The sequence below is a fragment of the Ctenopharyngodon idella genome, chromosome 7 (genome assembly GCF_019924925.1).
Source record: "Ctenopharyngodon idella isolate HZGC_01 chromosome 7, HZGC01, whole genome shotgun sequence".
Taxonomy (NCBI): Eukaryota; Metazoa; Chordata; class Actinopteri; order Cypriniformes; family Xenocyprididae; genus Ctenopharyngodon; species Ctenopharyngodon idella.
Window position 1 is genome coordinate 47,781,627 of NC_067226.1, and position 144,179 is coordinate 47,925,805.

The 144,179-nt window shown below is 39.8% G+C and overlaps 2 protein-coding genes, 2 long non-coding RNA genes and 1 pseudogene across 10 annotated transcripts in view; all 5 read left to right on the forward strand.

Annotated features, from left to right (window-relative positions):
• Positions 1-721: 721 nt before the first annotated feature.
• LOC127516471 (uncharacterized) lies at positions 722-5,847 on the forward strand. Its single transcript, XR_007930988.1, has 2 exons — positions 722-5,325; positions 5,529-5,847. It is a non-coding gene; the product is annotated as an uncharacterized LOC127516471 (long non-coding RNA).
• A 1,835-nt stretch (positions 5,848-7,682) lies between these two features.
• LOC127516451 (cadherin-4) lies at positions 7,683-68,535 on the forward strand. 7 transcript variants are annotated; one of them, XM_051901103.1, is made up of 13 exons: positions 7,683-7,866; positions 9,807-9,921; positions 10,758-11,005; positions 11,488-11,586; positions 29,057-29,212; positions 29,546-29,690; positions 29,813-29,985; positions 30,070-30,198; positions 30,285-30,470; positions 30,555-30,799; positions 31,219-31,361; positions 31,438-31,662; positions 31,779-32,038. In XM_051901103.1, exons 1-13 carry the CDS (start codon positions 7,816-7,818, stop codon positions 32,021-32,023), a joined length of 2,160 nt encoding a protein of 719 aa, XP_051757063.1. In that variant the 5' UTR covers positions 7,683-7,815; the 3' UTR covers positions 32,024-32,038. The 7 variants fall into 7 exon arrangements, with proteins under 7 accessions (XP_051757063.1, XP_051757061.1, XP_051757062.1 ...); XM_051901101.1 differs by having other exon boundaries at positions 7,685-7,866; positions 11,446-11,586; XM_051901102.1 differs by lacking the exons at positions 29,057-29,212; positions 29,546-29,690 and adding exons at positions 11,677-11,832; positions 12,221-12,365 and having other exon boundaries at positions 7,686-7,866.
• LOC127516473 (uncharacterized) lies at positions 17,245-26,658 on the forward strand. The gene is made up of 3 exons (XR_007930992.1): positions 17,245-17,371; positions 21,893-22,029; positions 26,196-26,658. It is a non-coding gene; the product is annotated as an uncharacterized LOC127516473 (long non-coding RNA).
• On the forward strand, positions 66,736-77,619 carry LOC127516462 (B-cadherin-like; annotated as a pseudogene).
• A 48,477-nt stretch (positions 77,620-126,096) lies between these two features.
• The window catches only part of LOC127516457 (cadherin-1-like), an 18,909-nt gene continuing 826 nt past the window's right edge, over positions 126,097-144,179 (forward strand). Inside the window, exons 1-12 of the mRNA XM_051901124.1 lie at positions 126,097-126,246; positions 135,863-135,977; positions 138,571-138,818; positions 141,523-141,675; positions 141,800-141,955; positions 142,254-142,398; positions 142,495-142,667; positions 142,758-142,886; positions 142,973-143,158; positions 143,243-143,487; positions 143,798-143,940; positions 144,015-144,179. The exon at positions 144,015-144,179 is cut by the window's right edge and continues 826 nt beyond it. Of these exons, the coding sequence (XP_051757084.1) occupies positions 126,196-126,246; positions 135,863-135,977; positions 138,571-138,818; positions 141,523-141,675; positions 141,800-141,955; positions 142,254-142,398; positions 142,495-142,667; positions 142,758-142,886; positions 142,973-143,158; positions 143,243-143,487; positions 143,798-143,940; positions 144,015-144,091 (1,821 nt within the window). The 5' untranslated portion in view covers positions 126,097-126,195 and the 3' untranslated portion in view covers positions 144,092-144,179. The remainder of the gene's footprint in view (positions 126,247-135,862; positions 135,978-138,570; positions 138,819-141,522; positions 141,676-141,799; positions 141,956-142,253; positions 142,399-142,494; positions 142,668-142,757; positions 142,887-142,972; positions 143,159-143,242; positions 143,488-143,797; positions 143,941-144,014) is intronic.

Here is a 144,179-nt window from a genome sequence, read left to right on the forward strand (position 1 = left end):
ATGCTATTATGAGAGCTTTTACCCAGCGCAATGTACAACGTGTTGCTTATTTGTTAATAGGTATAAACTCTGTCGACATGGACTGCTGTCTTCCAGTGCTTCCCACAATGATTGACCCCTCACGTCCATCAGCCTTAAAAGCCCATCATTATCCAAGAAGGGCTTTTAGGCTCCATGAAATGTTTATGCTTGTACAACTTTCGGTATCATGTTTGCTTGCGGTGTCGTGTTCGTAGCGCATCATGACTCGTCTTCCCAGATTTGGAAGAGAAAGCAGCTGCAACGCTGAACCGTCTGATAGCACCTTGGTTTCGCAGCCATAGGACAAGACTGGTCTTGTGTTGCGCCAGGCCTTTTGTTACTTAGAAATGCATAAGAGGACCTCCCATCTCCTACCGAGCCTTATAGCTCGAGGCATGTAGTTGTCTTGTGACTTAAAGCCTCTGTAGATTAAACACCCTCCCCCTGAGTCAATACTACTCTGCTCAGGAGCGAAACATTGATTGTCTGACAGTAACAAACAAGGAAGTAGAGCTGACGTTCAGACTTTAGTTCAGTTCAACTAAATCTTACTGGAAACTGTTGTGATGATGTCACAGCAAGGCAGAAACTGAAGATATAGAGATGACTATCGGTTGACTAGGGAGGGAAGATATTTGGATGAGTCATTCCTTTCTGTTTCCAAATTGCTGCTGACATCCTTGAGGTATGTTTAGTTTTAAGCATTAAGTGTATGTCACATACAGTGAAATGTGACAAAAAAAGGCCAAAATATATTTTAAATATGTGCTAAATATATGTTGTACATAGAGATGCACCGATATATCGGTCAATAATCGGTATCGGCCAATAAAAGCAAATTTTCTAGCCGATAGCTTAAAAACAACCGACAGTCAGAGCCGATATATCCTGTCAATCAAAAATGGGCAGGAAAATGCACTGAATTTGGGCTTTGTATAGAGAAAATGCTAAGAAGCCAGTTTGATGTTCAATATTAGTAGTAATTATATGAATTAATAACATTAGGAAAGTTAAGAAATAATAATTTAATCTTCAGAATTTAGTTAATGTGTGTTAATATTAATTTGAGTAATGTGTTTGTTTATAACTGATACCAGTTACTCTGAAACAAGTTGATGAAATGGAGAGAATAAAGTTTTTATTTGCATTTCTTTCAAAGAAAGAGAAATATAATGATGAATTATTAATAATAATGAAATTATCATTACCCCCGAACTATGTATCGGTATCGGCAGATATCACTCTGAATAATCGGCTATCGGTATCGGTGGAGAAATTTAGTATCGGTGCATCTCTACTTGTAAACTGTTAAGTTCAATGAAATATATTTTTGAAATTGAAAATATATTTCGTTTTAGCCTTCATAGATCAAAATATACAGGCTAAATGCAATGTGGATGGAGATCAAAACTAGTATCCAAATGAAAATTTATAATGAAAAATGTGTTTATAGTATCGTTTATAGTAGAGAGAACTTTTTTATTGAATTGTGTTGAAATGTTCATGCGTTACAGACATCAATTAAAGCTTTTTTTTTTTTTTTAAATGTGACAAATGTGAAAGTATTTTCTTGGATTGAAATATAATATGAAGGGCAAATATAATGCCTTTATTATTCTATTAAAATATATTTTCAAAAAACTATTCATAGAAAATATATTTATATAAATACATAGTAGCAATTTTTTGGCTATATATATTTGGCTATATAGCTGCTGTGCAGTTTAGTCCATGCAGTAAAATCCTTTTTTTTTAAATATATTTTTAAATATAGACCTCATCACGCTTATGAAAATAAAAACAACAATCCAAACTATACAACAGTAAAAAACAAAGTTTTTTGCAATGTAAATACTTTTACTGTCTTCCCAGTGCCACAGCACGTTTCTCCAGAGCATTTGTTGACAGTAAATAGCCTCTCTTGGCAATCTCTTTGCCCCCGGGATATGAAATAGGTGACACATTACCTCTCAGACAGACGGCAGGGATTGCGGTGAGAGGACTTGGTCCTTTAATGTGGAGCATGAGTTTGATCTGAGCAATCCCACCACACCCCAAATCTCCCCATTTAGCCCCTACTTCCATTTTTATTGTTAACACACAATGGGTTTGCTGTGTCAACCTCAGCCAATAACCTTATCAACATGTGCAATGCAAATAAATGACCTAGCTGGGCCATTTTTGTTCTGCGTTTTGAAGTTTAAAAACATGAATATGCTTGTGTTGAAATGTAGGAAAGGATTTCACTTCTGAGTGATGTTTGTGCTGCTTTCTTCCCGTAAAAAAACAATGTCACTTCCTGACATCATCATTATTGTGAAATTGGCTTTTATTACTTCAATGGAATACATTGCAAATAGCTATCAGGGTATGAAAGTGATATTGGAGACAGGGAAATGGATAAATTAAAACAATGTTTTGTTTGAAACATTTTGATTAGAGAGGTTAAACTAATATGATTTCCATCTTGAAAAATATTCCATTTTCATATTGCATTTACTATTAGACATGTAAAACGGGAGCGAAGATGGAATTACCCTTATAGCTGACCTATATTTATGACTTGATAAAAGTACTGTTTGTACAGATCCGCTTGTAAAAACAAGTCTGCTTTTGTTACTGGCAGTGGAGACTGCATGCATGAGCTATCTCTGGGCAGAAACATGTGGCATGTGGGGAGTGTATTCACTCTTCATCTATAAACAGGTTTTTCAAGCTCAGGCAGGTTGACGGAAACAAAAGAGACTCATTGTGAGAGGCAAGAGGGTGAAAACCTGTTGAAGAGTTGATTCGGGCTCTCATTATAGCATTTACACATCAATGGAAAGAGCCAGTCAGCTGGAAGATGATTTGAAGTAGTTTGTTTGCTATATATGACAAAATATAGAGATTGAAAGATACTGTAAATAATAGAAAACAGTTATTTTATTTGTTTATTTTTTTTTTTTTTTAAAAGCCCAACCCAAGAAGAATGTGGAGCACAGAAACTTCGCACAGTATAGTTTGAATCTGGATGATTCTAAATTACTGTTACATTCGTTGATGTTTTAAGGCAACAGTACAGACCCTAAATAATAACATTTCTTGGTTATATGTTGTTATTTTAGTTCTTTACTACCCTATAAAGCTAAAAGAGGAGATTTCCACCACTTATAAAATATTTTGTCAGCCACATATGGTAAAAGTTAGCTACCGTTACTTTTTTTTTTTTTTTTTTACATTTTTTTAACATATCTGATATACTATTATTTAACCTACATTGTTTTTCTTGAAATTTTGTTTCTCATTTAGGGTCATGAACATGCATTTCAACATGCTGATGTGTTGTGAAATGTGCATACAGAAATTGTATACGTTCGTACTGTTCGTGGGTCAGTTTGGCCCGTATAGACAGCTGTTCAAAATCAACTACAGACACAAAATACTAAACACTTCTGTGTTGTATGTCTGAACTCCTCAGCTCTAGTCCTGAAGTGCCAGTGTCTTACTGAGTTTAACAACCTTTTATTTTCAAAGTTTGTGAAAATATAAAGTTGTTTTACCCGTTAACTGTCTGTCCCACTTTTTGAGCATAGATATGACTTTTCTAACTTAAATTGTTAAAAATCTTGATCAGACTGAAGTTTGGTATCTTTTTAAAGGCAACACTTCACAGATTATTGTAGAAGTAACAAAAAGTTGTAAATGTTCAACTCTAAAACTTCGAGAAAAGCAAAGCTTAATATTTAAACAAGTTCTGTGCTGAATTTTAGGTTATCTGAAAAAAAAAACAAAAAAACAACTTTCAGTAAGATGTTTTGTGCGCAGTACCAAACTTCTCCACTAGATGACATCCAGACTCCACCGATGACCATATAAGGACTCTTCAGTTTGCATTTGGTTTGAGTGATCTGAACCATATATTTCCATACTTTTCAAAATATATATGAAGTAGACTTCCTATTCAGAAGAAGTTTTGGCAGTAATGTTAATATCTGATTTAAATTCAATGTGTTATAGTTTGGCACCACATCACAAATGAAGAATCTATCGCTATTTATCTATTGCTCTGTCATTTCTTTTGAGAATCAGTCACCAAATATGAAAACTAGAGTCAGAAAGCTTTCAAATGATATATATATATATAATAGTGGTTAAAAACATTTTTATAAATCATAAATTCGTATATTTATTCTTTGTAGTGTGTGAATAAAGTATTGATATTAAAAGTTAATCATGATTGTGTGTTTTTTTTTCATAGTGTGATTTTTGGGGAATTGTATTGAATCCAATTAGGGTGAATTTGGCCCGGACCATACAGGCTGTAACCAGAAATCAAACAGTTCATGAGGGTTAAACTTCAAAAAGATACATATATTTATGTGTTCTTTAAGGCCTGCTTCAGTATACTACGTTAAGTTAAACAAGCATTTAAAAATGTAACTTGCTTGATGTCTGGTTACATGTGCTTCATAATCTGAGGTTTTTTTTTTTGTACTGTTACTTTTGTAACATTACCCTCATTACAGTTATATGGCACAGGTTTTATAGGCCTATGTGTAATGTTTGTCTTAATTGCACCCAAGTTTGTCTTGTTAATCGAATCCAGACTGTGTCTGACAACACAAACCAGTCACCTCATATCTTCTATGATCTTTTGTACTGAAAACACACAGAAGGCGATCCTTATAAAATGAGATGACTAAGATCTAAGATTCATGATCTACAAAAAATTTGTCTAATCAATTGATTCCAAAAAGTATCAATTCTTCAATACCAAGGCGCTCGGGAATCGAGAATCAATTCCAAAATCAGGAGTCCAATGTTAACTTGTTTCGATGCATCAGTATTTTTGAGTGGATTTGAGGGAAAATTTATAGAATTGGGTAAAAGGAGAATTATAACACTATTCCAGACTAGACTCATAGTTACTGAGAGAGCAAGAGTAATACTGACATCTAGTGTCTAAATTGCATTATAAACAATCACCAAGGATTGTTGTGGCAGATTTAGTAGTTTATGCCTACATGAAGTTTACAGACTTGAATTTGATTTACAATAATCCTAAATTGATATTAAATTTAATTTGGTATTGGCATTTCAATCACAAAACCCCGGAGATCCAATCTGAGCCCCTCGCAAACCCCTGATTTGGAAACCTTGATCTAGAGGATTAAAGGACTAAATGATCTTGAGCAATATTTTATTTACTTCTTGCTCAGGAGTGGATTGAACCCACAATATTATGCTTGTTCTCCATCTCCTTTCGTTGTCTGTCGAGTGGCAGTCGCTAGTACACCACAGTTCATCGAACGTTTGGCGTCGGTAAGTAAATACAGTAAAACATTATCAAATATTATTACAATTTAAAATAACTGTTTTCTATTACTGTTTTGTAATATATAGTAAAGTGTAATTTATTCCTGTGATCAAAGCTGAATTTTCAGCATTATTACTCCAGTCTTCAGTGTCACATGATCCTTCAGAATCTGCTGATTTGTTGCTCAAGAAACATGTCTGTGTCACAGTTCCCTTCCGTTCTGGACTCCATATCCCATCATCCTCCTTGTTTCCACTCCTGCACTCACTTCCTCGTCATCTCCCCATCATCACGGATTACCGGCACCTGCTCCTGATCATCTGCATCCCTTTATAATGGACTCACTCCCTTCACTCCTTGTCTGTTCTATTGTTTGCTAAAGTGTGTTTTGGTTGTGTTCCTTCGCCTTCGTTGAATAAATACCCTGTTTTGTAGACATCCGTTCATGCTTCGTCTCTTCTGCAACCGACACCATAACAGTCTGATTATCAATTAAAAATAAAAACGGATTTTTTTTTTTTTTTTTTTTTTTTACAAAAATGCATTGCTTCGCTTCAAAAGGCCTTTATTAATGGATGCGTTTTTTTTTTTTTTTTTTTTTAATGCCCATTCACAACCATTATGAACCTTGGAGGACTAAGGATATTTTTAAATATATCTCCGATTGTGTTCATCTAAAAAAAAAAAAAAAAAGAAAAAGATAGTCATATACACCTAGGATGGCTTGAGGGTGAGTAAATCATGGCATAATTTTCATTTTTGGGTGAACTAACCCTTTAATCAAAATCATAAACTCCTTATTGCTGTGTTATTCCAATTTCAACCACCAGAGGACACAGGAACTCAGGCTTGATATTAGACCTGTGGCCATGGAAGTGATTGGAACACCTGAACTCAGTGATTTGGAGGGGTGTCCCAATACTTTTGGCAATATAGTGTTATGGGTTTGTCTCAATCAGTTCCCTAGCTCCAGAGCTCGTGAATCAGTATATCGGGCACTGGTAAGGACAGCAAAGGACGCTGGTTCACTACACATTGGGACACTTATGACTCTATTTCCGGCGACGTAACAACTTCTTCATTGCACAACATCACTACTGGTATATGAACAACAGCAGAGCTGATATCTTTCTGACATTACTAATGTTATTTAAAGTACATTATGATAAATTCTTTGCTTGTTACATAAACGTGCAACATTTCAGCCGTAAATAAATTATAAATGTTAGCTAAATTATGTTCATTACCTGTCTAGCGATGTATGTTTATGCTGAAATATAATAAAATAATGGTTTGTATTTTTAAAATCACCTATCATGTCGTTATGTGTAGTGAGTTGGCTCACGTGATTTAAGATTCGTGCTTCAGAACTTCCGTTAAGGGAGCGTAGTGAGCTTCGATGCTCCCTGGTTTTCACGGTGCATTGTGGGAATTTTTAGGGAGCGAACGGTTAAGTGCCCTGGAAGGATTCGCGATTGAGACTGCCCTTAAAATGGCTGACTCCCTGATCAGTGCCCTGACTTCTGAACTAGGGAGCTGATTGAGACACACACTATGTTTTTAGTACCTTTATGGACCTTGAGAGTTTGAATGGCTTTGCTCTCAATAGAGGCGTCACTGAGCCATCAGATTTCATCAACAATATCTTAATTTGTGTTCGGAAGATGAACGAAGGTCTTACAGCTGTAGAATGACATGAGGGTGAGTAATTAATGACAGAATTTTCATTTTTGGGTGAACTAACCCTTTAAGGCTAAATTTTATATATATATGTATATATGTATATGTATATGTGTATATATATATATATATATATATATATATATATATATATATATATATATATATATATATATATATATATATATATATATATATAATATTATTATTATTTTTTTTTTTTGCTGGTATTTTTGCAATTTGGCCAGTATTTTTGTATAGCAAACATCTAGTGTATTTTTCAAACAGTTTTATTTTTATATTCTTTATTTGTTAATAATATGAAAAAGATGTGCACTCTGAAGCACTTTAATCATGGACACAGGAGATAAGATGTTCCATGATTAAACCTTTTTTGTATTCTTATATTGATATATAGGTGGAGATATTAGCTGGAGAGCGCGGTGAATGCTTTGATTGTATTCTTTATTTGTTGCCATTACTTTAGACTTTAAAAATTCTCTGTGGGAATACAGTATTTGTCGTGTTCCTTATTACTTTTTTCACTAGGTGTCTAGATGAAAAATATGTGAGAAACTGCTCCTGGGGTTATTATCTCAGGATAGTACAGAAATCTCATTGGTTCCAGTCGAGTCATATGTTTTTTTTCTTGGCAGATTAAATCACTCCATATGCCACACCCTCAGGCAAACTCTCCTAAAAAGATAATAAACGCCTCATGTGTGTGCATTTTGGGGAACTCAATAAATCGAGTAGCTGCACAATCTTAAAAACAAGTAAGAAAGTAATCCCTGAAGGACGTTTGAGACATTTGAATGGAGACAATGAAGTTTGTGCAGTTGGGATTTATTATTTTCCTTTGTAAGGTAGGATTTTATATACATCATATCAGGGCACATTATGTACTTATTAGTGTCCGATAGTTCTCTTCATATTCAGAGATTTTGTTTGAAGCGCAACATTGTTTAAAGGTCTAATAAAGTTTGAAGTTAAATAATTAGGGAAAAATATTTTGAAGCTGATTTTATTTGAAATTAGAAATGAACATTCTGGGAATGTTAAAATGAAGTTTAGAGCTTAGAGTGAGGAATAAATTGCTAAACATTTTAAAATCCACAACCAAAAATGAATGTCAAATGTTTAAGAAAATAAAAATGTGTTGCTGTTGTGTCATTTTCATATTATCGGTGATCGGACAGAGTTTGGGAAATGTAAGTTTTAGTGACTTTTATGTTGCAGGGTTTGATATATATATATATATATATATATATATATATATATATATTTTTTTTTTTTTCTCTCCCAAAACTAACAAACTTCTGTTTTGTTCCTTTTGTTTTATAGCAGTCATTAAAAAGTTAAGGTCACATTAAAACTGAAACTTTTTTACAATAAGACTCTTCAAATGCTTTATTAATGAATAATTTCCCCTTGTCCCAGAGCCAAACTTTCAATCTATATAAAAATATGAATTATATACTCTATAGAGTGTGGCATTTTAAATGGCAGCGTTTTCCAAAAAAAGTGTTTTTATATATGTTTTTTTTTGTTTTTTTTTTTTCAATTGTTTTACAATTGAAAATTAAGTGCAGAGAGGGTGATGTGCTTGTAGTTTTTCACACTAGGTCTGTAAATTGTTTATTTTTTAAATCCACAGAGACAAAAGTACCCATATGTGAAAAGAAACATCTTTTATCTAATTTTAGACAGTTTTTTTTTAGATTGCTAACCATACATTGGTATAAAGTGAAATCACGCTGTTATTTTATTATTTTTTTATATATATATATATAATTGCTAGGACAAATTTCTCAATATTTAGTTCACTTTTTAAAAAAACAAAAACAAAAAAACTTCTTCACTCCTTACCAACTTTCACTTTGGCACAGCAGTTAATTTCACATTCAAAATACACCAAAATATCGTAGGGTTACATATGTGTAAGATTATTTTAATCTCTATTTATTTTTCCTGTGCCTCATTCTCAGTTTGTCTTTTTCACTCATTGAACGACATAGGCCTATGGGAAAAGAGTCATGAACATGAAGCCAATTCGTTCACAAAACCTCCAACTTTTACTTCTGTACTTGGCTTTTATACATGTTTCAGGGGTGGTGTAGCAACTGTCCAATGAGAATACACATTACATCATTATAGAATGTGAGACAGAATAATAAGTCTGTATATGGTCAGTTTCCGGCTTTCAGGGCCCTTTCTCCTAGATATAGAAACAGGGCCCCTTGGCTGCTTTCCATGAAACAAACAGATGTGTGATGAAACAAGAACATCTCTTCTCCCCTCTAACACTTAAAACCTTACAGACCAGAGAGAGAGAACACAGGGAGACACAGAGAAAGAAAAGTCAACATCTTTCAGTATGTAACCTGGTTCCCTGAGAAGGCAAAGAGACGCTGCATCATGGTGATGCTATGGGAACGCCTTCAGTGTGCACCAGTGGCTGAAGTACATGTTAAATCACACCAATCTTATTGGCCATGTCGGTCATATGACGTCACTGAATCGCCGGCATGACTAACCCTAAGACATCCCATTTGAGGGAACTCAACGCTGCATCATGGTGCTGATCCATCTGCTCAACAACTGCCTGTAACCCTCGGTCCTCTTCGGAAGAGAATGGCAAAAGTACTTTCAGAAGATCTAGCCAAGAATAACTTGCTGTGTCCGTTCATGTTTTGAAGGAGGCGTGGCTTTGAAGGGAGGGTGGGATCTCATGCTTTCAAAGCTAGCTTGCTGTTGCTACGCTCTCTGAAATTGCCTACCCTACCTTTAATATGTTTCAAATTAGGCTTTTGTATGTGGATTTGCGGAGGAGTCTTCATGTACTCCTGGCTTTGAGTCGGAGTTGCTGGTGTTTAAAGTGCACAGAGATCACCTTCACCAAGGAAAAAGACTAGGAAGAGGTAGGCTGTGTTCTCTTTAAATAAAACCTTGAAGAAACTGAACGTTTATTTAAATTTTTTTTTTTTTAGTATTTGGCTAAATAATCCCTTGCACAACGCAATCAGATACTAACTGTGAACTATAACATTCAATCAAATTTTAGGCATATACGTTCCCTGTATCCACTAAATTTGATTTTATCAGGGTCTCGCACAAGTGTGTTGTAGCTCACAAATAAGTATTGATGATGTATGCCATAAATAAGTGTTTTCACTTGATGCTGCGTCAGTAGATGATGCTATGAGGACACCCTCCAGAGTCATCCATGCATCAAAAGGACACACCATCGCACCACAGATTTTTTTTAGTCAGGAAGTGAATTATCTGCCTGTGTTTTGTCAGAATTTCCAGCAAACAAAAGCGAGAGTTATCTTTGCCCAGGTTGGAACACTACACTTTTTCATGGGTGTGTGTGTCTCTGTATCCGAGCACAGATCACTAACTCCACCACCTTTGACTTTATCACCATCTCTGGCATGATGGAGCAGGGCAAAAGTTATATACAGAAAATGAGCAAAGAGCGCTCCCATTATAAACAATGTAGCTGATATCACAGATTGACCAGATATACGGTACTACAGAAATGCTGGCATCATTATGTTTTTAAAATTAAGTATCTACTTGGTAACCCTGATTAATCACAAAGATGAAGTACTGGTACTTTTGACAACAGACCATCATCAGGGTGTTTCCACAGCATCAGCTACTGACACAGCGTCTTGTTTCCCACTCAGGGAACCAGGTTTACATATGTGACGAGATGCTTTATTTGCCAGTTGAATCTCTTTTCTCACAGTAATTTTTAATACATGTGATGGAAGAACAAGAATGCTCTTTCAGTCCTCTGACAAGTGGTTTGATGTGGACACGGATGGGACTGTAACGCTGAAGAGACAAGTCACTCTTCATGAAGGTCACAAGGTGTTTTCTGTGCACGCTTGGGACTCCAGTGGCAAGAAGCACACGGTGTCTGTCAGAGTTGAGCGTGTCCACCATCATGAGGACCATCACATGGACACGGTCATGAACATCTCCTCTCCACAGGTACAAACAAGTTCATACAAGAAACTGCTGTCAGTACAGTACAAGCCTGACCTCTGTTGGACATTTCAGTTTTTATGTGTGCTAATTCACTATGAACATATTCAATGATCAATTTCTGTACATGTTTAGGACTAATTATTGAAGGCTTGACTTTTATAAACTTTTATACTGTTTTATATTCTACGCCATTTTTTTACAGCCAGCGATGAAGCAAAGAGGTCTTGAATCACCCTAAATAGGTTTTTTGAATAGGGACCCAAAAATGTTATCCTCCCCATACATTAATACTGTTTTTTTTTTTTCTCCAGACTGATTTTAATACAGTCGGCATTCATAGTATACTTAATAATGATCTAAATATTTGAATTTGATTTGGTGTGCTGTATTTAACTGTAAACAAAAATGTTTTGTGCTCCAGTGTCTTTTACTAATATTTTCAGATGGAGTCTCACTCTGATGATCTGATTCTGATGTTTCCAAAGTCTTCGACGGGTCTAAAGAGAGCAAAGAGAGGTTGGGTTATTCCTCCGTTCCGTGTTCTTGAGAATAGCAGAGGTCCTTTCCCAATAAAGCTGGTCCAGGTGAGTGAAAGTCATGAAGGGAATGTTCAAAATGAGATGAATGAGAAAGAGGTTTCTGTTATTGACTTTGTGATTTCTTTCTGTATTTAGATAAAGTCAGACATGTCTAGTGAAGCTCAGATGCAATACAAGATCACAGGTGAAGGAGCAGATCTGGACCCTAAGGGGACTTTCACTATAGAAAGATTATCAGGGAATCTGTTTGTGACTCGACCACTCGACAGAGAAAGAAAAGCTTCATACAGAGTAAGATGATTTTTAATCTAACTTTTAAAATTAATAGTTAGTGTATTTCAGTGTTGGATTGTCTTCTCATTCTTAAGTAGACATTGCTGCCTATGTGTGGATCAGATACACTCAGATTTTATCAAAAATATCTTAATTTGTGTTCTGAGGACAAACAAATGTCTTACGGGTTTGGGATGACATGAGGGTTGAGTACTTAATGACAGAAATTTTATTTTTGGGTGAACTAACCCTTTAATTGTACCGTACATTTTTTTGTAGTTTTTGTATCTACTAAAAATTAAGTCAGTTTTCTTTAGGACTACACTTGCATATTGATGTCAAAGCTAACAGACATGGACCAATTTTTATATTATTATATTATTAATATTTCTTCTCTTGTCTTTAGCTTATAGCTCATGCTACTGGAGTTGATGTGGATGTAGCAGAAAAGCCAATGGAAATTATCGTAAATGTGCTGGACCAAAATGATGATTATCCTGTTTTTACTCAAAATCCATTTAATGGAAATGTTTCTGAAGCTGCTGAAATAGGTAGGTGTATGGTGCAGTTTCTCAGTGAAATTGTTTTTAGCATTTTTTTTTTTCTCCCCCAATTGTCTCTTCAGCTCGTACCACCTAATCAGTCTTTATTCTCCTCTCACTGAAGGTCATGAGTTTATGACAGTCACAGCCACTGATGCAGATGATCCAGATACTGACAATGCTGTGATCAGATACTCAATTGTCAAGCAAGATCCAGAATTGCCAAATCCAAACATGTTTGAAATCAACTCTGTTACTGGAGGAATTCGTGTGAATTCTTTAGGCTTGGACAAAGAGGTGAGAAATCTGATGAATGGATCTTGCAGTGATGAAGAATGATTTAATATAAACAAACTCACCTGAAAACATCTTCCTTTTCAGAAATGGTCCAAATACACTTTGACAGTTGTCGCTGCTGATATGGAAGGAAGAGGTTTTTCAACCAGTGGCACAGCTGTTATTACTGTGACTGACAGCAATGATAATGCAAAATCACAGAAGATAACGTAAGAAATGTTGCAAGTTTCGTTATTCCATTTGAAAATTCTGACTGATAATAAAATACTGAACAATAAAAAGACCATAGACTTGCATTGATGGACTTTTCATGAATGCATTTTTATCTTTTTGTCAAACAGCCTCACTAGCATTATTAACCACTGAGAACCATCTTAGCAACTGTGTAGCTACTACCTAGCAAGGCCTATATCCAGGGCCTAAAGCAAGCCCTGCTTCATCAACGAAAGTTTAAGCCTTGCCAATTTAAATATTCAAGTGCAATTCCCCAGTGTGAAACTAATTGCTGGATCTGTCGTGGTTGAGTTTTCAGTAACGCCGGGATAACCCAGTGCAAAGAGTTTAAAGGGTTAGTTCACCCAAAAATGAAATTTCTGTCATTAATTACTCACCCTCATGTCGTTCCACACCCGTAAGACCTTCATTCATCTCTGGAACACAAATTAAGATATTTTTGATGAAATCTGTGAGGTATATGTCTCGTCCATAGACTATATAATCATATATAATAATATAATCAACACTTTCAAGGTCCAGAAAGGTACTGAAGACAAAATAGTCAACGTGACTACAGTGGTTAAACCTTAATGTTACGAAGTGACGAGAATACTTTTTGTGCGCAAAAACAAAACAAAAATAACTAAATATAAGATAAAAAAACTAGGACTACTAAAATGGCGCACATGACAGGAACAGAAGGGTGAACTAAAAGTCCAGTTAACAAAACATGAAACACAAAGACAGGAAATACAACACCTTCCAATGTTAATGTCTTCTCTTCTCTTCCCAGAATTCAAATTAAGGCATGCCTGTATATCCTATTGACTTTGTCAAACTAAAATTAAGATGTATGTTTTGGTTCCTCCCAGGTATAAAATTGGCAGTGATCCTGCCGGCTGGCTGAGTGTACATCAAGACACTGTAACGATTAAAGTCAAGACGCTTACGGATAGAGAATCTCCCCATGTGAAAGATGGCAAATACACAGCTATCATTTTGTCCGTGGATGATGGTAATTTGTGTTTCTTTTTAATAGAAGACTACTTGCTAGCATAGCCTTTTTCTAATGTTTGTGCTTGTGTGCAGGAAATCCTCCAGCTACTGGCACTGGAACCCTGGTAATTGATTTGGAGGATTTGGGCATACATTCTGGCTGCAATGATTCAGCCTGTTCCACACTTCTGCTGTGAAGAAGTAAACATGGTTAAATGTGTAAACAGGGCCTTATATACACCTTTAGAGTTCATTAATTGTTTATTCATAATTAAACCCCCCCCCCCCATATATTTGCTGAACATTAGTATTTAACACTTGTTATATGTACATTATCTTAATAATGCTGTAATCACTGTTATATAAAGGATAATGTACAGCCAGATGGTTTATTATATATTTTAAATTGCTGTTGTACTGTTTTCACAAGTAATTTGTTTTCATATATTAAAAACTTTTTAGTACTAATCTCACAAGATCATCATAAATGTACTGTTTTTCAAACATTTAAGAATGTTTTCTATTGATTTATTACAAGATTCAAAATCACATCTTAACTTTTTCACTCTTTTAATAAGTTTAATCTTTATATACTTTTCTTATAAAGTAATTGCTTCATATTGTTATGAACATTAAACCTTCTAATTTGCATCTGTTGTTGTTCATTTGAATACATTTGGCTATCAGTTAATGTTTAATCAGTGATTTATTTAGTACATCTATTCTAAAAATATATTTTTGTTATATAGAACTGACTTGCAATTTCCAAAACAGATAGCCAAATATAATAAAACTTCGTTAGAGTATAAGCGATTTATCACAGACGATAACGGCAATATTCAGAGGAAACAATAACTGTGTAACCATCGGATAGACACACACACACACACACACACACACACACATATATATATATATATATATATATATATATATATATATATATATATATATATACAGGTGCTGGTCATATAATTAGAATATCATCAAAAAGTTGATTTATTTCACTAATTCCATTCAAAAAGTGAAACTTGTATATTATATTCATTCATTACACACAGACTGATATATTTCAAATGTTTATTTCTTTTAATTTTGATGATTATAACTGACAACTAAGGAAAATCCCAAATTCAGTATCTCAGAAAATTAGAATATTGTGAAAAGGTTCGATATTGAAGACACCTGGTGCCACACTCTAATCAGCTAATTAACTCAAAACACCTGCAAAGGCCTTTAAATGGTCTCTCAGTCTAGTTCTGTAGGCTACACAATCATGGGGAAGACTGCTGACTTGACAGTTGTCCAAAAGACGACCATTGACCCCTTGCACAAGGAGGGCAAGACACAAAAGGTCATTGCAAAAGAGGCTGGCTGTTCACAGAGCTCTGTGTCCAAGCACATTAATAGAGAGGCGAAGGGAAGGAAAAGATGTGGTAGAAAAAAGTGTCCAAGCAATAGGGATAACCGCACCCTGGAGAGGACTGTGAAACAAAACCCATTCAAAAATGTGAGGGAGATTCACAAAGAGTGGACTGCAGCTGGAGTCAGTGCTTCAAGAACCACTACGCACAGACGTATGCAAGACATGGGTTTCAGCTGTCGCATTCCTTGTGTCAAGCCACTCTTGAACAACAGACAGCGTCAGAAGCGTCTCGCCTGGGCTAAAGACAAAAAGGACTGGACTGCTGCTGAGTGCTCCAAAGTTATGTTCTCTGATGAAAGTAAATTTTGCATTTCCTTTGGAAATCAGGGTCCCAGAGTCTGGAGGAAGAGAGGAGAGGCACACAATCCACGTTGCTTGAGGTCCAGTGTAAAGTTTCCACGGTCAGTGATGGTTTGGGGTGCCATGTCATCTGCTGGTGTTGGTCCACTGTGTTTTCTGAGGTCCAAGGTCAACGCAGCCGTATACCAGGAAGTTTTAGAGCACTTCATGCTTCCTGCTGCTGACCAACTTTACCTGGTTTAAGGACCATGGTATCCCTGTTCTTAATTGGCCATTGGGTATTGTGAAGAGGAAGATGCGATATGCCAGACCCAACAATGCAGAAGAGCTGAAGGCCACTATCAGAGCAACCTGGGCTCTTCTAACACCTGAGCAGTGCCACAGACTGATCGACTCCATGCCACGCCGCATTGCTGCAGTAATTCAGGCAAAAAGAGCCCCAACTAAGTATTGAGTGCTGTACATGCTCATACTTTTCATGTTCATACTTTTCAGTTGGCCAAGATTTCTAAAAATCCTTTCTTTGTATTGGTCTTAAGTAATATTCTAATTTTCTGAGATACTGAATTTGGGATTTTCCTTAGTTGTCAGTTATAATCATCAAAATTAAAAGAAATAAACATTTGAAATATATCAGTCTGTGTGTAATGAATGAATATAATATACAAGTTTCACTTTTTGAATGGAATTAGTGAAATAAATCAACTTTTTGATGATATTCTAATTATATGACCAGCGCCTATATATATATATATATATATATATATATAAAAACTTACTAAATGTGCATTATAGTAAATCATAATTTTTTCACAATTACATGGAAACATTTCTCCATTTTCTCAACTTTAAAGGGTTAGTTCACCCAAAAATGAAAATTCGTTCATTAACTACTCACCCCTATGTTCAAACATGCTCAAGCTATTGTTTACCACAACTGATGTGAGTTGATGAATGTAACTTATATGTGAATAAAAGTCTAAATTAAATCTGTTCAGTTTATAAAGGGATTGTGTCTCTTCAGAAAAATTCAGCTAAACCGCTCAATTAATACGGATTAGTTTTACGATCTCTTTCAGGTTATACAGTAAATCCCATTCCAATTCATGAGATATCTTCTCTCATTTAACCAGAAAACCCCCTGTTTCAAATATAACATGCAAAATGAGATATTCTACAATAAAACGTCTGATAAAGCACATACCAGCACATTGCCATTAAACATAACATAAACAAAGGCACTTACACTGAATGTATCTATCTTGATCCTCAAAATAGGGCATTTGAAGACATGGCAAAAGCTAAAGCTAGCTCCCTGTGGTGATGGGCACTGCTTCATGAAACTTCAAAACCTTCAAGGTTTAGTTCACCCAAAAATGAAAATTCTGCAACAATGCCAGCTCTCTCACAAAACGCATTCATCGTGATGCTCTTGTGAACACTCACGCATGTGCATTAAGTTGACGCGCAAGTCTGAACACAAAACACATGCGTCGTGAAGCTCTCGTGAACGCGTTGCAGATCAATATTTTTGTAAGTAGAGTGGTAAATAATGTTTTTTTGCGCAAACAAAGCACTCACGTTGCTTCATAAAATTGAGTTTAAGCCACTGGAGTCACATGTACTCTATTGATGTCTTTTTCCTACCTTTCAGGACCTTGGAGGGGAAGTTGTATTAGATCTCTATGGAGAGACAGAAACCTCTCAGATTTCATCAAAAATATCTTAATTTGTGTTCTGAAGATGAATGAAGGTCTTACGGATGTGGAACGACATGAGGGTGAGTAATTAATGACATAGAGAAATGGACAATAAGGCCCATCAAGCACAAAGCTCACGTCTTGGGCAATGCCGTCCGCTTCCCGCGAAGGAACAGACTTTCCTCCAGCGTCAGGCCGCCGTAGCAGGCCCTCAGCAAGCCATCCTGTAGATTCAGTCCCGGCCAGCTCACACTCTCCACCCATGTCGGGTCAAACCCATAAGAACACAGCTCAAATACTTCTCGGTTTCTGTCTCTGGTAGAATTTAGCATCGCTTTCAGTCGCTAAATCACAAGCACAGTTTATGCCATCGGGATACTAAATTTTGATCGGGGGAATATACATTTTAAACTGTTTCTGTACAAGTGATTTGCCGTTCTAAACTAACGTGCTGCTTCCTTGTAGCTTAAACCCATTCAAACAGTAACTCGCACATTACGTACGGATCGCATGCACAGTCGCACAAAGAATCATTAAGCACTTACTGTCAATGCTGTCCTGCGATTTATCAACAAAATCGCTTAGAAACTGAAAATTACATATATGTATTTCTGTTTTGAAGTAATTTAAATACACAGCTTCACTATTGGTTAAGAGACACTGCACAGACTGGTAGAACAAATTCATACACGCAATCATTCTCACTAATGCATTAAAATAAATATAATCTTCAACTTCATCTGTATCTAAATTTGAGTGAATAGATATTGGAAAGTAATGTAACGGCCTATAAACAGATAACTGATGAAAATAAACTGTTATGTTGAGTAATTTCCAGATCAGGATAAGTATGAGTAGAAAAATAAATTAAATAAATTAATTATGTTTTCGTGGCAAAAGTTTAGTGACCCTTTAGTGATTGTCGAACACAACTAAATAAATTCAAGGTGCATATTTTATTATGCAAAGTGTTTTGTCTTCTACCATAAGCAAGTCTCTTTTGAACTTCACTAAATGAATGCGTGTGCCACTCAAACCAGCAACAGTTAAAGGAACAAACGCTCATCTAAATCAGACTGTACTTTGCCGTTTGATGATCTTCCAACATCAGACAACGATTACAGTATGAATCCGATCCGTCAGAGGTGAATACTTTAAGAAAGGTGAAGCACTTCGAGAAAACCAATGGGGGAAAAAAATATTTACAAATACTTACAAAATGTTTAATAATCAATCTCTGAGCCTCGCATGTTTTCCCCTGAGCTCGGGATTCCAGTCATCCAGGATAAAACCACGAGTCCAGCTGCATTCATTAAATTCTGGGCATTGACTTAGATATAGTTCATTTCCAGGCCTCACTGCACACACACAAAAAAATCGATAGGATATTTCTGGTCGTGTCCACCTTCCTAGACAGTCCAAACTGTTCTTAATGCGAAATGCTATCTTTGCTCGGCCTCTTAAACTTTACAATGCGCATAATCCTTTCATCTCACATCTCCTCTACCTCGCGTTTCGATTCACACACTAGAAGACGAGTGTCGGGCCGCATCCCAGATTACACCGCTGCCAGGCCCCACTCTCCTCCTCCCTCCACACACACCATGGCTTTTCCCGGCTCCGCACCCCATTCAAAATGCTTTCCCCCTAGCGTGAGGTTGAGGTCAGCCATTTCATCCCACCGTCTCAAAACCTCCCCATTGTCTGTGGCCTGCAGCTCCTAGCATGAGGCTGCCTTCGCTAGCGACGCAGGCCCAGATAACACTTCCTTCTCCTCCCGCTGCCTCTAACCTTTTCCCCTACCAGTGGCCTACAGCTCCTTCAGCGGACCCTATCGTGAGGATGCCTCCGCTAGCAGTGCAGGCCCAGTCATCAGTCTCAAAATCTCTTTTTGTGCTGGTCTACAGCTCCAACCACAGACCTTAGCTTGAGCATGCCTCCGCTAACGGCGCAGATCCAGATGGCCTATTTTCCACCCCAGCTTTCTTCTTCCTTTACCTTCCACGTTACAACTCAAGCACCAGGGGCCGACCCAAGCGTGAGGCTGCCTCCTCAAACAACTTTGGCCCCTGCGCTTCCCCCTCCTATCTCTCTTCCACAGGATAGATCGTAATTTTCCCTCTTTTCTGCAACACAGATGCCCATACCAACGAATGCCATCACTTTGGAACCGCCCCCTGTCGCCAGCAACATCAGAGCATAGATTTTATCAGAAATTCAGGATGCTGTTACCAGTTCCTCACTATTCAGAGTTGATCTTCCTATAAATCACTCACTATAACCTCTGCTCGACGCATCGCTTGACTCCATCCTCCAAGCTGTTTCTCTTAGAACCCTCCAATCATATCAGACCACATGGAGAAGTTTTAAGTCATTCCATATCTGACTTTTTCCCTGCTCTCCATCACCTCATTTATTTCTTATCTAAACTGCATCAAGAACCTCCAAGCTGGTTCCATTAGAGGCTACTTAAGTGGGATCCAATTCTTTAACAAATTAATTCATGGCTCAGTTTCCCCTGAGATAAATAACACACAGAACTCCCTCCTTATCAAAGATATTCAGAGATCTCAACCTACCTGCACGGATGCCAGAAAACCCATAACTTTGGACATTCTGACTAAGTGTATCTCCACCCTTCGCTTAGGCTATCACCCTACAAATTCTGCACGCACACTCTACGCAATGTTCATCTTTGCCTGCTTCGGTTTAATCAGGCACTCCAAACCCTCCATCACCTCCAATTTCAACCCAAAAGTCCATCCTACAATTTCGGATCTATCAGTTTTAGACGGCGAAACAATTTCACTAAACAATTTCACTAAGCAAAGCAAAACAAACCCCCCAAAAAAGGCCATTTCATCTATATCTTCATCTATATCTCCCGTCTGATGCTGTGAGCTGCAGGCTCCCATCAGATGCTGTATGGGCCCTCCCGGACAGATGGCTAGAATCACATTCGCCCTATTCTCCTGACAGTGGTGCTCACCCATGCGATGCCATGAGCTGCAGGCTCCCATCGGATGTACGTGGGTCTTCCCGATCAGGCGTCAGAATCGCTTATAATTCGTTCAACTGACCAGCCGGGCGTACTCCTCAGTTGACGAGAGCTACATACTCCTGTCGGATGCTATGCGGGCCCTCCCAGTTGGGTGGCTAGAATGACGTATGACCTGTTCCTGCCGGTGGGGCTCACTCGTCCAATGCCGTAGGCTGCAGGCTCCTGTCAGATGTTGCGTGGGCCCTCCCAGTCGAGCGTTTGGAATCGCTCGCACCCCCCTTCACCTGGCAGGGCTTACCTGTCCGATGCTGCAAGCTGCAGGCTTCATTTTGGCCTAATTTTGCTCTAAATGACGTCACACCAGTTTGTTCTTTGATTTCGCTTGAAGTAAATTGGGGCCTTAAAACAGAACACCTGGATAGACTTCCAGCTGAAATTGCAATGAGCTGTGGTTGTAATGATTATTATTTAATTTTCTGCTAAGATTTTCTATATTTCAAAACAATTCCTGTTGAAATGCATGAAATTTGCCAGAATTCAGTTTTGAATGTGTTTTTAACAATTCTGAAAGCAGTGTGTTAGCATTTGAAAAATGTGCTGCACATATATAGTGTTTTTCATGTAATGGAGTATGAATGACAAAAGAAGATGTGGTCATTGAATGCATTTTGTGTGAAAGCAATGAAAAATTGTTTACAGCTTGGTCTGCATTCTGTTTGTGTCTGTATGTGTGTGTACTTGTTTAATCTACATTGTGAGGACCAAATGTCCCCACAAAGAATTTGTTTAAATTAAAATGTAAATGTTTTCTGTGAGGGTTATGTTTAGGGATAGGGTTAGGGGATAGAAAATATCATTAGTTCAGTATAAAAACATTATGCCTATAGAGAGTCTACATAATGTATGAATGAATGAATGAAGCATTTATATATTGCTTTTATAATATACTATTATACACCTAAAGTGCTTTATAATCATATCAGGGGTCTCTCCTCACCCACCACCAGTGTGCAAGAAAACATTTGGATGATGTGACGGCAGTCAAAGTTTATCACCACACACCGGCTATAGAAGAAGAGGAGAGAAAGTGATAGAGCCAGTTCAAATGATGGGGATTATTAGGAGGCCATTATTATTAAGGGCCAAAAGAGAGAATTTAGCCAGGACATCGGGGTTACACCACTGTTCTTTACAAGAAGTGTCATGGGATTTTTTGGCTGAGTCAGGACACCAGTTTAATGTCTCATCCAAAGGACGGTGCTTTTTACAGCATAGTGTCTCTATCACTTTACTGGGACATTAGGACCCACACAGACCACAGGGTAAAAACACCCCTGCTGGCCTCATTAACATTTATGGTGTGTGTGAGACATTTTTTTGCAGTTTGTGAACACTCAGCAAGATCAAGAACAAGAGATAAGCATGAGGTTTTGGAAGTGTGACTAGCAGTGTTACAAGTGTGATCTGTTTGTGCTAAGAGAAAATGTACACTTCACCTGCAGAAGTGCACAAAATGTTCTATCATTCTGTTTTGAATGTGTTTTATCAGTTTGGAAAGTAGTGTGTTAACATTTGACAAAATGCTGCAAATATTTTTCAGGTGGTGGAGTATGAATGACAAAAGTGTTCATGGATTTTGGGAGGTGCGGTTCTCACAGACTTCTGTTTTGCTGACTGAGTTTTGACAGTGGATTCAGTTTTGTCCAGTGCGTGTTAGCAACTGAAAAAATAAAAAAGGTGAGAATAACAGTTTGGCTAAGATTCGTATCATGATGGTATAGCAGACTGTATATAGATTGTAAACTGTTGTTTTGACCAGAATGTTCCCTTTCATGGGAACATCGACGCTGCGTCGAACGCATTGAGGTGATCCCAATTGATCCCTATTCAGGGAACCAGGGTTACAAACGTAACCCGAGACGTTTTGTGTAGGCAAATAGCGGTAAATAATGTGTAAGTAGTGTAAATGTTTTTATTTTTTCCACCTTTGTCACCATTAGTACAACACTGTTCAAAAGCACTTTTAAGCTTTTTTTGGACTTACACAAATAAAACACTCTGTGGAAATATATCACTTATTTCACCAGGTGAAAAATATATGAGCCCAGAAACTGCCCTTGAGGTTATTGAAAATGCTAACAGATGCAGCTTTCTTAAGATATCATAGACATCTTTGGTTCCAGTCAAGTCATAAAAATATACTGTATTAAATTGTGAATACTGATATACTGTACCCTTCGTTCACTGACAAATGCAGGTAGTTTAAATTTTGAGTTATTTATTTTCTACCAAATATATATTTGGAAGCACATTACATCACTTCATATGCCACACCCTTAGACAACTCCACCCCCTAAAAAGATAATGAAGTAATACTCGAAGGACCTTTCGAACCATTTTGATTCGAATGGAGGCAATGAAGATTATGCGAATGGGAGTTCTTATTCTCCTTTGTAAGGTAGGATTTTATTCAGGGCTGATTTTATTCGTGTCTGATAGTGCTCATCATGTTACTTATATTTATTTCTTGAGAAGCTGATTTTATCTTTTAACACTTTAGAATAATGGTCTGTCATTAATAAGTAACTATGTAGGAAGTAATGCAGGACTAATGAGTAGTACTACATTAACACTTCAGCTACTACTATTAACTAATATAGAAACAAGCTTAACTAATCAGTAAGCAATATCAAATTTAGAAGATAGTTCCTTATTAGCTAATCAATAAATACCTAATGAGATTAGCATTATTAATAACTATTAACTAACTGACAAATTGTAACGAACATTATCGTGTGTCTGAGACGTAATCAGTCATCATTTTTACTCTGAATACAGTCATAAAATGCATCACTAATTACTCAAGTGTTACCTAGTCACTATGCAGTAACTACTAGTGATCAGGACCATTATTTTAAAGAGAAAAAACATCTTTTTCACTTTAAAATAATGGTCCGGATCACTAGTACTTCTTGAAGAATGACTAGGAAATAAGTGATGCATTTTATGACCATGTTCCGAGTAAATAAGGACAATCTTCAAGAACTACTATTGATCTGGACCGTTATTTTAAAAGTGAAAAAGATGTGGTTCTGGGGCCGTATTCACAAAACATTTTATCTTACCACTAAGAGTTCTCCTAAATAGCAGTAAAAGCTCTTGGCTAAGAGTTTCCTCTTAAAACCTATTCACAAAGCTGCTGAGACCAACTTTTACTAAGAAATAGAGAGAAGTATTAAGCTAAGAGAAAGGGCGGGGTTGACTAGTGATTGGCTGATGGGGAGGAGTCTCTGTCAATGATTTAATCATAGAAATATTGTAGAATGAGGTATCATGTTTCCATATTAAAATAAAGGTTTTAAAATACAAATGTTGCCCTATTCACAAAGATTTTTGTTTAATAAAAATGTTGCTATATTCAAATAAAGGTTTTAAAATGTAGGCTAAGTGTCAATAATTAAACTAGTATATGTTCAGTTAATTGTCAGCTCTACATGTCTGCGTCTCGAGAGATTCAGAATTCAAGCGACAAATTATGTTTTATAAACAAAGTTTATGGTTAACGCATTCTAATGGTCTTTCTAATCAGCTCGAGTGGAGGTATATATACACAGACGAGAGTCGACTCACCTATAGTTACCTCGACAGTTTTCTGCATCCCTCCGCCACCCCATTCCTCACTCTCGGCTGCGATAGGAGGCAGAACTCTGGGTTTGGGCTAAATTCCAAGCTCGGAGCCCTCCATCCCCTTGGACAGCACGCCAAATACACTTATTATATATTTGTTCCGCACCCAAGGCTCTATCGCTATTGCCTAATGGTGTTCAGTGTCTTTGGGTGGATTAGGATTGTTTTCGATTTGGTCTTAGTGATTTTCCTTAGTAATTAGAGTCCTCTTGACTACTCCTAACGTTTCACAGATTTAGGAGCTAGTTTTAGTGCTGAAATGCTTTGCGAAATACTCTTAGAACAAACATTTAGGAGTCCTAAAATTAGGACTGACACGGACATTATTTTTAAGAGTTTCTCCTAAATCGGCAAGTTAGGAGCTACTTTTAGCCTTAAGATGTTTTGTGAATACGACCCCTGATCACTAGTAGTTCCTGCATAGTGACTAGGTAACACTTGAGTAATTAGTGATGCATTTCATGACCACGTTGAGAGTAAAAAAATATAATTGCTCACATCTCAGACACTTTAATGTTGTGATTATTAATTAATTAGTAATTCTTTTTTAATTTGTCATAGTTACCTATTATTTCTTAATGATGCCAATCTCATTCTGTAATTACTGATTAGCTAATAAGGCTGATTAGTTAAGCTTGTTTCTATATTATTTAATAGTAGTAGCTGAAGTGTTAAAGAAGTACTACTGATTTGTCCTGCATTACTTCCTGCATGGTTACTTATTAATGACGGACCATTATTCTAAAGTGTTACCAATAAAGTTGAGAGCTAGTAAGTATTAAAAAGTAGCATAACATCTACAACCAAAAACCAATATCAAATAATGTCGTCTGTTGCTGCTGCCACTTTTAAAGGAACACTCCACTTTTTTTGAAAATAGGCTCATTTTCCAACTCCCCTAGAGTTAAACAGTTGAGTTTTACCGTTTTCGAATCCATTCAGCCGATCTCCGGGTCTGGCGGTACCACTTTTAGCATAGCTTAGCATAGTTCATTAAATCTGATTAAACCGTTAGCATCTCGTTAAAAAATGACCAAAGAGTTTCGATATTTTTCCTATTTAAAACTTGACTCTTCTGTAGTTACATCATTGCGCCTGCTGCAGCCATGGTACGACAGCAAAGTTCCTTGATCATTACGCCGGAATGACAGTATAGTTCCTAGCCATATCGGCCTAGAAAATCGCAACTTTTCATTTTCCGTCGGTCTTAGTACACGATGTAACTACAGAAGAGTCAAGTTTTAAATAGGAAAAATATCGAAACTCTTTGGTCATTTTTTAAGGACATGCTAACGGTCTAATCAGATTCAATGAACTATGCTAAGCTATGCTAAAAGTGGTACCGCCAGACCCGGAGATCGGCTGAATGGATTTGAAAATGATAAAACTCAACTGTTTAACTCTAGGGGAGTTGGAAAATGAGCCTATTTTCAAAAAAAGTGGAGTGTTCCTTTAAGTCACTTTTATGTTGCAGGGGTTGATTGTATCGAAACTAACAGGCTTTTGTTTTGTTTTTTTCTTTTGTCATATTAAGATCATATTAAAGCTTTTTTTAACTACCTCATCTTTTAAAATGCCTTTCAGAGATTTTATTGATTTATCATTGTCCAGGCAAAAACTGTAAATCTAAAAACATGCAAAAATCTATAATATTCATTTTATAACCTATATTTTAATAAGTGCTTACACATGATTTCTGAAACTATTGCTCCTTTTCTCTAAACTCTACAAACAAAACCCCAAAACACATTTTAACTTCTCAAAATGGTGTTTTTGCATCAGTTTACATACAAGCCAAATGATTATCCATGTACACACCAACTGACTAATGTAAAACAGCGCTCTTGTGTCTTTTGGATCTTTGGTGTGCACGGCTGTCTGACATCACTCACACATACATGACTGCGCACAAATACTGCAGATACTGTATGTATGCATTTTTGTATCATGTTAGATCTGAAAAAAAAAAAAAAAGTATGTAAATGTGCAAATTGGCCTATAGGTTCATATAGTTTTGGTGGTGTTTGTCTGAGTGAGAAAAGAATTGATGTAATTTGAAAGATGTCATTGAATACATTTTGTGCCAAAGCAATGATAAATGATTCACAGTTTAGCCGACATAGACTGCTGTTGTGCTGGAAGTGATTAAATAATCAAAATACCTTAAATTTCAAGTATATATAAATTGCTTAAAGTAATTTAATGTTTCAATTTAGGTCTTTTTGTGTGAATACGCAGAGGGGTCTTCATGTACTCCTGGCTTCGAGACGGAGTTGCTGGTGTTTAAAGTGCACAGAGATCACCTTCACCAAGGAAGAAGACTAGGAAGAGGTAAGCTGTGTTCACAAATCACTGTAAACAAAACACTGAAGCAACTTAACATTGAGAGATTTTGTTTAAATATTTGGTAACACTTTCTATGAAGACCACGTTTATAATGAATTATAGCCCCATTTATACTTATTTATAAGTAAGTATTACTATTCTAAAAATGTATTTATAAAGACTCATTAAGAGCTATACTGAATTATCTGTTATAGTTACATTTATATTATTTTTATAATTACTTATAAGTTAGGTAGGGTGCTGGTACTTTTAACAACACCATTTCAGACCATCTTCACACCTGGAGGTTGTTCCTATGGCATTAGCTACTGACACAGCATAGATCTTTCAAGATGCTTTATTGTGCCAATTGAATCTCTTTTTCTGACAGTAATTTTTAATACATGCGACGAAAGAACAGGAACGCTCTTTCAGTCCTCTGACGAGTGGTTTGATGTGGACACGGATGGGACTGTAACGCTGAAGAGACAAGTGACTCTTCATGAAGGTCACAAGGTGTTTTCTGTGCACGCTTGGGACTCCAGTGGCAAGAAGCACACGGTCTCTGTCAGAGTTGAGCGTGTCCACCATCATGAGGACCATCACATGGACACGGTCATGAACATCTCCTCTCCACAGGTACAGACAAGAAACTGCTGTCAGTACAGTACAAGCCTGACCTCTGTTGGACATTTCAGTTTTTATATGTGCTTGGAGGCGTGTGTTAAATTCATGAAATTTCTCATCTCTACTAGTGAATGTAATGTGTCGCAGCCCTTTCTGATAAGACTCATAAACACAAAATGAGTCTGTTGATGTTTAGCGAGACTAAGAAAATTCATGTCCAACACCTGTAATATCATCACTGGCGCCCCCCAGGGGTGTGCTCTCTCCCCACTGTTCTTCTCCTTCTACACCAACGACGGCACTGCAAAAGATCCCTCTGTCAAGCTCCTGATGTTTTTGGATGACCTGAAGAAGGAGGACAGGAGCTGCTTTTGCAGTCGTAGAGTCTGTCCTTTGCACTTCAATAACTGTCTGGTTCGGCTCGGCTACCAAATCAGACCTCAGTGGCCTGTTGCATGAAGCTAGTTGAACAAATTCTGAGTTTCAGAGTAGGTTTGGAGTTGACAAATCCAGATAAATCCAACCTGGTTTAGATCAGGATCAACTGTTGCACAACGCTCGGTATAAACTTTCTCTGTCAACTCAGGTTTAATCCAGAGTTTGCAAAGCGCGTGCACCTGAAAGTGTGACACGTGCGGCAAACAGCCAATCACACGGAACAAGGAGAATGTAAGTTTAATTCACTTCTCGTGAGAGAGCCGCGCAATTCATGTCGCTTCCAAAGATTAAGAGATCGTTATGAAAAATATGAAATAAAACACATTTACAAAGCAGGAATAAACACTGATGCAGTGAAAGTTTGAGAAGGCAGCTGAAAGAAAATATCTGACTATATCAATGTGAATCAAACAAATAGACCAAATAATTAATATAGTTTCACAAAGAGCTCAAAAGAATACATGTAAACTTAACCTGTTTAAAAGCTTTATATATTATGCATGTATTATATTTATTTTAATTTAAAAGCAAAGTTTAATATTGCCAATTAATATGATCGGCCTAATTATATGAATATGTCATGAATTATTCATCATTTTAATTTATTTAATATAAATATAATGAATAATTAAGAGCAACTGTTGAGAAATTTTGTCTCTAAAATGTTTTCACTATAAACTGATTTAATTTGGAGCGAGAGATACAGGAGGAGTGGCTTTATTGCATCAGATACGTGTCACTTTACTCACAGCTGATTGGTCGAGTTTGGGTTTGTGATCTCTAACCCAGAATAAAACCTGCTCCAGAGCAGGGTAGCCGTGTAGTGTTAGTTACCATAGCAACAAACCCCGCTAAAAACCAATCCACCTTCATAAACCTGAAAAACCAGAGTTTGCTCAAACTAATCTTGAACTTACCTGGGTAGAAACTGAAACTGGCTTTGTGCAACAGGCCACAGAAGATTACAGTGGATAGTCTGGACTGCCGGGAGAATCATTGGTACACCCTTTCCCACTCTCCAAGAACTGTACTCATCCAGAGTGAGTAACAGGGCTGTCAATCACTCCAGACCCCTCACATCCAGGCCACTTTGGGAAATAAACATGCAATACACAACACTATTTATGCTTACATTTATTTAGCATATCACACCTATTATTCACATTCCCTTGCATTTGTATATAACATACCTGTACATATGTTGCATATTGTCTATTTTGTATATTGTGTATTTTTATATATATATCTATTTTTATTTGCTTACTTTATTTTTATTATTTGTGTCTTGTTGCTGTCATTCTGTCTGTACTCTGAAGCTTCTGTCACCAAGACAAATCCCTTATGTGTGTGAAAGCATACTTGGCAATAAAGTTCATTCTGATTCTGATTCTGTGCTGTATTTAATTTTAAACAAAAATGTTTTGTTGCTCAGTGTCTTTTACTTTTTCAGATGGAATCTTCCTCTGACGATCTGGTTCTGATGTTTCCAAAGCCTTCGACGGGTTTAAAGAGAGCAAAGAGAGGTTGGGTTATTCCTCCATTCAATGTAATAGAGAATAGCAGAGGTCCTTTCCCAATAAAGCTGGTCCAGGTGAGTGAAAGTCATGAAGGGAATGTTCAGAATTAGATGAAGAGAAAGAGGTTTATCTGTTATTGACTTTGTTCTCTTATTTCTTTCTGTATTTAGATAAAGTCAGAAAAGTCTAGTGAAGCTCAGATGCAATACAGTATCACAGGTGAAGGAGCAGATCTGGACCCTAAGGGGACTTTTATTATAGAAACATTTTCAGGGAATCTGTTTGTGACTCGACCACTCGACAGAGAAAGAAAAGCTTCATACAGAGTAAGTTGATTTTTTTTTTCAATAGTTTAGTGTATTTCAGTGTTGGATTGTCTGCTCATTCTTACGTCTTTGAAAGCTAAGATAAAAAGTATAAAGTATCAGATAAAAAGTCCCAGTGAAATGACTTGACAGTTTTCTTTTCACGTGTTTGCACTTTTATTGTAATTTGTATATTCTAAAAAATAAGTCAGTTTTAGGACTACACTTCCATATTGATGTGTCAAAGCTAACAGACATGAACTAAAAGACACAACTCTAAATTTGATTGATTGTGTTCAAACAACCTCAGATATTTGTATCTTAACATGCCTGTATTTCTTCTCTTGTCTTTAGATTATAGCTCATGCTACTGGAGTTGATGTGAATATAGAAGACAAGCCGATGGAAATTATTGTACATGTGCTGGACCAAAATGATAATTATCCTGTTTTTACTCAAAATCCATTTAATGGAAATGTCCCTGAAGCTGCTGAAATAGGTAGGTGTATGGTGCAGTTTCTCAGTGAAAAGGTTTTTAGCGTTTTTTTTTTTTTTTTTTTTTTTTAAAATGTCTCTTCAGCTCGTACCTCCTAATCAGTCTTTATTCTTCTCTCACTGAAGGTCATGAGTTTATGACAGTCACAGCCACTGATGCAGATGATCCAAATACTGACAATGGTGTGATCAGTTACTCAATTGTCAAGCAAGATCCAGAATTGCCAAAACCAAACATGTTTGAAATCAACTCTGTTACTGGAGGAATTCGTGTGAATTCTGTAGGCTTGGACAAAGAGGTGAGAAATCTGATGAATGGATCTCACAGTGATGAAGAATGATTTAATGTAAACAAACTCACCTGAAAACATCTTCCCTTTTAGAAATGGTCCAAATACACTTTGACAGTTGTGGCTACTGACATGGAAGGAAGAGGTTATTCAACCACTGGCACAGCTGTTATTACTGTGACTGACAGCAATGATAACGCACCTCAGTTTGAGCAAACCTCGGTAATGTGTATTGATATATTCAGAGTGTTTTAATATAAGTGTTTTAACTTTAATACTCATACGCACCATACATCTCTTTGTTTTAGCAAACTGTATCTGTCCCAGAGAATAAAGTAGGGGCTGTAGTGGCCAAACTTGCAGTTACTGATGAAGATGAAGAGGGATCTCCTGCCTGGTCAACCAAATATCGGATTATTAGCGGTGACAAGGGTGGGTTTTTCAATGTCAGTACTGGACCCAGCCGGCTAGAGGGCATCATCACCACTGCAAAGGTACTGTGTGTTGCTCATGTGTTTGCACAGGCGATTGGTTGTGATGATTTAACTTTAGTAAAAGACACTTTCTTTTCCATTCAGCCTCTGGACTTTGAGAAGAACAAGCAATACATTCTGTCTGTGATTGTTGAGAACGATGAGCCGTTCGTCGGTGCTTTGGCCACTTCCACTGCCACAGTCACGGTGAATGTAGAAGATGTGAATGAGCCTCCAGAGTTTAATCCAAAGGAGAAGATTATTTACAAACCTGAAGATTCACCGATTGATACTGAATTGGTTTCTTATACAGCCACTGATCCAGACATTGGAAAGTCACAGAAGATAATGTAAGAAATGTTGCAAATAATTTTCCACTCCCAGACAATCAAACCAGCAAAATTTCATTATTCCATTTGAAGATTCTGACTGATTTCTCTACAGATTTCCAGATCTTGTTGAACAATAAAAATCCCATTAGACTTGAATTGATGGACATTTTTTAAATTAATTCAATGTTTGTTTGATTTGTCAAATATTTGTCAAATAGCCTCATTAGCACGAATCACTGAGAACCATCTTAGCAACTGTCTCGCAGCTAGATATCAAGGCCGATATCCCTTCCAATATCAAACCTCTTCTACACAGAATTCAAAATGCCTGTATATCTTTTGAGCTTCAAATGGTTTTAAAGACTTTGTCAAACCAGCATTAAGTTGTTCTTGCTGAACATTTCTAGTTTTAACCTGTATGTTTTGGTTCCTTCCAGGTATAAAATTGGCAATGATCCTGAAGGCTGGCTGAGTGTAAATCAAGACACTGGATTGATTAAAGTCAGGAAACTTATGGATAGAGAATCTTCCAGTGTCAAAGATGACAAATACAGAGCTATCATTTTGGCTGTGGATGATGGTAATTTGTGTTTCTTTTTTTAAGAGAAGAAATCATGCTAGCATAGCCTTTTTCTAATGTCTGTGCTTGTGTTCAGGTGATGCTCCAGCGACAGGCACTGGAACCCTGATAATTGAGTTGTCGGATGTTAATGACAACGCTCCTGTCATTAATGAAAGGATTATAAAGATTTGCAATCGTGGTTCAACCCCAGTGCTTCTCTCTATAACGGACAAAGATGGACCTCCTTATGCTGGTCCCTTTACTGTTGAGACCCAAGGAGAAACCAGTGAAAATTGGTCCGCCACAATGAATGAAACATGTGAGTAATTTCTAATGTTTTGGGGAGAAATTAATCTCATTCTTTCATATGTTCCACATTGAAATATCTGGCTGGCTTAGTATACATGTCTAAGTATTATAATGTGCCCATTTTAGCAACCGGTGTCTTTCTGAAACCGAAGTTTACATTGGAGCAGGGTGACTACAATGTTATCCTGAGAGTTTTTGATAACCACAGACTGTCTCAGGATAGCACCATTCAAGCATCTGTGTGTGACTGTGAAGGAGATGATGTCCAATGTACTGACTGTGAAAAAGCTTCTTGCTCAGCAAGCAATGCTGCCATCAATATTGCTAACATCGCTCATATTGTATTTGTCTTTTATTTTATTATTTTATGATTATTTTCATTCATTTTCTATGTAAAGTACTTTGAATTACCATTGTGTATGAAATGCGCTATATAAATAAACTTGCCTTGCCTTTTACATCTTTAGAATTCATTAGTTATTTATTCATAATTGTTCCTTTTTTTTACATTTCATGAACATTATTTTACATTTATCATATGTACATTATCTTAATATTGCTGTAATCATTGTTATGTAAAGCAGTGGTTCCCAAACCTGTCCTGAAGGACCCCCAGCACTGCACATTTTGGATGTCTCTCTCATCTATCACACCTGATTCAACTCATCAGCTACAGACTGTAAGACCTGAAGTAGGTGTGTCAGAAAAGGGCGACATACAAAATGTGCAGAGCTGGGGGTCCTTCAGGACAGGTTTGGGAACCACTGATCTACAGGATAATATACAGCCAAATTGTTAATTATATAGTTTTATTATTATTATTATTGTTTTTGTACTGTTTTCACAAGTAATTGGTTTTTCACATTTTAAAAATTCTTATTTCTAATCTCACAACAGATCATCAAAAACTGTACTATTTTTTTTCAGAATATTTTATTACAAGATTCAAAATCACAATGTAACTTTTTCACTCTTTTAATGTTTAATCTTTAATTACCTTTCTTATAAAGTAGTTGCCTTTCATAATGTTATGAACATTAAACTTTCTCATTTGCATCTGTTGTTGTTTACTTGAATACATTTGACTCAATTAACTGATCGTTTAATCAGTGAATCATTTAGTATATCTATACTAAATATATAGGTTTTATAGAACTGATTTGCAAATTCCAAAACAGATAACCAAATAATAAATCTTGGTTCAAGTATAAGAGATTTATCTCAGGTGACAACACCAATGTTCAAATTGTGTGTGTGTGTGTGTGTGTGTGTGTGTGTGTGTGCTTGTTTTAGTGATTTATGAGGACAAAATTTGTATAATGACATGGGTATTACACTGGTATTATGACATAAACATGAAATATGAGGACATTTCATGAGTCCTCATATTTAAAATAGCTTTAAAAACATCCTAAACAATGTTTTATTAAAAATGTAAAAATGCAGACAGTTGTCTGTGATGGGTAGGTTTAGGGTTAGGGGTAATGTAGGGGGAGAGAATATACAGCTTGTACAGTATAAAAACCATTACGCCTATGGAGAGTCCTCACTTTGATAGCAAAACAAACCTGTGTGTGTGTGTGTGTGTGTGTGTGTGTGTGTGTGTGTGTGCGTGTGTGTGTGTGTGTGTGTGTGCAGAGAGAGAGCACATAACATTTGCATTTGTGAGCATCAATCAGAAGGGAGAGGAAACAATCAATATATATATTGTAAAACTTTACAGTATAGTAAATTGTTTTACAGAGACATTTCTTAAAACCTTCATCCATGTTAACTTTAAACAGTACCAAATCTTCTACTATACTCGCAAAAACCCTGACTCTTCTGACAAAATCAACATTTGCCTCAAAACCATTTAATGTGTGCTCAAAATTAAACAAGGCTTTCAGATCATAGACACGCTACAGAGCATTCAGTAGGCACTACATGAAAATAATAATAATAATAATTTGGGTAACAATTTAGAATACTGATCCTTCGTTAATGAATAACTACACAGGAACAAATAAGTAATGCATTATTAACACTCTATTAACTACTATTAACTAACAAGAAACTGATTAGTGAATTAGTAAGTAATAGTGGTCAGTTGAAGGTGGTCGTTCACTATTAGCTAATCAGTAATTACCTTTTCTTTCATACCTCCCAGAGAACTACTAAGAACTACTATATACAGGTTCATAATTAATGTGAATAATGCATAATGTATAATTAATTCTAAAGTGAAGATCATGGTAACCCACTAGTAATGACTGAAGTATTACCAAATCCTTAAGAAGGAATTACTAAAAAAATCTGGATCAGTATAAAATGAAAAACATGATAACTCTCTAGTAACTACTGGAGTCATTGTAAACTTTTGAGGTTTTTGTAAAGTATTGGATAGTAATAACTCAAGAGTTACTAATTAATTCTAAAGGAACTTCTACTTATTTGGATCAGTATTCTAAATGGTAACCCACTAGTAATTACTTAAAGGGATAGTTTACCCAAAAATGAAAATAATCCCATGATTTACTCACCCTCAAGCAATCCTAGGTTTATATGACAATCTTCTTTCAGATGAACACAATCCGAGATATATTTAAAAATATCCTTAGTCCTCCAAGGTTTATAATGGTTGTGAATGGTAACTCAGATTCTGAAGAAAATGCATCCATCCATAAAAAAAAGTAATCCATACGGCTCCAGGGGGTTAATAGAGGCCTTTTGAAGCAAAGGGATGTGTTTTTGTAAGAAAAATAAAAATATAATTCAAATATACGAGCTTCCGGCAGACGACTGTACGCATATTGCGCACGTCAATTTGGGCGGAAGAGCAACCTTTGACCCGAACGCAATGACACAATGACGAACGTGGAGGCGAAGACGACAGAGCAAAACAAAACACTAGTCACAAATTAGAAGTCTAAAATGAGAAATTTTACAGAGAAATGTCAGAGGATTTCGATTTAAGAGAAGAGGAGCTTGAGTTTGTTGCCCAGCCGTATTTGTTTGAACCGTGAGAGGCGTCTGAGCTTACGATGCTCCTACATCTTGCGTCATACATCGCGACACGGGTTACTCGTTTGGTGCAAGTCAACTTGCGCATTCTGCATGTGGTCGTCCACCGGAAGCTCGTTATTCGAATTTATAAAGTTTTATATATGAATATTTTTCTTACAAAAACACATCCCTTTGCTTCAAAATGCCTTTATTAACCCCCTGGAGACGTATGGATTACTTTTTTTTATGGATGGATGCATTTTTTCTGTCTTCAGAATGTGAGTTACCATTCACAACCATTATAAACCTTGGAGGACTAGGGATATTTTTTAAATATATCTCGGATTGTGTTCATCTGAAAGAAGATTGTCATATAAACCTAGGATGGCTTGAGGGTGAGTAAATCATGGGATTATTTTTGGGTGAACTATCCTTTTAAGTGTTGCTTTCACGTATAGTTTTGGGTTTTATTTTCATGTTCATGTTTTCATGTCTTTTATTTTGTAGTTTGTTTCATGTTGCTTGTTTGTGCCATGCATCCCTTGCTCCTCATGTTCTCCCTTAGTCTATGTGTCATGTTCTCATTGGTTGGCTATGGTCATGTGTTTCTGAGTTCTGTTCTGTCATTGGTTCTCATGTTCCTTGTGTCACTTGCTCATTGGTTGCCATAGTCATGTGTTCTCTTTATTCTTGTATTTAAGCCATTGTCTTCACCATGTTGCTTTGTTGTGTACTGTTTATGTAACCCTGCTGACGGTGAGTCTTATAGTCAAGTCTGTTCAAGTCAAGTGACACTGGATTGTTACAGTTACCAAATTCATCAGAAGGAATTACTGCATAAAACTGTACAAAAATGTACAAAAACCTCAAAAGACTCCAGTAGTTACTAGATAGTTATCATGTTTCTCACTTTAGAATACTGATCCAAATAATTAGTAATTCCTTCTGAAGGATTTGGTAATACTTCAGTCATTATTAGTGGGTTACCATGACCTTTACTTTAGAATTAATTATACATAATGCATTATTCACATTAATTATGAACCTGTATATAGTAGTTCTTAGTAGTTCTCTGGGAGGTATGAAAAAAATAGTAGTTACTGATTAGCTAATAGTGAACTACCACCTTCAACTGAGCACTATTACTTACTAATTCACTAGTCAGAGTTTTTTGTTAGTTAATAGTAGTTACCAGAGTGTTAATAATGCATTACTTATTTGTTCCTGTGTAGTTATTCATTAACGAAGGATCAGTATTCTAAAGTGTTACCATAATTTGAATAAAAAAGTATAGCAATCACAAACAGTAAAGTGTGAATATATTGTGTATGGTAAGTACTGCAATACAGATTTCTGCAAAAAAAACAAAAAACAAACAAACAAACAAACAAACAACAACAACAAAAAAAACAGTAATCTATCTGCAAAAGCCCAAAGGACAAAGAAAACTCTAAATGAAAACACTTTGCAATACATTCAAATATGTTGTGCAACTGCAAAATCAAAGATGTTGAACCACTCACGTATCTAGATACCACAGTTAAAGCTGTCATTGGTTGCTGAGCCTCCTAAGGATCCTGCTGCTCTTGTTTAAACAAAACATCATGAAGACCATCCAGAAATATAAGATCAGTGTTTTATGTCCCCAGGGTTGCATGACTGTGGAGAGCCCCACTATTCTTTTACAATGATTTTCACTTTAAAATAATGGTCCGGCTCACTCCTGCAGAGTAACTAGGTAACATTTGAGTAATTATGAAGAAAATATCCCTACTTCAAACCCAACTATAATTGGGTAGAGAGTTAAATGAAATAGAAGGACTTGCAGACTGCCCACCATAATTCTGTTTACCCTGCTTCAACCCTAAAAAGGAATCCATCTAGAGAGAAGCATTTAGCCCTACTTAAAACTCCAATTAACAATTGGAGAGGACGGCAAATGAGAGCATGGGACACATTGTGTACTGCCCATCATATCTCCTATCTACCAAGTAACCAATCACATTCTACTTTAGATTCTACCATAGCAGAGAATGAGAGAATAGGATGCTCTCGCAATCTACCATCCTAACTCTTATATGTTAGCTATAACCCTGAAGAAATATACTTTCAGGAGATCAGAGCAGAGCAAGAGAGAGAGATACCAAAGATGCCAGTCTACCTCTGCTCACAACCACTGACAAACACCAGGATGTCCTCAGACACACGTCCGACCTTATCTTTGCCATACACACAAACGTGCCAGAAAGCATAAATCAGTTAAGCACTGCTCTTAGCACGCAATATGAAACAGGTGACAGCAAGAGCGATTTCAGATTCCTGTTCCAACTCAGCAACAGTTACTAAGCTACCACAAGCCAACAGAGTGTCAAAATTTTCAAAACCTCCCTTGAGAGGAGACCACAACTGACAATGTAGGGACCATATAACATGGTCCCTTTCATTCTATCAGTCTGCCTAACCTCACATAATAGCCTCTCAGTCAGTAACTCTACATTATCTCACCAATCTCTGAAGATCACACCCTCTAGAAGCATTGGAGTGAGTTTAAAAAAAGAGCAGAAAATTATTTTGTCTTTTTTTCTTAATCTTCATCACCTTCCCTTCTTAACTGTTTTATATCCTGAAGTTCTGCTTTGATTTCTGAGATATGTCTGTAAAATAATGAATATTTATTATTACTGGATGGACAGAAATTCTTCACACATTTTCTGCTTATTCTATAGTGTGAGTTAAATCTTTAACTGGGACTGCTGGACCACTTTTTGCTTCATTTTCCCCACGCTGATCTGTTTTAGATAACACCACAGAGCTCATAAAAATGAAACTGTGGTCGATCGTCTGACATAATGATTAGCCAGTCTCTTCCGGTCTAGTTTATTTAATAGCTTTGGTAAAGTTTTCACAAGCAGGTGGTAAATTTGCAAAACTCTTTGAATGCTACTAATCTCAACAGATCATCAAAATGCACTTTTCAAACATTTCACATTGAGAACATCTGATCTAGCATAAAACCTCATGGCCGTGCTGTATCATCATAACACCTTTTGCTAACACGCTGGACACACTTTATACATAATTTAATAACTTTAAACATAATGAATTATATATCACTTACAATACGTAAGTTATGTATATTTTTCAGTGTGACAAATTGGTAACAATTTATTTTACAGTCCTATTCCACATGTACATACTTATTACAGTGATTACAATAACTGTGTAATAAACCTAACCTTAACCTACATGGGTTAAGGTTAGGTTTATTACACAGTTATTGCCTTTTATTACCCTGTACTTTCTTAGGTAAGAATGCTGTAAGTACACAAGGGTGATTTGAAACATATAACGTGCATTGTATTATGCACTGCATTGTATTTTTTTTGTTTTAAAAAGTGGAATTTTTATTCAGTATACACAATCTTGATGCAATTTTTGTCATGTCACTCTATCGACCTTCGTGAAGATGCGAGGAGCCAGGGACAACCCGAAAGGGAGGACCTTGTACTGGTATGCTCAGTCCTCAACAGCAAACCGTAAAAATGGCAAGGAAGGACCAAAACTTGAAAGTACATGTCCTTCAGGTCTATCACCACAAACCAATCTTGATGTTGGACACATGAGAGCATTTATTTTTGTGTGACCATCTTAAATGGGAGCCTGTACAGGGCCCGATTCAGATTCGTCTCAACCCACCTCCTTTCTTGGGTACGAAGGGGGGGCTCTAAAACCCCTTCTTCATCTCAGACAGAGGGACAGGCTCTATCACATACTTTGCTAGGATGACAGCGATCTCCACCTAAAAGACAGCACCATTCTTGCCTCATACTGAGGTAGAAAGAACGCCGCTGTTTCTGGGTGGGCATCTGTAGAACTGAATCAGATAGCTGAACTGGATTGTTCTGATGAGCCAGTGTGATGGGCTGGAAATGACAAACAACGCATCCAGGCTCCGTATCAGTGCCACTAGCGGAACCACATCTGGTGCACACAAGGTGGGTAGTTTGCGGCGAGGGGGTGCAGGAGATGCCACGTCCCTTGGTGCTCATGGTGGATGGCATGTTAAAATACCTACCTTGCTCCCTGGATCCTTTGTGGAGATGGTTGGTGATGGTTGGAGGGGGCTGCGCCTCATTGATACTCATCACATGTACCTGCTCTGCGCAGACCTATTGCATCAGAACACGGGGAGCTGAAATGTTCATGTCCACCAAGGTTCTGGTTCAAATACTCAATGCCTGGCCATCGTGAAAATGAGGGCCATGAACACCGTGTGTGTGTCACCCAAAGAAAGAGGAAATTGCTCTTTTATTGACCATGTAAAATTCCCTCCTCACTCTGATGGCTGGGGAGAACAGGTCCGCAGTCTCTCCTTCCCTGGGTCACCCATCTCAGGATCGCTTTGACGCTTTGAAGCCTCACGAGGGTTCTTGGTGGCCTGATGACAAGCAGGCAGTGCCACCTTCCTGCGACCATTGAGGCCGGGGTGCCGATCCAGGCTGTTGCGGGGCTGGTGCAGCTTTCACATGGGGCTGCCCTTGGTGACAAGCAGGTGGAGCTTGGGCTCTCAGGGGTCTAGAAGAAGGCCCACGCCGAGGCAAGATGTGCTTTATAGTCTCCGTCTGCTTCTTCAAACTGCCAAGAATTGCTGCGCAAAGTCCTCAACAGTGCCTTCTGAATAAGCTGGTTCAGGCATTTAATTAGGGCTACAGCTAAACTCTGCTGGATAGTGGCCCTTCTGGAGCAGGATTGGACATCCCTGATCTATATAAACATTTCATTCACAGTAATTGCCTTTCATAATGCTATGACTATCAAACTTTTCATTTGCATCTTTTTTCCAGTGCTTCTCAAACCTCTCCTGGGGACCCACCACCACTGTACATTTTGTTTATCTCCCTCATTAGTGGGCCAGTGTTATGGCAGTGGAACCGATTTCAGGGACATTGACAACCAACGGGGAGCTAGAAGATGCAGGAAGTTCAGCGGAGCAGGAGGATAAGGAAGATAGGCCGAAGCAACAGAGGAAGAAGGTAAGTGGCTTCTGTCGCCAGGATAATAAAAGCTGTGTTTGCCTCAGTCAAGGTTTTTGGGGTGGGTGTGAGAATGGGCACTGAAATGTGGAGTTAGGCAGACCCAGGTCCAACAATTTATACACCAGTACATGGGGGAGGATGGTGTTGAACGCAGAGCTGTAGTCCACAAAGAGGAGACGAGTGTAGTTCCCTTGCTGCTCCAGGTGGGTCAACACAGCGTGAAGAGCTACAGCTACAGCGTCCTCCGTGCACCTATTTTTCTTGTTCTTGTTCTTGCTTTTATTTGTATAGCGCTTTTCACGATACATATCGTTTCAAAGCAGCTTTACAGAGAATGCATGTCAACATTACAATTTGGAGACTGCAGTTAGCTAATAATGTAATAATTTAGGCGATTAACATACAATCACTGTTAGCAATGTAATTGGAGGTAGAAGCAAATAGCTCCTGGAAAAAGCAAATAGCTCCTGGAAAAAATTTGCCCTGTAGGCAAACTGATATGGATCAAAGGTGGGGGGTAGAAATGATAGAATATGTCTCTGTACCAGTTTTTCGAAGCACTTCATCACCACAAGGGTGAGTGCTACTGGCCGGTAATCGTTAAGGCCAGGTCTTTTGGGCAGAGGGACTATAGTGGAGGATTTCAGGCAGGGTTGTACAACAGATAGGGATAGGGACTTGTTAAAGATTCTAGTAAAGATCCCAGCCAACTGGTCTGCACAGTCTTTCAGCACACGTCCGGAGATGCTGTCAGGGCCTGCAGCCTTTCTGGGGTTGATGGCCCTCAACGTGCGCCTCACCTCATGCTCCTCCACAGAGAGGGTGAATTTGCAGTTGCTGTGGGCCGTTGGGTGCTGTATGGCTGTATAGTTTGATTCCACCTCAAAGCGGGCAAAGAAGAGGTTCAGCTCCTCTGCCAGCGAGGCGTCACCCTCAGCAGCTCTGAGGCCGGACCTGAAGTTGGTGAGATGCTGAACTGCCTGCCACACCTGCCTGCTGTTGTTGCTGTCCAGATGGTCATCAACCCTCTTGCTGTAGTCAACCTTGGCTCTTCTGATGCCCTTTTTTCAGATTGGCTCAGGCCGTGCTGTAGAGAGCCCTGTCGCCAGACCTGAAGGCGATTTTTCTCTCCTTTAGCAGCCGCTGGACCTCCCTGGTCATCCAGGGTTTCCAATTGGGATAGGCCCGGATGTGTTTGTCCACGTTGACAATGTCTGTGCAGTTCTTTATGTAACACAAGACAATATCTGTAAACACTTTGAGGTCCTGGTGTTCAAAAATATCCCAGTTGGTTCTGTCAAAGCAGTCCTGCAGCTGCTGAGAGGCTCCATCTGGCCATGTTTTAACAGTCCTAGAGGAGGTATGCAGGGATTAAGAGCAGGGACATATGGTCAGACCGACCCAGGTGTGGTAATGGTCTAGCTCTGTAGCCCTGTTTTATGTTAGTATAGACCTTGTCCAGTATGTTAGCTCCTCTGGTAGCGCACTTACATGCTGGTGAAATTTAGTGAGCACTGCTTTAAAATCTGCATGATTGAAATCCCTCGCAATTATGTGCACGGCGTCAGGAAACATGCTCTGCTGTAAGCTAATGCTGCTATACAAGTGTCCGAGAGCCAAGTGGATTGTACACGCCAGTTATCACGACCACAGTAAACTCCCTCGGAAGGTAAAAAGGCCTGCATTTAACAGTCACACACTCCAGGTCCGGGGAGCAGTGACTGGCTACAGTCACTATGTTAGTGCACCAGTTGTTATGAACGTACACACCATGTTTTATTAAAAATGTAAAAATGCAGAATATTTTCTGTGATAGGTAGGTTTAGGGGTAGGGGTAGTGTAGGGGAAGAGAATGTACAGTTTGTACAGAATAAAAAACATTACGCCTATGGAATGTCCTCACTTTGATAGCAAAACAAACCTGTGTGTGTGTGTGTGTGTGTGTGTGTGTGTGTGTATGTGTGTGTGTGAGTAAGAGTACTGCTTTGACCTACATTATGAGGACCCAAAGTCCTTATATTGTGGTGTAAGTGTGTATTTAGATTTTAGGCCACACCCCCTAAATTTTGAGGATGTCCTTATAATTCAAAAAGCTAAATAAACATACTAAATGTTTTATTATAATTTTAAAAATGCATATATATATATATGTTTGTGTGGTGGGCAGATTTAGGATTAGGGGCTAAAAAATGTCATTAGCTCATTATAAAACCATTATGTGTGTGTGTGCGTGTTTTTGTGACATATCAGGACACAAATTTGTATAATGACATGGGTATGACATAGGTATTACAGTGAGAGGGTGACTTATGAGGACATTACCCCATGTCCCCATTTTTCAAAAGGCTTATAAAGCATACAGAATGAGTTTTTGTGAGAAAGTACAAGAGAATGACTAACAGTGTTACAAATGTGATCAGTTTTTTTGTACACTTTACTTGGAAAAATAGTATCAGAGATTCATATCATGATAAGATTCATATCATGATGGTAATGCAGACTGTATAAAGATTTTTGGAAAAAGTGATTTCAATATTGAAAGACTTTTGTTAGTAATTAAAAAAAAAGAAAAAAAAAAAGAAGTGAACTGCTGTTTTGACAAGAATGTTTTGTGTAGGCAAATAACGGTAAATAATATATAATAGTGTAAAAGTTTTACTCCCCCCCCCCCTCGTGGAAATATTTGTTGAATTCCCAAACATTTTTTTTCACCAGGTTTCTGGCTGAAAAAATGTGTGACCAGAAACTGCCCTTGAGGTTTCTTAAAGCTGCTGTCTGCAACCTTTTTTGTATTCAAAATTTACAATAATTATATTATGAGCGAGTACATCATTAATCCATTTTCCAAACCTGTGTTTTTGTCTTATCCTGAATCACTACAGTACACCTATAATAAGTGTTTATATTCGGTCTATTTTAGAATGGTTTGGGTCATACCATTGCGGAGTAACACAGTACCTGCGTGACTCGTCATAGACATAAACAGAGAGAAGTAGCTCCGGCTACAATGTTCTTCCGCAAGAGCATGCAGTTCTGTTTATTAACTGCTAGAGTGCCAAAAGTTATGAACTGTAACTTTAAGATATCATAGACCTCCTCAGTTCAAGTCAAGTCATAAAAATACTGTACCCTTCATTCACTGACAAATGCAGGTTGTTTAAATTTTGAGTTTAATAATTTTGTTTATTTTCTAGCAAATATGTATTTGGAGGCACATTACATCACTACATATGCCACACCCTTAGACAACCCTGTCCCCTAAAATGATAACAAATGTTGCTTGTGTGGGGATTTGTGCACCTCAAGCACTAAATAACTGTACAATCTTAAAAACCAACAGGGAAGTAACACCCGAAGGACCTTTTGAACAATTTTGCTTCTAATGGAGACAATGAAGATTGTGCGACTTGGAGTAATTATTTTCCTCTTTAAGGTAGGATTTTATCCAGGGCACTTTTCAAAAACAAAGAACATCTTTAGTGTCTCTTTAGTGTCTAGTGTACTCATGTTCGGAGAATACTTATGTAAGGAACCCCGCATCGGCCCAAAAACGGAATCCGACAGCCTGGGCGAAGGTTATGTCTTTTCAGCGCCTCTGTGAAGTTCACTTAATTTCACTCGTTTAATCTGACTCCAATTGTAATTGATTATTACTCTTAGGTTGTGTTTCCAATTGGAAATTAATCATTGGTTATGCATTAATTTAGATTTTTGATTATTCTGATTACCTTATATCTTCAATTTTTCGTTCACTGCGGTCCCGGTATCGCTTTAGAAAAGTCACTTCGGCCGACTGAGTGCTCTTCTCGGACACAAACTCGTCAGTTCTGACCAGAAGAGCATCTCTGAACGCACAACACATCCAACCTTGAAGAAGAAGGGCTACAGCAGCAGAATACCATGCCGGTGCCTCTCATGTCAGCTAAGAACACAAAACGGGATTCAATTTGCATGGGCTCACCAAAATTGGACAATAGAATGTTGAAAAAATGTTGCCTGGTCTGATGAGTCTCAATTTCTGCAGCGACATTCAATAATTTGGCATATATCATGGATCCATCCTGACTTGTATCAACGGTTCAGGCTGCTGCTGGTGGTGTGATGGTGTGGGGGATATTTTATTGGCACACTTTGGGCCCTATAGTTCCGATTGAGCATTATTTAAATGCTATAGCCTACCGAGTATAGTTGCTGACCATGTCCATCCATTAATGGACACAGTGTACCCATCTTCTGATGGCTACTTCCAGCAGGATTACGTGCCATGTCAGAAAGCTCAAATCATCTCAAACATAACAATGAGTTCACTATACTCAAATGGCCACCACAGTCACCAGATCTCAATCCAATAGAGCCCCTTTGGGATGTGGTGGAACCGGAGCTGACAAATCTGCAGCAACTTTGTGGTGCTATCATGTCAATATGGACAAAAATCTCTGAGGAATGTTTCCAACACCTTGTTGAATCTATGCCATGAAGAATTAAGGCAGTTTTGATAGCAAACAGGGGTCCAACCCGGTACTAGCAAGGTGTTCCTAATAAAGTGGCTGGTGAGTGTATATGTTCCTATTCTGAACACCAATATTAATTAAGGAAGGGGGTAAATGGGATAAAGGGATGCTGAGTGGACTGCTCTTCATAACCATCTACTTGTTTAAGGGAAAGCTTTTAACCATGTTTAGAACTCCAACCCAGAAATTAGAGAGGGTGCTAAAAGAAGAGTGTGGGATGCATGGAGCTTGGGACACCGCCATGGTGTACAGGGCACTACCAGCCTGACCCGTTGCTGCATTCGCTTTGCCTACAAGCTGTGAGGTGGACTGGCATGGCTCTGATGGAAGCCATGAAGCCTCATTACTAAAAACAACAGAATATTACCATCATGGATCTCATGCTGTAATACAACACCCTCCCACTGTGTGTCCCACCTTAATGCCATGAGTAAATGTGCACTGACACAGAAGCCACAATCCATATACAACGTAATGTACTAATCAATGTCATTATTACACGTTAATACCAGTTAAACATTTACTAATCTTTATAAAATCAGCCTAAGAGCAAATGTTTAAGCAATGACAGCACACTAAACCTGTTTACCATATTTTGCTCTATAATTTTTTGATTAAGCAAACTCATGAATAACATCATTTGAAAAATGATATCAAGGTTCTGATATTACAGTTTTGGTAACACTTTAGAATAACTCACACTATGAAGCATTAGTTAAGCATTAGTAAATAGTTAGTTCATCATTTATAAAGCATTAATAGACATTAGTAAGCAGTTTATAAATATACCTATAAATGCTTTGTTCTTGATTTATAAACATATCTATAATGTGTTTAATAAATGTATTTTCATACTTTATTAATGATCAATTTATCATTTTTAAATTAAGTATTACATTATTTACAAACCAGTTCTTTAGTTGTCATTAGTGGTTCATAAGATCATTTAGGAAATGTAAGTAAATGATTAATAAACTATTTAAACATTCATTTATACATCTTATTATTTAGACATATAGTAATAGTTACTCAGTGTGTTAATAAATGCTTTATTAATACATATTCCTACTGTAATTTATGATTAATTCGGGTAGTTATAAAACATTTAGAAGTGGTCAGTTAACTGTTACCCAGTTTTTTTTTTTTCAATCGCTAGGACACATTTCTCAATACATCACATTTTTTTTTAAAAAACTCTTCACATTGTTCTTCTTACAAATTTTTAGCTTGGTACAGCAGTAAATTTCACATCCAAAATGCACTAAAACTACCAAAACAATTCATACATGTCTCAAATAACTCATTCTTTCATAACACAAGCATTCATTATTCAGCGTGTTTAGATTTGTATTATGCTAAATTTTAAACTAAAGTCTAACAGTTTTGAAATGTATGTTTTGCTGGTGGTTGTGTCTGAGTGAGAAAAGAATTTATGTAATTTGAAAGATGTTGTCACTGAATACATACCTCATATTTTAAGTGTGTTACATAAAAAGATTTAATATGCTTCAAATTAGGTCCTTTTGTATGGATTTGCTGAGGGGTCTTCATGTACACCTGGCTTTGAGTCGGAGATGCTGGTTTTTAAAGTGCCCAGAGATCACTTTCACCAAGGAAGAAGACTAGGAAGAGGTAAGCTGTGTTCACAAATCTCTTTAAATAAAACACTGAAGCAACTGAAGAGTTTTTGTTTAAATATATTTAGTATTTGTCTAAATAATCTCTCTATACAATGCAATACTTTTAACCATGATTTTATTAGCTTAGCAATGTTTCAGTCTCATGACCTTCATGATGAAGGACATGAGACTGAAACTATAACATTCCATTAAACTGTATACATGCACTGTATCTACTAAATTTGCTTTCATTAGTGTCAGAGTGAGGGGTCTCGCTCAATTGTAAGCATTGTAGAACACAAATACTGTAAGTGTTTATTAGTGATGTATGCTATCAATGCCTCATCAGTAGCTATGAGAACACCCTCCAAGTGCAACGATTGTCTGAAGCCTATATAGAATCACACCAATTCACTGGCTGATGGTCCATCGCCCATGCCTCAAAAAGACATGCCATCGCTCCTCAGATGTTTCTTATTCACGAAGCATTTCATCTGCCCATATTTTGTTAGAATTTCCAATGACATAGGGCCAGATTTACTAACAGCTAGCTCCAGCGCAAACCCTCGTTTGGCATTAAAAAACAACTGTCAGGGTTTACTAAAGACACGCATTGAAAAATTAGCACTGAAAAGGCATGTATACAGTTATTTTTGCAGCTGACCTTATTGCATATGCATTTGTAGGAGTTTCCCTTTCTGACGCAAAATTTATGGGAGGAAAATACTTAACTGAATGTGCGATACACGGTTTGTTGTTTGTGCATCAATATAACAGACTCTCACGTGCTTACTCTACGACTCCTATACGTCACCAAAATTGCCAGAATATGACAGAGCTTGTGTTTTAAAGCAAAACACACAATGGAATGAATAATTCACTAAAAATGCAATCTCTATGCTCTCTGATATCTCTGATGTAATCAGCATGGCCTTCTTTACATTATCACTGTTTTGGACTGATTGTTTGAGTATCTGGTATCATTACTTTTTTAAAATGAAGTATTGAATTGGTAACCCTGATTTCCTGATTACAGTTTTTTTTATTATTATTATTATTATTATTATTATTATTTGCGTTGGTACTTTTTTCACAAGTTTCATTAGGCACTGCCAATGCTTTCATTACAGTTATACACATTTTCAGTTCACATAATCATCGTTTCAAACACAAGATTATTGTACAGTAATGTGGCAGTCTCTACCATGGTAATCTGTTTACAGTGTCACATGGTATACTGTAATGTAAAATGCTGTGATGCCATCTGTCTCCCTTCTTCTGATGCATCTTTAATCAATCTGATGTTACACACCTGATCTATGTTCACAAATTGCAAATCGTTCTGTCAAACACACACACACATGCTAGTATATGTGGTTTACGGGGACTCTCCTAGGCGTAATGGTTTTTATACTGTACAAACTGTATATTCTCTCCCCCTACACTAATCCTACCCCTAAACCTACTCATCACAGAAAACTTTCTGCATTTTTTTAATAAAAAGACTCTACAACATTTAGTATGTTTTTTAAGCCATTCGGTTTACGAGGACACAGGAATTGGGTTATACTCAGTTCATAAACCATGTTTACATTGTAATCCCATGCCATTATACACATTTGTGTCCTTATAAACCACATATGCCAGAACACAGACACACACACATCCTTGTTTATACTACTTTCTACAATTGTTTTAGTTGAATCCCTTTTTCTCACAGTAATTTTTAATACATGCGATGGAAGAACAAGAACGCTCTTTCAGTCCTCTGACAAGCGGTTTGATGTGGACACTGATGGGACTGTAACTCTCAAGAGTCAAGTGGCTCTTCATGAAAGTCACAAGGTGTTTTCTGTGCACGCTTGGGACTCTAAATGCGAGGAGCACACGGTGTCTGTCAGAGTTGAGCGTGTCCACCAAAATGAGGACCATCACAAGGACACGGTCATGAACATCTCTCCACAGGTACAAACAAGTTCATACAAGAAACCATACAGTACAAGCCTGACCTCTATTGGACATTTGAGTTTTTATGTGTGGTACTTAACTGTGGTACTGTATAGTAAATGGCAATTTAATTCCTTTACATGTTTAGGATTAGGACTAATTATTGGAGACATGTTGAGCTGATGACATTTCCAATCCCTACTGATGAATGAAATCTGTCGCAGCCCTCTCTGATCGTTCTAAAACACAAAATTTGGATGTTTTTTTTTTTTTTTTTATGCAGAGCTAAAGCCAAAAACCTATGACTAACTAAAATTTTACACTGTTTTTTTATTCTACTCCATTTATTATATGTATATCAATAGTTAGTTCTTAGTGTATTTCAGTGTTGGATTTTCTGCTCATTTTTAATTCTTTCAAAGCTGTCATCAGTTAATAATAAATAATAATAAAGCCCCATGAAATGGCTTGACACACAGATTTTTTTTTGTGTGTGTGTGTTTGCAGAGACCGTAACTTTTTGTATTTTTTGTAATTTGTATATCTACTAAAAGTCAGTTTTCTTTAGGATTGCACTTGCATATTGATTAGTCTCAAATCTAACAGACATGGACTAAAAGTTACAACTCTAATTTTGATTTACAGTTTTTTTTTAAATTGCTTAGACACTAAAAATGGTACTTCAGGCCCACTCAGTGAAACCACTGAGTCATATATCTAATCTTCAGACCAAGTCTGCAAAACGTCTCAGGTTACGTATGTAACCATGGTTCACTGAGAACAGGGAACGAGACTCTGCATTTCAGTACGCTATGGGGAACGTCACACGTGAACCAGTGTCTGAAAGCAAGAAATCAAACCACTCCAATCCTATTGGTTGGCGACAGCCTATGACATCATCATAGCGCGACCCGGAAGTATATAAGGAGCGCCTAGAGAATCAGTCAGTATCTTATCGTCTTGAGGGACTGTTCAGCAGGCAGCCCCGAAGCATGGCAGAGCAACGCAGAGTCTCGTTCCCTGTTCTCAGGGAACCATGGTTACATACGTAACCTGAGATGTTCCCTTTCGAAAGGGAACTCAACTCTGCGTTTCAGCACGCTATGGGGAACGATATACCCACGCCACCATGCTTGCAACTCAAACCCACGCGTAGAGACGGGCATCCTGGAGAGCAGAACTCAGCTGAATACTATGAACCCTCGTATTGAGGGGAGTATGATCCGCTCATCCTAGGATCTACTCAGCGCTTGATTATTTGCACTGAGGAGGCTGTGCGCTAGAAACCCTGATACAGGGGAGCACAAACCAGCCTAGGCTGATCCTTAACTGAAGGCCTCAGAGAAGCCTTCAGCCAATGATCAGCTTAGGGAGCTAAGTACTATTACATAGACAACCCTAGCAGGGAAGTACAGAGCTCAACCTAACAGGTAAACCATACTGTGGGGACATAATCATGGAGGCCAGACAGGGCCTACATCATGATAGTAGCTCTATATGAAGCAAGACTCACATACGAACAAGCACTTTGTCACAATAGTAAGACATTCAATGGTGGCCTGAGAGGGCCACCTTGAACACCTGACTTCAGTAACAGCAAATGAGACTGTAAAGTGCCACATAACAGTCCACCTAACACAATCCAACGAGCAGTGTACTCGGTAAAAGAACCTTTTTACTCTTTAAAGCAAGAGGAGTACAACATATGCCATCACGCACTAAGGAAGGCCCCAAAGACGGGCCTATGACCTCAGCAGACACGTGGCGTCAGCCCGTGGCAGTGTTTCGAGCACCAGGAAGGACAAATAACCGAACCAAAAGAAGGTTAAATTATCACCTGGGGCCCTGGCCAGCCAAAACTGTTCTCAGAAAACACTTGTAACTCTCTCAGCGAGAGGAGTACACTATTACATACACCAGTATGTTCAAAAGGTGGCCTAGAGGGCCTAATACCTGTAAACATACGGCGTTAGTCTAGTGGCCATTAGGGTTCTAGGAGCAAGAAATAGAACCAACCTAAATACTAGGTAGCTATTTAGCTCAACTAGAGTTTGAAACCCAGATTCAAGGAGGCAGATGTAGAAAAACCAAACCTCAGTAAGGTTTTACCACAAAAACTCACCCTGAGAGGTCAGCCACTCAGAAACGTACTCGGTAAAAGCACCTTTTTACTCTAAAAGTGAGAGGAGTACACAACTGAACTCCAACATGCTACACAGGAGGCCAGAGGGCCTACCCTAGTAAACACGTGGCATCAGCTAGTGGCGACCATGACCATACCAACCATCAGGCCATGCATTCAGTGGAAAAAACTTTCACGCATCATACTGAGAGAAGTAATGCATATTCCGCCACCATACTCCACGAGAGGCCTATCTAAGGCCTACTCAAAGCAGAGGTGGGGCGTGGCCAATGGTGTACTGAAATTCACAAGCATCCTGCCAACATGTCAGCTAAAAAGTAGGACTTATGGGGCCTTCAAGTTCAGCAACACGTGGCGTTCAGCTCGTTTGTACCATATAAACACAAAACTGTACCAACATGTAAACTAAAAAGGAGGCCTTATTAGGGCCTACCATTTCAGTGACACGTGGCGCCAGCTAGTGAATATAAGGGAACCAAGCTTACAGGGAACCAGCTCTAACCCAGTAACAGTTGTGGGAAGCTAACTACAACCTGAGCTATAGCTACACATTCCAACAGGCATGTACCCAAATAAAAGTGACTACAGGGAACCAATAGATGCCAACATGGTCTAAGGGAGGCCTACCAAGGCCTACTACCTCAAACAGACATGTAGCATAAACCTGTGGCAGTGTAAATTTATGTGAGCAAACCATGATCACATAACAACAGCACTTGAAAAACACAAGCTGCTAAACTAGAAGGAGGCTAAAAGCATAAGAGCCTACATTCCAAGTTATATGCAATACAGCTGTTGTCAAGATCACCAAAGGGAACTAATAGAAACCAGACTGCGAGAGCGGTTCTAACACTACCCTGAGTATGCAATCCAACAGGTGATGCACTCAGTGACACAAATAAACCCTACCTGGGGGAATATGTATAATAGTCACCTCTCTCTAAATAGAGGCTAATGTAAAAGGCCTGCTATTATGAGAACAGGTGCTAACCTGTGGCAGCATTAAGGTAAAGCTCACATAACAAATTTAGGGAAAAAAGGCTAGAACTCAAAGCAAACACAACGCTTTGAAACACATGCCATCCTAATAGGATAAATGTTCTCTCCAAACAGATTCGCAAATCTGTACTGAACCCTAGAGGACGGAAGCTAAAAAGCTAGCGCCGTCAACTCAAACTTGAATAGAAATTCAAGTGGCTCAGGGGAAAACAGTTTTCATAGCATGAAAAGATCTAGAAAGTGGGGCCTAGCAACACTGAATAACTTATCTACGCAAAGATAAGGGCCTACCACCTGAGAAAACCAGCCCCAGTGAGTCTAAAAACAGTCTACAACCTTAGCTGTTAACTCACCAATTGCACCTACATAAACAAGGGGACAATGGGCATATGGCCTAACAACTCCCTCGGGAGGAGGCCAGAACTAGGAACTATACAACCTGACAAGGGATAGTATACATAGGATTATACATATAACACACCTAACCTAGCTCTAGCCTGGCCGCTAATCTACGGGCCTTCTTACAGGGCCACAAGCCTAGTGGAGCCTGGGCTTCACCTCCAAATCTCATGGATAAGAGAAAGAAAGCGAAGCTCACAAGCAAACAATGTCAGGCGGCCAATTAAGGCCGACCTAAACATAGATACTAACTGAAGTGATGAGTGCTAACTCAAACTACTCTAGCAAACAGCAGATGAGAAGCTACTCTAAACAACAGGTGGCTAAGGGGCGGCCATTTTGTGGCCTGCACAATATATCGCCAACCTATCAAACTTCAGTTTGCCCAAAAACCCCTTACTTTTTCTGATTACATACTCAGGAAAAACTATACAGGAACACAAGGTCAACATATTTAGAAATATAGACCCAGCTCACTTTCCTGTGGCTCGAAGACCAAAGACTACTCCTCCCATTTTCTTTAACAAGGAGGGATGGAATCTATGGTTCTTTAAAGCCTAAAAGAGCCTCTTACACTATCAAGCCAGAAGGTGGGCCTTTAGAAAATTATTAACAGAGGCCCAGCTGCCAGCCTGACTGTTAAAGAAGGACCTGAGTATGTTAAATGAAATCAAAACCCAGGAGGAGGAGGAAGAAGGGGCGAGGGCAGATATAAAGTCGCCCTCGCAACGAGAGGGAATCGATTACTGACGCTACTGGCGTATGTGATCGATCACCTCCTTTAAAACTTGCTTCTTCCTCCTCGAGTCCAGCCATCTCTGCGCCTTGCTCAGAAAGGGAGGAGGCGCCCGAGCGGCCATACTGGACCTCTGGCCCTGTCTCTAAGCCTCAACTCGAGACGGACCAGCCTCCTGACTAACTACATGCTCAGAAGAACTATACAGGAAAAACAAGGTCCTATTTTAAAAAATAAAATATAGACCCAGCTTACCTTCCTGCGGCTCAAAGACCAAAGATCCCTCTTACTCCTTTTTCTCTACATGAAAGGATAGAATCTAGGTTTCTTTTAAGCCTAAAAGATCCTCTCATTGTCAAACCGAAAAAGCGGGCCGACAGAAATAATCACTATGGGCCCAGCCATCAGTCTGACCATAAGAAGTACCTGAGCATGATATATGTCTATAAAATATATATACATGCATATAAATTAACATACATATATAGAAGGTGGAAGAAGAAGAGGAGAGGGTAGATATAAATCGCCCTTTTGCAGCTGGGGGATCGATTACAAACGCAGCGGTGTTTACAATCGATCACCCATCTCACTCTTGCTTCTTCCTCCTCCTGTCTGTCTGGGCTCAGATACAAATCTGAACTGCTAGGGTTTTTTTCCATGCCCTCCCGATCTCAAAAATGGAGATCCGAAAGGAATGAAAAACTTATGGGAGCTGCAGCGTTTATGGACAGAAAGGAACCGCTCGTCGAGCCGTCCGCGTGCGGCCCCTTTCTTAACATGCCCTCATGGCAGCCGCAGCCTGCCAGAAGCGCATCCCAAAAACACCAGCAGCTCCGCATGCACAGCAGCCAGAGGAGCGCTCACTGCCGGACGCGATGACGTCAAACACGGATGTCATAGTCATCCAACAACTCATCCTCGTCAGCCCCAGGGAAGCCGAGAGAGAATACATCTCTCTCAAACTTCCCAACGAGCTCACCTGCAAGCCTCATGATTGCAGCCACCGCTTTGCCTCAGCAAAAACGGGGCCAGAATCACCAGGCACAGATGCGGACACCTCTTCCCTCGAGAAGAATGCCAAACGAGAACGGAGTGTCCCAATAGAGAGACATTCACAGTAAATAACAGAAAAACACAGACAGCGCCCTCAAGCACTGTCTATGCGCGCTCCTCTCCCAGACAGAAAACGTCCAGAAATGTGTATATCAAGTGTCAAAACCTGGGACACGGATGAACACACTCTCTTGAACGTTTGTAAGGCATATTATAGAATCCCTTACCGGAGTTGATACAATCGCGATCAGACAGAACAGTCCCTCAAGACGAGAAGATACTGACTGATTCTCTAGGCGCTCCTTATATACTTCCGTGATGATGTCATAGGCTGTCACCGGCCAATAGGATTGGAGTGGTTTGATTCCTTGCTTTCAGACACTGGTTCACGTGTGACGTTCCCCATAACGTACTGAAACGCAGAGTTGAGTTCCCTTTCGAAAGGGAACTACAAGCACATTATATGCTTAACACTCAGTTGCCAATTGTAAAACAAACTCTTTTCAGAATGCTAAACACAGATCTCTACATTAGAGACATCACTCAAAACTAACATCTCTTGTATTTCATTTGGGAAACACTGCAATTTACAGTTTTTTTCAAATGCTAACAAGCATCGATCAATACTGAAGCCACATGGAGGGGTTAAGTATTGAGCCTCCTGCTTGGGATAGAAGGTCCCTCCTGGTCGGAATCTCCCAAGGAGAGCTGCTGAGGAGAGACACAAGATCTGAGAACCACACTCTGCCCAGGCATTGCGGGCCGATCAAGGTGAGCCGGACTTGGTCCCGGCAAACTCTCTCCAGAGCTCCCGGGAGAAAAGTGATCAGGGGAAAGGTGTACAGATGCAGCCTCGGCCACATCTTAACCATGGCATCCAGTCCGAGAGGGGCTGGATGTGTGAGGGAGAACTATAGTGGACAGTGAAACATCTCTCAAGACACAAACAAATCCACTTGTGACTGGCTGAACACCCTCCATTTCTGTTCCATGACCTCAGGGTGGAGCCTCCATTCCCCAGGCCTCAGCCCCTGCCTTTACGGGATGTCTTTGGCACCGAGTGATGTAAGCTGCCCTAAGCGAAAGCAGTTTTCCCTGGGACCACAGGAGGATTTGGTGCGCCAGTTTGCAGAGTGGACGTGAGCGCATGCATGTCATGCTCCCGCTCAGCAGCCCCTAAAATCTGAGAGCAGTGGACGAGGAGCTTCTGGAAAGCCGCCACCTGTTTACTGGCCTCCTGGAACCTCTTGACGACTGTGTTGACAGCATCGCCGAAGAGGCCAGGAGGTGATAACAGGGCATCCATAAGGAAGCTCTTATCCTTTTCTTTGATGGCACTAAGATTTAACCATAAATGCCTCTCCCACCAGGGCTGCCATTGCACAACCAATAGACCCAGCATTCTCCTTGCTGGCCTGAAGAGAAAAATCTGTGGCCCGACGCAACTCTGTGACTGCGTCAGGTCCAATTCCCCCACCTTCATGTGGAGATCGGGAGAAAATGGAAGGCCCTGACGGGGAGGGTCGTGCGGAGGCTGGTCTTCCCCAGCGTCTCGGGGTTGTAAGCAGGAAGACAACCCAGGACAGATGACCAGTCCATCACAGGCATGACACACACGCACATGCTTCAGGATTTTTTTTCTTTCAACTTTTTATTTGTTTTTCGCAAGTAAATTATTATATGTAAAGATAGAGAAAAAAGCAAATTGCTGCATTTCTCATTAATTCTTGTTACATATGCTGTAATACGGTCAGTAAAAAGGAAAAGATGTTGTTCTTATCCTATAATGAAATACTTATGTGAAATATCATTTAAACTTCAAAGATCAAAGTTAATTATTTATATAATGCTCCCTGTTGTTAGTGTTTTTTAGATCAGTATGTTATGAATGATGTTTTCTGAATGAGAATTGTTGCTGGTGCCGGTGAGCTTATTTTGAGACATACAGTAATGTGCAAAAGTCTTAGGCATGTCAGTATTTTCACCCCCCAAAAAGGGTTTTAAGCCAGTTATTTATATATTTTGCTGTAGTTTGTCAGTAGGAAATATCAGTTCACATTTCTAAACATTCATTTTGCCATTAATTGTAATAATCCAGTAAGATTTTTGTATGCACAAGGAGTCTGACAACAGCTGGTGCTCCACACTGAGATCTGATCTCACCATCATCAAATCCGTCTGTGATTACATGAAGAAACAGATGAAACTGAGACAAACTAAATCCAGAAGAACTGTGGCCGTGTCTCCAAGACGCTATAAGAAATCGACCTGAGTGAGGAGTGAGGAATTTTCCGTAACTTCCTTAATGGGCTCAAAGAGCCATGGAAAGGCCTTCCAGTACTACGGCCAAATCGCAAGTCGGCACCATAGAACGTGCGGCAGGCCTCAGCCTCAAAGTCCCATGGAGGAAACGAATTATCCAAGGATGTCTTCCAACATACATACCACATTACCAATGTGGTAAGCTGAAATGGCCACCACATAAACCTTTAAGGTGGATGGGGATAAACCTGCAGTGAATCACTCTTGCAGAAACTCTAGAACTGTACCAACTGGGCAGTTTGCTGGGTCCAACAGGCGACCCCCGCACCACGAAGTGAACACTCTCCACTTCAGGGCATTCAATTTCCTCATGGAGGGAGCTCTGGAGTGGTGTATGGTCTTCAACAACCTCAGTTGAGAGACCTGAATCTATGAGCTGGGCCCCCTCAGAGGCCAAGCCCACAGTTTCCATAACTCTGGCCAGGGGTGAAGGAATGAGCCAAGTCTGTACCATGGCATCCAACCCCAGAGGGGCTGAATATGTGAGGGAGTAAAATAGTGGACAGTGAGTCATCTCTCTCGATTCTGCTCGCCAAAAGCGTTCCCACAGGAGCTCCACCACCTCAGGGTGGAGTCTCCACTCCTCAGGCCTCAGCCTCTGCCTTGACAGGATGTCTGCTCCCTGGTTTAGATGCCCCAGGATATAAACTCCTCTTAGTGACAGAAGTTTCCCCTGGGCCCACAAGAGGGTCTGGTGTGCCAATTTGCATAATGGGCATGATCACAGACCCCCTTGATGATTTATATAGGAGGCCACCAATGTGTTGTCCATGCGGACAAGCACATGATGGCCCCTCAGGTCTGAGAGGAAGTGTTTGAGTGCCAGGAACACAGCCATCGTCTCCAGGCAGTTTATGTGCCAGGAAAGATGATGGCCCCGCCACAGACCCTGAACTTAACGACCACTCATGATCAACCTCCACCCGGTGAGGGACGCATTCGTTGTAAGCATTATGCGATGACAAGGAGCCCCCAACACCGGCCCTTGGAAAATGAACCAAGGTTTTTTCCACGACACAGGCACGAAGGCATCACCGCGTGACCTTGATCAGAACCTCTTAGTTTTGAGCCACCACTGCAAGGGTCTCATGTGCAGCAGGCCAAAAGGTATCATATTGGACGCAGCTGCCATCAGACCCAACAGTCTCATGTTTGACAGTGAGTGAATGGTCTAGCTTTAACTTGTTAAAGGCTATGAGAATTGCTTCTATTTGAGCAGGAGAGAGACGTGTATGCATTGTAGATGAGTCCCATACCACATCTAGAAAGGTGGTTCTCTGGGCTTTAGAAAGCACACTCTTCTTGGCGTTTAACCTCAACCCCATAATCTTCATGTGAGCAAGAACAACATCTCGATGTTGAACTGCTAACTGTCTTATTGAGCCAGAATCAGACAATCGTCTATATAATTTAATGTGCAAATGCCCCGGAGTCGCAGCGGAGCCAGAGCTGCATCCACACATTTTGTCAAAGTGCTGGGTGATAAAGCTAGGCCAAAAGGAAGAACACGATATTTGTACGCTTCGCCCACCGAAAGCGAGCCACAGGAACTTCCTGTGTTGAGGAAGGATGTTCTAAGACTGTTCTATAGCCTCCTTTTGCAGAAGAGCCTTTACTTCCTGTTACATAACCAGAGCCTGCTCAGGGCTTACCACTGTGGATAGGACCCCACTGAATCTGGGTGGACGAGACCCGAACTGAATTCTGTATCCTTTCCCTACTGTTTGCAGGACCCAATGAGATATGTTTGGCAGAAGTTTCCGCGCTGCCAAACAATCTACTAAGGGAACCAGTCTCTCAAAACTGGCCTCTGGTGTAACATGAGTGGCCAACTCGGTGCCCTGATGTGGCGAGCCAGCAGTGACCAACCAAACTGACCCCTCTGAGACCCTCCACGGAGGGAGCGAGCATCCCAGCGCCGCTACATTTCTGGGGGAACACTGAGATATATGCTCGCTGGAGACTGCTATGCCCTGAAGTACTCAAGGTGGCAGGGTTGGCAGAACGGCTCCCTGAGGGCACCGAAGGGAGATGGGCACCATATAATCAAGTGTGATCCGTCTAGCTCTGGAGGGGACTTCCCTCAGAAGCCCGACGCCACTGGCGTCAGGACTTCTTTGCTGAAGCCTTCTTAGAGATAATAACGCTCCTCAGATCCGTTATATCCTTTGAAGGCTTCGGTTATGAGCGCTGCCCTGATCCCTTGTCTTTCTGTGGGGGAGCTGAACTTCTGCTGCACTCTGTATGAGGAGCTCACACTCTGTGGAGCTGCTGCCGCCTGATGTTAAGTAATTAGATGATAAGTAATTAGATGTCTGGGGACTGAATACACAATAGGAAACTGGATTCTTCCATGACCACGACACAGTGTGCAGGTCGGGAAAAAACGGAAAGCCCAAGCGAGAAGGCTGTAACGTAGACGGCAGGAAGCGTTCATCTAATAGGCTTTGCTGGCAAACCTCCTGTTTCTCGGCCAGCCGGTCGATGTTTAATCTAGATATGACATGAGTCACAATCTCCAAAAGCTCCTCATAAGTGTGTGTGTTGGGTGGTGATTCCTCAATATCACCAGCTTCAATACTGACAACATCCAACTTATCAGAGTCGGATAGCTGCAGTACCGGTGCTCCACAAGGAGTGGAAGAAACCGCAGAGCATGCTTCCAACCCCTGTGATGAAGCACTGGACCCAGCAGGGGGGTAGAGAGAGTAGAGAAAGGGCAGCGTCAGTCTCAAACCCTTTTGCAAGATCCATTTGTGAACCCCACAACAAGAACCTTCGCTGTGCCTCAGCAGCAGTGGAACCTGAGCCATGGGGAATGTGAGCCGAGGTGCCCTCCGCGAAGACCAGGAGTATTATGCTTGCCATAATACTGTCTAATTTATATATATATATATATATATATATATATATTATATGGGACAGACAACACCAAATAAGACAGACGAGCGCTTGCTGAAGACACAGAAGCTAGTACTTTTTGTTTTTGGTTTCCTGATCATGACGTGACCCACCTATGACGTTCCGTCATGCCTTTGGACTGATTTGATATGTGCTTCACAACGCAGTCACGCAGAGGCGTTCCCACATAAATGTAAAGGGGGTAAAAATTATTTCTTTCTTTCTCAAAACACTGAGTTTTGATTTCTAAGTTGAGTTTCACACATGATGGTTGGGTGTAGGTCATCAGTAAATGAGTGTGGCATTTAAATGGCAGTGTTTCCCAAATGAAACAAAAGAGCTGTTAGTTCCCTTTCATGGGAACTGTCGACGCTACGTCATATGACGTTATGGGAATCTTCTGCGTGATTGCGTCGTGAAGCACTCTTGTATCTAACCAATGATGAGATGAGACGTCAGAGGCGGATGACGTCACGGACCAGGAAACTATAAAGCATACCCAGAACAAAGAACGCTAGCTTCTGTTGTCTTCAGCAAGCGCTCTGTGTTATCGTGTGTCTTATTTGGTGTTGTTTGTCTTATTACATAAACAAGTCACAATCTCTTCATCTGAGGACAAGAGTATCTTACACCAATCCATATATTTATATATAAAAAAGACACATATTATGGCGAAAAAACTCACTCTCAGAACACTGTGTTCCTGTGTTCCCCGCGGATCGGGTCCCGCTTCTGCTGAGGCAGAGCGGAGGCTCCATTCGTGGGGTTCACAACTGGATCTGACAGAGGGATTAGAGACGGGCACCGCCCTTTCTCTGCCCTTACCTGCCAGGTTCAGTGCCGTCTCCCAGGTGGAAGCACGCTCTGCGGTTTCTTCCCCCGGATTCCCCTCTGAGGAGGTGGATATTGTGATATCGATCTGAGGACTCGCCACCTCACACACATATCGTGTTTCAAAAATCACACGTTTATAACAAATCAATAGTGAACAGCAGTTTGAATCGCGTTTCCCCCTGTGCTACACTATAAAGCGAGAGGGGATACATGCGGTTTATGTGTTGTTTGCTGGGAGTGGAGCATGCACGTCAGCTCACAACTGACAGTGAGCAGTGTTCATTCATAAAAATGTCCCGAAGAGAAGCATGCACTAGCGGGAGTTTTTTAGCTCCACTCCTGTTGGCTTTATTCTCGAGGGAATAAAAGTCTAACGCAAGGCTCGGATCTCGCGCTTGCCGAGGCAGCGTGTAGATTAAGTCTGCAAGAGAGAATATACGGCTCGGGTCTCGCGTTTGCCGAGGCTGCGCATAGATCACGTGTCCGTAATTTTATATATATATATTTATATTTGGAGGGAACTGAGCAGACGGGAGTTTCCCTTTCTCTCTTTCCCTAAAATACCTTGCGAATTATTACGAGCTATAATTCTCTTTTGTATTCTAAATATATTCAGCCTGTTCAAAAAAAAAAATCTGGCTGCATTTAATTTGAGGATTAAATGAAATATTGAGTACATTGAAATACATTAAATTCTGAGGAATTTAAAAGAAAATAAAGGAGACCGTTCTGCCAACCCTGCCACCTCGTGTGCTTCAGGGCGCAGTGGTTTCCAGTGTTCCTCCAAGAAAGAGGAGGGTTGTAGAGCGGTCAGTTCAGATGTCCCCTCGCCGTTTCAGGGCACTGGTCTGACCGTTCATCCAAAGAAAGTGTCGCCACCCGTGCTCCCCCGCAGAAAGCTTGGGGACAGGGACAGGCGACACAGCTGAAGTCTTTGTGGGGTAACACAGATCTGCGGACTGTAATTATCACCAAGAAGGCTTCGAAGAGGTCCTGATGCCAGTGGCGAGGGACATTGGAGGGCAGCCCCCTCCAGAGAGGGTCGGGTATTAAAATACTTGGTACCCATCCCTCTTTGGTGCCCTCAGGGGGCCGTTCTGCTAACCCTGCCACCCAGTGTGCTTCAGGGCGCAGCGGTCTCCACTGACCCTCCGAGGAGGGCCGGTCATCACTTGATTCGGCTGTTCCTTGCTGGTTCGCCGTTTCAGGGCGCCGAGTTAAGTGCTCAAAAAACACCAGAGGCCAGTCTTGAGAGACTGGTTCCCTTAGTAAATTTTCTGGCAGAATGGAAACTTCTCCCAAATATTTCAAAATGGGTGCTGCTCACAATAGAAAAGGGTTACAAATTCGAGTCTCGCCCGCCCCAGTTTATTTGGGTCCTTCCCACAGTGGTGGCCCCCGAGCAGTCTCTGGTAATGGAACAGGAGGTTATGACGCTCTTGCAAAAAGGAGCTATAGAAGGGGTTCTCCTCCCAGCAAGCTGTCAGGGTTTTACAACCAGTGCTTCATTGTTCCAAAGAAGGATGGAGGGTTATCCCACAGATCAGGTCCGAGGACTGGTTTGTTGCGATAGACCTGAAAGATGCTTACTTTCATGTATCCATCCATCCTCAACACAGGAAGTTCCTCAGGTTTGCTTTCGGGGGCAAAGCTTACCTGTACAGGGTTCTTCCCTTCGGCCTTATCACCCCGCACATTTACGAAGTGCGTGGATGCAGCTCTGGCTCCACTGAGACTCCAGGGCATCCGCGTACTGAACTATATCGACGACTGGTTGATTATAGCTCAAACAGAACATCTGGCAGTTCAACATCGAGATGTTGTTCTGTCACACATGAAGAGGCTTGTGCTGAGGCTCAATGCCAAGAAAAGTGTGCTGGTTCCGGCTCAAATTACCAACTACTTAGGGGTAGTTTGGGACCCCACCACGATGCAGGCACATCTGTCTCCTGCTCGTGTGAGTTCCATTCTTAATGCTGTGAATGGGGTGAAACTAGGCCAGTCACTCACTGTTAAACAGTTTCAAAGACTGTTGGGTCTCATGGCAGCTGCGTCCAACGGGATACCTTTTGGCCTGCTGCACATGAGACCCTTGCAGTGGTGGCTCAGGACCAAGGGGTTTTCTCCGAGGGGAAATCCTTTTTGCATGATCAAAGTCATGCGGCGATGCCTTCGTGCTCTGGTCGTGTGGAAAAAGCCTTGGTTCCTGTCCCAAGTACCTGTGTTGGTGGTTCCTTGTCGTCGCGTAATGCTTACGACGGATGCTTCCCTTACGGGCTGGGGGGCGATCATGAGTGGTCGCTCAGCTCAGGGTCTCTGGGAGGACCATCAGAGTTCCTGGCACATAAATCGGCTGGAAATGATGGCGGTATTTCTTGCAGTAAAATACTTCCTCATATCAACCATCAGGGGGGTCTGCGGTCTCGCCAACTATGCAATTGGCCCGTTGGATCCTCCTGTGGGCCCATGGGAAGCTCCTCTCACTGAGAGCAGCTTACATCCCAGGGCATCAAACATGGGAGCAGACGCCCTGTCAAGGCAGGGGCCGAGGCCCGGGGAATGGAGCTCACTTTGGAAAACTTTGGTCGAGCGGAAGTCGAACTATTGGCTTCAGGGGAATCAACCCAGTGTCCACTGTGGTTCTCTGTGGATCTCATCCAGCACCACTAGGTCTGGATGCCATGGTATAGACGTGGCCGAGGCTGCGTCTGTATGCATTTCCCCGTTCGCTCTGTTCCCGGGAGTTCTGGAGAAAGTACGCCAGGAAGGGGTCAGTCTAATATTGATAGCCCCCTACTGGCCAACCAAAATATGGTTCTCAGACCTAGTGTCACTTCTAGATGGCTCCCTGATGGAGCTTCCTCTCAGGCAGGACCTCCTGTCTCAAGCGGGCGGCATGATAATTCATCCACGCCCAGAACTACGGAGACTGTGGGCCTGGCCTCTGAGGGGGCCAGGCTCATAGATGCTGGTCTCCCAACTGAGGTTGTGGAGACCATACTCCACTCCAGAGCTCCCTCCACGAGAAAGTTGTATGCGTATAAATGAAAACTGTTCTCTACTTGGTGTAGACAAAGCAATGTGGACCCTGTCCACTCTTCTATCAGCCTTGTGCTTCAATTTCTCCAAGACAAGTTCTCGGATGTTTTTATCCCCTTCAACCTTGAAGGTTTATGTTGCGACCATTTCGGCCATGCTCCTCTGGGGGATTCCTCGGTAGGTCGAGACCCCCCTTTTTTATACGCTTCCTCCGTGGTACTCTGAGGCTGAGGCCTTCAGTACGTACAAGGACTCCAGTGGTATTAGAAGGGTTAGCTGAGGCTCCCTTCGAACCACTAGAGGAAGTTTCAGAGAAACTCCTCACCCTTGTATTCCTATAAATGGAATTTATTTTCTACTTTGTGTAGACGAAATGATACGGACCCTGTCCACTCTTCTATAAGCTTCGTGCTAAGATTCCTCCAAGAAAAATTCTCGGAGGGCCTATCTCCTTCAACCTTAAAGGTCTATGTTGCGGCTATCTCGGCCTATCATGCTCCTCTTGAGGGGGATTCCTCGGTAGGACGAGACCCCCTCGTCACACGCTTCCTCCGTGGTACACTGAGGTTGAGGCCGCCAGTGCGCACAAGGGTTCCGGCCTGGGACTTGGCCGTGGTATTGCAAGGGTTAGCCGAGGCTCCCTTCGAACCATTAGAGGAGGTTACAGAAAAGTTCCTCACTCTAAAAACTATCTTCTTACTTGCTATCACTTCCCTGAAAAGGATAGGAGACTTACAAGCACTTTCAGTTGCTCCATCTTACCTGGAATTTGCCCCAGGAATGGTGAAGGCATTCCTTCATGCTAGACCTGGCTATGTGCCGAAGGTCCCTACCAATGTCCCAGGTCCTATTGTGCTCCAGGCCTTCTATCCTCCTCCCTTCGAGACTTCGGATCAGGAGAAACTCAATCTGCTCTGCCCAGTGAGGGCTTTAGATGCATATGTCCACAGAGCTGCCCTGTGGCGTAAAAAAGATCAATTGTTTGTGTGTTACGGGTCTCCTAAGAAGGGAGGCCCAGCATCTAAGCAGAGAATGAGCAAGTGGGTGGTCGAGGCTATCTCACTTGCTTATGAGGCGGTCGGACAGCCATCTCCATTAGCTGTCCGTGTCCACTCTACTAGGGGTACGGCGGCCTCAAAGGCCTTAACGTCAGGAGTATCCATTAATGACACATGTGATTCAGCTGGATGGTCATCCCAGCACACATTTATTAGGTTTTATAACCTGGATATAGGCTCCACTCCGGGGTCGTCAGTTCTGTCTACAAGATAACAGACAGGTACTTGGTTCTACGGCGTAGTTGGGACAGTGTTCCCATAACGTCATATGACGTAGCGTCGACAGTTCCCATGAAAGGGAACGTCTCGGGTTACTTGTGTAACCCTGGTTCCCTGAATAGGGAACGAGACGCTACGTCGCGTTGCCGTATCCCTGGCATACCCGTGAGCGTCTTGCTTCAGCCATAGTCCAGAAGCTAGCGTTCTTTGTTCTGGGTATGCTTTATAGTTTCCTGGTCCGTGACGTCACCTGCCTCTGACGTCTCGTCTCATCATTGGTTAGATACAAGAGTGCTTCACGACGCAATCACGCAGAAGGTTCCCATAACGTCATATGACGTAGCGTCTCGTTCCCTATTCAGGGAACCAGGGTTACACAAGTAACCCGAGACGTTTTGAATGATGTGTGTAATGTAGAGTGTTTAGAGTTTTGCAAAAAGTTTGTTTTACAATAGCAAACTGAGTTTAAAGTACGTTTTGTGCTTGCAGTTTTGCAGACTTGGTCTGAAGATCAGATATATGAGTAAATGGTTTCACTGAGTGGACCTCAAGTACCACTTTTAGAGTCTAAGCAATTTTAAAAAAAACTAACTTTTAAAAAACTGTAACTGTTTGGCCAAGATTGCATCTTGGTAATGCAGACTGTAAAAATTTAGTGCTGACTGATGCTTGTTAGCAAACAACAAACTTGAAAAACAAACTGTAAATGCCACAATCATTTCCTGATTACCTACTGCCAGCAATCATGTGAGAAAACACTTATACATAATTAATTCACATAGAAATCAAAACTCATTTGAAATTTTTCAGAAAGAAATCATTTATTTTTAGTCGTGTTTGCATTTCTGTTTATAGTGTAAATATACCTAATTTGATCACTTAGAAATCAAATCTTAATGTTATGAGAAACAAATACATTTTTCACCTATTTCTGTTTAGTTTGTAAATATATACTGAATATTCATATGTGATGTTTTGCATCTTGTTTGCATGTTTTGTGTGAAGAGTTTTGAGAAATGGAGCTATAGTTTCAGAAATTGTAAGCAATTAAAAAAAAAAAAACAACAACAACAACAACAAAAAAATGTAATTGTTTTCTAACAACCTCAGATATTTGTCTCTTAACATGCCTGTATTTCTTCTAATGTCTTTAGCCTAAGGCTCAAGCTACTGGAGTTGGTGAGAATAATGATAATAGGCCTGTTTTTACTCAAAATCCATTCAATGGAAATGTTCCTGAAGCTGCTGAAAAAGGTGATGAGTTTATGACAGTCACAGCCACTGATGCAGATGATCCAAATACTGACAATGCTGTGATCAGTTACTCAATTGTCAAGCAAGAACCAGCATTGCCAAAACCAAACACGTTTGAAATCAACTCTGTTACTGGAGGAATTCGTGTGAATTCTGTAGGCTTGGACAGAGAGGTGAGAAATCTGATGAATGGATCTCGCAGTGGCAAAGAAGGATTTAACGTAAATAAACTCACCTGAAAACATCTTCCCTTTCAGAAATGGTCCAAATACACTTTGACAGTTGTGGCTACTGACTTTGAAGGAAAGGGTCATCGAACCACTGGCACAGCTGTTATTACTGTGACTGACAGCAATGATAACGCACCTCAGTTTAAGCAAACCTCGGTAATGTGTATTGATATATTAAGAATGTTAATAATAGTGTTTTAACTTTATTAATACTTATAATACTTATGGTATTAATACTTAATACCATACATCTCTTTGTTTTAGCACACTGTATCTGTCCCAGAGAATAAAGTAGGAGCTGTAGTGGCCAAACTTACAGTTACTGATGAAGATGAAGAGGGATCTCCTGCCTGGTCAACCAAATATCGGATTATTAGCGGTGACAAGGGTGGGTTTTTCAATGTCAGTACTGAACCCAGCCGGCTAGAGGGCATCATAACCACTGCAAAGGTACTGTGTGTTGCTCATGTGTTTGCACAGGCGATTGGTTGTGATGATTTAACTTTAGTAAAAGACACTTTCTTTTCCATTCAGCCTCTGGACTTTGAGAAGAATAAGCAATACATTCTGTCTGTGATTGTTGAGAACGATGAGCCGTTCGTTGGTGCTTTGGCCACTTCCACTGCCACAGTCACGGTGAATGTAGAAGATGTGAATGAGCCTCCAGAGTTTAATCCAAAGGAGAAGATTATTTACAAACCTGAAGATTCACCGACTGATAGTGAATTGGTTTCTTATACACAGGTATACACAGGTATCCCTGGCATACCTGTGAGCGTCTTGCTTCAGCCATAATCCAGAAGCTAGCGTTCTTTGTTCTGGGTATGCTTTATAGTTTCCTGGTCCGTGACGTCACCCGCCTCTGACGTCTCGTCTCATCATTGGTTAGATACAAGAGTGCTTCACGACGCAATCACGCAGAAGGTTCCCATAACGTCATATGACGTAGCGTCTCGTTCCCTATTCAGGGAACCAGGGTTACACAAGTAACCCGAGACGTTTTGAATGATGTGTGTAATGTAGAGTGTTTAGAGTTTTGCAAAAAGTTTGTTTTACAATAGCAAACTGAGTTTAAAGTACGTTTTGTGCTTGCAGTTTTGCAGACTTGGTCTGAAGATCAGATATATGAGTAAATGGTTTCACTGAGTGGACCTCAAGTACCACTTTTAGAGTCTAAGCAATTTTAAAAAAAACTAACTTTTAAAAAACTGTAACTGTTTGGCCAAGATTGCATCTTGGTAATGCAGACTGTAAAAATTTAGTGCTGACTGATGCTTGTTAGCAAACAACAAACTTGAAAAACAAACTGTAAATGCCACAATCATTTCCTGATTACCTACTGCCAGCAATCATGTGAGAAAACACTTATACATAATTAATTCACATAGAAATCAAAACTCATTTGAAATTTTTCAGAAAGAAATCATTTATTTTTAATCGTGTTTGCATTTCTGTTTATAGTGTAAATATACCTAATTTGATCACTTAGAAATCAAATCTTAATGTTATGAGAAACAAATACATTTTTCACCTATTTCTGTTTAGTTTGTAAATATATACTGAATATTCATATGTGATGTTTTGCATCTTGTTTGCATGTTTTGTGTGAAGAGTTTTGAGAAATGGAGCTATAGTTTCAGAAATTGTAAGCAATTAAAAAAAAAAAACAACAACAACAACAACAAAAAAATGTAATTGTTTTCTAACAACCTCAGATATTTGTCTCTTAACATGCCTGTATTTCTTCTAATGTCTTTAGCCTAAGGCTCAAGCTACTGGAGTTGGTGAGAATAATGATAATAGGCCTGTTTTTACTCAAAATCCATTCAATGGAAATGTTCCTGAAGCTGCTGAAAAAGGTGATGAGTTTATGACAGTCACAGCCACTGATGCAGATGATCCAGAGACTGACAATGGTGTGATCAGTTACTCAATTGTCAAGCAAGAACCAACATTGCCAAAACCAAACATGTTTGAAATCAACTCTGTTACTGGAGGAATTTGTGTGAATTCTGTAGGCTTGGACAGAGAGGTGAGAAATCTGATGAATGGATCTTGCAGTGGCAAAGAATGATTTAACGTAAATAAACTCACCTGAAAACATCTTCCCTTTCAGAAATGGTCCAAATACACTTTGACAGTTGTGGCTACTGACATGGAAGGAAAGGGTCATCGAACCACTGGCACAGCTGTTATTACTGTGACTGACAGCAATGATAACGCACCTCAGTTTGAGCAAACCTCGGTAATGTGTATTGATATATTAAGAATGTTAATAATAGTGTTTTAACTTTATTAATACTTATAATACTTATGGTATTAATACTTAATACCATACATCTCTTTGTTTTAGCACACTGTATCTGTCCCAGAGAATAAAGTAGGAGCTGTAGTGGCCAAACTTACAGTTACTGATAAAGATGAAGAGGGATCTCCTGCCTGGTCAACCAAATATCGGATTATTAGCGGTGACAAGGGTGGGTTTTTCAGTGTCAGTACTGGACCCAGCCGGCTAGAGGGCATCATCACCACTGCAAAGGTACTGTGTGTTGCTCATGTGTTTGCACAGGCGATTGGTTGTGATGATTTAACTTTAGTAAAAGACACTTTCTTTTCCATTCAGCCTCTGGACTTTGAGAAGAACAAGCAAAACATTCTGTCTGTGATTGTTGAGAACGATGAGCCGTTCGTCGGTGCTTTGGCCACTTCCACTGCCACAGTCACGGTGAATGTAGAAGATGTGAATGAGCCTCCAGAGTTTAATCCAAAGGAGAAGGTTATTTACAAACCTGAAGATTCACCGACTGATAGTGAATTGGTTTCTTATACAGCCACTGATCCAGACATTGGAAAACCACAGAAAATAACGTAAGAAATGTTTCAAATTATTTTTCCCCTCCAAGACAAACCTCCAAAATTTCATTATTGCATTTGATAATTCTGACTGATTTCTCTAGATATTCCAAGATTTTGTAGAACAATAAAAATCCCATAGATACTTTTTTTATGGACCTTGAAGTGTTTTTTTTTTTTTTTTTTTTTTTTTGTCAAATTCCGATTATCAAACACTAGCACTAGTAACCACTGAGAACCATCTTAGAAACTGTCTAGCAGCTGCAGGTCAAAGCCTATATCTCTTCCAATATTAAATATTTTCTATCTAGAATTCAAACTACAGCATGCCTGTATATCTTTTGAACTTCAAATGGTTTTAAACTTTGTCAAACCAGCATTAAGTTGTTCTTGCTGAACATTTCTAGTTTTAACCTGTATGTTTTGGTTCCTTCCAGGTATAAAATTGGCAGTGATCCTGAAGGCTGGCTGAGTGTAAATCAAGACACTGGATTGATTAAAGTCAAGAACCATATGGATAGAGAATCTTCCAGTGTCAAAGATGGCAAATACAGAGCTATCATTTTGGCTGTGGATGATGGTAATTTGTGTTTCTTTTAAGAGAAGAAATCATGCTAGCATAGCCTTTTTCTAATGTCTGTGCTTGTGTTCAGGTAATCCTCCAGCGACAGGCACTGGAACCCTGATAATTGAATTGGAGGATTCAAGCAATTCATTCTGTCTGCGATGATTCATCTATCAACCTTTGCCCACTTAAGTAAACAAGTTTAAATCAAAACAGAAGTTTATTTTATAATTAGAGGACATAAATGACAGGACTCCCGGTATATGTTTAATGAATCATCACCAGTCCTTCTTAAGAATGTGAATCTGTCAGTATAATAGACATAATTACCCATTCATTGCTTTGTCCAATCCGTTGCTCATCTACTTGGCATTCAGTTTTGTTAACATCCATTTGTGTTGTAGTTTGTAATTTCTGTTTGATTATTGATTCAATTTTCTTAGTAGTTTAGTCATTTTTCCTTAGTAGTTTAGTCACTTTCCTTTGTAGTATTAAGTGAGTGTGATATTTTACTCTTGTATATCTTGTTGTTAATAAATTAATTTTATTGCGAACTGTGTCATTCTTGTGTTGATAATCAGAGGCTCTACAAGCTCACCCGAATCTCACTAAATCCTTCAGATCGTTCAGATGATAAACTTCCTCCAATTTATAAAATTCAATCAACAGTCTTTCATGATTGTTCTTTATTGTCAAGGTGAGAATCCTGACTGGTGCCCCGAAATATGGGAAGGAATCATCTGACTCAATATTAATATTAATACAAAATATTAATATTAATATTTAAGACCATAAATAACTACATTTGTGGTGCCCTCATGTGAGACTAATCCAAAATTACTACAGTGACAATATCAAACAACTTGGGGTACTGTCTGTTCACCTTAATAATACTTAAATAAGTAGGTGGAATATGAATTGTCAAACTAAACAAACTCAAAATTCAGGTGAGAACATGTAACAACTCGATTTCTCAGTCCCATTTTAAATATTTTGCTGGAACTCTGCCATTGTAACTTTATCGAGTTGAGGCTTCTGGTCTCCATCCACTTCCAGTTATTTTAGCTGTAGATTAGTAGATTCTACTTACATATTATAGTAAAGCAAAATTTAAATAATTTAAGTACATTGTGTGCTTGCAATTAATATTGTACTGTTTATTAATTTATCTATTTGCCTCTCATAGAGCACCTGTTCCTCAATTTTATGATCTCTAAGCATCTGATTTTGAGTTAGAAATGTGAATTTGGTGCTAGAAGTAAAAATAAAATCTGTAAAAAAAAATCCCTGGTTTCACAGACAAGGCTTAAGCTAGTATCAGACTAAAACGCATGTTTGAACTGTTTGAACTGAAAGCAACTTGTACTGACACATATTAAGATATGTCAGTGCTATTGTTTGTCTCAAGATGGACACCAGTAATGTTTTTTTTTTTTTTTTTCCTTCTTCTTCTTCTTCTTCTTCTTCTAGTGAACATTTTATAAAAGCTATTTAAATGCCCTAATTGAACTAATTGAATCCTGGCTTAGTCTAAGCCCTGTCTGTGAAACCGGGCCATAATGTGTTAATTATTTAATTCATTGTTGTGAACTAGGCCGGAATATATTTTAATAGTGGTACTGAATCTCAGTCTAAGCAAAACATATCAACACGAGTCTTTAACCAGAAACCCCAAACTTCAGTTCACCTGTCCTGAATGTATTCGGATTGTGTGGGAAACCAGAGCACACAGAAAACCTGACTCAGTTGGGACTCAATAGAGAAGAAGAGAGAGGAAACAATCAATGACTTTGTCCATCAGATTGATCAGAGATGCATGAGAAGGAAGACAGATGAATCAAATGCAGCATTTTACATTGAATAGTTTTTTTATACTAAGAGTTTTAAAAATGTACACCTTACTTGGCTAGTAACTGAATTCTTATAACTACCCAAAGTGAAAGCCCCTAATGACCACACAGAGTCAGGACCTCGGTTTAATGTCTGATCCGAGGGATTGTGCTTTTTACGGTATGGTGTCCCCATCACTATACTGGGGCATTAGGACCCAGACAGACCACAGGGTAAACACCCTCTGCTGGCCTCACTAACACCTCTTGTGTGTGTGAGACATCATTTGCAATTTGTGTTCTTAACTGTTTTAATGTCTGGTGGGAAAGTTTGAGAGAATTGGAGAGCGACCACTGTGGTTGTGCACTCGGGACAGTTTGAGTAGGCTTTCAACTAAAAATTGCAAAGTGTTTGAAATGATTTTATTGTAAATATTCTGCTGCTAAGATTTACTATATATTTCAGTATACTGCAGAAATACACAAATTGTGATATTATTTTGTTTTAAATGTGTTTTATCAGTTTGGAAAGTAGTGTGTTAACATTTGACAAATGTGCTCCACATATATAGGGATTTTATAGGTTTATGGATTATGAAAGATGGGAATGAATGAAATGAAAAGTTATCCACTGTTTAGTCCTCACAGACTTCTGTTTCACTGACTGTGAGAAACGTTTTGACAAGTGGCTTCAGTTTTGACCAATGTGTGTTAGCAGACAAAAAAAAAAAAAAAAAAAAAAAAAAAAATTGAAAAGGGGACAATAAAACACTCTATGCGAATAATTTTCACCAGGATTCTGGCTGAAAAATATGCGTGACCAGAAACTACCCTTGAGATTATTGAAAACAGCTCCAGCTTTCTTAATATAGTACAGACCTCACTGGCTCTAGTAAAGTCATAAAAATACTGTACTAAATTGTAAAATACTAATATATTGTACCTTATATTCACTGACAAATGCAGGTAGTTTAAATTTTGTTTAATAATTTTGTGAACCTGACACCATTCACACTCAAAACAGGAGACATACCGACCAGCAAACAATGTGTGAAATGAACCCCGCCCCCTGAAAAGATAACAAATGTCCCATGTGCGGGGATTTGCACAACTCAAGCAATTAAATAACTGCAGTCTTAAAAACCAACAAGAAAGTAAGACTTGAAGGACCTTTTGAGACATTTTGCTTCAAATGGAGACAATGAAGATTGTGCGATTGGTGGTTATTATTTTCCTCTGTAAGGTAGGATTTTTTTGCAGGACAGATTCCAAAAACTTTAGACGTCTTTATTAGTGTCTGATAGTTGCAGGTTTTATCATTTCATGAGAAGCTATAATTGTGGTTATAAATCCACGTTCAGTAATATGTTTAATGAAGTTGAGAACTAGTATTAAAAAAACGAAACATCTTAACATCCACAACCAAAAAGCAATATCAAAAGTTTAAGAGAAAAAAAAAAAGTCATCTGTGTTTGTGGTGCTTCTTTTGCAAAAATTTAACAAAATATAATTTCAGCAGTCTTTGAACAAATAATGTACAACTTTATATTTTACATATGAAACATCTAATTAAATTACACTGAAAAGTTTTCCTAGACACGCTTCATCTGTCAACAAAAGTTTATTTGCAAACTCTCCATTACACTGTTCTGAACAAACATATAATCCTCTGGTGTGATCCTGGACGCCATTAAAATAAACCACTTGTTTCCGACGCTGGGATCCTTCTGAAGTCTCTACACCACAGAAATCAGTAAATGAGCTGTTTAAACAGGACACGTCAAAGCGAACGTTATGCCAGTCGCTTCCATTTACTTACGGCAAGCCATTTTATTGTAATCCTGTATTCCCGTAATCTAAAAGCTTGATCTCGATTTAAGAGCAAACTTTTAACCATGGACATCACACCAAACCCGTTTACCATATTTTCCTTATGATTTTATGATCATGTGAACTCATGAAATACATCTATTTGTGTCGAGAGTTTTGAAAAGTGATTTCAAGGTTCTGATATTACAGTTGTTGTTTTTTATTTATTTTTACAATCACTAGGACACATTTTTCATTAATTAGGTCACTTCAAAATTCTTCACACTGTTCTTCTTATGAATTTTCAGATTAGTACAGCTGTAAATTTCACATCCAAAATCCACTAAAACTACCAAAACACTATGTAAAAGTGCAAATTGTCCTGTAGGTTCATAGTTTTGCTGGTGTTTGTGTCTGAATGAGAAAAGAATTGTAATTTGAAAGATGTCGTCATTGAATACATTTAGTGCCAAAGCAATGGAAAATGATCCACAGTTTAGCCCACATAGACTGCTGTTGTGCTGGAAGTGATTAAATAATCAAAATGCCTTAAATTTCAAGTGTATTTTACATATATGTTCCAAAATTTGATATGTTTCAAATGAGGTCTTTTTGTGTGAATACACGGAGGAGTCTTCATGTACTCCTGGATTTGAGTCGGAGTTGCTGGTGTTTAAAGTGCCCAGAGATCACCTTCACCAAGGAACAATACTAGGAAGAGGTAAGCTGTGTTCACAAATCACTGTAAATAAAACACTGAAGCAACTTAACATTGAGAGTTTTTGTTTAAATATTTTTAGTATTTGGCTAAATAATCTCTCTACACAATGCAATCTTTTTAATTGTGGTTTAACTGTGGACTATAACAGTTATAAATTGTATACACTCTACTAAATTTGTTCTCGTTGTAGCTCACAATCAGTGTTGATTAGTGATGTTGCTATCAATGTCTCGTCTGTAGCTGATGCTATCAGAACATGGGTGATTGTCATGCTCAAGCCGCACTTAAAAAGTGTCTTGTTCACTTTAAAAGTGTTTTGTTCAAGACTCACCATCTGTGTGTAAATGAGGAAGATCAGCCATCCCTTGTCGCACTAGTTCTGCTGCTGTGAGGCGTTACATGAAGCAGGGCCCTGTGGATCTGATGTTGAGCTTGAGACTAGAGAGAACAAGATGGATTTCTGTCTGCAGTGTATTTCTTGGTGGAGTTTACACATGAGGAACTATGCCAAAAAAAAAAACGGTAGCTTGCTTTCTGTTTTGGTTGGAAATTCTGAAAACAGATTCTCTCACTTATTCCTATCCCAGCAAAGGAATGGGCATGTGTACTCTGGGTTCAGGCCAAATTGTGAGTTCGGAGCCCTCCCCTCGGACAACACACCAAATACGCGTATTATATTGTATATATGATTATATGAAAGTGCGAACTCATGAAGTTGAAGTACTGGTGCTTTTTCAAACACTGTTTCAGACCATCATCACACATGGAGGGTGTTTCCACAGCATCAGCTACTGACACAGCGTCTTGTTCCCCACTCAGGGAACCAGGTTTACATATGTGATAGGATGCTTCATTGTGCCAATTGAATCTCTTTTTCTCACAGTAATTTTTAATACATGTGATGGAAGAACAAGAACGCTCTTTCAGTCCTCTGACGAGTGGTTTGATGTGGACACGGATGGGACTGTAACGCTGAAGAGACAAGTCACTCTTCATGAAGGTCACAAGGTGTTTTCTGTGCACGCTTGGGACTCCAGTGGCAAGAAGCACACGGTGTCTGTCAGAGTTGAGCGTGTCCACCATCATGAGGACCATCACATGGACACGGTCATGAACATCTCCTCTCCACAGGTACAAACAAGTTCATACAAGAAACTGCTGTCAGTACAGTACAAGCCTGACCTCTGTTGGACATTTCAGTTTTTATGTGTGCTAATTCACTATGAACATATTCAATGATCAATTTCTGTACATGTTTAGGACTAATTATTGGAAATGTGTTAAACTCATGAAATTTCAATCCCTACTGATGAATGTAATTTGTCTCAGCCCTCTCTGATCATTCTCAAACGCAAAATGAGCCTGCTGATGTTTCATTTATGCAGAGCTGAAGCCTAAAACCTAAGATTACCTTAACTTTTACACTGTTTTATATTCTGCTCCATTTATTATATGTAATGGAATAATGTACAGCCAGTCAGGAAACGAAGAAGTCCTGAATCAACCTAAATTATTGAATAGGGACTGAAACATTTTACCCTCCCCATATATTAATACTGCTGCAGACTGATTTTAGTATAGCCATTAGCTAGTAAACATTTTGAGATGCAAAAATGATCCAAGCATTTGAATGCTTGTGTGCTGTATTTAATTGTAAACAAAAATGTTTTGTTGCTAAATTTCAGATGGAGTCTCACTCTGATGATCTGATTCTGATGTTTCCAAAGTCTTCAACGGGTCTAAAGAGAGCAAAGAGAGAAGCAAAGAGAGGTTGGGTTATTCCTCCATTCAATGTACCTGAGAATAGCAGAGGTCCTTTCCCAATAAAGCTGGTCCAGGTGAGTGAAAGTCATGAAGTGAATGTTCAAAAATAGATGAATGAGAAAGAGGTTTGTCTGTTATTGACTTTGTTCTCTTATCACTTTATGTATTTAGATAAAGTCAGACATGTCTAATGAAGCTCAGATGCATTACAGTATCACAGGTGAAGGAGCAGATCTGGACCCTAAGGGGGACTTTCACTATAGAAAGATTATCAGGAAATCTGTTTGTGACTCGGGCACTCGACAGAGAAACAAAAGCTTCATACAGAGTAAGATGATTTTTAGTCTCTCAAACTTTTAAAATCAACAGTTAGTTTTTAGTGTATTTCAGTGTTGGATTGTCTGCTCATTCTGAACTCTTTGAAAACTGTCATCAGTTAATCAGATAAAAAGGTCAGATGAAATGGATTGACAGTTTTCTTTTCATGTGTTTGCAGAGACTGTACATTTTTTTTTTTTTTTCATTTTATTTTAATAATATTTGTATATCTACTAAAAATTAAGTCAGTTTTCTCTGACTAAATTTACATATTGATGTGTCAAAGCTAACAGATATGGACAAGACACAACTCTAATTTTGATTTGATTGTGTTCAAACAACCTCAGATATTTGCTTCTTAACATGCCTGTATTTCTTCTCTTGTCTTTAGCTTGTAGCTCATGCTACTGGAGTTGATGTGGATATAAAAGAAAAGCCAATGGAAATTATTGTAAATGTGCTGGACCAAAATGATAATTATCCTGTTTTTACTCAAAATCCATTCAATGGAAATGTTCCTGGAGCTGCTAAAATAGGTAGGTGTATGGTGCAGTTTCTCAGTGAAATTGTTTTTAGCAGTTTTTTTTTTTTTCTTGCTTTTCAAAATGTCTCTTCAGCTCGTACCTCCTAATCAGTCTTTATTCTTCTCTCACTGAAGGTGATGAGTTTATGACAGTCACAGCCACTGATGCAGATGATCCAGATACTGACAATGCTGTGATCAGTTACTCAATTGTCAAGCAAGATCCAGAATTGCCAAAACCAAACATGTTTGAAATCAACTCTGTTACTGGAGTTATTTGTGTGAATTCTTTAGGCTTGGACAAAGAGGTGAGAAATCTGATGAATGGATCTCACAGTGATGAAGAATGATTTCATGTAAACAAACTCACCTGAAAACATCTTCCCTTTCAGAAATGGTCCAAATACACTTTGACAGTTGTGGCTACTGACATGGAAGGAAGAGGTTATCCAACCACTGGCACAGCTGTTATTACTGTGACTGACAGCAATGATAACGCACCTCAGTTTGAGCAAACCTCGGTAATGTATATTGATATATTCAGAATGTTATAATAGTGTTTTAACTTTAATACTTATATGCACCATACATCTCTTTGTTTTAGCACACTGTATCTGTCCCAGAGAATAAAGTAGGGGCTGTAGTGGCCAAACTTACAGTTACTGATGAAGATGAAGAGGGATCTCCTGCCTGGTCAACCAAATATCGGATTATTAGCGGTGACAAGGGTGGGTTTTTCAATGTCAGTACTGGACCCAGCCGGCTAGAGGGCATCATCACCACTGCAAAGGTACTGTGTGTTGCTCATGTGTTTGCACAGGCGATTGGTTGTGATGATTTAACTTTAGTAAAAGACACTTTCTTTTCCATTCAGCCTCTGGACTTTGAGAAGAACAAGCAATACATTCTGTCTGTGATTGTTGAGAACGATGATCCATTCGTCGGTGCTTTGGTCACTTCCACTGCCACAGTCACAGGTGAATGTAGAAGATGTGAATGAGCCTCCAGAGTTTAATCCAAAGGAGAAGATTATTTACAAACCTGAAGATTCACCGATTGATTCTGAATTGGTTTCTTATACAGCCACTGATCCAGACATTGGAAAGTCACAGAAGATAATGTAAGAAATGTTGCAAATAAAATATAATATTCCTTCCAATGTCAAATCTCTTCTACCCATTATTTAAATGACAGCATGCCTGTATATCTTTTGAACTTCAAATTGTTTTAAAGGAGTGCTTCTCACTCAGCGCGGTGTCTATGCCAACAGGGCAGTCATGGGCGGGATATTCCTGCTCTTACGGATGAGTAGGGGGAGATATAAAACAGTGTGTTCTGAGAGACTAAAAATTATAAATGGGGATTATAAAAAAAGTATTGGGTGGTTTTTTACCATTATAGGCTGGCTGTTTACACACATCTGTGTTCAAACACCTTATAAAAGTGAATTTTGCATAATAGGATCCCTTTAAACTTCCAGGCAAGACTTTGTCCAGCATTAAGTTGTTCTTGATGAACATTTCTAGTTTTAACCTGTATGTTTTGGTTCCTTCCAGGTATAAAATTGGCAATGATCCTGAAGGCTGGCTGAGTGTAAATCAAGACACTGGATTGATTAAAGTCAGGAAACTTATGGATAGAGAATCTTCCAGTGTCAAAGATGGCAAATACAGAGCTATCATTTTGGCTGTGGATGATGATGGTAATTTGTGTTTCTTTTTTAAGAGAAGAAATCATGCTAGCATAGCCTTTTTCTAATGTCTGTGCTTGTGTTCAGGTGATGCTCCAGCGACAGGCACTGGAACCCTGATAATTGAGTTGTCGGATGTTAATGACAACGCTCCTGTCATTAATGAAAGGGGCATAAAAATTTGCAATCGTGGTTCAGCCCCAGTGCTTCTCTCTATAACGGACAAAGATGGACCTCCTTACGCTGGTCCCTTTACTGTTGAGACCCAAGGAGAAACCAGTAAAAATTGGTCCGCCATGATGAATGAAACATGTGAGTAATTTCTAATGTTTTAAGGAGAAATAATCTCATTTTCATACGTTACACATTGAAATATCTGGCTGGCTTGGTATACATGTCTAACTATTATAATGTGCCCATTTTAGCAACCGGTGTCGTTCTGAAACCAAAGTTTACATTGGAGCAGGGTGACTACAATGTTGTCCTGAGAGTTTTTGATAACCACAGACTGTCTCAGAATAGCACCATTCAAGCAACTGTATCTGACTGTGTCAACACTTCTTACCTAGCAAGCTATACATTCTGTTTGCGATGATTCATCTATCAACCCTTTCCACACTTCTGCTGTGATGAAGTAAACAAGGTTAAATCAAAAAGAGAAGTTTATTTTGAATTAGAGAAAAAAAATGACAGCACTCCCTGATTATGTTTAATAAAAATTCATGACATTTATATAGCGCTTTTCTTTGCCCTCGAAGCACTTTACATTTATTATGTTTGTCGTCTTAACATTGCTATGGAAGCCCGTTTCCACCACTAAATAAAAAAATTAAAAGAGTAATTGCAATGTTTTATCTCAGAATTCTGACTTTTGACTCCCACGCCGGAGACCCTGGTTCGAGGCCCGCGCAGAGCGGGGCGAGTGGGACTTGGGATGAGGGGTTTACATTGCTCTTGAGATCAGAGGAGTGAGGTTTACTCGCACAGCAACTACTAGCTGGCCTCCGTTACACATGTTTCCACAGTAACCTTGTACATGAGTACAGCATTTCAAGGAGAAAAAAACAGCATTTACTGCCATCTAGTGGGCTTAATACTAACACACCAATGCCTATCATGTTTCATCAACTTTGTAACTTTGCAACTCAAGTCTGGTGGCTCCATAAAAGGGGGCATTCAAGGGTAGAATCATGCAGTTCTGCAAATTACAGTGGAAGTATTTGGTGAATAAAAGATGTTTTTAACAGAATGGATACACTAATGAATTTGACAAGTTTTGAGCAAATGTGTTGTGATTACACAATAATAATATAATAGTAATAATAATAAGAATAAGTTGTGGCGAAGGCGCAATAAAACAGACGAAGCTGAAGTGGCACATTTTATAAATCAACAGCTTCAGACATCAGGACGGCAGCACGACTATCGTTGGATGTACCAGAAATGTTGGATGTCTGGAATTGCTACAGACAGAGAAACTGTCCGTCAGTTAATTGAGAGAAAAAAAAAGTCAGAATTCTGAGAAAAAAACAATTCTGACTTTTTTTCTCGCAATTGCGAGTTTATATCTCAGAATTCTGACTTTATAACTCGCAATTGTGAGAAAACAAGTCAGAATTGTGAGATAAAAAGTTGCAATTACTGTTTTGTTTTTTGTTTTTATTTAGTGGCGGAAACGAGCTTCCATGCATTGCTGTAGTCATTGTTATCTAAAGGATAATGTACAGCCAAATGGTTTATAAATTGTTTTTGTGCTGCTTTCACAGTAATTGGTTTTCACATTTAAAAAAAAAAAAAATCTTAGTTAATCCTAATGTCACAACAGATCATCAAAAGATGTACTGAATATTTTCAGAATATTTTCTATTGGTTTATATTCAAAATCACAATGTAACTTCTTCACTCTTTTAATAACTTTAATCTTTATTTAGCTTTCTTATAAAGCAATTGCCTTTCATAATGTTATGAACATTAAACTTTCTAATTTGCATCTGTTGTTGTTCACTTGAATACATTTAACTATCAATTTATCCAGCAGATCTTAATTTTTAATCTGTGAATCATTTAGTACATCTATACTAAAATATATTTTTATTTTATCGAACTGATTTGTACGGAGCCCCGCACATGACATGAAAGAAAAAAAATTTAATTGTGCGCACAATTTACTAATCCGTTCCCTTGATTTACTAAATCGTGCGCACGATTAACTATCATGCGCATGATTTATAAATCGAGGGAACGAAATGGTAAATCATGCGCACAAATTAGCCTAATATTTTTTCCCTGCATGTCGTGTCCAGGGCTCTGTAGATTTGCAATTTCCAAAACAGAAAATAAATCTTTATTAGAGTATAGGTGATTTATCTCAGGTGATAACACCAATGTTTCAAGTGTGTGTGCTTGAGCATGTGTGTGTGTGTGTGTGTGTGTGTGTGTGTGTGTGTGTGTGTGTGTGTGTAATTGGAACTTTACTAAATATGCAGTACAGTAAATCATGTTACAATTTTTCACAATTGCTAAGAGACATTTCTTAAAAACTTCATCTCAGCTTTAAACTTTAAACACAGCACCAAATCTTCAACTACATTTACAAAAAATCCTGAATCTTCTGATAAAATCAAACATTTGCTTCAAAACCATTTAATGTGTGCTCAGAACTAAACAAGGCTTTCAGATCACAGACACACTGACTAGAGCATTCAGTACACACTACATCAAAAAATGTTTTTTTTTTTTTTTTTTTTTTAAATAAATAAATACATTTTGAATAAAAAAGTACAGTAATCACAAACAGTAAAGTGTGAATATAATGTGTACGGTAAGTATTACAATACAGATTTCTGCAAAAAACAAAAAATAAAAATACAGTAATCTAACTGCAAAAGCCCAAACAACAAAGAAAGCTCTAAATGAAAAGCACATTACAGTACACTCAAATATGTTGTGCAACAGCATGTCGAACCATCTACTCTTGTATCCAGACACCACAGTGAAATCTGTTATTGAGCACACTGCACACCAGTATGCCGACAACTCACAAAATCAGCTTACAGAAATAACCTGTTGTCCAGGTTTACATGCAAACCAAGAACCCAACAACGCAAGTACACTGCATGTACAGGTGCTGGTCATATAATTAGAATATCATCAAAAAGTTGGTTTATTTCACTAATTCCATTCAAAAAGTGAAACTTGTATATTATATTCATTTATTACACACAGAATGATATATTTCAAATGTTTATTTCTTTTAATTTTGGTGATTATAACTGACAACTAAGGAAAATCCCAAATTCAGTATCTCGGAAAATTAGAATATTACTTAAGACCAATACAAAGAAAGGATTTTTAGAAATCTTGGCCAACTGAAAAGTATGAACATGAAAAGTATGAGCATGTACAGCACTCAATACTTAGTTGGGGCTCCTTTTGCCTGAATTACTGCAGCAATGCGGCGTGGCATGGAGTCGATCAGTCTGTGGCACTGCTCAGGTGTTAGAAGAGCCCAGGTTGCTCTGATAGTGGCCTTCAGCTCTTCTGCATTGTTGGGTTTGGCATCGTTCTTTTTTCACAATACCCCATAGATTTTCTATGGGGTTAAGGTCAGGCGAGTTTGCTGGCCAATTAAGAACAGGGATACCATGGTCCTTAAACCAGGTACTGGTAGCTTTGGCACTGTGTGCAGGTGCCAAGTCCTGTTGGAAAATGAAATCTGTATCTCCATAAAGTTGGTCAGCAGCAGGAAGCATGAAGTGCTCTAAAACTTCCTGGTATACGGCTGCGTTGACCTTGGACCTCAGAAAACACAGTGGACCAACACCAGCAGATGACATGGCACCCCAAACCATCACTGACTGTGGAAACTTTACACTGGACCTCAAGCAACGTGGATTGTGTGCCTCTCCTCTCTTCTTCCAGACTCTGGGACCCTGATTTCCAAAGGAAATGCAAAATTTACTTTCATCAGAGAACATAACTTTGGAGCACTCAGCAGCAGTCCAGTCCTTTTTGTCTTTAGCCCAGGCGAGACGCTTCTGACGCTGTTTGTTGTTCAAGAGTGGCTTGACACAAGGAATGCGACAGCTGAAACCCATGTCTTGCATACGTCTGTGCGTAGTGGTTCTTGAAGCACTGACTCCAGCTGCAGTCCACTCTTTGTGAATCTCCCCCACATTTTTGAATGGGTTTTTTTTTCACAATCCTCTCCAGGGTGCGGTTATCCCTATTGCTTGTACACTTTTTTCTACCACATCTTTTTCTTCCCTTTGCCTCTCTATTAATGTGCTTGGACACAGAGCTCTGTGAACAGCCAGCCTCTTTTGCAATGACCTTTTGTGTCTTGCCCTCCTTGTGCAAGGTGTCAATGGTCGTCTTTTGGACAAATGTCAAGTCAGCAGTCTTCCCCATGATTGTGTAGCCTACAGAACTAGACTGAGAGACCATTTAAAGGATTTGCAGGTGTTTTGAGTTAATTAGCTGATTAGAGTGTGGCACCAGGTGTCTTCAATATTGAACCTTTTCACAGTATTCTAATTTTCTGAGATACTGAATATATGAAATATATCAGTCTGTGTATAATGAATGAATATAATATACAAGTTTCACTTTTTGAATGGAATTAGTGAAATAAATAAACTTTTTGATGATATTGTAATTATATGACCAGCACCTGTACATGACTTTATTAATAAATTAGGTTATTTCCTGGTAGTTGAACGTAATTTTTTGTGTATCTGACTCCAAGTATTTAATTTGTTATGTTGGTTGTGATGTTAAATAAAGCATTAAAAACCAAAGAAGAGTATTGCAAAATGTCAGCGGGGAAACTTACGGCTCATATATTATCCTCTCATGCAGTTACAGATGCAGCATTTTGAGTAACACTTCTACTGCTTCACAAGATGTGATTTTTTTTATTTATTTTTTTATATATATATATATATATATATTTACCCTGCCTCATCCCTATGAATCTGTCTAGAGTTCTGTCCTGCAGAGTTTAGCTCCAACCCTGATAAAACTCACCTTCCTGTAGCCTTCTAGTAATCCTGAAGATATTGATTAGCTGGTTCAGGTGTGTTTAATTAGGGTTGGAGCAAAACACTGCAGGACAGTGGCCCTCCAGGACCAATTCTGCCCATCCCTGGTCTAAAGGAAGGCATTTAGCCCTACGTAAAACTCCAATTAAGAATATCACAGACCGCCAGGTCTGTAGTGTGGTGCAATTCAGTGACCACTTCAGGAGACTATCCTTGCCCCTGACCTAAATGTCTCAGCAGGTCAGCCTGATACGCCTGCAAAACAGCCATTGTGTGCAGGGCAACACCAGCCTGACCAGCTGCCACATATGCCTTGCCAATCATCCGCAAGGTGGTCTGTAATGGCTTAGATGGCAAGATCAGAGCCTTCAAAGAGGACACCTCACTCAGCGAGAGATAGCTAGCCAGCATTTCTTCTACAAGGGGCTTCTTCACATATCCCCACTCACACAATCCCTCCACATTCGGGTAATTCAAATGTGGAAGGAAAAATTCAGGCTGAATATGACTTCTTCCAGGACATCTCCACCTCTTCCTCTATTCCCTCCCTATTCTAGCTTATGCTACTCTAAGCAATGTCTGAAACTTGTATTGTGAGCACTTCTTGTGACTATTGACTCTTCACAATGATTCGCTTGTATTCCTCACTTGTAAGTCACTTTGGATAAAAGCATCTGCAAAATGAATAAATGTAAATGGGGGAAGGATGATCATGGCCCTTAAGAAATCGCTTGTCGAGTCTACCACGAGCGACTTTCTGTTTCTCACATGACCAGGCTAAGTTAAGCTTGGCTGTGGCATGGGCCAGTACATCCAATAATTTCCTGTATGTGGGGCTGACAGAAGGAGAGGGCTCAATTGATTCTCTCTTCGCCCTCTCCAACTACATCAAGCTCCTCAGAGCTAGACACTGCCAGCAACATGCTCTCCCGGGATTGGAAGATGCCAAAGAATGGGCTTACAGATACAGCAGATTGCCCGAGCCATTACAGGAGGATTGAGAAAGCAAAAACCCTTTCTTAAATTCCTCATGATCGGATCCACCATGGTTCATCTACAGCTGTCTGACCCTACCTGAGGGGTGAAGACACTTGCCCCTCCTCTCTCAAAAAAAGAGCCAAGCGTGAGCTGAGCTTTGTCACAGTGAACACACCTGGCTCTTTCAATGGCTAAACGCACAAACAATGCAAAGATTGTGAGTGTCCTCAAGTGTCAAAAATTGAGGACACGGAGGCACGCACTTTCTAAAGCTTTTGATGCGTGACATGATTTCATCTACTCAACACACGCTACAAAAAAGTGCCTCCTGAAGACAAAAAAGTTTGCTTTGGCAAGCTGCTTCGAACTCCTAAAACAAACTTTGTTTTGGCCTGATTCTGTTCAAAATGACGTTACACCAGTTTTTCGATTTCGCTTGAAGTAAATTGGGGCCTTTAAACATTACACCTGGGTGGACTTTCAGCTGAAATTGCAATTAGTTGTGTTTAGAATGATTATTACTTCATTTTCTCCTAAGATTTTCTATATTTCAAAATAATTACTGTAGAAATGCATGAAATTTGCCATCATTCTGTTTTATCAATTTTGAAAGCAGTGTGTTAGCATTTAAAAAATGTGCTGCACATATATAGTGTTTTTCAGGTGATGGAGTATGAATGACAAAAGAAGATGTGGTCATTGAATGCATTTTGTGTGAAAGCTATGAAAAATTATTCACAGTTTAGTCTGCATAGACTTCTGTTTTGCTGACTGTGTGAAGATTTTGGACAAAGTGTCTTCTTCTAAAAATTCTGTAAACTATTCTTTACAAGAAGTGCCATGTTTTTTTTTAATGACCACAAAGAGTCAGGACCTCAGTTTAATGCGTCATTCAAGGGATAGTGCTTTTTACAGCATAGTGTCTCTATCACTATATCACTGTAAACACCCCTGCTGACCTCATTAACACTTATGGTGTCTGAGACGTCATTTGCAGTTTGTGAACACTCAGCAAGATCAAGAACAAGAGATAAGCATGAGGTTTTGGAAGTGTGGATAGCAGTGATACAAGTGTGATCTGTTTGGTATTTTGTACTAAGAGAAAATGTACACTTTCTTATAAAAACAGTACCAATGCAAATAATAATAATAAAAAAAAATGGTAGTAGATGACAAGACTAAAAACAGGACATCTGAGTAGCTTTCAGCTGAAATTGCAAAGTGTTTGGAATGATTGTTATTTAACAGTAATTTTATTGTAAATATTCTACTGCTAAGACCTATACATTCTATACATTTCAGAATACTGCAGAAATGCACAAAATGTGCTATCATTCTGTTTCGAATGTGTTTTTTCAGTTTGAAAAGTAGTGTGTTAACATTTGACAAAAATGTTGTAAATACATCATGCTTTTCAGTTTGGAAGATGCGACCATTAAATGAAATGAAGAATGATTTAGTCCTCACAGACTTCTGTTTCGCTGACTGTGTGAAGAGTTTTGACAGTGGATTCAGTTTTGACCAATGCGTGTTAGCAGCTGGGGGAAAAAAAAGGTGAGAATAACAGTTTGGTTAAGATTCATATCATGATGAATGTATCAAGACTGCATACATGTTTACTAACTATATATGTATACAGGTAAACTGCTGTTTTGACCAGAATGTTTTGTCTGGGCAAATAACAGTAAATAATTTATAATAGTGTAAAAGTTTTACCTTTATTCCTCTTGAATATTCTTCTTTTTTCCCCCTTTGTCACCATTAGTACAACACCATTAAAAAGTACTTTTAAACTTTTTCTGGAATTTTTGCACAATAAAACCTTTAGAAATATTTGCTGTTTTCCCTATCATTTTTTTCACCAGGTGTCTGGCTGAAAAATATATGAGCCCTTGAGGTTATTTGAAAATGCTAACAGATGCAGCTTTCTTAAGATATCATAGACCTCCTTGGATCCAGTCAAGTCATAATACTGTACTAAATTGTGAAATGCTGATATACTGTACCCTTCATTCACTGACAAATGTAGGTGTTTTAAATTTTGTGTTTAATAATTTGATTTATTTTCTAGCAAATGTGTATTTGGAAGCACATTACATCACTGCATATGCCACACCTTTAATGACAACCCCACCCTCTAAAATGATATCAAATGTTCGATGTGCAGGGATTTGTGCAACTCAAGCAATTAAATAGCTGTACAATCTTAAAAATAAAAACTCAAAAAAACTGAAGGACCTTTTGAACCATTTTGCTTCAAATGGAGACAATGAAGATTCTGCGATTGGGAGTTATTATTTTCCTCTGTAAGGTAGGATTTTATCCAGAACATGTTCCAAAAACTTTAGATGCCTTTATTAGTGTCTGATTGTGCTCATCATGTTTGGCGAATACTTATATATATATATTTTTTTTTTTTTTTATTTCTTGAGAAGCTGATTTTATATGACATTATAAATGCACATTCTTTAAGATATTTAATGAAGGTGAGAGTTAGTAATTAGTAAAAAGTTAATATGTTACTTATGTTATTAAATGTTGTTATTAAAGTTAATAGTATGTCACTTTTATCTGCAGGGCTTGATTTTATCAAAACTAACAGGCTTTTCATTTTTTCTTTTGTTATATGTAGGTCATATTAAAACTTTTTTTACCAACTCCTCTTTTCAAATGCCTTTCAGAGATTTTATTAATTTACAACTGTCCCAAACAAAAATATTCATGTAAAAATATTCATTATGTAGCCTACATATATTTTTGATAATTGCTTTCACGTGATTTCCGAAACTATGTCTCCTTTTCTCTAAACTCTACAAACAAAACCCCAAAGCACATTTTAACTCTTCTCAAAATGGTGTTTTTGCATCAGTCTACATACAAACCTCACTAAAACCTCGCCATTTACACACTAACTACACACGGATATAATGTGTGCATTTTCAGTGTATATTTACGCTATTAACGGAAATTTGCACACTGAGTGTAGGTAATTGGTAGCCTCTATATATATATATATATATATATATATATATACTATCCACAAGCATCTATTATAGGTCCCAGGTCTACATATTTAATTTAACAGTAAGGATAAAAAAGTTAATGTAATGGCCCGAACACTCAACTAATCCTTTTCCTACAGCCTGTGATCTACAGGAAAAAAGGCAAGTGAAGAATTAGATTTAAAGATATTGTGGAGTTCATTAACAGACAAGCTAAAAGAGCACAGCATCCAGTGTTTGGAGATCTGAGAGATAAAACTCAAGCAACAAGGAAGTCACTACCTGAAGCTAGATCAGTCAGGATAAGTGGTATAAGCTGTGAATTTCACCTTAATGGCAACAGCAGTAACTGTCAAGAAAAGTTCTGACTCAAGTCCAGCTAAGAAGAGTCTGACATATGGTAAGCAGGCATGCAACAAGCCTTGTATCTTTTGCAGAGATGATCATATTTTGGGACACTGTAGAAAGCTGCAAAAGTAACTTCACAAGGATAAGTTGGACTTTCTAAGAAGCAAAGACCTGTGTTTTAGTTGCCTGAAGTCGGGGTACATGAGTAAATCCTGTGAGGAAAAATTAAGCTGCCGTCTATGTTCATTGGTACATCCTACAGTGCTGCATATAAAGGCTAAAGATAGAGTTCTAGTTCCACCCAGGGAGGAGGAGCAACAGAAGGACAAGAATGTTATCAGTGGGTTTGTAGATGTAGAAAGTAAACCTGCAGACAACGAGGCCGGGGACACAAACAGTATTCTGGCGATTGTTCCAGTACAAGTAAAAGCAGGAAAAGGCAGCAAAGTGGTGAATTCCTATGCTTTTCTAGACCCTGGAAGTAATGCATCCTTCTGCACTGACAAACTTATGACTGAGGTCAACCTCTGTGGACAAACAGTTAATATCCTCCTTACCACAATGGGGGAGCAAAGAGTTGTGCACAGCAATGTTGTAACAGACTTGGAGGTGAGTGGTTTGAATAATAATAACTTCATTAAACTAACTGAAGTTTTCTCTAAAAAGAGCGATTCCAGTGAGAAAAGGTATCATCCCACAGCAGGAAGAGGTAGACCGGTTGTCACATCTAAAGGGTGAACAAGTTCCATGCATCAATGCAGAAATAGGTCTGCTGATCGGTACTAATGTGCCAAAGACACTGGAGCCACAGGAGGTAATTCATAGTGTAAATGAAGAGCCATATGATGTGAGGACTGCTCTGGGATGGACAGTAAATGGACCACTGAGAGAAGGTAACTGGACAGTTATTGCAGATGTGGAAGCGATGTTCCACCAGGTAAAAGTTCCCTTGGAAGATGCTGACTTGCTTAGATTCTTGTGGTGGTCTGATGGTGACCTTAGCCAAGCTTTAGAGGAGTATATGGAAGTACATCTGTTTGGCGCCACATCATCACCAAGCTGTGCTAACTATGCCCTGAGACGATGTGCCGATGACAATGATCACCAATTTGATGCGGTCGTAGTAAGTACCATAATAAACAACTTTTATGTTGACGATTGCCTGAAATCTGTCAGTTCTGTTGATCAAGCCATTTCTCTGTACCATGATCTAACTGCCATACAGTATGTCAAGCAGGGGGATTCAAATTAACAAAATGGATTATCAACAGCACTGCCATGTTGGCACAAGAAAGGGCAAAAGAAATAAAAGAACTTGATTTGGATCAAGATTCACTTCCTATTGAAGTAGTATTAGGAGTACAATGGTGCATCCAGTCCAACTGCTTCAAATTTAGAGTTGTCATACAAAACAGACCCCTAACAAGAAGAGGAATTCTGTCAATACAGCCTGCACTCTGGATGTCGCATTGGTTCCCGCAGGAGCTCAGTTCCTCTGGCTAATTTCTCATTTCTCTCCACTGCCACAGCAGTGATGTCGCCTACTATATTACTATAGTAAAGCAGCAATACTGGCTACATATTATATCTAGGGTTAGGGTTATGGTTAGTATCTAGTATACTAGTTTTAATGAAAAATCAATCTTTTTTTGGGCCTTATGGGGGGTCCCTTAATGCTTATGGGAGGTCCTGGACACTGCTTTCGGTGCTTGGTCCCTAATGATCCACAGTTTAGTCCACATAGACTGCTGTTGTTCTGGAAGTAATTAAATTTCAAGTGTATATATGTTACATAAAGAGATTTAATGTTTCCAATTAGGTCTTTTTGTGTGAATACGCGGAGGGGTCTTCATGTACTCCTGGCTTTGAGTCGGAGTTGCTGGCTTTTAAAGTGCACAGAGATCACCTTCACCAAGAAACAATACTAGGAAGAGGTAAGCTGTGTTCACAAATCACTGTAAATAAAACACTGAAGCAACTTAACATTGAGAGTTTTTGTTTAAATATTTTTAGTATTTGGCTAAATAATCTCTCTATACAATTAATTCTTTTTAACTGTGATTTAACTGTGGACTATAACATTCGATGCACTGTATCTGCTAAATTTGCTTTCATCAGTATCAAGCGTTGTAGCTCACAATAAGTGTTGATTAATGATGGATGTCATTGATGCTGCAGCAGTAGCTGATGCTATGACCCTCTGACGATTGTCTGAAGCCTATATACAAACCCGATTCCAAAAAAGTTGTGACACTGTACAAATTGTGAATAAAAAAGGAATGCAATGATGTGGAAGTTTCAAATTTCAATATTTTATTCAGAATACAACATAGATGACATATCAAATGTTTAAACTGAAAAAATTTATCATTTTAAGGGAAAAATAAGTTGATTTTAAATTTCATGGCATCAACACATCTCAAAAAAGTTGGGACAAGGCCATGTTTACCACTGTGTGGCGTCCCCTCTTCTTTTTATAACAGTCTGCAAACGTCTGGGGACTGAGGAGACAAGTTGCTCAAGTTTAGGAATAGGAATGTTGTCCCATTCTTGTCTAATACAGGCTTCTAGTTGCTCAACTGTCTTAGGTCTTCTTTGTCGCATCTTCCTCTTTATGATGCGCCAAATGTTTTCTATGGGTGAAAGATCTGGACTGCAGGCTGGCCATTTCAGTACCCGGATCCTTCTTCTACATAGCCATGATGTTGTAATTGATGCAGTATGTGGTCAGGCATTGTCATGTTGGAAAATGCAAGGTCTTCCCTGAAAGAGACGATGTCTGGATGGGAGCATATGTTGTTCTAGAACTTGGATATACCTTTCAGGATTGATGGTGCCTTTCCAGATGTGTAAGCTGCCCATGCCACACGCACTCATGCAACCCCATACCATCAGAGATGCAGGCTTCTGAACTGAGCGCTGATAACAACTTGGGTTGTCCTTGTCCTCTTTAGTCCGGATGACATGGCGTCCCAGTTTTCCAAAAAGAACTTCAAATTTTGATTCGTCTGACCACAGAACAGTTTTCCACTTTGCCACAGTTTATTTTAAATGAGCCTTGGCCCAGAGAAAACGCCTGCGCTTCTGTATCATGTTTAGATATGGCTTCTTTTTTGACCTATAGAGTTTTAGCCGGCAACGGCGAATGGCACGGTGGATTCTGTTCACCGACAATGTTTTCTGGAAGTATTCCTGAGCCCATGTTGTGATTTCCATTACAGTAGCATTCCTGTATGTGATGCAGTGCCGTCTAAGAGCCCGAAGATCACGGGCATCCAGTATGGTTTTCCGGCCTTGACCCTTACGCACAGAGATTGTTCCAGATTCTCTGAATCTTTGGATGATATTATGCACTGTAGATAATGATAACTTCAAACTCTTTGCAATTTTTCTCTGAGAAACTCCTTTCTGATATTGCTCCACTATTTTTCGCCGCAGCATTGGGGGAATTGGTGATTCTCTGCCCATCTTGACTTCTGAGAGACACTGCCACTCTGAGAGGCTCTTTTTATACCCAATCATGTTGCCAATTGACCTAATAAGTTGCAAATTGGTCGTCCAGCTGTTCCTTATATGTACATTTAACTTTTCCGGCCTCTTATTGCTACCTGTCCCAACTTTTTATGAATGTGTAGCTCTCATGAAATCCAAAATGAGCCAATATTTGGCATGACATTTCAAAATGTCTCACTTTCAACATTTGATATGTTATCTATATTCTATTGTGAATAAAATATAAGTTTATGAGATTTGTAAATTATTGCATTCTTTTTTTATTCACAATTTGTACAGTGTCCCAACTTTTTTGGAATCGGGTTTGTAGAATCAGACCAATTTATTGACTGATTGCGCTAGCGTCACCCTCAGAGGTGCTGCATCACCCGGGCCTCAACAGGACATCCCATCGCTCCTCAGATGTTTCTTATTCAGGAAGCAATTTATTTGACTGTATTTAGTTAGAATTTTCAGTGACAAAGTGTTCTCATTCTAAACATAAAGTGTGTGTATTTGTGTCCTTGTTCCATGACGAGTGAGGACACATGAAAAGAGTATTAAATGCTTGAGTGTTCGTCACATTCAAGCTGCACTTATCAGCTTTTTAAATTGCTCACGCTAAGATGACTTTGAAAGTGTTTTGTTTTAGGTTCACCTTTTTTATGAGCAAAGGAGGAAAATTCTCAAAAATGCCGTGCAGACACATACAAGACTTTGCATGTGTATGACTGTATACAAAGTTCTTTCATGAAACTCTAGATGGCGCAAGCTAATAGGTCCTTTAACTCATCCTGCTCATAATCACATCTCTCGGTGCATTCCAAATGGGATATATCACCCTCCGAAGGGCATTTCGGAGCGAAAACAATCATGGCCGCCATATTGAAGGGTCGTTCCAAACCGAAGTGCTCAAAACTGGCCACTTCAAAGGGCTCTTCGGAATGAAGGATTTCCATCAGTTGTACACGTCGGGCCCCCATGATCCTTTGCACAGGGAGGTTGTTTGACGTCACAGAATGGGTACAGGAGGCTCGGAGTTCAATTTTACTTATAAATATATGTATAGTATTTTCTATACTACTGTAATATTTATACGAGTTAGATTTTATCAGTCCATTCAAATGTTTCAAATACATAGACACAATATACAATATGGTGTATAAACCAAAAATAAATAAATAAACTAACATTAAACAAAAGGCGTAGCTTGCACAATCTACTCCTCCTTGATTGTCTTGTTAAGATGACGCAGAAGTGCGTTCCAAAAAAAGAGTTTTTTGACCCCTACACCCTTCATCCCTTCAAAGCTCTCACTCCAGGGGGTAAACCCTTTGAAGGGATTAGGGCATAGGGATGAGCCCTTCCGAATGGAACACAGGGTCTATCTATAGGACACAGCTATCAGCAGCCAATGAGTTTGGCTCAATCTTAAAATACATGGGTAGCATTTGTCTTAGCAGTGCAGCACGCCTTTAGAAATCGTCCACCTTCCCCAGCTCCACCTGTATAGATCTGCTACAGTTAATTCATGTAGCTATATCGTACAGCAGCAGCATGTCTAACTTGCTCACAGCAGTGTGTCGCGTATATATTGGCAGTAGTAAGTCCCGTACTTGCTCTGCAGCAGCAGCAATAAAAGCAGCAGCAGCGTAGCAGATCTATTCCGCCAACATATCACACCCATTACCATGCCAAACACTCCAAGAGTTGTCATGACAGAAGACTATTTTAGACCACCTGGAGGGTGTTTCCACAGCATCAGCTACTGACACAGGCGTCTTGTTCCCCACTCAGGGAACCAGGTTTACATAAATGACAGGATGCTTTATTGTGCCAATTGAACTCCTTTTTCTCACAGTAATTTTTAATACATGCGATGGAAGAACAAGAACGCTCTTTCAGTCCTCTGACGAGTGGTTTGATGTGGACACGGATGGGACTGTAACACTGAAGAGACAAGTCACTCTTCATGAAGGTCACAAGGTGTTTTCTGTGCACGTTTGGGACTCCAGTGGCAAGAAGCACACGGTGTCTGTCAGAGTTGAGCGTGTCCACCATCATGAGGACCATCACATGGACACGGTCATGAACATCTCCTCTCCACAGGTACAAACAAGTTCATACAAGAAACTGCTGTCAGTACAGTACAAGCCTGACCTCTGTTGGACATTTCAGTTTTTATGTGTGCTACTTTACTACTGTATCCAGCTGTCCCTCGTTTCTGAGTTCACCTGGCGTTACAGTAAGGCCATGATTGAGAACATGGTCCACAATAGTGGCCTTTATTTTATCTGAAACGTGCCTGTTCTTGGCCTCTTCGACCTCCTCCTCTGCTTTGCCTCCATACCCTTCCAGCACCACACATCCTTACACTCCTCTTCATCTTCCCGGCTGTTGACCCTGATCATTTCCTTGTGGTTCTTCTATTGTCAGAAATTGTAACGCTGTGTTTTGCTCTGTCTATATACAGTGGGTACGGAAAGTATTCAGACCCCCTTAAATTTTTCACTCTGTTATATTGCAGCCATTTGCTAAAATCATTTAAGTTCTTTTTTTTTCCTCATTAATGTACAGACAGCACCCCATATTGACAGAAAAACACAGAATTGTTGACATTTTTGCAGATTTATTAAAAAAGAAAAACTGAAATATCACATGGTCCTAAGTATTCAGACCCTTTGCTGTGACACTCATATATTTAACTCAGGTGCTGTCCATTTCTTCTGATCATCCTTGAGATGGTTCTACACCTTCATTTGAGTCCAGCTGTGTTTGATTATACTGATTGGACTTGATTAGGAAAGCCACACACCTGTCTATATAAGACCTTACAGCTCACAGTGCATGTCAGAGCAAATGAGAATCATGAGGTCAAAGGAACTGCCTGAAGAGCTCAGAGACAGAATTGTGGCAAGGCACAGATCTGGCCAAGGTTACAAAAAAATTTCTGCTGCACTTAAGGTTCCTAAGAGCACAGTGGCCTCCATAATCCTTAAATGGAAGACGTTTGGGACGACCAGAACCCTTCCTAGAGCTGGCCGTCCTGGCCAAACTGAGCTATCGGGGGAGAAGAGCTTTGGTGAGAGAGGTAAAGAAGAACCCAAAGATCACTGTGGCTGAGCTCCAGAGATGCAGTCGGGAGATGGGAGAAAGTTGTAGAAAGTCAACCATCACTGCAGCCCTCCACCAGTCGGGGCTTTATGGCAGAGTGGCCCGACGGAAGCCTCTCCTCAGTGCAAGACACATGAAAGCCCACATGCAGTTTGCTAAAAAACACCTGAAGGACTCCAAGATGGTGAGAAATAAGATTCTCTGGTCTGATGAGACCAAGATAGAACTTTTTGGCCTTAATTCTAAGCAGTATGTGTGGAGAAAACCAGGCACTGCTCATCACCTGTCCAATACAGTCCCAACAGTGAAGCATGGTCGTGGCAGCATCATGCTGTGGGGGTGTTTTTCAGCTGCAGGGACAGGACGACTGGTTGCAATCGAGGGAAAGATGAATGCGGCCAAGTACAGGGATATCCTGGACGAAAACCTTCTCCAGAGTGCTCAGGACCTCAGACTGGGCCGAAGGTTTACCTTCCAACAACACAATGACCCTAAGCACACAGCTAAAATAACGAAGGAGTGGCTTCACAACAACTCCGTGACTGTTCTTGAATGGCCCAGCCAGAGCCCTGACTTAAACCCAATTGAGCATCTCTGGAGAGACCTAAAAATGGCTGTCCACCAACGTTTACCATCCAACCTGACAGAACTGGAGAGGATCTGCAAGGAGGAATGGCAGAGGATCCCCAAATCCAGGTGTGAAAAACTTGTTGCATCTTTCCCAAAAAGACTCATGGCTGTATTCGATCAAAAGGGTGCTTCTACTAAATACTGAGCAAAGGGTCTGAATACTTAGGACCATGTGATATTTCAGTTGTTCTTTTTTAATAAATCTGCAAAAAATATCAACAATTCTGTGTTTTTCTGTCAATATGGGGTGCTGTGTGTACATTAATGAGGAAAAAAACTGAACTTAAATGATTTTAGCAAATGGCTGCAATATAACAAAGAGTGAAAAATTTAAGGGGGTCTGAATACTTTCCGTACCCACTGTATGCTTGCCAACTGAAGGGTCATAAAGGTCACCTCTGAGATATTTTAGAGAACTGGTTGGTGATCTAATGCTTTACATTCCCCTTCGTTATTCAAATTCAAGATTCACCTGTGCAATTCATCAATTCAGGACACATTTACAAACAAAAATATAATAGAAATGTATAGAAAATGTGCTTGATAAACTATGACAACTAATAAAGGGTTAGTTCACCCAAAAATGAAAAAAACGTAAATTACTCGCCCTCATGTTGTTTCAAACCCATAAGATTTTCGGAACACAAATGAAGATATTTTAAATGAAATCTGAGAGATTTCTGTCCCTCCACTGACAGTCAATGCAACTACCATGTTGCTTCAAAAAGTTCATAAAGAGATTACTCCGGACCCCTCATATCCAGGCCACTTCCTCTTTGAACTGGTGCTGTCTGGCCGGCGCTACAGAGAACTGACCACCAGAGCAGCCAGACACAACAAAAGTTTCTTTCCTCAGACCATCTAGGCAATAAACATGTGCAACATGTGCAATACACTAAACACTATATTTATACTTAAATTTATATATTTTTTTTATTTTTTATTTTTTTTTATTCACTTACTTTATTTTTATTATCTGTGTCTTGTCGCTGTCATTCTGTCTGTACTCTGAAGCTTGTGCTGTATTTAATTGTAAACAAAAAAATGTTTTGTTGCTCAGTGTCTTTTACTAACATTTTCAGATGGAATCTCACTCTGATGATCTGGTTCTGATGTTTCCAAAGTCTTCGACGGGTCTAAAGAGAGCAAAGAGAGGTTGGGTTATTCCTCCGTTCCATGTTCCTGAGAATAGCAGAGATCCTTTCCCAATAAAGCTGGTCCAGGTGAGTGAAAGTCATGAAGGGAATGTTCAAAATTAGATGAAGAGAAAGAGGTTTGTCTGTTACTGACATCTTTTGTTATTGTATCTTATTAACATATTCTGTTATTGTATCTGATTTCTTTCTGTATTTAGATAAAGTCGGACTATTCTTCTAAATATCAGATGGCATACAGTCTCACAGGTGAAAGAGCAGATCTGGAACCTAATGGGACTTTTATTCTAGAAAGATTATTGGGGAATCTTTTTGTGACTCGGGCACTTGACAGAGAAACAAAAGCTTCATACAGAGTAAGATGATTTTTAGTCTCTAACTTTTAAAATCAATAGTTTAGTGTATTTCAGTGTTGGATTGTTTACTCATTCTTAACTCTTGAAAGAGTTGAGTTATGAAATCTATAAAATATCAGATGAAAAGTCCCTGTGAAATGGCTTGACAGTTTTCTTTTCATGTTTTCAGAAACTGTATTTTTATATTTTTTGTAATTTGTATATTCTAAAAAAAAATTAAGTCAGTTTTAGGACTACACTTGCATATTGATGTCAAAGCTAACAGACATGAACTAAAAGACACAACTCTAAATTTGATTGATTGCGTTCAAACAACCTCAGATATTTGTATCTTAACATGCCTGTATTTCTTCTCCTGTCTTTAGCTTGTAGTTCATGCTACTGGAGTTGATGTGAATATAGGAGACAAGCCGATAGAAATTATTGTAAATGTGCTGGACCAAAATGATAATTTTCCTGTTTTTACTCAAAATCCATTCAATGGAAATGTTCCTGGAGCTGCTGAAATAGGTAGGTGTATGGTGCAGTTTCTCAGTGAAATTGTTTTTAGCAGTTTTTCCCCAAATGTCTCTTCAGCTCGTACCTCCTAATCAGTCTTTATTCTTCTCTCACTGAAGGTCATGAGTTTATGACAGTCACAGCCACTGATGCAGATGATCCAGATACTGACAATGCTGTGATCAGTTACTCAATTGTCAAGCAAGATCCAGAATTGCCAAATCCAAACATGTTTGAAATCAACTCTGTTACTGGAGGAATTCGTGTGAATTCTTTAGGCTTGGACAGAGAGGTGAGAAATCTGATGAATGGATCTCACAGTGATGAAGAATGATTTAATATAAACAAACTCACCTGAAAACATCTTCCCTTTCAGAAATGGTCCAAATACACTTTGACAGTTGTGGCTACTGACATGGAAGGAAGAGGTTTTTCAACCACTGGCACAGCTGTTATTACTGTGACTGACAGCAATGATAACGCACCTCAGTTTGAGCAAACCTCGGTAATGTGTATTGATATATTCAGAATGTTATAATAGTGTTTTAACTTTATTAATACTTATACGCACCATACATCTCTTTGTTTTAGCACACTGTATCTGTCCCAGAGAATAAAGTAGGGGCTGTAGTGGCCAAACTTACAGTTACTGATGAAGATGAAGAGGGATCTCCTGCCTGGTCAACCAAATATCGGATTATTAGCGGTGACAAGGGTGGGTTTTTCAGTGTCAGTACTGGACCCAGCCGGCTAGAGGGCATCATCACCACTGTAAAGGTACTGTGTGTTGCTCATGTGTTTGTACAGGCGATTGGTTGTGATGATTTAACTTTAGTAAAAGACACTTTCTTTTCCATTCAGCCTCTGGACTTTGAGAAGAACAAGCAATACATTCTGTCTGTGATTGTTGAGAACGATGAGCCGTTCGTCGGTGCTTTGGCCACTTCCACTGCCACAGTCACGGTGAATGTAGAAGATGTGAATGAGCCTCCAGAGTTTAATCCAAAGGAGAAGATTATTTACAAACCTGAAGATTCACCGATTGATAGTGAATTGGTTTCTTATACAGCCACTGATCCAGACATTGGAAAAGCACAGAAGATAATGTAAGAATTTTTTTTTCCCTCTCAACACAAACCACCAAAATTTAATTATTCTATTTGAAAATTCTGTTTTCTCTAGAGATTCAGATCTTGCAGAACAATAAAATCCCATAGACTTGCACTGATGCACTTTTTTTTTTTTTTTTTTTTATAAAACTTGAATTCAAAGTTTGTTGATTTGTTTGCTTTTTTTTTTTTTTTTTGTCAAACAGTCTCACTAGCACTAATAAGCACTGAGAACCATATTAACTGTCTAGCAGCTACCTTTCAAGGCCTATATCCATTCCAGTGTCAAATCTCTTATAACCAGAATTCAAATTATGACATGCCTGTATATCTTTTGAACTTCAAATGGTTTTAAACATCCAGATAAGACTCTGTCAAAATCAACATTAAGTTTCTAGTTTTAACCTGTATGTTTTGGTTCCTTCCAGGTATAAAATTGGCAATGATCCTGAAGGCTGGCTGAGTGTAAATCAAGACACTGGATTGATTAAAGTCAGGAAACTTATGGATAGAGAATCTTCCAGTGTCAAAGATGGCAAATACAGAGCTAACATTTGGGCTGTGGATGATGGTAATTTGTGTTTCTTTTTTAAGAGAAGAATTCTTGCTAGCATAGCCTTTTTCTAATGTCTGCTTGTGTTCAGGTGATGCTCCAGCGACAGGCACTGGAACCCTGATAATTGAGTTGGAGGATTCAAGCAATTCATTCTGTCTGCGATGATTCATCTATCAACCTTTGCCCACTTCTGCTGTGAAGAAGTAAACAAGGTTAAATCAAAAGCAGAAGTTTAATTTATAATTAGAGGACAGAAATGACAGGACTCCCGGTATATGTTTAATGAATCATCACCAGTCCTTCTTAAGAATGTGAATCTGTCAGTATAATATACATAATTACCCATTCATTGCTTCGTCCAATCCGTTGCTCATCTACTTGCCATTCAGTTTGTTAACATCCATTTGTGTTGTAGTTTGTAATTTCTGTTTGATTACTGATTCAATTTCCTTAGTAGTTTAGTCATTTTCCTTCGTAGTATTAAGTGAGTGTGATATTTTACTCTTGTATATCTTTTTGTTAATAAATTAATTTTATTGCGAACTGTGTCATTCTTGTGTTGATAATCAGAGGCTCTACAAGCTCACCCGAATCTCACTAAATCCTTCAGATTGTTCAGATGATAAACTTCCTCCAATTTATAAAATTCAATCAACAGTCTTTCATGATTGTTCTTTATTGTCAAGGTGAGAATCCTGACTGGTGCCCCGAAATATGGGAAGGAATCATCTGACTCAATATTAATATTAATACAAAATATTAATATTAATATTTAAGACCATAAATAACTACATTTGTGGTGCCCTCATGTGAGACTAATCCAAAATCACTACAGTGACAAGAACAAACAACTTGGGGTACTGTCTGTTCACCTTAATAATACTTAAATAAGTAGGTGGAATATGAATTGTCAAACTAAACAAACTCAAAATTCAGGTGAGAACATGTAACAACTCGATTTCTCAGTCCCATTTTAAATATTTTGCTGGAACTCTGCCATTGTAACTTTATCGAGTTGAGGCTTCTGGTCTCCATCCACTTCCAGTTATTTTAGCTGTAGATTAGTAGATTCTACTTACATATTATAGTAAAGCAAAATTTAAATAATTTAAGTACATTGTAATTAAATTGTTTAATATTAAATCCTGGCACACAGTTAATGTTTAACATCCAACTTAATCAGTTGCATTTAGCAATTTTATGCACTTTACTTGCTTATCCATTAATGATATTCTTATTTTAATAAAATCCCTTTCATTACACACGTCTTCCTTGTGTTGATAATACAATAAGAGGCTCTACAAGTTAATATCTCACAAATCCTTAAGATTGGTCTGATGACAAACTCATTACAATTTATATAATTTTTATTCAACAAACCGTTTTTTTTTTTTTTTTTCAGAGTGTTCTCGCAACAATATTAATTTGGCTCAACCTATGAGAGTTTCTGGTATCCTGTGTGAGAAAGCAGACCACAAACGCTTATAACAGTTTGTTGCCTTTTTTTGCATTAGATCAGTCTTCTGACCCCACCGCAAAATTGTTGACTTCCTCTTTCAGAAGCCTGCCACTTCCTCTCCTGTATGTCAAGGCAGCTGTTCTAGAAGCTGCCTGGCCTCATCTTAGAAAAGCACACAAATCAAATTGAAATTGAATTTTTAAATCTTGATCATAATTGTATATGAAAATTCTGTGTTGTAGTGTTGTTTCTGCATAACCAAGCTCTACCCAAACTGCTGAGACCAACACATCTTTCATGAAGCAGTTTAAGACACCTCTTCTGCAAGAACTCATGCACTTACACACTGACACAAAGGTCTTTTCTTCTCAGCATTTCTTCTCTTCTTTAATTTGATTCCTAATCTAGTTGTCAAATAAACCTGACATTGTATATTATGGATATTGACGGCTCCTTGACGGTTTTCTCTTGTAATTTGCTTTGGATAAAAGCATCTGCTAAATGCGTAAATGTAAATGTAGTAATGGTTAATTAATGAAGTTTTACAACTTTTTCCGTTTTATGATTTAATCAAGTCCAGTTTACCAATATACTAGGATTATTACAAAATGTCTATTATATGTCTGTTCAAATCAATAATGGGATACAACTTTTAGACATCTTCAGATAGGTCTTAAAACAGAGCTGTATCTTTAAGTGCATGTAATTAATATTGTACTGTTTATTAATTTATCTATTTGCCTCTTATAGAGCATATGTTCCTCAATTTTATGATCTCTAAGCATCTGATTTTGAGTTAGAAAAGTGATGCTAGAAGTAAAAATAAAATCTGTAAAAAAAAAAAATCCCTGGTTTCACAGACAAGGCTTAAGCTAGTCTCAGACTAAAACGCATGTTTGAACTGTTTTAACTGAAAGCAACTTGTACTGACACGTATTAAAATATGTCAGTGCCATTGTTTGTCTCAAGATGGACACCAGTAATGTTTTTTTTTTTTTTCCTTCTTCTTCTTCTTCTTCTTCTTCTTCTTCTTCTTCTTCTTCTCATATCAACACGAGTCTTTAACCAGAAACCCCAAACTTCAGTTCACCTGTCCTGAATGTATTCGGATTGTGTGGGAAACCAGAGCACACAGAGAAAACCTGACTCAGTTGGGACTCAATAGAGAAGAAGAGAGAGGAAACAATCAATGACTTTGTCCATCAGATTGATCAGAGATGCATGAGAAGGAAGACAGATGAATCAAATGCAGCATTTTACATTGATTAGTTTGGATTTTTACACTAAGAGTTTTAAAAATGTACACCTTACTTGGCTAGTAACTGAATTCTTATAACTACCCAAAGCGAAAGCCCCTAATGACCACACAGAGTCAGGACCTCGGTTTAATGTCTGATCCGAGGGATTGTGCTTTTTACGGTATGGTGTCCCCATCACTATACTGGGGCATTAGGACCCAGACAGACCACAGGGTAAACACCCTCTGCTGGCCTCACTAACACGTCTTGTGTGTGTGAGACATCATTTGCAATTTGTGTTCTTAACTGCTTTAGTGTCTGGTTGGAAAGTTTGAGAGAATTGGAGAGCGATCATTGTGGTTGCACACTCAGAAGTGGGTGAAGAGACACCAGTACTGGCAGGTGTGAATATACACTTTAAGTGCTAAGTTTTTGCACTCCATTAGGGGTGAAGAGACACTAGGAAAGCCGGTGTGTTGCTGCTAGTGTAAAATGACAAACCAAAACACTCAGACTCTTCCATTCAGATAGGGATGTCCCGAATTTAGTAATCATTTTAATTATTTTTATTCTCTGCTTTTATTTTATTTCTTATGCATCTGTTGTGATTATCTTGATAATTTATTTCCTTTTGATGTAAAGCACTTTGAATTACCATTGTGTATGAAATGTGCTATATAAATAAAATTTGCTGCCTAGCCTAGAAGTGCTACAGTGTGATCAGTTTGGTTTTTTGTACTAAGTGAAAAAATGATACTTGTAAAAATAGTACCAAGGAGAATTAAAGAAATGGTAGAAGAAGATGACAAGACTAAAACAGGACAGTTTGAGTAGGCTTTCAACTGAAATTCTAAAAGTGTTTGGAAGGATCGTTCATTTTATTGTAAATATTCTGCTGCTAAGATTTACTATATATTTCAGAATACTGCAGAAATGCACAAATTGTGATATTATTATTGTGATACACCAGGTTTCTGGCTGAAAAATATGCGTGACCTTATGTACCTTATATTCACTGACAAATGCAGGTAGTTTAAATTTTGTTTAATAATTTTGTGAACCAGACACCATTCACACTCAAAACAGGAAACATACCGACCAGCAAACAATGTGTGAAATGAACCCCGCCCCCTGAAAAGATAACAAATGTCCCATGTGCGGGGATTTTCACAACTCAAGCAATTAATTAACTGCAGTCTTAAAAACCAACAAGAAAGTAAGACTTGAAGGACCTTTTGAGACATTTTGCTTCAAATGGAGACAATGAAGTTTGTGCGATTGGTGGTTATTATTTTCCTCTGTAAGGTAGTTTTTTTTTATTAGTGTCTGATAGTTGCAGGTTTTATCACTTCATGAGAAGCTATAATTGTGGTTATAAATCCACGTTCAGTAATATGTTTAATGAAGTTGAGAACTAGTATTAAAAAACTAAACATCTTAACATCCACAACCAAAAAGCAATATCAAAAGTTTAAGAGAGAAAAAAAAAAAGTCATCTGTGTTTGTGGTGCTTCATTTGCAAAAATTTTACAAAATATAATCTCAGCAGTCTTTGAACAAATAATGTACAACTTTATATTTTACATATGAAACATCTAATTAAATTACACTGAAAAGTTTTCCTAGACACGCTTCATCTGTCAACAAAAGTTTATTTGCAAACTCTCCATTACACTGTTCTGAACAAACATATAATCCTCTGATGTGATCCTGGACGCCATTAAAATAAACCACTTGTTTCTGACGCTGGGATCCTTCTGAAGTCTCTACACCACAGAAATCAGTAAATGAGCTGTTTAAACAGGACACGTCAAAGCGAACGTTCTTTTATGCCAGTCGCTTCCATTTACTTACGGCAAGCCATTTTATTGTAATCCTGTATTCCCGTAATCTAAAAGCTTGATCTCGATTTAAGAGCAAACTTTTAACCATGGACATCACACCAAACCTGTTTACCATATTTTCCTTATGATTTTATGATCATGTGAACTCATGAAATACATCTATTTGTGTCGAGAGTTTTGAAAAGTGATTTCAAGGTTCTGATATTACAGTTGTTGTTTTTTATTTATTTTTACAATCACTAGGACACATTTCTCTACCAAAACACTACGTAAACATGCAAATTGTCCTATAGGTTCATAGTTTTGCTGGTGTTTGTGTCTGAATGAGAAAAGAATTGTAATTTGAAAGATGTCGTCATTGAACACATTTTGTGCCAAAGCAATGATAAATGATCCACAGTTTAGCCCACATACACTGCTGTTGTGCTGGAAGTGATTAATTAATCAAAATACCTTACTTTTCAAGTGTATATATGTTACATAAAGAGATTCAGTATGTTTCAAATGAGGTCTTTTTGTGTGAATACGCGGAGGGGTCTTCATGTACTCCTGGCTTTGAGTCGGAGTTGCTGGTGTTTAAAGTGCACAGAGATCACCTTCACCAAGGAACAATACTAGGAAGAGGTAAGCTGTGTTCACAAATCACTGTAAATAAAACACTGAAGCAACTTAACATTGAGAGTTTTTGTTTAAATATTTTTAGTATTTGGCTAAATAATCTCTCTACACAATAGAGAGTGGTTTAACTGTGGACTATAACAGTTATAAATTGTATACACTCTACTAAATTTGTTCAACAACTCACCGTCTGTGTGTAAATGAGGAAGATCAGCCATCCCTTGTCGCACTAGTTCTGCTGCTGTGAGGCGTTACATGAAGCAGGGCCCTGTGGATCTGATGTTGAGCTTGAGACTATAGAGAACAAGATGGATTTCTGTCTGCAGTGTATTTCTTGGTGGAGTTTGCACATGAGGAACTATGCCAAAAAACTGTAGCTTGTTTTTTATTTGGAAATTCTGAAAACAGATTCTCTTACTTATTCCTATCCCAGCCAAGGAATGGGCATGTGTACTCTGGGTTCAGGCCAAATTGTGAGTTCGGAGCCCTCCCCTCGGACAGCACACCAAATACGCATATTATATTCTATATACAATTATATGTAAGTGCGAACTCATGAAGTTGAAGTACTGGTGCTTTTTCAAACACTGTTTCAGACCATCATCAGGGTGTTTCCACAGCATCAGCTACTGACACAGCGTCTTCGTCCCCACTCAGGGAACCAGGTTTACGTATGTGACGAGATGCTTTATTGTGCCAATTGAATCCCTTTTTCTTACAGTAATTTTTAATACATGCGACAAAAGAACAGGAACGCTCTTTCAGTCCTCTGACGAGTGGTTTGATGTGGACACGGATGGGACTGTAACGCTGAAGAGACAAGTCACTCTTCATGAAGGTCACAAGGTGTTTTCTGTGCACGCTTGGGACTCCAGTGGCAAGAAGCACACGGTGTCTGTCAGAGTTGAGCGTGTCCACCATCATGAGGACCATCACATGGACACGATCATGAACATCTCCTCTCCACAGGTACAAACAAGTTCCTTCAAGAAACTGCTTTCAGTACAGTACAAGCCTGACCTCTGTTGGACATTTTAGTTTTTATGTGTGCTACTATATTACTGTATATGAACATATTTGATAATCAATTTCTGAACATGTTTAGGACTAATTATTGGAGGCGTGTGATAAATTCATGAAATTTATAATCCCTACTGATGAATGTAACTTGTCTCAGCCCTCTCTGATTAGTCTTAAACACAAAATAAGTCTGATGATGTTTTTTATTTATGCAGAGCTGAAGCCTAAATCCTAAGATTACCTTAACTTTTACAATGTTTTATATTCTACTCCATTTATTATATGTAATGGAATAATGTACAGCCAGTCATGAACCGTAGAGGTCTCGAATCACCCTAAATTGGTTTATTACAAAGGGACCCAAACGTTTACCCCTCCCCATATACAGGTGCTGGTCATATAATTAGAATATCATCAAAAAGTTGATTTATTTCACTAATTCCATTCAAAAAGTGAAACGTGTATATTATATTCATTCATTACGCACAGACTGATATATTTCAAATGTTTATTTCTTTTAATTTTGATGATTATAACTGACAACTAAGGAAAATCCCAAATTCAGTATCTCAGAAAATTAGAATATTGTGAAAAGGTTCAATACTGAAGACACCTGGTGCCACACTCTAATCAGCTAATTAACTCAAAACACCTGCAAAGGCCTTTAAATGGTCTCTCAGTCTAGTTCTATAGGCTACACAATCATGGGGAAGACTGCTGACTTGACAGTTGTCCAAAAGACGACCATTGACACCTTGCACAAGGAGGGCAAGACACAAAAGGTCATTGCAAAAGAGGCTGGCTGTTCACAGAGCTCTGTGTCCAAGCACATTAATAGAGAGGCGAAGGGAAGGAAAAGATGTGGTAGAAAAAAGTGTACAAGCAATAGGGATAACCGCACCCTGGAGAGGATTGTGAAACAAAACCCATTCAAAAATGTGGGGGAGATTCACAAAGAGTGGACTGCAGCTGGAGTCAGTGCTTCAAGAACCACTACGCACAGACATATGCAAGACATGGGTTTCAGCTGTCGCATTCCTTGTGTCAAGCCACTCTTGAACAACAGACAGCGTCAGAAGCGTCTCGCCTGCGCAAAAGACAAAAAGGACTGGACTGCTGCTGAGTGCTCCAAAGTTATGTTCTCTGATGAAAGTAAATTTTGCATTTCCTTTGGAAATCAGGGTCCCAGAGTCTGGAGGAAGAGAGGAGAGGCACACAATCCACGTTGCTTGAGGTCCAGTGTAAAGTTTCCACAGTCAGTGATGGTTTGGGGTGCCATGTCATCTGCTGGTGTTGGTCCACTGTGTTTTCTGAGGTCCAAGGTCAACGCAGCCGTATACCAGGAAGTTTTAGAGCACTTCATGCTTCCTGCTGCTGACCAACTTTATGGAGATGCAGATTTCATTTTCCAACAGGACTTGGCACCTGCACACAGTGCCAAAGCTACCAGTACCTGGTTTAAGGACCATGGTATCCCTGTTCTTAATTGGCCAGCAAACTCGCCTGACCTTAACCCCATAGAAAATCTATGGGGTATTGTGAAGAGGAAGATGCGATATGCCAGCAATGATAACGCACCTCAGTTTGAGCAAACCTTGGTAATGTATATTGATATATTCAGAATGTTATAATAGTGTTTTAACTTTATTAATACTTATACGCACCATACATCTCTTTGTTTTAGCACACTGTATCTGTCCCAGAGAATAAAGTAGGAGCTGTAGTGGCCAAACTTACAGTTACTGATGAAGATGAAGAGGGATCTCCTGCCTGGTCAAGCAAATATCGGATTATTAGCGGTGACAAGGGTGGGTTTTTCAATGTCAGTACTGGACCCAGCCGGCTAGAGGGCATCATCACCACTGTAAAGGTACTGTGTGTTGCTCATGTGTTTGCACAGGCGATTGGTTGTGATGATTTAACTTTAGTAAAAGACACTTTCTTTTCCATTCAGCCTCTGGACTTTGAGAAGAACAAGCAATACATTCTGTCTGTGATTGTTGAGAACGATGAGCCGTTCGTCTGTGCTTTGGTCACTTCCACTGCCACAGTCACGGTGAATGTAGAAGATGTGAATGAGCCTCCAGAGTTTAATCCAAAGGAGAAGATTATTTACAAACCTGAAGATTCACCGATTGATAGTGAATTGGTTTCTTATACAGCCACTGATCTAGACATTGGAAAACCACAGAAGATAACGTAAGAAATGTTGCAAATATTTGATTGCCCTCCCAGACAATCAAACCACCAACATTTCATTATTCCTTTTGAAAATTCTCACTGATTTCTCTAGAGATTTCCAGATCTTATTGAACAATAAAAATCCCATAGACTTGCATTGATGGACATTTTTTTAAATAATTTCAATGTTTGTTTGTTTTGTCAAACTCCAATTGTCAAACAGTCTCACTAGCACTTGTAACCACTGAGAACTATCTTAGCAACTGTCTAGCAGCTACCTTTCAAGGCCTTTATCCCTTACAGTGTCAAATATTTTCTACCCAGAGTTCAAATTCAAATTGCCTGTACCTTTGAACTTCAAATGGTTTTAAACTCACGGGCAAGACTTTATCAAATCAACATTAAGTTGTTCTTGCTGAACATTTCTAGTTTTAACCTGTATGTTTTGGTTCCTTCCAGGTATAAAATTGGCAATGATCCTGAAGGCTGGCTGAGTGTAAATCAAGACACTGGATTGATTAAAGTCAGGAAACTTATGGATAGAGAATCTTCCAGTGTCAAAGATGACAAATACAGAGCTATCATTTTGGCTGTGGATGATGGTAATTTGTGTTTCTTTTTTAAGGGAAGAAATCATGCCAGCATAGCCTTTTTCTAATGTCTGTGCTTGTGTTCAGGTGATGCTCCAGCGACAGGCACTGGAACCCTGATAATTGAGTTGTCGGATGTAAATGACAACGCTCCTGTCATTAATGAAAGGAATATAAAGATTTGCAATCGTGGTTCAGCCCCAGTGCTTCTCTCTATAACAGACAAAGATGGACCTCCTTATGCTGGTCCCTTTAGTGTTGAGACCCAAGGAGAAACCAGTAAAAATTGGTCCACCATGATGAACGACACATGTGAGCAATTACTAATATTTTAAAGAGAAATTAATCTCATTCTTTCATATGTTACACATTGAAATATCTGTCTGGCTTGGTATACATGTCTAACTATTATAATGTGCCCATTTTAGCAACCGGTGTCTTTCTGAAACCGAAGTCTACATTGAAGGAGGGTGAATACAATGTTGTTCTGAGAGTTTTTGATCAGCAGAAGCTGTCTCAGGATAGCACCATTCAAGCATCTGTGTGTGACTGTGACGACGTCTCTTGCTCAGCAAGCAATGTTGATATCAATATTGCTAACATTGCTCATATTGTATTTGTCTTATATTTTATTATTTTATGATTATTACCTTTTCATTCTACCAAGAGTCTTTGCGTTCTCTCAGCTTCCGTTTCCGGTGACAGTACGCTGTGTGCGTCTTGCTGCCACTTCTCACTGGAATTCTTCGTTCGTTTGTTTGTTGCTGTGTTGTGCCTTGTGTTTATTGTGTTATCTCCTCTCCTGCGCTACTGGACCTTTACTTCGTCTTTATTGGACTATAACTGGACTTTAATATTGTCATTCTACTCTGGATTATAACTGACACAGGTAACTTCTAATCATCACTGGCTACTCATCCAACTCACACCACTCTGCTGTCGTTCGCGCTACTCCATCGGACCTTCTACATAGCTAGCAGGCGAGTCTCCACTCCCTCGTTTATCTATCGTGGACAGTATTTTAGATGGTTGGTAACCCCCGGCCAGGCAATCTGACTGAAAAGGTCCCCATACTGCGCTGATCGTACTCAATTAGCGACAAGAGTGCTGCGGCTCTCTTGCGTTTTACTGCAAGAGAAGTGTGTTCTTCAATCACCGGTGATGTTGTGTTGTTACTGCCTGTCAGTGATTTAACCATGCCTACCATTGCTCGCAACGTCCCAGTACCTGCTCTGCTTAGAGTTTAAACTCTGGGCTTATTATTCAGCTGCGTCGCAAATATGACGCTCAACTACTCACTATCTCAACTGTGTCGCCTGAAATCGCATCCCCGTCTCGATTCGACTACATACAGGCTCTGTATGGAGCTTGGATTGCTCGACATCCACGTTATGTTCATTGTTCCTGTCGTCACTATTTCACTCATCACCTGTCATCCTCATCTATTTCATCTATCTGGTCTAACCGCTCGGATACTCGCTATTCTATGCTGCCAGCCACCCACCGTGGAAGAAATCTTACGTCATTAATTACTGTGTCCTGTGATCCATCTCTGACTGATCTACATACTTGCAATATGTGTGCGCGTTTCATCCCGCATTTGTGTTGTTTAACTGTCGTTCTCTCACAGATAAGGCTACTTTTTAGTGAACTTTCAATCTCGTACAGCATGTTGATTTTCCTACACACTTAAAAGGTCATACACTGGATTTAGTCTGTACTGCTGGTTTATGTAACGTTTCCGTGCTTGGCTCTCAAATTGGACTTTCTGATGACCTCTTCATTGAACTAAACTGTGTAATGCCTCTTCCCTGCCTTAGGGTGAAATCCACCATAACCTACCGTAACCACAATTCTATCAATCCATTGCTGTTTTCTGAATCTGTACAAACACATCTGTCCAACATTACTGTACACACTAGCGCCCCTGAAATCCTTGCCAAATAAAATGCCTCCATTTCCAACGCCCTTGATATACACGCTCCTCTTAAATGTAGGCTTGTACCTTCTACACATACATCTCCCTGGTTTACTCCTGCACTTCGCAAACTGAAAACTACTGGTCGCTGCCTTGAACGCCTTTACAGGAAAACCGGTTTGAATGTACATCTTATTGCCTACAAGGAACATATACAGTTATACAAATCCGCTCTAAATACTGCACGCTCCAGCTACTACTCTACCCTCATTACTAATGCATCCTCTCGTCCTAAAACACTGTTTTCTGTGTTCAATAAACTCACCAATCCTCCTGCACCTGTCATGAGTAACTCAGCGGACCTCTGTGAGTCATTCTTACACTTCTTCCAAAATAAAATAAATCACGTATATGATCTCTTTCCACCTACTAACCCCTCTCACCTCTTGCATGACTTCCCCTCTGATTTTGTACCTGGTACTTTTACTGACTTTAACCCTCCAACCCCTGCTTATATCTCTGAGCTAATCAAGAAATCAAATGCATCTTTCTGTCGTCTTGATCCTGCTCCTTCTGCTCTACTTAAAAACTGTGCACCTGTCATCTCACTGCCTATTTCACTTCTCATTTCTCAACTACTCAGTACTGGTGTTGTTCCTCTGGAATTAAAAACTGCAGCTGTCACACTTGTCTTAAAGAAACCTGGTCTTGATCCATCTGGCATGGTCAATTACAGACCAATCTCGAATCTTCTGTTTCTTTCAAAGCTGCTTGAAAAAGTTGTTGCTGCTCAACTTCAATAGTATTTGTCATCTCACAACCTCTATGAATGTTTCCAATCCGGCTTTCGCACTCCCCACAGCACTGAGACAGCACTTCTCAAGGTTGTCAATGACCTCCTTATGGCCACTGACTCTGGCTCCATTAGCATTTTAATTCTGTTAGACCTTTCCTCTGCTTTTGACACAATTTCACATAGTATTCTCATTTCACGACTCCCTGCTCTTGGTATTTCTGGTACTGCTCTATCCTGGTTCATTTATTACATCTCTATTCGCCAAACCAAGTCTAATACTGCCCCTGTTTCTCATGGTGTTCCCCGGGGTTCTGTTCTTGGGCCTTTACTGTTCATCTACATACTCCCATTAGGTAACATTATCCGTCATCATGGTTTCGGCTTCCACTGCTATGCAGACGACACCCAACTCTATATTAATTTTCCACACAATTCTCCTTTTCTCATCAACTCCATATCTGCTTGTATTAATGATATAAATGCTTGGATGACCAGTAACTTTCTCAAACTCAACACAGATAAAACAGATCTACTAACTGTTGGTTCACCGAAAACTGTAGCTCGTTTCTGTCTTGACAATGTTAACATTGCTGGAGTCTTGGTTCAACCTTCCACCGCTGTTAAAAACCTGGGTATAATCTTTGACTCATCACTCTCCTTCCTTCCACACATCTCTTCACTCACTAAGTCTGCCTTCTTTCACCTCCATAATATTGCACGTTTACGTCCCTTCTTACATACCAATGATGCTGAGACACTGGTTCACGCCTTCATTACTTCCCGACTTGACTATTGTAATTCTCTTTTCTATGGTTTACCAAACACAACAATTAATAAGCTCCAATATTTTCAGAACTCTGTAGCTAGGGTTCTCACTTATTCAAAGAAATCTTCTCACATTACTCCCATTCTACACAGACTCCATTGGCTACCTGTTCGTTTTCGAATTCAATACAAAATACTCCTCATCACATTCAAAGCACTTCATGGTCTTGCCCCCCAGTATATTTCTGATCTCATTCATACCTACTCTCCTATGCGTACATTAAGATCCTCTGATACTGGTCTGTTGTTGGTTCCACATCACAAACTAGCATCATCTGGTGGTCGGGCATTTTACATCTCTGCCCCCACACTCTGGAACTCCATTCCCAAACACATTTGTGATCTCTCATCATTACATGATTTCAAAACCCACCTTAAATCTTACTTTTTTGTTTCTTGCTTCTCTGACCTCTGACTATATGATGTTATGTGTTATGCATTTTATGTTTTCATATTGTTTTCCTGTCTGCTGTCATTGTAAAGTGACCTTGAGTTTGCAGAAAGGTGCTATATAAAATAAAATTATTATTATTATTATTATTATTATTATTATTTTAATTCCATTTCTGTGTAAAGCACTTTGAATTACCATTGTGTATGAAATGTGCTACATAAATAAACTTGCCTTGCCTTTTACATACATCTTTATAATTCATTAATCATTTATTCAGAATTAATTTGCTGAACATTATTTTACATTTCACGAGCAAGGACCACGGCACAACCTTAAATGTTGGAGAATTATTTATTAAAGAATGTTAGGGATGAATAGGGAGAGAATGAAGAGGAAGGGGAAAGGGATGGTAATCGGTTAGGGATGAATAGGGAGAGGATGAAGAGTAATCAGGTTGATCCGGGCGTCTAGTGTTGGTGGCCGGGAGACTTAGAGTTTGGGCATCATCTCAGTTAGATGTAGGCCGAGTGATTAGGACCCCCAATACAACCTGGAAGGGAAGAGAACAGGGATGGTAAGGATGGTTGAATGGATGAGAGAGGGAGGGAAAGGGAGGGTTCGAGAGAACGAGACAAACAGTACTGCAGGGGGAGGCCCAATATACAGTTGTGGTCAGAATTATTGGCACCCTTGGTAAATATGATCAAAGATGACTATAAAAATAAATCTGCATTGTTTATCCTTTTGATCTGTAATTCATAAAATGAGTAAAAACCTAACCTTTCATTGAAGGAAAAGAATTGAAATTGGGGGGAAAATCACATTATGAAATAAATGTCTTCTTCAAAACACACTGGCCACAATTATTGGCACCCCTAGAATTTTTTATGATTAAAATATCTCTGAAGTATATTCCCATTCATATTTACATTTTTTAGCACACCAGGGTGATAATGAACATGAAATTGTCCAGCCATGACTTCCTGTTCCACAGGAGTATAAACATGAGGAAACACAAAGGCCAAATTCCCTTAATCATTCATCACAATGATTAAAACCAAAGAATATAGTTCTGATGTGCAGCAAAAGATTGTTGAGCTTCACAAAATAGAAAGTGGCTGTAAGAAAATAGCTAAAGCATTGAAAATCCCCATTTCCACAATCAGGGCAATAATTAAGAAGTTCCAATCAACTAAAGATGTTACAAATCTGCATGGAAGAGGACGTGTGTCTAAATCATCCTAATGTGCGGTGAGGAGGAGAGTTTGAGTGGCCAAAGACTCTCCAAGGATCACAGCTGGAGAATTGCATAGATTAGTTGAGTCTTGAGTCTCAGAAAGCCTAAAAAAAAAAAAAAATCAAACAGCACCTACATCCCCACAAGTTGTTCGGGAGGGTTTCAAGAAAAATCCTCTACTCTCATCCAGAAACAATCTCCAGCATATTCAGTTGTCGGACACGACTGGAACTTCAAACGGGACCAGCTTCTATTGTCAGATGAAACTAAAAAAAAAAAGAGTTTTTTGGCAGCAAACCCACCAGATGGGTTTGGTGCACACATGGATAAAAAATACCCCCTGTCCACGGTTAAATATACTGCTGGATCTTTAATGTTGTGGGCCTATTTTTCTGCTGGAGGTCCTGGACATCTTGTTCAGATACATGGTATCATGGATTCTATCAAATACCAACAGATGAAAAATCAAAACCTGACCGCTTCTGCTAGCAATCCAATAATGGGACGTGGTTGGATCTTCCATCAGGACAATGATCCCAAAACAAACATCAAAACTAACACAAAAATGTATCACTGAGCACAAAATGAAGCTTCAGAGCTGTTATCTTGGCAAAAGGAGGTTGCAAAAAGTATTGAATAAAAGGGTAATGTGATTTCCCCCCCACTTCCAATTCTTTTCCTTCAATGAAAGGTTAGATTTTTGCTAGTTTTATGAATTAAAGATCAAAAGAATAAACAGGGCAGATTTATTTTTACAGTCATCTTTGATCATATTTATCAAGGGTGCCAATAATTCTGACCACAACTGTAAAAAGGTTTTGAGAAGTCAGGTGATTGGTTGAGGCGTGGCCCCGCTCCCGAACCTCAGTTAACCATTTAACTCCATTTAAATTATCTACATCATCTTAATATTGCTGTAATCATTGTTATCTAAAGGATAATGTACAGCCAAATGGTTTATTATATTTTTTTTATTTTTTTTTTTTTTTATTGTTTTTGCATTGTTTTATTGGTTTTCACATTTTAAAAATTCTTAGTTCTAATCTCACAACAGATCATCAAGAAATGTACTAAATATTTTCAGAATGTTTTATTACAAGATTCAAAATCACAATGTAACTTTTTCAATCTTTTAATAAGTTTAATCTTTATATACCTTTCTTATGAAGTAATTGCCTTTCATAATGTTATGAACATTAAACTTTCTAATTTGCATCTGTTGTTGTTCACTTAATATATTTGACTCAATTAACTGATCTTAACGTTTAATCAGTGATATATTTAGTACATCTATACTAAAAATATAGGTTTATGGAACTGATTTGCAATTTCCAAAACGGATAACCAAATATAATAAATCTTGGTTAGAGGATAAGAGATTTATCTCAGGTGATAACACCAATGTTCAGTGTGTGAGTGTGTAGCTGGTATTTCCAATATTATGGGGACATTTTTTGGTCTCCATGAGGAAAACAGCTTATAAATAATACAAAATGAAGTTTTTTGAAAATGCAGAATGTTTTCTGTAATGGGCAGGTTTAGAGCTAGGGTTAGTGACAATTGTCACCGTCTGTCTCACCTTCCCGAGACTCCACTTCCCAGAATCCCTCTGGTTCCTCACCTGCACCTGCCACTCATCATCTGCACCATTCATATGGTCCTCTCACACTTCACTCACTGTCAGGTCTCGTCTATGGATAAGCACAACGGCATTGTCTATGCCTATGTCAAGCTCCACGACCGTCTTACCTGTGTTCGACTCACCAGTTGTTCCCACCAGCAGTCCTGGTTCTCTCATCCCCTGCTCTCCGTCGTCTCCATGCTCGTTTGTTACTGGATCTCCTGAAAAGAAACAAGGACTGCATCATTCACAGATAAGCTGTACCAAGACACTCCACATATACCAAACCCACTTACCTGGACTGCTTTCTCTGCTGTGTTGTTGTTTCATCTGCATTCAATAAACCTGCTGTTGTTTACATCACTTACCTCTGTGTTCCTTGTCTATCTGCTGACAATAATAATCATTGTCTATGGATAGTCCTCATAAAACGTCCGTGTGTGTGTCCGTCCGTGTCTCTGTGTGTGTCCGTGTGTGTGTCCGTGTCTCCGTGTGTGTCCGTGTCTCCGTGTGTGTGTGTGCGTGTGTGTGTGCGTCCGTGTCCGTGTGTCCCCGTCCGTGTGTGTCCGTCCGTGTGTGTCCGTCCGTGTGTGTGTGTCCGTGTCTCCGTGTGTGTGTCCGTCCGTGTCTCCGTGTGTGTCCGTGTGTGTGTGTCCGTGTCTCCGTGTGTGTCTCCCTGTGTGCGTTTGTGTCTCCGTGTGTGTGTGTGTGTGTGTCTCCGTGTCTCCGTGTGTGTCCGTGTCTCCGTGTGTGTGTGTGTGTGTGTGTGTGTGTGTCTCCGTGTGTGTGTGTGTGTGTGTGTGTGTGTGTGTGTGTGTGTGTCTCCGTGTGTGTGTCTCCGTGTGTGTGTGTGTGTGTGTGTGTGTGCGTGTGTCTCCGTGTGTGTGTCCGTCCGTGCGTGTGTGTCTCCGTGTGTGTGTCCGTCCGTGCGTCTGTGTCCGTGTGTGTGTCTGTCCGTGCGTCTGTGTCCGTCCATGTCTGTCCGTGTGTGTGTGTGTGTCCGTCCGGGTGTATCTGTCCAAATCCATTTGTCGGTGGTTTGGTCACTTCCACTGCCACAGTCACGGTGAATGTAGAAGATGTGAATGAGCCTCCAGAGTTTAATCCAGAGGAGAAGGTTATTTACAAACCTGAAGATTCACCGATTGATACTGAATTGGTTACTTATACAGCCACTGATCCAGATACTGAACCACAGAAAATAATGTAAGAAATGTTTCAACATTTTTTTTTCCCCCAACAATTCACCAAAATTTCATTATTCCATTTAAAAATTCTGACTTATTTCTCTAGAGATTTTCAGATTTTGAAACGAACAATAATAAGCTTCTTATTTTCAGTCTCACTAGCACTAGTAACCACTGAGAACTATCTTAGCAACTGTTTAGCAGCTAGATATATAGGCTGATATCCCTTCCAATTTAAAATCTTTTTTACTCAGAATTCAAATGGTTTTAAACTTCCAACAGTAAGTTGTTCTTGCTGAACATTTCTATTTTTATCCTGTATGTTTTGGTTCCTTCCAGGTGTGGTGGAATGCAGTTATTACTGTGTGTTTGCTGCCTGCTTGACCACACCCTGTAGGTAATTATTTATGGCGTCCTAGTTAGGGGAGTGTATATAAAGGCGTGAGGCAAAACAGAATGGTGTTGCGTCATACTCAGCTGATCGCACTTCCAGAGTTTGGTGGTATTGCACGAGGGGTATGTATTGGCGTTCCCTTTCATGGGAACATCGACGCTGCGTTGAATCGCATTGGGATCACCTCTGCGTGATTACGTCTTGAAGCACTCGTGAAATCGAACCAATAGTGTGACGGGACGTCAGAGCTGGTGACGTCACGGACCAGGAAACTATAAAGCACTCCTGAGAACAAAGAACGCCAGCTTCTGTGTCTTCAGCAGCGCTCTGTGTTTTCGTGTGTCTTATTTGGTGTTGTCTGTCCGCTATACATACAGAGAACGAATATCTCTTCGTCCGAGGACAAGAGCAGATTTTCGTTTCACCAAGCACTTAACTTATATATATATATATTATATTATAAGACACTTATTATGGCGACAAGCAAGCAGCAGTTTGTCAAGTGTGTTCCTCCCTGCCCTCGCTTCATCACGGGCGGGGATACACACGAGATGTGCGTTGCTTGCTTGGGAGTGGAGCATGCCCAGGCAGCTCTCGAGGGAGCTGTCTGCGTGCATTGTGAGAAGCTAACGCTCCGTATACTCCGTTCACGCCGGGCGTTCTTCGACAAAGAGAAAGAAGGCGCCGCGGCGAGTGTTCCCCAGGGATCGGGTCCCGCTGCTGCTGAGGCACAGCGACGGCTTCATTCCTGGGGTTCACAAATGGATCTGGTGGAGGGGTTAGAGACGGGCCCAGCCTTATCTCGGCCCTCACCTGCCAGATCCAGTGTCTCTCCCCTGGTTGTGGAAGCACGCGCTGCGGTTTCTTCCCCCAGGAGAGAGGCACTGGCGCTTCATCTATCCAGCTCTGAGGAGTTGGATGTGATGAGCGTCGAGGCTGGAGAGGAGGTCTCGCCATCCTCATCTCCAGCATATGAGGAGCTGTTGGAGGTTGTGATGCAGGCGGTGGCCAAATTAAATATCGACTGGCCAGCCGAAAGACCTGAAATGCGGCAAAAGAGCAAGTTAGATGAGCGCTTTTTGCCCGCCCGGTCACAGCCTCAGCATCGGGGATTGCCGTTCTTCCCCGATCTCCACACCGAGGTGTCGAGATCGTGGCAGAAGCCGGCTCAATATAGAGTTTACAGCCCCCAAACATCTATATATTCTAACATCGTGGGGCTGAAACAGTATGGTTATGGGACGATGCCCCAGGTTGAAGAGACGCTCGCGGGCTATCTCTCGCCTGAGTCCGCGTCGTCCCTTAAATCCCCGACGCTGCCCACCAGGCCATTACGTACAACATCGGCCTTGGTGGGCAAAGCTTATGCCTCAGCAGGTCAGGCTGCAGCCTGCTTACACACAATGTCGATCCTGCAAGCCTACCAGGCCGACCTGCTGGGGGAAATTGACGAAAGCGGTGAGGCGAGTTTTGAGACCATCCAGGAACTGCGAAAGGCCACCGATTTAGCTCTCCGGGCCACCAAGGAGACGGCAAAAACAATCGGCCGTTCTATGGCAGCCCTGGTGGCCACGGAGAGGCACTTATGGCTAAATCTTTCTGACATTAGAGAAAGAGATAAAGGCGTGCTGCTAGATTCGCCTCTGTCTCCCCTGGGCCTCTTCGGCGATTCTGTCACCTCGGTCGTCGAGAGGTTCCAGGAGGCCAAAAAACAGTCAGCGGCCTTTCAAAAGTTCCTCCCTCGCCGCTCTCTCCCTGCCGAGGCTGCTGAGCGGGAGCAGCCTCGGCCATCTACCAGCTCCTCATCTGCGCATAGAGCGCAGCAAAAACAAAGTGTCGCCACCCGTGCTCCCCCGCAAAGATCTTGGGGACCGGGGCGGGCGACGCAGTCGAAGCCTTCCAAGGGTAAGACAGATCTGCGGACTGTCATTATCGCTAGGAAGGCTTCGAAGAAGTCCTGACGCCAGGCGCACAGGACTTCTGAGGGCAGCCCCCTCCGAAGAGGGTCCTGTATTAAGATCTATAAAGTTAACCCCTCTTCGGTGCCCTCAAGGGGCCGTTCTGCCAACCCTGCCACCTTGTGTGCTTCAGGGCGCAGCGGTCCCCACCGACCCTCCGAGGAGGGTCGGCCAGCGTCTGATTCGGCTGTTCTCTGCCGGTGCGCCGCTTCAGGGCGCCGAATCAGATGCTCAAATAACACCAGAGGCCAGCCTCGAGAGGCTGGTTCCCTTAGTAGAATTTCTAGAAGAATGGAAACGTCTTCCCAATATTTCTCGATGGGTGCTGCTCACAATAGAAAAGGGTTACAAAATACAGTTCGGGTTTCGCCCGCCTCAGTTCAAAGGGGTCCTTCCTACAGTGGTGGGTCCCGAGCAGTCTCTGGTTATGGAACAAGAAGTTATGACACTCTTGCAAAAAGGAGCTATAGAAAGGGTTCCTCCTCCCAGCAAGCAGTCAGGGTTTTACAGCCGTTACTTCATCGTTCCGAAGAAGGATGGAGGGTTGCGTCCTATTCTAGATTTGCGCATGTTAAATCGTTCAGTGCAAAAGCTCAAGTTCAAGATGCTAACACTCAAACAGATCACTACACAGATCAGGTCCGAGGACTGGTTTGTGACAATAGATCTGAAAGACGCTTACTTTCATGTGTCAATCCATCCTTCGCATTGGAAGTTCCTCAGGTTTGCTTTCGGGGGCGAAGCTTACCAATACAAGGTTCTTCCGTTCGGCCTGTCTCTTTCACCCCGCACCTTCACGAAGTGCGTGGATGCAGCTCTGGCTCCCCTGAGACTCCAGGGCATCCGCGTACTAAATTATATCGACGATTGGTTGATTCTAGCTCAGTCAGAGCAACAAGCAGTTCAACATCGAGATGTAGTTCTGTCACAAATGAGAAGGTTAGGGCTGAGACTCAATGCCAAGAAGAGCGTACTTCTTCCAGCACAAACTACCAATTATCTAGGAGTAGTCTGGGATTCCACCACGGTGCAGGCACGTCTGTCTCCTGCTCGGGTGAATGCCATTCTCTCAGCCGTGAAAGGGGTGAAATTAGGCCAGTCACTCACTGTGAAACAGTTTCAGAGACTGTTGGGTCTGATGGCAGCTGCGTCCAGCGTGATACCTTTTGGCCTGCTGCACATGAGACCCCTACAGTGGTGGCTCAGGACCAAGGGGTTTTCTCCGAGGGGAAACCCTTTCCGCATGATCAAGGTCACGCGGCGATGCCTTCGTGCCTTAGTTATGTGGAAGAAGCCTTGGTTCTTGTCCCAGGGACCTGTGCTGGGAGCTCCTTGTCGTCGCGTAATGCTAACGACGGATGAGTCTCTCACAGGCTGGGGGGCGATCATGAGTGGTCGCTCGGCTCAGGGTCTTTGGGAGGACCATCATCGTTCCTGGCACATAAATCGGCTGGAAATGATGGCGGTATTTCGAGCACTCAAATACTTCCTCCCAGACCTTTGGGGCCACCATGTGTTAGTTCGCACAGACAACATGTCGGTGGTTTCCTACATCAACCATCAGGGGGGTCTGAGGTCTCGCCAGCTGTGCAAGTTATCCCATCAGATCCTCCTGTGGTCCCAGGGGAAGCTTCTCTCTTTGAGAGCAGCTTATATCCCAGGGCATCAAAATGTGGGGGCAGACATCCTGTCGAGACAGGGGCCGAGGCCCGGGGAGTGGAGACTCCACCCCGAGGTGGTGGAGCTCGTTTGGAAAAAATTTGGTCGTGCAGAAGTCGATCTGTTTGCCTCGAAAGAGACCTCTCATTGCCCATTGTGGTATTCCCTGACCCATCCAGCCCCGCTGGGGTTGGATGCCATGGTACAGGCGTGGCCGAGGCTGCGTCTGTACGCATTTCCCCCGATTGCTCTGCTCCCAGGAGTTCTGGAGAGGGTTCGCCGGGACGGGGTCCGTCTCATATTAATAGCCCCGTTCTGGCCGACCCGGATATGGTTCTCGGATCTAGTGTCCCTATTAGAGAGCTCCCCCATGGAGATTCCAATCAGGCAGGATCTCCTGTCTCAAGCGGGCGGCACAATAATTCACCCCCGCCCGGAGTTGTGGAAACTGTGGGCTTGGCCTCTGAGGGGGCCGAGCTCATAGAATCCGGTCTCTCAACTGAGGTTGTGGAGACCATACTCCACTCCAGAGCTCCGTCCAAGAGAAAACTTTATGCATATAAGTGGAAGCTGTTTGCTACTTGGTGTAGCCAATCTCAGGTGGACCCGTTCCACTCATCCATCAGTCATGTACTGCAATTTCTCCAAGAAAAATTCTCGGATGGCCTATCCCCTTCTACATTGAAGGTTTATATTGCAGCTATTTCCGCCTATCATGCACCTTTGGGGGGCACTTCTGTGGGAAAGAACCCCCTAGTCATACGTTTTCTCCGTGGTACCCAGAGGCTGAGGCCTGCTGTGAGTACAAGAACTCCGTCCTGGGACTTGGCTATTGTATTGGAAGGGTTGGCTGCGGCTCCCTTTGAACCTTTAGAGGAAGTATCTGAAAAGTTCCTCACTCTGAAAACTATATTTCTGTTGGCTATATCATCTCTCAAAAGAATTGGAGATCTACAAGCACTTTCTGTTGCTCCTTCATGCTTGGAATTTGCGCCTGGAATGGTCAAGGCTTTCCTGCATCATAGACCGGGGTATATACCCAAGGTCCCCACCAATGTCCCGGGGCCCATTGTTCTGCAGGCCTTTTGTCCTCCACCCTTTTCAGATGCGGATCAGGAGAAACTAAATCTGCTATGCCCGGTGAGGGCTTTAGACACTTATGTCCACAGAGCTGCCCTGTGGCGCAAGACCGATCAGTTGTTTGTCTGTTACGGGTCCCCTAAGAAAGGGGGCCCAGCGTCTAAGCAGAGAATGAGCAAGTGGGTGGTCGAGGCCATCTCTCTTGCCTATGAATCGTCCGGACAGCCTTCACCTTTGGCTGTCCGGGCACACTCCACCAGAGGTATGGCTGCTTCAAAAGCTTTGTTCTCGGGAGTTCCCATCAGCGAGATCTGTGATGCGGCTGGGTGGTCATCTCAGCACACCTTTATTAGGTTTTACAACCTTCACTTGGGCTCCACTCCGGGGTCCGCGGTGCTCTCGTCCCAAAGTTAACAGGACAGGCACTTGGTCCTATGGCCTAGTTGGGATAGGGTTCCCAATGCGATTCAACGCAGCGTCGATGTTCCCATGAAAGGGAACGTCTCGGGTTACGTCTGTAACCCTGGTTCCCTGAATAGGGAACGAGACGCTGCGTTGCTCAGCCATACTCCCTGCGCACCTGTGAGCGTCTGCTTCATCCACATCAGAAGCTGGCGTTCTTTGTTCTCAGGAGTGCTTTATAGTTTCCTGGTCCGTGACGTCACCCGCTCTGACGTCCCGTCACACTATTGGTTCGATTTCACGAGTGCTTCAAGACGTAATCACGCAGAGGTGATCCCAATGCGATTCAACGCAGCGTCTCGTTCCCTATTCAGGGAACCAGGGTTACAGACGTAACCCAAGACGTTTTCAGTTTAGATTGTTGGAGTCGTCAACTTTGATAGTGATTTTTAACTGTTTGCTGTCTGCTACTAGAAATCTTTGAAGTTGACGTTTGTTCGGGCTGATGCTGCACCCGTATATGGTCCATTGCTGGTCCTCTGCTGTGTTTCTCCGCATTTGAGTATTGCGGGTGAAGCCGGTTTGGGTGACTCCTGCTATCTGTATGCTATCTATTAAAGTAAGGGCTGCTGGATAGATGATGTGGTCTGCATTATCTGGTATGTATGTGCAACCCACTCTTGTCTCCCTAGCCTGCATAAAAGTATAATAGTTTGGGTTACAATGTTTTTTTTGTGTCCTAGGTGTTTAAACCAGCCTGTGTTTATTATGTTTGTTTTGTGGTAACAAGTTTGTTTGTGCTATTTGTGATTTGATTGTTTGTATAATTTTTTTTTTCCTTGTCTTTGTGGGAGCTGGGGGCTTAGAGAAGGCAGGTTAGCTGTTCCCGTGTGGCATTAGCCCTGTTCACCAAAGTGGTGTGGATTTGCAGTGAATTTCCTGGGGTGTAAGTGTGGTTTTGTGCATGTGTGGGTATTAAGTAGTATGGGCTTTATTGAAGCCTGGTGCCTAGCCGCTTCCCTATTGTGAAGCCCCTGCTCTTGTCCTGTTGTCTCGTGTGTAATCTTGGGCAGCTTGTTGCACTTATGTATAATTTTAATTTTTTACTGAATGAGACAAATTTTAACTGAGATTGTTTAATAAAGATTTGTGTGTGTGTGTGTGTGTGTGTATATATTATATTATATTATAATTTTTGTATTTATATATATATATATATATATATATATATATATATATATATAATACAATACATACATACAAGGTATTCACGTCTCTGGGTCATTTGGTGAGAAGGCGAACCTGTGGGTTTTTCCCGGGTGGCGTAGTCGTGACTGTGAATTAGAATAGTTTCAACGTTGAGTAATTTCTTTAACCCTTTATATAACATCATCTCTCATCACACAGGTATAAAACTGACAATGATCCTGATGGCTGGCTGAGAGTAAATCAAGACACTTTAATTATTAAAGTCAAGAAACATATGGATATAGAATCTCTTTGATGGTGAATACACAACTATAATTTTGGCTGTGGATGATGTTCATTTGTGTTTCTTTTTAAGAGAAGAACTCTTGCTAGCATAGCCTTTTTCTAATGTCTGTTCTTGTGCTCAGGTAATCCTCCAGCAACTAGCACTGGGACCCTGATAACTGAATTGGAGGATTCAAGCAATTCATTCTGTCTGCAACGATTCATTTATCAACCCTTTGCCCACTTCTGCTGTGAAGAAGAAAACAATGTTAAATTGTCAGTATAATAGTTATGATTGTGTAGAATCTGTAAAAGCAACCCGTGCGTGTATTTGAGACGTAACTGAGGGTCTGACTCACGCCAGGAATACAGTGATTACTCATTGTTCATTGGTCATCATAACTTTACTATGTTGGCTTGAGAAAGACAAAAGACTGATATTTTATTTGAACTTAAAATTCTTTTTCTTATACTAAAATGTCTGACTCTGTCTCCTCTTAGAGCTTTCAAGCTACAACAACTTGATCACTGAACCATCAGACTCTGTCTGTCTGTCTGTCTTTGCTACTTATCACGGTTATGGACTCTTATTTTGATATTCTGTTCAGTTTCCTTTTTTTAAAAAATGGCTTTAGTACTGTTTTCACAAGTAATTGGTTTTCAAACATTTAAGAATATTTTCTGTTGACATATTACACAATTTAAAGTCACCACATAACTTTTTTTTTTTTTTTTTTTTTTTTTTAAATCTTTATTTAGCTTTCTTATAAAGCAACTGCCTTTCATAATGTTATGAACATTAAACTATCTAATTTGCATCTGTTGTTGTTCTTTTGACCAACAATTAAATCAATCCAAGTGATTGTAGTGTTTAATCAGTGAATCATTTAGTACATCTATACTAAAGATATAGATTTTATAGAACTGATTTTTTTCTGACATTCAAAAGTCAAGTTATCTGTGATGTGTAGGGTTAGGGTTAGGGGATCAGGATCAGAAAGAGCTTTAAGCTTTTAACCCTCTCAGCAGTCTGAACTGTCCTAGACTCAATGACTGCAGAGTAGAACTGTGTCAGCATCACTTGTGGCAGGTTGAACAACTTCAGCTGGCGAAGGAAGTACAGCCTCTGCTGGGCCTTTTTTTTTTTTTTTTTTTTTTTTTGGCAATAGAGCAAATATGATTGTCCCATTTCAGGTCCTGAGATGGTGGTGCCCAGGAACCTGAATGACTCCATTGCTGTCACAGTACTGTTGGACTTTATATCTCTTAAGAGACTTGATGTCCAGGCCACGAGTTCCTTCTGAATAGATTTTGTTCTTGTCTGTTTGTTTTGGTGGCTGCAACAAGTACATTGCCACTTTGAAACTAAGAATGTTGCATTGGGTGAAGGATGTGATTTCTCTTGCTTATCTTTGCCTCTCGGCATTTGAGCTCACTTGGTTGGAAGTGTTATCTTCTTAGAGTGATAACTTACAGATTTCTGTCATTTCCTCTCACAAACTTTGCAGCATTTCTCATGTCTGAATGTGCAGTTCCTACCTCTGTTCAGTCTGATATCAGACCAGTCCTGAAGTCTTCAGGTTCCTCATGTAACCCCTCCAGTTCTACTCGACCCGCTCCGAGCGGGATTCAAACTGGCATTTCCGGCATGAGAGGTGGGCATGCAAACATGGATGCTAAAGACCACAGCCTGTAACGTCAGTCATCTCTTGAGATCAGTGGAATGAGTGAGGATTATCCTTTCTACACACATACAGTCCTGCATGTTCAACAACACTCATGACATTTGTGAACACTCAGCAGGATCAAGTAAAAGAGATAAGCATGAGGTTTTGAAAGGGTGATTAGCAGTGTCACCTAGTTATCAAGTGTGATCAGTTTGGTTTTTTTGTACAGAGAAAATGTACACTTTACTTAGAAAAACAGTACCAATGTGAATTAAGAAAAAATAAATAAATAAATAAATAAAAAATGTTAGTAGATGACAAGACAGCCTGGTCTCATTGTTAATACGTAGGTATTAATACGTAACTTTCAAAGACACAAAACGTACATTTTTGTACGTTTAGAAAGGTGCTAAAACGTACAATATTGACGTAATTATGGCACTAAAACGTAAAAATACTTACGTTTTTACAGCGAAAAAACGTAAAATATTTACGAATCTTATCATGTCTTAAAGATATATGTATAATTTCCCTTTTATCGTTTTGTAGATAAATGTAAGATCCCTAAACCCCATCCCGAACCTAAACCTACCCATTTTATACAGAATGTTAAAAGAATAAAACATAATGTGCAGAAATGTGTAGGAAAATTACCATTTTAGTAAAAATATAACATTAAAATGATATTTTGAGCCACTAATCCTACACCTACCCCTAAACCTACCCATAACCATTTCTTTAAACTACCTACTAATATAAATAAAAGAATGACAGAAAAACAAGCGTAATTACAATAATTTATTTTTTGCGAAAATGTCAAAAGTGGTACCAAAAGTACTTCAAATGATGATGAGTTCCAGTCACAGTCCTCTCTGGCGGTAATAGTTTTTTATAGGGTACAGAGCAGAATTTAACTTATTAATCCATGAAAATATGATGAATCCGGCTTCTCTCCATGAAGGCGCGCACTCATTTCAAACGTCAATCCACTGAAACACGGCATGTCGTAATCTGTGACGAAACAGGGGAGAACCAATGAGCGTTCGATATCAGTGCCGTAAACCATGTCGTAACGCTTCTCGAGGGTGGCGCTACTTTCAAATTTGAATCATAACGAGCGCGAGCTTTGACTGTGACGGTCGCTGTTGCTGAGAATCAAGATGAAGATCGATGGATAAAGGGCTGAATTTGGATCTGTTCCTTACAAACATATGGATTCTAAAGATTGGGAGTACAGCGAACAAATAAAATGGATGTGATTTGTGAATTTATGTTGTGTTTTGGTGTATCTTATGGTTGTATTGTCAGTCGCTGCAGGAGAAAATGCCTTCTGTGTCGCACAGCAAACAAACTAAATATTACAAAATGGTTAAACAATTACAGAAATTTTATTCATAAGGTTTCAAATTGTAGTCTTGTTTAACATTATGTAATCCTCCGAAACGAGCAGCACAAGTCACAAACAGAAATGTTATTTCATATTAAGTAGATGAGTAAACTGCTTTCAATAAATTCGACTAAAAACAACATTAAATCATTAAAGCCACGATTTTAATATTAATACATGGCAATTCATATACATTCACACTTTACGTTACATGATTTACGTTTTTATTGCTGTTAATACGTAAGTGTTTTTACGTTTTAGTCCTCTAAATACGTCAATGTTGTACGTTTTTGTGTGTATGAAAACGTAAATAAATGTACGTGTGGTAGAACCACAATTTACGTAAAAATACACACGTATTCTCATGAGATCACGTTGGACAAGACTAGAAACAGTACACCGTTTGGAATGATTGTTTTTTTTTTTTTTTTTTTTTTTTTTTTTGGAATGATTGTTATTTAACAGTAATTTTATTTTAAATATTCTACTGCTAAAGACCTATACATTTCAAAATACTGCAGAAATGCACAAAATGTGCTATCATTCTGTTTTGAATGTATTTTTCATTTTGAAAAGTAGTGTGTTAACATTTGATAAATGTGCTGCAAATACAGTGCTTTTCAGATGGTGGAGAATGAATGACAAAAGACTTCTTGGAAGATGCAGTCATTTAATGAAATGAAAAATTATTCAATGTTTAGTCATCACAGACTTCTGTTTCGTTGACTGTTTTGACAGTGGATTCAATTTTGACCAGTGTGTGTTAGCAATTGGGGGAAAATAAGGTGAGAATAACAGTTTGGTTAAGATTTATATCACAATGGTAATACAGACTGTATAAAGATTCTTATTCTGGAATATTTGTTGTGTTCCCTATCACTTTTTATACAGTATATGGGTAGTTGACAAATAACCAGTGAAAAATACTTGTGAATAATATATATATATATATATTTTTTTTTTTGAAAAACACTACTTTTGAAGAAATTATGTAACGTGAACTCTGATGTTTGAGGGGTCACTAACTTTGTCAATTTTTTCACTGTTTTTTGATCATTTTTACTGAAATGTAGAATTAAGGGGGTGTTACACTAAAGGACAACAAAACTTAACACTTTTATAGTGGTTCCAAAAAAGTTAAATATTTCAACAATTCTGACACAAAAACTTGCCATGTGCACTCATGGGCTTCACAGGGGGCTTCAGTAACATGACCTTGAATGGGGTCCTTGAAATAATTAAACTTGTCAGTGGAATTGCCAGATTTAATATCAGGATATGATGTCACACTGGAGGACATGGTTTTCAGTGACAAAATGTTCCTATAGTTCCTATGCTTTTAGAAATGCATGGATGAAAAAAAGGCTGTCATTTACTAAAATAGACACTTGTAAAATTATGCCTGAGGTATTTATTAACATTTGTATGCTTTTCTTTTTAATTTATAAAAGTTGTAATTTATTGAACGATGCTTGAAACAGTCACACCATAGGACAATTTTGAGATTAGGTTCAAAGATGTAAAAAATCTAATAACAAAGCACTTTTTATTTCAACAGGTCCATGTAAGTAAAAGAAATGTTTAACCATTTACTGCATTTTAAATGATGACAATACTAATTATATTCATTTTTGTCTTGTGTGACAGTGAAAATGCCATGTCACGTCAACAACCCAAATACTGATTTTATAAATACTGATATACTGTACCCTTCATTCACTGAAAATGTAGGTATTTTAAATTTTGAGTCTAATAATTTGATTTATTTTCTAGCAAATGTGTATTTGGAAGCACATTACATCACTGCATATGCCACACCTTTAATGACAACCCCACCCCCTAAAAAGATATCAAATGTTCGATGTGCAGGGATTTGTGCAACTCAAGCAATAACTGTACAATCTTAAAAAACAACAGGGAAGTAATACCCAAAGGACCTTTCGAAATAGTTTGCTTCGAATGGAGACAATGAAGATTGTGCGATTGGGAGTTATTTTTTTCCTTTGTAAGGTAGGATTTTATCTAGGACATTTTCCAAAAATTTGTTGAAAGTTTGAGAGTTAGTAAGTATTAAAATGTTAATATCATAACATCTACAACTAAACATCAATATCAAGCGTTTGAGAGAAAAAAAATACCATCTGTGTTGTTCTTGCTGCTGCTTGTTATTTTTGTAGTACAAGTTTTTTTTTTTTTTTTTTTTTTTTTATATATGCTGCAGGGGTTGATTTTTATCAAAACTAACAGGCTTTCCAAAACATTCAATCTAAAAACATGTCAAAATGTAAAAATATTCATTATGTAGCCTACATATATTTTTGATAATTGCTTACACATGATTTCTGAAACTATGTCTCCTTTTCTCTAAACTCTACAAACAAAACCCCAAAACACATTTCAACTTTTCTCAAAATGGTGTTTTTACATCAGTCTACATACAAACCTCACCAAATGATTAGCCATTTACACACTAACTACACACGGATATAACAAGTGTAAAACAGCACTCTTGTGTCATATGAATCTTTGGTGTGCTGTTTGACATCACACACATACATGACTGTGAACAAATACTGCAGATAAAGTATGTGTGCATTTTCAGTGTATATTTACGCTATTAACGGAAATTTGCACACTGAGTGTAGGCAATTGGTAGTCTTTATAATATATATAGCAGGACGTTTCTTCAACAGAAATAATCCACAAGCATCTGTTATAGGTCCCAGGTCTACATATTTAATTTAACAGTAAGGATAAAAAAGTTAATGTAATGGCCCGAACACTCAACTAATCCTTTTCCTACAGCCTGTGATCTACAGGAAAAAAGGCAAGTGAAGAATTAGATTTAAAGATATTGTGGAGTTCATTAACAGACAAGCTAAAAGAGCACAGCATCTGGTGTTTGGAGATCTGAGAGATAAAACTCAAGCAACAAGGAAGTCACTACCTGAAGCTAGATTAGTCAGGATAAGTGGTATAAGCTGTGAATTTCACCTTAATGGTAACAGCAGTAACTGTCAAGAAAAGTTTTGACTCAAGTCCAGCTAAGAAGAGTCTGACATATGGTAAGCAGGCATGCAACAAGCCTTGTATCTTTTGCAGAGATGATCATATTTTGGGACACTCTAGAAAGCTACAAAAGTAACTTCACAAGGATAAGTTGGACTTTCTAAGAAGCAAAGGCCTGTGTTTTAGTTGCCTGAAGTCAGGGCACATGAGTAAATCCTGTGAGGAAAAATTAAGCTGCCATCTATGTTCATTGGTACATCCTACAGCGCTGCATATAAAGGCTAAAGATAGAATTCTAGTTCCACCCAGGGAGGAGGAGCAACAGAAGGACGAGAATCCGGATGTTTGTGGCCAATAGGATAGCAGCAATACTGCAAACTTCCAAAGTGTCCCAATGGAGATACGTCAGCTCTCAGTCAAATACTGCAGATTGCGCCTCGAGAGGCCAAAGCATTGATGCCTTTAAGCAGAACAATGCCTGGGTTTGGGCCCTGACTTTATCACTACACCAGCTGAACAATGGCCAGAGAATTCTCATCACTTAGAGGACCTTAATGCAGCAGACCCTGAGATTAGGAAAGGAAGTGTCATTGTTAATTGATAACAGTAATGGAGAATGAGAAAAGTGACACAATAGAGAGGTTAATGGAATACTTCTCTTCTTGGAAATCCTTAAAAAGAGCTGTAGCTTGGCTACTCAAAGTAAAACCTCCAAAACCATTCCAAAAGAAAGGAAAACGTCTCGGGTTACGTCTGTAACCCTGGTTCCCTGAAGATGCTGCGTTGAATGCATTGGGATCACCTCTGCGTGATTACGTCTTGAAGCACTTGTGAAATCGAACCAATAGGGTGATGGGACGTCAGAGCGGGTGACGTCACAGACCAGGAAACTATAAAGCAGTAATGAGAACAAAGAACGCCAGCTTCTGATATGGCTGAAGCAAGACGCTCGCAGGCATGCAGGGAGTATGGCTAAGCAACGCAGCGTCTCGTCCCTATTCAGGGAACCAGGGTTACAGATGTAACCCGAGACGTTCCCTTTCATGGGAACATCGACGCTGCGTTGAACGCATTGGGAACCCTATCCCAACTATGCCATAATACCAAGTGCCTGTCTGTTATCTTTGAGACGAGAGCACCCAGGACCCTGGAGTGGAGCGCAAATCAAGGTTATAAAACCTAATGAAGGTATGCTGGGAGGACCACCCAGCCGCATCACAAATTTCGTTGAGGGTGACCCCCGAGATCAAAGCCTTTGAGGCAGCCATACCCCTGGTTGAGTGAGCCCAGACAGCCAAGGGTGAAGGCTGCCCGGATGACTCATAAGCAAGAGAGATGGCCTCGACCACCCACTTGCTCATTCTCTGCTTAGATGCCGGGCCTCCCTTCTTAGGAGACCCGAAAAAGACAAATAGCTGATCAGTTTTCCGCCACAGGGCAGCTCTGTGGACGTAGGTGTCTAAAGCCCTAACCGGGCAAAGCAGATTAAGTTTTTCCTGATCCGGATTTGCAAAAGGAGGAGGACAGAAGGCCTGCAGTACGATAGGTCCTAGGACATTGGTGGGGACCTTGGGTATATACCCAGGTCTAGGATGCAGGAAAGCCTTGACCATATCAGGCGCAAATTCCAGACATGAAGGAGCAACAGAAAGTGCTTGTAGATCTCCAATTCTTTTGAGAGATGATATAGCCAACAGAAAGATGGTTTTTAGAGTGAGGAACGTCTCAGATACTTCCTCTAAAGGTTCGAAGGGAGCCTCAGCTAACCCGTCCAACACAGTAGCCAAGTCCCAGGCCGGAGTTCTTGTATGCACAGAAGGCCTCATCCTCTGGGTACCACGAAGAAAGCGCATAACTAGGGGGTCTTTTCCCACAGAAGATCCCCCCAAAGGAGCATGATAGGCAGAAATAGCTGCTATATAAACCTTCAAAGTAGAAGGAGATAGACCATCTGAGAGTTTTTCTTGGAAAAATCGCAGTACATGACTGATAGAAGAGTGGAACGGGTCCACTTGAAGTTGACTACACCAAGTAGCAAACAGCTTCCATTTATACGCATAAAGTTTCCTCGTGGAAGGAGCTCTGGAGTGAAGTATGGTCTCCACAACCTCGGTTGGGAGACCGGATTCTATGAGCCTGGCCCCCTCAGAGGCCAGGCCCACAGTTTCCATAACTCTGGGCGGGGATGAGTTATCGTGCCGCCCTGCTTGAGACAGAAGGTCCTGCCTGATTGGGATCTCCATGGGGGAGCCGTGTAAGAGAGACACTAGGTCTGTGAACCACACTCGGGTTGGCCAGAATGGGGCTACCAATATGAGACGGACCCCGTCCCGCCGAACCCTCTCCAGAACTCCTGGGAGCAGAGCAATCGGGGGAAATGCGTACAGACGTAGCCTCGGCCACGTCTGCACCATGGCATCCAACCCCAGTGGGGCTGGATGAGTCAGAGAATACCACAACAGGCAATGAGAAGTCTCTTTCGAGGCAAATAGGTTGACTTCTGCGTGACCAAAATTCTTCCAGATGAGCTCCACCACCTCGGGGTGGAGTCTCCATTCCCCGGGCCTCGGCCCCTGCCTCGACAGGATGTCTGCCCTCACATTTTGATGCCCCGGGATATAAGCTGCTCTCAGGGATAGGAGCTTCCCCTGGGACCATAGGAGGATCTGATGGGCTAACTTGCACAACTGGCGAGACCTCAGACCCCCCTGATGGTTGATATAGGAGACCACCGACATGTTGTCTGTGCGAACCAATATGTGCTGGCCCCTCAGGTCTGGGAGGAAGTATTTGAGTGCTCGAAATACTGCCATCATTTCCAGCCGATTTATGTGCCAGGAAAGTAGATGGTCCTCTCAAAGACCCTGAGCTGAGCGACCACTCATGATCGCCCCCCAGCCTGTGAGGGAAGCATCGTCGTTAGCATTACGCGACGACAAGGAGCCCCCAACACAGGTCCCTGGGACAGGAACCAAGGCTTCTTCTACATAACTAAGGCACGAAGGCATCGCTGCGTGACCTTGATCATGTGAAAAGGATTTCCCCTCGGAGAAAACCCCTTGGTCCTGAGCCACCACTGTAAGGGTCTCATGTGCAGCAGGCCAAAAGGTATCCCGTTGGACGCAGCTGCCATCAGACCCAACAGTCTCTGAAACTGTTTTACAGTGTGTGACTGGCCTAATTTCACCCCATTCACGGCCGAGAGAATGGAATTCACCCGAGCAGGAGACAGACGTGCCTGCGTGGTGGAATCCCAGACTACCCCTAGATAGCTGGTAGTTTGAGCTGGAAGAAGCACACTCTTCTTGGCATTGAGTCTTGGCATAACCTTCTCATATGGGACAGAACAACATCTTGATGTTGAACTGCCTGTTGCTTGGATTGAGCTAGAATCAACCAATCGTCGATATAATTTAGCACGCGGATGCCCTGGAGTCTAAGGGGAGCCAGAGCTGCATCCACACACTTCGTGAAGGTGCGGGGTGAAAGAGCTAGGCCAAACGGAAGAACCTTGTATTGGTAAACTTCGCCCCCGAAAGCAAACCTGAGGACCTTACAGTGTTGAGGATGGATGGTGAAAAGTAAGCATCTTTCAGATCTATTGTCACAAACCAGTCCTCGGACCTGATCTGTTTGGTAATCTGTTTGAGTGTAAGCATCTTGAACTTGAGCTTTTGTACTGAGCGATTTAACATGCGTAAATCTAGAATAGGACGCAGCCCTTCATCCTTCTTTAGAACAATGAAGTAACGGCTCTAAAACCCTTACAGCTTGCTGGGAGGAGGAACCCTTTCTATAGCTCCTTTTTGCAAAAGTGTCATAACCTCCTGTTCCATTACCAGAGACTGCTCGGGGGCCCACCACCGGATGGAGGACCCCGTTGAACTGGGGCGGGTGAGACCCGAACTGTATTTTGTAACCCTTTTCTATCATGAGCAGCACCCATCGAGAAATATTAGGGAGAAGTTTCCATTCTGCCAAAAATTCTACTAAGGGAACCAGTCTCTCGAGACTGGCCTCTGGTGTTTCTTGTGCATTCGACTCGGCGCCCTGAAGCGGCGAACCAGCAGGGAACAAACGAATCAAACGCTGGCTGGCCCTCCTCAGAGGGTCGGCGGGGACCGCTGCGCCCTGAAGCACACGAGGTGGCAGGGTTGGCAGAACGGCCCCCTGAGGGCACCGAAGAGGGACGGGTACCATGCTAGTGTGATACGGGACCTTCCCCGGAGGGGGCTGCCCTCGGAAGTCCTGCACCACCGGCGTCAGGACTTCTTCAAAGCCTTCCTCATGACAATGACAGTTCGCAGATCTGTCTTGCCCTTGGGAGGCTTCGACTGTGTCGCCCGTCCCGGTCCCCAAGCTCTTTGCGGGGGAGCACAGGTGGCGACGCTTTGTTTTTGTTGCGCTCTATGCACGAATGAGGAGCTGCTTGACGGCCGAGACTGCTCCCGCTCAGCAGCCTCGGGGGGAAGAGAGCAGTGGGGGAGGAACTTCTGGAAGGCCGCTGACTGTTTTCTGGCTTCCTGGAACCTCTCGACGACCGAGGTGACCGAGTCGCCGAAGAGGCCCAGGGAAGACAGCGGTGCATCCAAAAGAACACTCTTGTCTCTTTCTTTAATATCTGAGAGGTTCAACCATGAATGCCTCTCCGTGGCCACCAGGGCTGCCATAGTACAGCCGATTGTTTTAGCCATCTCCTTGGTGGCCTGGAGAGAAAGATCGGTGGCTTTCCTTAGCTCTTGAATCGTCTCGAAGCTCGCCTCCCCACTCTCATCTATTTCCCCCAGCAGGTCAGCCTGATAAGCTTGTAATATAGACATGATATGCAGACATGCTGCAGCCTGACCTGCTGCCGAATAAGCTTTTCCCACCAGCACTGATGTAGTTCTTAATGGTCTGGTGGGATTTAAGGGACGATGCAGACTCGTGCGAGAGATAGCTCGCAAGCGTCTCTTCTACCCGAGGCATCGACCCATAACCATACTGTTTGAGCCCCATAATGTTGGAATAGACCGAAGTCTGGGGGCTATAAACTCTATATTGTGCCGGTCTTTGCCACGACCTCGACACCTCGGTGTGGAGGTCGGGAAAGAACGGCAATCCCCGACACTGAGGCTGGGCCCGGATGGGCAGAAAGCGCTCATCCAGCTTACTTCTCTGACGCGCTTCAGCTTTTTCTGGTGGCCATTCAATATTTAATTTTGCCACTGGTCACCACCTCTAGCAGCTCCTCATATGCTGGAGATGAGGATGGTGAGTCCCCCTCTCCAGCTCCGACGCTCACCACATCCACCTCCTCAGAGCTGGATAGATGAAGCGCCTGTGTCTTTCTCCAGGGGAAAGAAACCGCAGCGCGTGCTTCTGCCACCAGAGGAGAGACACTGGGTCTGACAGCAGAGATAAGGCTGGGCCCGTCTCTAACCCCTCTGTCAGATCCATTTATGAACCCCAGGAATGAAGCCACCGCTCTGCCTCGGCAGCAGTGGGACCCGATCCCTGGGGAACACTGGCCACGGCGCCAGATCTTTATCAAAGAGCGCCCGGCGAGAAAGGAGTGTTCGTAGTGTAAGTTTTTCACAATGTACACAGACAGCTCCCTCGAGAGCTGCCTGGGCATGCTACACTCCTAAACAAACAACGCACATCTCGTGTGTATCCCAGCCCGTGATGAAGCGAGGGCAGGGATGAACACACTTGACAAACTGTATATACTTGTTTATATGTGCTTGGGTGTGAGAAAAATACTCTTGTCCTCAGACGAAGAGATATTTTCAGGCTGTATATATAACTGACAGACAACACCAAATAAGACACACGATAACACAGAGCGCTTGCTGAAGACACAGAAGCTGGCGTTCTTTGTTCTCAGGAGCGCTTTATAGTTTCCTGGTCTGTGACGTCACCCGCTCTGAAGTCCCGTCAACCTATTGGTTCGATTTCACAAGTGCTTCAAGACGTAATCACGCAGTGGTGATCCCAATGCGTTCAACGCAGCGTCAATGTTCCCATGAAAGGGAACTTAGTCTTACACAGGCAGAATCTCAAACAGGACAAAGAGAAACATCATGCACTTTGGGGAAAGTCTCACAGTTGATGAGCTTCAGCAAGCCAAGCTAGCAATCATTCAGTACTGCCAGCAAAGGAAATTTCATAAAGAGATCTTTGCACAGCAAAGGCTAGTATCTGTTTATAGAGGAAGTCACATAATCAAGCTATGTCCAGTACATCAAGACGAAATTCTCTGTGTTGGTGGAAGACTTGGTCATGCATCCATGCCAATGGAAGCCAAACACCCAGCCATCTTACCGAAGGATCACAGAATATCCGAGCTGATTCTGCAAGAAATCCACAGTGAAACAGGTCATAGTGGACACAGCTATATTCTATCTAAATTACACCAAAAGTTCTGGATTCCCAATGCCAATTCCTTGATAAGAAGAATCTTGCCGTAAAACTTGCCGTAGACAACATGGTGTTACAGGTCAACAAATTATGGTAGACTTACCCAGAAATAGAGTTCTTCCAGATGAACCACCATTCACCAGATGTGTAGTTGACTGCTTTGGTCCATTTGAGGTCAAGTGTGGAAGGACTAAAGTTAAACGCTATGGTATCATCTTTACTTGTCTGGCCTGCATAGCTGTTCACACAGAGGTAGCATCATCCTTAGATACAAACTCCTTTATCACTTTGACACTTCATGGCAAGGAGGGGTCAAGTAATAGAAAGGTGCTCTGACAATGGAACTAATTTTACTGGTGTGATCAAGACCTCAAAAGATCAATTCAAGAATCGAACAATTCCAAAATAAAAAACATCTTGCTTCAATGTGGCATCATGTGGATGTTTAATCCTCTAGCTGGCTTTTTGATTGTATTTTATTTACAACACAACATAATCCAAATACACATAACAAAGACCAAAAAAGGCAGATTATTGAGTACACTAATCTAAAGACAGAGACTTGAACAGTCATACACGTTTGTGCCATTCCTGAAACAGTTCCTGTTCAACTTATCTGTCATTTCCAAGGTGTTTGTTTTTTCATTTTACCATGTTTGTGTAGTACTGCTTTCTGATGTTGGTACAGTGCTCTCAGAGAAAAAAACAGTTTCATCATGACTTACCAGTGGCATCTGGTTCCTGTAAAAAACAACAACAAAACAACTGTGAACATGCTGATATCAGAAGCAGCTAGGGTTGCATCTAATTGTGATTTTTCTGGTTAAAATTGTGATTTAAAATTCACAAAAATATAAAGAACACCAGGTTTGTTGTGCCTACTTGTAGGGCTGCATAAAATAATAATAATTTTTAATTTTACTCTTTATTTTTTGGGAAAAAAACAGGCGGCCTATAACTATAAATCATATAACTATAAATCATGTTTAATTCATACTGGAAGCCGGAGGGCGCCCTCGCTCAGAAAGTCCAAATATGCCTCACAGAAGTAATATAACATGCTGTTCAAGGATATCCATAATACAACTATCACTGTAGCTAAATAAAAATAAGATAGAAACACTTTGACTTATTAAATATGAAGACAATAAACACAATCTGCGAGAGTAAATGGTTTATCTGTGTCCTTCAAGCCATCTCAGATATTTTCACAAGAATAATGTATATTTATGATGCAACCCTAATAGACATTGCATTAATTTATTAATTTATTTATTACTTCAAAATAATATACTGTCTGCCTTATTTTGTGATAAGAAGCCACTTCAGATCCCAAATGAAAATTATTTCAAACACTTAAGACGTTATGAAGAGAGCACGTTTTGCTTTTCAAATGCACATCGTAAGTGACTCGAACTCACATTTACTCACCATTTACTCTATGAAACATTATTGTTTACTTAGCACAATATAAACACACGTTTGAGCAGATTTTCAGGAACAGGGTATTTCACAGTAAACACTGTCTAAACATTCTAACATGTTACAGTTTATGTAACAATAACACGTTAACAAATGTAAGTGGGGATATATGACTTACCTCCGCTGGATATCAATCCCGTTCTTCTTCTGAGGTAAATTCAAGGTAAACTCACAGTGCTTCTTCCAAACTCGGTAAAAAGTAAAGGAATGATGAAGCTGATGCTTCGTTTTGAGGTGATGGGGGCGTTTACAGATTAGTGCCTCACACATGGACGATTTGTGTGTCAAAGTCTGTGCTGCGCGTGGGTGTGGTCACATTACAGATAATGAGGCCAGGCAGGGAAGACTGTACCTCTCTTTGGTTTCATACAGAATACATAAACAGAGTTTTCAATATGACTTACTACATTTAAAAGTAGAGACTTCAAGCTTTCTAAAGACATATCTCTCATGTCTGTGTGTTAAGTATTGGCAGTTCATTATTCAGATGTGTTTCAGAAAGTTTCTTGCAGAGACAGAGACAGCTGAAAGCGCACCCTGTTTATTTTCTTCATTTTACAAAAACACAAGGTTTTGTTGTTATTGTGAGTGTACACAAATAAAAGTAGACCCTTTATATTTTATAATGGTATATATATATATATATATATATATATATATAATATATATGTGTGTGTGTGTGTGTGTGTATATATATATATTACATAAAGAGATTTGATATGTTTCAAATTAGGTCTTTTTGTGTGAATATGTGGAGGGGTCTTCATGTACTCGTGGTTTTGAGACGGAGTTGCTGGTTTTTAAAGTGCACAGAGATCACCTTCACCAAGGAAAAAGACTAGGAAGAGGTAAGCTGTGTTCACAAATCGCTGTAAATAAAACACTGAAGCAAATATTTTTAGTATTTGGCTAAATAATCTCTCTACACAATAAAATATTTTTAACTGAAGTTTAACTGTGGAGTATGTGGAGCATTTGATGCACTGTATCTACTAAATTTGCTTTCATCAGTGTCAAACTGAGTCTAAGCGTTGTAGCTCACAATAAGTGTTGATTAATGATGGATGTCATTGATGCTGCAGCAGTAGCTGATGCTGTGAGAACACCTTCCAGGTGCGATGGTTGTCTGAAGCAGGGCTCTACGCTAACATTTTTCTTATATATATATATATATATATATATTTTTTTTTTTAAATTTAATCTTAAATTAACAATAAATACAATAAATTCAGTTAAACAATATGACCCAATCTTACCAATCAAAAGAAATCATAAAAAAAATCCATCTTTGCACTGCAGAAGTGGCACAGAAGCTCCATCTGAAGTGTTTTTTAGACACATTTACATAGACTGCTTAATGCAGCTCATTGGTAAATAATGTTGTACAAATGTTTTTAAATATAATTTTTTTAATGTTGAAATATGTAAAAATTAAACTTTAAAAGTTTGATATTTTAAGTAGAAACAGTCTATGTAAAGTGTAAATATGAAAATAAATGTAAATATGAAAATAAAACTAAAAAAAAAAAAAAAAAAAAGGTGGCGGTAAATCTTAATGTGCAAGTCACTCGTTCAGTCGTTCAAAACGCAGATTCATTCAGGATCACCGTTGCTTGGGGATGGAGAACAGTTCTGGTGTGGCTTTGTTTGAAATTATTTAGAGCAAAAACAGACAGTATTGTGGCAAAAATGTTAAGTCACTTAATATCAACTTGTTTAATGGACTTAAGTAAGATCAGTAAGTATCAGATTTGCAATCATGCCAATACTCGGGAGTCTACTCGTGTGATATTAGGCTACTTAAACTTACATATTAGGCTTGCTGCGATAGACGGTGTTATCGGTGTTCAGCAGCAACATCGGTTATATCACTTGCCCACCGTGACCACAGCACCACCCCCCACCATCGTTTTGATTTTTTTATAGTAATAAAAATCATTTAGTTCAGTTAGAGAACAGACATTACAGTTACAAACTGAACGCGTATGCTCAATTCAGTGTGAGCCGAACGAGAGCCGCAGCACAGATCAGCAGCAGGAGTCAGATTTCACCTCACTTCTCCCATTTCGCCTCACTATTCTGAATGACAAGACGAGGAATGAAGATTTGGTTGAAAAGCAAAATGTAAAAGTGCATATTTAAGCGAGTTTGTCATTGTACGGATTTGTTGTTGCGTTTTTCATTAAGAAAAATAATGAACTCACCCACCATTCAAGCAATTGCCGCCTCCGAATTGCCGCTATTTCAAAAGCGAAACTAATATTCATAACGGCATTCATAACGGTGTGTTTTTTAAATTAATTTTGGAGGCCCCAAGCCCCCGTTAATTTCCAGCCTTGCTTATGATAATCCAAATGTAGTATTTCCAGTTAATTTAGCTGAAACATCAGCAGCATGAGACGGTCTGGTAAGTGCGTCATACCTGTTTCACCTTGTAAACAATCTTTGAAGTATAGTCCGTTGCGCACGTCTTTTGTTCAGTATAGATGCATTTTGGGAGTTGTACTTTTTATTCTGATTGTATTATAGATCTATTCATGAGAATCGTTCGGGTCACTCGCACCGGTGCACGTAGTTATTTTCATTCACAAATGCAACCGAAATGGTCGCAGTGTAGAGCCCTGTGAAGCCTATATAGAATCAGACCAATTTATTGACTGATTGCGCTAGCGTCACCCTCCGAGGTGCTGCATCACCCGGGCCTCAACAGGACATCCCATTGCTCCTCAGATGTTTCTTATTCAGAAATTTATTTGACCCGTATTTAGTTAGAATTTCCAGTGACAAAGTGTTCTCATCCTAAACATAAAGTGTGTGTATTTGTGTCCTTGTTCCATGACGAGTGAGGACACATGAAAAGAGTATTAAATGCTTGAGTGTTCGTCACATTCAAGCTGCACTTATCAGCCCTTTAAATTGCTCACGCTAAGATGACTTTGAAAGTGTTTTGTTTTAGGTTCACCTTTTTTTATGAGTAAAGAAGGAAAATTCTCAGAAATGTCGTACAGACACATACAAGACTTCGCATTGAATGACTGAATAAACCAGGCTTATATAGGCAGAGTTACCAAGGTTAATGATACACATCTGATAGAAATCAGGGAAGATGAGTCTGGGCAGTGAGTAGTAGTCCATGTTAGAATGACAATGAACAAGAGGGGAGTGCCCTCTGGTGGACATCTAGGGCACACCAGCTGGTGATTGTGACAATTACAGAAAGGCTGGTATTGTTGTTTTTTAAATTAAATATCGACTTGGTAATCCTGATTCCCTGATTAACCATGAAGTTGCAGTACTTTTGACAACACTATTTTATATCACCTGGAGGGTGTTCCCATAGCATCAGCTACTGACACAGCGTCTTGTTCCCCACTCAGGGAACCAGGTTTACATAAATGACAGGATGCTTTATTGTGCCAATTGAACTCCTTTTTCTCACAGTAATTTTTAATACATGCGATGGAAGAACAAGAACGCTCTTTCAGTCCTCTGACAAGCGGTTTGATGTGAACACGGATGGGACTGTAACGCTGAAGAGACAAGTCACTCTTCATGAAGGTCACAAGGTGTTTTCTGTGCACGCTTGGGACTCCAGTGGCAAGAAGCACACGGTGTCTGTCAGAGTTGAGTGTGTCCACCATCATGAGGACCATCACATGGACACGGTCATGAACATCTCCTCTCCACAGGTACAGACAAGTTCATACAAGAAACTGCTGTCAGTACAGTACAAGCCTGACCTCTGTTGGACATTTTAGTTTTTATGTGTGCTAATTCACTATAAACCTATTCAATGATCAATTTCTGTACATGTTTAGGACTAATTATTGGAGGCGTGTTAAATTCATGAAATTTCTAATCCCTGATGAAAAAAAATGTTTTATTTATGCAGAGCTGAAGTCTAAAACCCAAGATTACCTTTATGCTTTTACACTGTTTTATATTATACTCTATTTATTATGTGTAAGGAAATAATGTACAGCCAGCCACAAAGCAAAGAGTTCTTGATTTACCCTAAATAGATTAATTGAACAGCGACCCAAAATTTTTACCCTCCTCATACATTAACTATATCACACCCGTTCCTCATTAACCCCTTGTTATCTTGTGTATATAAACCTCAGTGTTTCTTGTGTTGATTGTCAGGTCTTGTCCTTGTTTAGCTGTTTGTTTGGTGTTCTTATATCTGCTTCTTGTGTTCCCTGGTGATTTAATTATTATTTGGATTATTTTGACTCTTATTTTCATTAAATCTTACTCTGCATTTGGATTCAGCTCTCCCTCGTTTCTGAGTTCACCCGGCGTTACAGTAAGGCCATGATTGAGAACATGGTCCACAAAAGTGGCCTTTTGTGGCCCTTTGCCTACAGAACAACCACTGGCTCTGCAACACTATACCTAAACTCACTACTTCAGACTTATGCGCCCTCCAGAAGTTTGCGTTCTGCAAGTGAACGGCGCCTTGTGGTGCCATCCCAAAGGGGCACAAAATCACTCTCACGGACCTTCTCCTGGTCTATTCCCTGCTGGTGAAATGACCTGCCACTCTCTATCCGAGCAGCTGAGTCTTTAGCCATTTAAAAAAAAAAGTGCTAAAGACATATCTTTTTCGGCAACACTTGACCCAGTAATATTAGCACTTACTTTTTATATTTTTACTTTTCTTTTTTCGATTTCTATTCTCTTTCTCCATCTATTTGTATATATATATATATATATAATATAAAAATCTATAAGCACTTTGCTGGTGAAACTGGACTGACATGGCACTTGCGTACTGTTGTACTCATGTTGATTTGATTGCTTCTACTATTCTCATTTGTAAGTCGCTTTGGAGAAAAGCACCTGCTAAATGACTAAATGTAAATATAATGCTAGAATGAACCTCACTGGTTCCCGCACATCAAGCAAGCATGCTTGAACTTCTGTTTACCATATCTGATGCGTGTGAATGTTTATACCAGCTGGCCCCTATCTTCACAAAGATCTTCAACAGATCACTGGAGATGTCCAAAGTCCCTTCCTGCTTCAAACGCTCCACCATCATCCCCATCCCAAAGAAATCCAAAATCACAGGACTCAATGACTACAGACCTGTTGCTTCAACATCTGTGGTCATGAAGTCATTTTAAAGACTGGTGCTGGCCCACCTGAAGGAAATCACAGGACCCCTGCTGGACCCCCTGCAGTTTGCTTATTGAACAAACAGGTCTGTGGAGGATGCAGTCAACATGGGACTACATCCTCGACAGACTTATGCTAAGGATCCTGTTTGTGGGCTTCAGCTCAGCTTTCATCATCCCAGATATCCTCCTGACTAAACTAACCCAGCTCTCTGTACCACCTTCATCTGTCAGTGGATCACCAACTTCCTGAAAGACAGGCAGCAGTTAGCGAGACTAGGAAAATTCACATCCAACACCTGTAATATCATCACTGATGCCCCCCAGGGGTGCGTTCTCTCCCCACTGCTCTTCTCCCTCTACACCAGGGGTGGGCAAACTCGGTCCTGGAGGGCCGCTGTAGAGTTTAGCTGCAACCCTGATAAAAACTCACCTGCATGTAATCCTGAAGACCTTGATTAGCTGGTTCAGGTGTGTTTGATTAGGGTTGGAGCAAAACTCTGCAAGGACAGTGGCTCTCCAGGACCGAGTTTGCCCACCCCTGCTCTACACCAACGACGGCACTGCAAAAGATCCCTCTGTCAAGCTCCTGATGTTTTTGGATGACCTGAAGAAGGAGGACAGGAGCTGCTTTTGCAGTCGTAGAGTCTGTCCTTTGCACTTCAATAACTGTCTGGTTCGGCTCGGCTACCAAATCAGACCTCAGAAGATTACAGCGTATACTCTAGACTGCTGGGAGAATCATTGGTACACCCTTTCCCACTCACCAAGAACTGTACTCATCCAGAGTGAGTAACAGGGCTGTCAAAATCACTCCAGACCCCTCATATCCAGGCCACTTCCTCTTTGAACTGGTGCTGTCTGCACAAGAAATGTTTCTTTCCTCAGACCATCTACCTCATTAATAGATAAATGCTCCCACTGGGAAATAAACGTGTAATACACAACACTATTTATACTTCTATTTATTTAGCATATCATACCTATTATTCACATTCCCTTGCATTTGTATATAACATACCTGTACATATGTTGCCTATTGTCTATTTTGTATATTGTGTATTTTTTATATATATTTATTTTTATTCGCTTACTTTATTTTTATTACCTGTGTCTTGTCGCTGTCATTCTGTCTGTACTCTGAAGCTTCTGTCACCAAGACAAATCCCTTGTGTGTGAAATATAATAAAGTTCATTCTGATTCTGATTCTGTGCTGTATTTAATTTTAAACAAAAATGTTTTGTTGCTCAGTGTCTTTTACTTTTTCAGATGGAGTCTCACTCTGACGATCTGGTTCTGATGTTTCCAAAGTCTTCGACGGGTCTAAAGAGAGCAAAGAGAGAAGCAAAGGGAGGTTGGGTTATTCCTCCGTTCAATGTAATGGAGAATAGCAGAGGTCCTTTCCCAATGAAGCTGGTCCAGGTGAGTGAAAGTCATGAAGGGAATGTTCAAAATGAGATAGAGGTTTGCCTATTATTGACTCTTTTTTATTATTGTACCTTATTAACATATTCTGTTATTGTATCTGATTTCTTTCTGTATTTAGATAAAGTCGGACTATTCTTCTAAATATCAGATGGCATACAGTCTCACAGGTGAAGGAGCAGATCTGTACCCTAAGGGGATTTTTATTATAGAAAGATTATCAGGGAATCTGTATGTGACTCGGACACTTGACAGAGAAGTAAAAGCTTCATACAGAGTAAGATGATTTTTAGTCTCTCAAACTTTGAAAATCAGCAGTTAGTTTAGTGTATTTCACATGAAATAAAGTATCAGATAAAAAGTCCCCGTAAAATGGTTTGACAGTTTTCTTTTGGTGTGTTTGCATTTTTTTTTTTTTTTTTTTGTAATTTGTATATTCTAAATATTAAGTCAGTTAAGTAAGTTTTAGGACTACAATTGCATATTGATGTATCAAAGCTCTGATTTTGATTTGATTGTATTTTCAAACACATAATTTCCTCTTAACATACCCTTATTTCTTCCCCTGTCTTTAGCTTATAGCTCATGCTACTGGAGTTGGTGTGAATATAGCAGAAAAGCCAATGGAAATTATTGTAAAGGTGATTGACCAAAATGATAATCGTCCTGTTTTTAGTAAAGAAATATATAATGGACGTGTTCCTGAAGCTGCTGAAATAGGTAGGTGTATGGTGCAGTTTCTCAGTGAAAATGCCCCCCCCAAATGCCTCTTCCGCTCATACCACCTAATCAGTCTTCATTCTTCTCTCACTGAAGGTCATGAGTTTATGACAGTCAACGCCACTGATTTAGATGACCCAGATACTGACAATAGTGTGATCAGATACTCAATTGACAGGCAAGAACCACCATTTCCACAACCAAACATGTTTGGTATCAACACTGTAACTGGAGGCATTCATGTGATAAAAACAGGCCTGGATAGAGAGGTGAGAAATGAATTGGATTTGATGAATAAATCTCATAGTGGTTGTGAATTATTTTATTCAAGCATAAAGGGATTTTATCTTCCCCTTCAGCAATGGCACAGATATAATTTGGATATTACGGCTACTGACCTTAAAGGAAAGGATTTGTCAACCACTTGTTCAGCTATTATTTTTGTGACTGACAGCAATGATAACGCACCTCAGTTTGAGCAAACCTCGGTAATGTATATTGATATATTCAGAATGTTATAATAGTGTTTTAACTTTATTAATACTTATACGCACCATACATCTCTTTGTTTTAGCACACTGTATCTGTCCCAGAGAATAAAGTAGGAGCTGTAGTGGCCAAACTTACAGTTACTGATGAAGATAAAGAGGGATCTCCTGCCTGGTCAACCAAATATCAGATTATTAGCGGTGACAAGGGTGGGTTTTTCAATGTCAGTACTGGACCCAGCCGGCTAGAGGGCATCATCACCACTGTAAAGGTACTGTGTGTTGCTCATGTGTTTGCACAGGCGATTGGTTGTGATGATTTAACTTTAGTAAAAGACACTTTCTTTTCCATTCAGCCTCTGGACTTTGAGAAGAACAAGCAATACATTCTGTCTGTGATTGTTGAGAACGATGAGCCGTTCGTCGGTGCTTTGGCCACTTCCACTGCCACAGTCACGGTGAATGTAGAAGATGTGAATGAGCCTCCAGAGTTTAATCCAAAGGAGAGGGTTATTTACAAACCTGAAGATTCACCGATTGATAGTGAATTGGTTTCTTATACAGCCACTGATCCGGATATTGGAAAACCACAGAAAATAACGTAAGAAATGTTGCAAATAATTTCCCCCTCCAATACAAACCACCAAAATTTCATTATTCCATTTGATAATTCTGACTGATTTCTCTAGATATTCCCAGATTTTGTAGTAAAATAAAAATCCCATAGACTTGCACTTTTTTATGGACCTTCAATTAAATCTCTTCTACCCAGAATTCAAACTACAGCATGCCTGTATATCCTTTGAACTTCAAATGGTTTTAAACTTCCAGGCAAGACTTTGTCAAATCAACAGTAAGTTGTTCTTGCTGAACATTTCTATTTTTATCCTGTATGTTTTGGTTCCTTCCAGGTATAAAATTGGCAATGATCCTGAAGGCTGGCTGAGTGTAAATCAAGACACTGGATTGATTAAAGTCAAGAGGCTTATGGACAGAGAATCTCCCCATGTCAAAGATGGGAAATATACAGCTATCATTTTGGCTGTGGATGATGGTAATTTGTGTTTCTTTTTAAGAGAAGAATTCTTGCTAGCATAGCCTTTTTCTAATGTCTGTTCTTGTGTTCAGGTAATCCTCCAGCAACTAGCACTGGAACCCTGATAATTGAATTGGAGGATTCAAGCAATTCATTCTGTCTGCGATGATTCATTTATCAATACTTTGCCCACTTCTGCTCTGAAGAAGTAAACAATGTTAAATCCAAAAGAGAGGTTTATTTTATAATTGAATTAG

Bases quoted from the DNA above. Each gene is read 5' to 3' on its own strand.
- LOC127516451 (XM_051901101.1), top strand. From the start codon at position 7,816: ATGGAGACAATGAAGTTTGTGCAGTTGGGATTTATTATTTTCCTTTGT. The intron at 29,986-30,069 runs GTGAGAAATCTG...CTTCCCTTTTAG, and splicing joins CTGTAGGCTTGGACAAAGAG to AAATGGTCCAAATACACTTT. The intron at 31,663-31,778 runs GTGAGTAATTTC...TGCCCATTTTAG, and splicing joins CGCCACAATGAATGAAACAT to CAACCGGTGTCTTTCTGAAA.